Raw genomic sequence first — 122760 nt, forward strand, 5'->3', positions numbered from 1 at the left:
ATTATTATGAAGTTACTGGCAAACCTGTTACAGCTGTACAGTTTATCATCTCACTTTCATTTTAAATTCAAGCTTTTTTTTTTTTAATATTTCTGCCATTAGTATATTTCAACTAGAATGAAACTCCAGCCTGTTACATCCACACCTGCATTTCTTGTTTGAGGTTTAACCCCACTCTAAGATGAGCAGACCCAGGGAAAGCGATGGAGCTCATCACTGCCAGTCTGCAGTGACAAGGCATCATACTCCTTCTTACTAATCACTTCATTAAGGCTGCCTAGATTTTACATAGACAGCTGAACTCACAGACGCTATTCTCAGTCATAGCTCCTTCTCTTTTTCTAAGTATCACAGCTCTTGGTATCTTCTCCTTCAGAGAACTCCCTGCAATAACAGGGAGAGCATAGTGGTCAAGTGCTTTGTTCTGCTTTGATCAGTGGCAGAAGTCATTTTTTCCATCAGTTAAAGCTTCCCTAAGCACATATCCTTGATTCTTGGAAGCCATCTCTTCAAGGGAAGAGGTATTATGCATCCTTAGGATGCTAACAATGTTGAAGGACTCATACATATTGAAGTTCAGAAGAGATTCCTTTATATGAGCACTGTAGCAGGTACTGTAAACCCACTAATTCACAGCAAAATCCCCACAGGAATAAGCTTTATCGCACACTTTAATAGGCCTTCAGCATTTCACCTATATGTGCTCCAGAAACAGGTTTAAACAGGTAGAAGTATTGCAGCCTGAAAAGGGAAACTTGGATTTAATAAGAAAGGGTCTTTAAATACTGCTAAAAACAGTTACTGTGGAAAAGAGGAAGATGTGAGAACACCACACCCCCCACATTTTTCCTCCGCTTTCACACAAAAACATGAGGAAAAAAGCAGAAAAGACAAGTGAAATTTTGCAGTGTATGTGCTACGTAGAGAAAATGAATTTCACTAATCAGCACTTGTGGTAGTCACCCTTTGCACTCAAAGGGAAGGCTATCCAATATGTCACTGCTAGATTTCTCCTGTGGACCCACTGACATCACCATTTTTCTGAATGACAGAGCCACCGCTGCAGAAACACAATTCCAGCACACTCAAACATTGTTATTTTGAACACTTAGTAAAAACAAACAAACAAAAAACAGCCTCCCCCTATTTCTCAGTCAAGAGCTCAAAGAAATATCAGAAAGGGCAGACCTGGGTAAATACTGAAAACCAAAAACCAGCACCTACTCACCAGTGAAGATCCATAACCCCATTCCCTCCTTCAGAACTGCCACCCCTTTTATTGGTTTTAATGTGAATGAACATTCCCACCTGTGTTAATCAGAACTAAAAGTACCTGTGCACGCTGTTAAAATAAGAACGACCAGGCTGAATGAGCAGTAACCCAGCTGTGTTTTCAGAGATGTATATCACCAAAAAATGATTGTGCAAGTGGCCTTAAAAAATCGTTGTCAGAGAAATGATCCCGTTGCAAAGCAGAGTAACGTTTTTAGGAATTCTTTTTGTTAGCATTTGGTGGCTCCAGTATCAGCATGTGGAATATGAGGTATATCGAGTAATGAACCTAATTCAGCTGGTAACACTCATTTGCTCATCAGCAGAAATAAATGACACCTTTTTTTCTTTTCCTTAAGAGAAGGGCAGAAGGCAGCCTTACCAAAGATGTCCCAGCAGCCTGAGAAGTTAAGCTGTTTACACCAAGGTAGACTGTATCCTACGCATTGTCAATTAACAAATGAAAAAATCTTTTTGGGGAAAGAGAAAAATCCAACAGTTTCATGTTACAGAAAATCACCTTCATCTTACAAAGGAAAATAACAGTAAGAAAAACTCCACAGCTCAAGAGATTTCTTGTTCTTGTTTTTTTTCCCCCTAGCTGTCCTCAACCTTCAGACTGTAAAGCTGGCAACATCTGAAGATGTTAAATGCTTCATCCCAGCACAGATTAGAGCTCAAGTATGGTCCTGTTTACAGAAAAAAAAAAAAGAAAAGGCAACTTTCAGGCAACACGGGCAGGTTTCACTTGTGCCAGCCTACTTTCAGCATGGCAGGACAGACAGCATGGGCCCCTTGGAGCATGGGAGGGAGCCATTTCATGCAAAGATGTTGCTGGGTGATGGCCCACTTCAAGGGGTTTGGCATTCAATGTGCACTGGTGCTCAGGCCAACTGAAGGAGGAAACCTCAGGCAGTGTCCCCATGTGGGGCTCAGTCCTCTCTCTGTGTTCAGCAAAGGTCGCACATAGTTGCTGGGGATCCCTTCCATGACATCATCCCCTAGGTACTGTGCTCCCCCACCACCCTGGGCACAAGGAAGTCCTAACTGGACCTGTGAAGGTCATTTTAAACCCGGGAGATGGGCTAAGCCAGTGTCTGCCCCTGTATAGTCCTCTGGGATTGGTGCACCATTGTTCTGCAGCCCGTCTGGTGTGATGCATGTTCCAGAGAACAGCGGTCTTCTGGCCTTCAAGAGTGGTTTGTATGCTGTGGCAGGCATTTCAGGGGGCTAACAGCTTTGCAATTAGGTAATACCCAAGCTAGCAGATTCACAGATTGGACAGAGTTGGAAGGGACCTCTAGAGATCATCTAGTCCAACTCCCCTGCTAAAGCAGGATTGCCCAGAGCACATTACTCAGGACTGGATCAAGGCGGGCCTTGAAAATCTCCAGAGAAGGGGACTCCATGACCTCCGTGGGCAGCCTGTTCCAGGGCTCTGACTCTGTTTCCCATTATCACTCAGCTAGTCAAAACCACAGATTCCCTACCTCAGCAGGGGCAAACTGAAGGGCCAAACTCTGCCCTCGTAAGACCAAGGCAGAGAGTCACTGCTATCAAAGTGTGCTGGGGATGGGACAAGTATCACAAGCACAGCTCCTGGCTGGGACCAGGGTCTAGCAACGCCCAGGGCAGGCAGCACTGCTGGGCGCCGGCTTGGTCGGGCACAGACAAATAATGTGCTTTGGTGACATGGTGCATTAGAAAGCACAGGTAGTATGTCTGCTGTGCCATGGTAAATCAGGAGTGACGAATAAAGTTAAAAAAATCTTCTGAATGCAGAAGTGGGGAGTGTGACGAATTAATTCAAGTAAAGTAAATGAAAAATGCACTTACATTGTTTGGGAAGTGTAACATTGTCTCGATTACTGCGTGGATATTTGATTTTTACTGCTCAAAGCACCAAGGCTTGTCAAAAACAAAGTTGCTTTAACAATCTGGGATTAACCCTCTTCATTTATGCTCACAACACACTGCTGTGTGGGTCTCACTCAATCACTGTACTTCGCTGTTGCGAGGCATCACTGTTTGTGTAACCACCATGCAGAATAGCCCAGCGTGCTCAGGTGGTCTACGCAGGAAAGAGTTAGTGGATCTTTTCTCCACAGGTTGCAAGATGGCATTCACAGTTGCCCTCATCCACCTTCTCCCAGGCTAGTTCCTGCAAGTTCTTCCCCTGCAGCAGAGGTGGTTCATCTGCTCGTAAAGGAGAACCCAAGGATCAACCACGGTTTCCATCTCAGTGTGTGAAGACAGAGCAGTAGACACACCGGTTCTCCTCAGCAAAGCCGGCTCTGTTGCCTGCAATGGCTGTGCCAGCCCTCCTGGCCAGGGAGTCACAGCCCTCAGCAGTAGCAGGCTGTGAAGAAGACATGAGCTGATTATGGGGTTTTTTAACATTCGCACCAGCTATTTCAGCACACTGGTGGCTCAAACTCTCTTGCCAGCTGTAAGTTACTAGTTGTGCTGGTTGCTTTGTTGACTTCTGCTGGCTCATAAAGCGCTGAGACCCTTGGTCCTGTTTTCACAGGCAGTTTAGGTTGCCAGGGCTTGGCAGCTCTGCAGGAGCATGGCTGTGGCTGAGGTGGCCTCATCCTGACTACCCTCACTGTGGCCCCAGGACAGAGAGCAGGGACAACACGGCGCCACATGCAGCAGCAGCACTGGCTGCTGCCACACCAGGCAAGTGATCAGGTAGACACCACTGAAACACAGCCCCTGGTGGAACATGCTGGGCTGTATTTTCCATTTTTTGGGTGGGTTTTTTTTTGATGCTATTACACAGAAGAGATTTAAATGCAGCAATGAGTAAGCATTGAAAAGGAACCTGCTTGACCTCAGAGGGCTATTGCTGCACCATATGCATGTTCATAGCATGCTCCCTGCCCTGTTCTCCTGCCTCAGAGGGCTGCTGGAGCCCTGCCTCCCCTGGCAGGCAGGGCACCTGTGCTCCCTGCTCCGGGTGTTAGCGGTGCCGGAGTGCAGCTAAGGACAGCCGAGTCCCTGGAAAGCCTGCCTAATCAGGCATTTTGCTAGTTGGCACAAGAGGCTGCATCATGGGGAAGTTGATTTTCAGTCTGGTTTGTATCCAGATAGGACAGTTGTGTTCTGTGTTACCTGGGGAACAGAGCTTGCTCTTGCATTCGCTGGGGAAAAAAAATGTGTAAGGCTCTGAGTTGGCTTCAGAGGGGACCGTGTGGAGGCAAGGTCTGAGGACTTTGGTCCTAGAGGTTATGCAGAGGTTCGCAGAAACTCAAGCTATCTTAATCATAAAACCACAGTGACAACAAGAAACTGGCATAGTGCAAACGTAAGCAAGAATACATTTAAGCATGTGTGCCAACATGACACGCAGATATGAAAATGCCCATGTAAAATGAATGAATCAAGGTGTAAAGTAGCATGTTTGAAAAGTCGCTCTTTAGATATGCCTTCTACACGTGATCTGTTGGGCATTTGTCCTGCCAACTTCAGGAATTTGTCAATATGACTAAGGGCTGACAACCTGTAAGTGGGATTTGCTTGTCAAAATGTTGTTTTGATTTTAGCAATTGACAGCTGATTCACATGGTGCTTGGTTTCTAGATGCAGGCTTACAAAAACCCCAAGAATTACTTCCATACTGGCAACCAGAGAGAGGGACAAATCTCACCCTGGAACATTTAACCCTCAGAGCCCGCTTAGAATCTGGTTCAAAATGCTAACCCAACAGAGAAAATAAATAAAATCAACCTTCTTTTCTTGGCCATCTTTGTGAGTTGCATCAATTTACTGGAATATCAGACGAGCGCAAGAACCAGCGTCAGCAGCAGAATCTGGTGGGCTGAGGGCAGAGAGAAGGGCAAAAGCCAGGCAGTAAATCAGCTCTGACTGTTGTATGTGATTTCACCCAAAGCATTTGTTCAGACCTCTCCTGTCTTTGTGAGTGGAGTAAGGCAAATCACACCTTGTGCCCACTAGGAGCATGTAAATGAGGAGATAATGAGAATCAATGATCATGCTGCTACCTTGCAGCCTACCTTCCTACCTGCAATCTCCCCATATGGACAAGCACAGTGTTTGCAAGTGTGAATACCATTCTGACACAGATTTGTATATATAATGCAACACTGATTTCAAGAGGAGTCACGCCTGAAGAGCAGAATAACACCCTCTGCTAAAAGCAGAGCTGAAAGCGCTACCTGTAATCAGCGCTGCCAGGCAATGTTATCCTCTGCTTTGATTGTGGTTAGGCTTCATTTTAAAGGCATTAGCTCTGCTGGGATGAGATTTTATATACCAGATATGGTTTAGACTGATCTATTTTTAAAAATCCACCAAAAAAAAAAAGAAAAGAAAAGAAACATGTATTTCTAAGACTAACAGTAAGAAAATAAGAAGCTTTCTTTCCTTGTGCTGAGATTATGCCTGTATATCCTTACTGGGCTTTGGCTTGTTTCTGTGTTGGAATAAGGAATTCACTAGTCAGAAAAGCATTGTCAGAAATGCTGTTTTTTTTGACCCTATGAAAAAATATGCCCATATCTGTGTTAAAAAGCATTAGCTGGTTTCAGTTTACATGGGCTCAGTAGAGGGATCGGTACAGAAAGCCTCCAAAACTTCCATCTGCAGTAAGATTGTCCTGGCAACCTGCGGACTGGCCTCTCCTCACGTCAGAGTAGTTTTCTTGCCAACCACAACATCTTTTGGCAGATTTGCTTATTTAGAGACAGCTATGTATCTGTCCTTGCTGAGGCATCTGCAGGCATACCTCACTCTAGTATAGACACAAATCAGACAGCAACATGGGAAGTGCAAATTCAGGGCTTTCAGGAAGCAAAGCTCAAAAGGACTCAATTCCAGAAACCTGCCAGGTTGACATTTGAAGGTGGGAGGGGGAGTTCAGGAGAAAACAAACAAAAGCAAAAGCCCCCAAAGCCTAAAACAAGAACGAAACCTGAAATCATTTGAACCTCAAACTTCAGTGTGGTGTCCAGCTCTGGTTTGTTTTTTTTCCCTTCGAATCTAAAAAAGAGTAATTTTCTGTAAGTGCAAGGCATGGGACTTCCCGCTTTAAATGGGTATCACACGTTATTGGTGGAAAACCTTGGAGCTCTGGGGCATGAGCACGTTTTACTTGGTTGTGCCTTCCTTCAGAGGCACCATTCACTCGCTGTGAAGTTCAGGTGAGCCTGTCTGTTGAATTCAGTTCCCCCAACAATGTGTCTTGTCTTCCGCTTCAGCCACTGGAAGAAGGCAAAGACTGAGGGGAGGCCCGAGATCTAAATGTCCTCATGAAGAGCCTCAAGAAGAGAAAAAGCAACCCTACAGCACAGATGCCGTGTTTGGCCTGTTTGGCAAATATGTTCTCCATGCCCACATACACACAGGTTCCCCCTCTGGCATCTCACAGCTGAGTCCTGGTTTTTAGAAGTTTGCAACCTTCAGGAGAAGGCTGTACCATGGCGAGGGTCTTTAGAAGGTTGCAAACACCATCAACAACCCTAGGATCACCTTTGGAAATAAGACCAAAGGCTGCTTGGACATCCCAGCTCACATATCTCTCCAGCCTGGGCTTCTTAATGATAGCAATGACCTTTGCTATGCTTCTCTCCACTGGTAGAAATTCTTACCACTGGACCATGATGCCAGCTCCTGAACTTCGGGATTATGTTGCCCCTCATTTCTCCCTAGCACCACCCACACATACAACCACTCCCTGCTCAGTTCTTCTGGTTTGCTTCCTCCTGGCCATGGCACAAGGCACCTACAGGTTCCTCATCCAGCCTCGTTTATGGCTGGACACATTTGTGTCAGTCCAAGCGTGGTCTCACAGGTTTCACTATCACAGCCAAGACAACTTAAGCCACGCATGGCTAGGTTACATCAAAGCGGCTGGCATGTCAGGGATATTCAGTGGAAAAAATGAGAAGGCTCTGGAGACCGAGGATGGGATAAGCAACATTTCACTTCCCAAGCACTAGTCCCAGTGAAAGCAGATGACTGAACAGCATGCAAAAAGATCTCGCACTCCTCTGCCTCTTACAGCCCCCCAGCTACTCCAGCATGATGGCTTCTTTGACAGACCAGAGACCAACGCGTTTTCCACACTCAGCAAATGCCTGCTCTGACACAAAGCCCCACTCCTGAGCTCATGCTCTTGTCACATCCATGTCAAACAAGAAGCCGTCCTGCGCTCCCACTGCTGAGTGTTTGGGGTGGAACACAGCAAAGGGGTCTTTGATAGAGAATGAAAGTGCAAGTGTTATTTTCTCCTCTGCTTCAAGCAGAAGTCACTGCTTGGAGGTGGTACAGAGTCGCTGCCATTGGCTGGGTACAGACTGCAGCAACAGTAGACCTACAAGAGGCACAACATCCTTATTCCCACGCCTCCCTCTGTCTCCTGGAGTTGTGATTTTCTTAACTTGCAACTGACTTTTGACAGCACATGGTCTGACATATACCACAAATCAAATATGTTTGGGGTTTTTTTTTCCACAAACCAGATCCTCTAATACTGTCTTGCAGCTTTGTGCAGCCACAGACCTGGCGGATCAGTGACAGAATATTTCCTCCCAGATCTCAAATGCTATCTCAGTTTTAAGAGCAAGAAGTTTCACAGTTAGCAGCTTCCTTTGCCTAGTGATTGCTGTCAAGAGCTTGTCCCTCCTTTCTTCCAGACCAGGGCCACTGTGGGAACACACCAGAGGGCTAACCATAGCACATGGATGTCTTTGGTGGCCTCCTCCAAAGGCTTCATTCCCCTGCAAGTTTGGGTACATGCAAGGGGTAAGGGTGACACCAGAGGAGGGGAGGTGAGGAGTCAATGTCCTTGAAACACCTCTCTGCTCCTCCTTCTCCACGCATTAAGGCAGCATCACCACTGGATTGCATCACACAAAGTACGTAAGTACAGAAAGGAAGCAGGCAGATATTTTTAAGACTTCTTAGACCAATGGATAAAACAGAGCATTCAGTGGTGTTGTTCATACGTTCCTCTTCTGTCGTACACCAGTACTTCCCAATTCTCTGAAATCCAATTCATGAAGAATGAAATGCAGAAGTAACCTTTCAAAATGTCGTGTTTTGCTGCGCCTAAGCCCTTTCCCACCAATTCTCATGGCCCTTTGGTTACCTTGGTATATGGCCAAAAGTAGGAGAGATTCCCAGGAACAGCAGTGTTTTAGAGGGAGCTGGTAAAGAAACAGTCAGAAGAGAAATGCAGGAGAGAAGGCTCGGGTCACAACCCAGCATCAGAGAAATCCCTGTGGTAGAAAATAACCACTCAATCAAATAACTCAAAGCCACTACAGGGCTTTTCCTAACCTATCATACCTAGGTTTTTGCCTAGTCTCAGTTTAAGTCATTCAAGCCGAGGAAAGTCATCCTTCAGCCTGGCAGGTCTCGGTGCTGTAAGTGCTCCCTGATAAGCTAATGGGAGTTTCTGAGCACCATTCTCATCTGCCTGCTTCCCCAGACCTCAGCTAGTGCCTCCACCTCTTCCTTACTCAAGTTTAGCTCTCATGCCTGTACACAACCTGTGATTTCCTTACACGGCTTGAACACACTTGCAACTTGCTGGGAGAAGAAAGAGGACACCCTGCTTCCCAGCCTTGCTCCTTTCCAACCCTCTCTCTCACCTTCACCTAACTCTATTTTGGCAGGATGGAGGGCCACATGGGCTTTATGCTGGAGGTGGATGACCCTCATAGCAGGAGGTGGAGGCATGCAGCTGAGAGGTGGGAAAGCAGGAGGGAAAGAGGAGGAGCAGTAGTTTTTGGAGGGGCCCAGTAGTTTATTTGCCTCCACTGTAGTGGGGAAGCACACGTTGCCTGTGTGAACCACATGTGCTTGGCCACATCTGCTGCTGTTGCAACACCAGGAGCCTCAGCAGAGCTACCATCAGGACTGTGAGACACACTGTGCTCTCTCTCCCAGAAGGCTGAACTCCCTCTCCTGAGGCTTTTCTACATGTTCCTCGCACCTGACACACCTTTTCTACGGCACGGCCTGCAATTCTGTTCCCCAGATTGTGTCTTTTCGCACAGAAAGGAGAAAAGCTCCTTTGCTCTCAAAGCAGAAAGCACATTCAGCACTTTAAACATTGCTTCTGCAATGCAGGAAAAGCGTCACATTTCAAAACCTATAGCATGATGAAACCTCCTCCCCTCCCATCGCCAAGTGGCTGGCCACATTTAACACACCACATCCTGCTAGGGCTTATCTTCATTGGCAAGTGCCAAAACCCTCAACATTTACCCTGCCAGTGACTGTAAGGTGAGTTGAGAGTGGCTGTAAGGCAGGCTTGATGGGCCCCTCTGCTCACAGGCACAACATCCCTCCGATGGGCTCCCCCGACCCCCAACAATAGACTCAGGAAGGACACGGACACAACTGCCAGCAGCTCACGGAAAAAAAGCAGCAGAAGGGACAGCAACGCAGACATCTTCACCCTGCAGGTGGGGAGCACAGTGCCAGCACTGGCACATAGTCGAAAATGAAAATGTCACTTGATTTACATCAAGGACCAACCGGCCTGCCAGCCCTGAAGCCTCAGATCCAATGCTTGAGCCAAACCCCAGGTCCACAGGAGCCAGCCAGGATTGCTTCACTGATGTCCCCAGGCTTAAAGCAGGACTTGCAGCCTGCTGGAGAGAACCCTATCCCTACACACTCCTGTTTACCAACAAGTCAACTATACACCTGATGGAGGGCCAGTTAAGACGAGTTCTGTTTCCCAGCTGTGGACACTGGAGAGGTGATCATAGCCCCCAGCTCACCCAGGAGATGTTCCCTGTGTCTGCTGGTTGCCCCAGATTGGCATTGCACTGTCTCTCTCTGTGGTAAAGCAATCTGCTTATCTTCTACCTGGCAGAATTACAGTTATCTGAAACAGACTTGATGGTTTGGTTTTCTTTAAATTTTTTTTTCTTTTTAAACCTGTGTTAAAGAGAGCTTTTGGAAGCATCCTTAGAAGAGTGGCAGGTGCCACAATGCATAGTTTGCACTAATTTTCCGCTGTCTCTCTTTTGCCCTGGGCAGCGAGCCAGACCCTCTCTTGTGGAAGAAGGCAAGACTGGTCAGAAAGAGGCAGGTATTTCTGCAGTGAAGTTTGGTTTCTTGATTAAGAGGCTGAAGTCCAGTATTCCCTGAAACCAAGTTAGTCACCTAGAGGCACCTCCTCGGCTGCCATCTCCAAAACTTGCTCCAGCCAAGCCCTTCAAAATGTCTCTCCTCATTCCCCAGATATGCCCATGCATGATCCCATGTCCAGGCAAAAGCACTTTTGCAACCGGCTTCCCCCCAGGCACAGGCTGCATTTGCAGCCAAGGCTCTTGCCATCTTTTTCAGTTCTGCTTCCTTGGAGAGGATGGAGGGGCACGAGAGCCCCCCACGACATCACCACGGGAAGTCAGGCAACGACCGATGGTCACCACCCCACCAGTGTTAGCTGGAGAAACCGAGGCAGAGGGTGCCCTGCCGTGTCTAAGACGAAGGAAGCACCAAGCCAGAAGCAACCGCTGTCGTTGGGTGCTCATCCCCTGCTGCAAACATCCAGCCAGGGCGAGTGCCGCAGCCTGCAGCATCCTGCAGCAGCGAGTGTTTCCCTCACACCTGCATTGAGGAGTCATGCACCGCTGCCTCACCAGCAATTGCTGCCTGGGCTCCCTGCAGCAAGCCGGCCAGGTCCCGAGCAGACCTCACGTGGCATTTGCTGCCCCTGTTTTGAATGCCCCTGTTAACAGCGGCTTATTTTTTACTGGCCAGTGACAAAGACAGACACGCACCTGGGGACTGAGAATTAGGGTAAGCCCAGAAGTATTCCCCACTCAAAAAAGCGCTGGGGCCATTACAGAGAAAAAAAGTGCTATTAAAAGAATGAGTGACTGTTAAGGGCTTGGCACTGGTCCAAAATGAACACCCAGAAGATCCCTTGGAAAGTCACCTTTGAACCTGGGGGTAAAGAGAAGATGTGAAAAATGAGGATTCCAGATGTTCCCTTGCAGTCCCGTTTCAGGGACAGCTGTAGGACCTAGAACAGGGGGTAATGCCACGTTTAAGAGGGCGCATCTTGCATTTTTAATGTTCATCTTCCTCCAGCTCTTGGCCTGAAGACCTCACGTAGTTCTAAGGAAATGTCCCACAGAGTCTAAACCAGTATGTGCCTTCAGGGCTGCAATGCTACCCTTCACAGCCCCTCCAAATAGGAGCCCTCAACCCTGGGCTCATCTAGAAAGGCACATTTTTTTTTTAGTCAGAAAGAATTACCCTTTTTTTCCAGATGAATGTGAAGGAAAATTCTGAGTCTAAGTGAGTGCTAACCACAGTGTCCAACACATGGCAGCGGCATGTCAGCAAGCTGCTCCAAGGTGGTACTTTCCAGAAGGCATATCCCGCCCATTGGTCCACTGCAGCCTAAATTTTCATTAAAAAAAAAGAATACAACGAAAAAAACCCAGAAAGGTGCAACATGGTGAGTCTTTAACTCTTTGCATGGTTCAGCACCAGAAGGCCATCCTTGCCAAGTGGGAGGGGTTGTGCCCACCTCTCTGTGCCATGGAGTGAGTCAGGGAAATGCTGCCCTGCACCATTTCGGAGCCGGAGGTGTTCCCTGATGAAGAGCACCCTTCTCGCTCACCTCATGGGCATCCCATGGGACTTGCATAAGGCGATCCCTTGGATCAATGCATGCAGTAGAGCCTGAAAACTGCCGCCCTCCCCACCCCGCATTTGCAGGCTCCTGCTGCTGGCTCATCGTCCGTCATCTGTCAGCAAGGAGCCCTCAAAGTTTTTCTGTGAGACACGTCAGATGTCGCTTAACTGCGTATCTTGGTTTCATTTTTTAGGATGCTGAAAGAGCTTGGGAACCAGGCAACAATGATGAGATCCAAAGATCGCAGTGCCACAGGCATTTTGTGCTGATGCGGAGGTGTTCTCCCGTTTTCCTGTCCCTTTTGGGCAACCCTGCAACTTTCCTGCAGCAGGAGCTCTTCCTCACAGATAGACAGCCAAAAGCAGGAGGGGTTTTCCCTCTCGCAGGCCTAAACCTTAGGAGAGAAAAACCCTGCTTCGCTTTTAAGCACTGAGCCAACCTGAGTAAATTCAGAGCTGTTCTATATAAAGCAGAGAAGCAGAAAAGGTCAGCAGGCACTGCTGGCGGTGCCGAGGCACCGGCAGCTTCTATTCCCACTTCCTTTTCTGTTACTATTTTCTCCAGCAGATGCTTCTCAAACTCCACGTTTGCAGCGGGCTGCAGGGGAGCAGCAGATGGCAGAACAGGCAGGGCATATCGAACCCTTGCAGCCGCCCGGGCGGACAGTCCGGCGCAGCCCCTGTGCTCTCCGCTACCTGAAATCCCCAGGGCCCTGTTCCAGCCCCCTCCTTTCCCTTGCCCCCAAATTCCCCAGGGACTCTGCTCTGACCCAGCACTACATTCGTGATTGCCCTGAAATCCCCCAGGGCTGCAGCTCAAAAACTACCACTGCTTTCTCTCACAGGCAAGGGGGGGGGAATTTTTTTCCCTTCATGTAAAGGGGCACCTGGTACCTCCTGGGGCGAACTGGGGCTGTGGAGAGCACGTCAAGTGACTGACAGTCGGCAAAATGGTTTGGCCTCCAGAAAACGCAGCCTGAGACACGCTCAGCCCTGTTCCTTGCTCCTGCTGCCGTGCCTTCCCTTTCCCGTTCACCGGACGCCCTCAGCCACCTAACCACCACCCCCCTTAAAATAAAGGGTAAAGCAAGGCAATGGCACCAGCAAGGGCCTGGAGATGTGGCACGAAGCAGGACCACTGGAGGCAGCAAGGACCAGACCTGGTTTGGAGGAGGCTGGGGTCACCCGGGGGGTGGTGGGAGAGCCCTGGGCCCAAACACCAGGGGATCGGGCAGGGGCTCCCGGTAACGGCTGGAGGCTCAGGCTGCAGTGAATGAAAGCTGAGAAAGGATAGGGAAAGAGAAACCGAGGCTGAAAAAGGACAGGGACACCCCCCAAGGTCTGATTTTATTTATTTATTTATGTAATATAAAATATTTCATTTCCCCGCCGTGACCTCACTCCCGTTTCCCGAGTTGCCGGTGGCGACTCCCGCCAGCCCCAAGCCAGAGGCGGCCCCGAAGACGAAAGCAGCCACCGCTGCTCTCCCGCCCAGGCCGCCACCGGAACGGCCCGCCTCCGCCGCCGGCGGGACCGCGTAAAGGGGCCGAGCCGAGCTGCCTGCCGGGAGCCGAGACCTCTGCGGATGTTCGCGGGCAAGCTCCTTCCTCTCCCCGGCCGGGCCGCGTCCTGGCCGGGCCTGCTGGCCGCGCTGGCCGCGTAAGTACCGGTCCGGCCCCGGCCTCCTCTCCTGCCTCTGCCCCCTTGCCGTGGGGCCTGAGGAGTGTGGTTTTGGGGGGCGGTGGGTGGGAAAGGCGGGGGGGACGTGACTCAGAGTTCCAGCTGGGATGAGGCGGTTCCGGCGGTGCCCGCTGTTGTGGCCGGCCCCTGGCGCAAGGCCGCCCAGAGCCCGCCCCTGCTGACGGCCTGCGCCAGGCCCTGCCCAGACGGGCCTTCCTGCTCTCCCCGGGCGGCCGGGAGCCTGAGCTGACCCTGCTGGCGGTGCGGGCTGCGCTTGGCAGAGGGGGTCAGCGTGTCACACACCCTGCCTGCACTCTGGTCTGCGGCCCGGCCACACACCCAGCATGGGCCTGAGCTGCTGCTGCGCTGGGAGGAGATGGCCAGCTGCCCCCGGCCCAGGGGGAAGGGTGTGCTTTGAGGGAGTATGTGCCCTGAGGGAGACAGGGGTGCTAGGCGGGCTGTCCGGCCTGCTGGAGCTCAGCAGTCAAGGCTGGAACTGCGAGAGATTTCAACCTCCCTCTCTGTTGGAACTGGTTCAGAGGAGGGCCACAGCAACGACCAGAGAGGTGGAGCACAGCTCCTATGAGGACAGGCTAAGAGAGTTGGGGTTGTTCAACCTGGAGAAGAGAAGGCTCCGTGGAGACCCTATAGCAGCCTACCAATATCTGAAGGGAGCCTACAAGAGGTATGGGGAGGAAACGTAGTGATAGGATATGGAGTAATGGTTTCAAACTGAAAGAGGGGAGATTTAGATTAGATATGAGAAAGAAATTCTTCACTGTGAGGGTGGTGAGACACTGGAACAGGTTGCTTAGGGAGTTTGTGGATGTCTCATCCCTGGCAGTGTACAGTGCCGGGCTGGATGGGGCTTTGAGCAACCTGGTGTAGTGGGAGGTGTCCCTGCTCATGGCTGGTGGGTTGGAACTAGATGATCTTTAAGGTCCCTTCCAACCCAAACCATTCTATGATTCTTTTTTATTTTTCATAGTGTCTTCTGCACTGAAGCAGGCCGGGGGGAAAAATTATGTCCTAAGTCAATGGAAAACTATGTGGCGTCAATGGTGCTGAGCGCAGTTGGTGATACGCTGGGCTATTACAATGGGAAATGGGAGTTCGAGCAGAGCGGCCCGGCCATCCACAAGGAGCTGGCGGAGATGGGGGGACTTGGCAACCTCAGCATCCAAGGTTGGAGAGTCAGCGATGATACCGTGATGCACTTGGCCACAGCTGAAGCCCTGGTAGCTGCTGGGAAGAACCCAAGTTTAGAGCATCTCTATTCCCTGATTGCAAAGAACTACAAGGAGTGCATGAAAGACATGGAAGGCAGAGCTCCAGGTAATCCCTCCATAATGTTGTCTGAACAGAGCTGTCGTCTCGCTAACGTTTCTCTCTTTCACAGAATCACCTAGGTTGCAAGGGACCTTTAAGATCCAGTCCAACCATAAAAAAAACCAAAACCAACAAAAAACCACCCTCCAAACAAAACACACACACCAACACTAAAGCATATTCCTGAGCACCATGTCAATTCATCTTTTGAGTATCTTGAGGGATGGTATCTCAACCACTTCCCTGGGCAGCCCATTCCAATTCCTGATAACCCTTTCAGTGTAAAGATTTTTCCTAATATCCAACCTGAACCTCCCCTGGTGCAACTTGAGGCCATTTCCTCTTGTCCTATTGCCTGTGACTTGGGAGAAGAGACAGACCCCTGCCTCTCTACAGCCTCTTTTCAGGTAGTTGGCCTTGTTGAAACTCATCCCATTGGTCTCAGCCCATCGATCCAGCCTGTCCAGATCCCTCTGCAAAGCCTCTCTACCCTCCAGCAGGTCGACACTGCCACCCAGCTTGGTGTCATCTGTGAACTTACTGAGAGTGTGCTTGATCCCCTTGTCCAGATCATTGATAAGAATGTTAAAGAGAATGGTAAACAACATCCACAGCCTTTCCTTCATAGTGTGCTTGATCCCCTTGTCCAGATCATTGATAAGAATGTTAAAGAGAATGGTAAACAACATCCACAGCCTTTCCTTCATCCGCCAAGTGGGTCACTTTGTCATAGAAGGAGATCAGGTTTGTCAAGCAGGACCTGCCCTTCATGAACCCGTGCTGGCTGGACCTGATCACCTGAGCATCCTTCATGCCCTGCATAATGGCACTCAGGATGATCTGTTCCAAGACCTTCCCAGACACCGAGGTCAGACTGACAGGCCTGTAGTTCCCCAGATCATCCTTCCGACCTTTCTTGTGGATGGGCATCACATTTCCTAGACCCCAGTCTAGCAGCTTGGAGCTGCTTGGAGCACCTCCAGGTCTTCCCGCAGCTTAGAACTGAGGCTGGCCCTGGCTCTGCTTTCAGCTGCTTGTAGCATTGACTGTATTTTGTTTAAAAGGCAAAAGTTTCCCACATTGAGTACCAGTTTCAGGATGAGCTAAAGAGAATAGAGTAAGGCAAGCTGAAGTGGTGTGGGCTTCTCTGAACTACATGAAAAAGATACTGTTTTGCCCACGTTTACAAAACATTCTTACAGGCATCTTTGAGTCCTGGACTTGAACTCAGGGGAAGGATGCTGGCTTTTGTGTTGGGGATGTGTCTTTTCCAGAGACTCAATGGATGAAAACCATGAATTCAGCCGTGTATAATGTGCACCCTGAGACGCTGTCCTAACCAACACATTTAAACAGAGAATTAATACAGAACTTCTTGTAATAAATGCAATAAATTACACATAAAATATATTTAAAGGCACAAAGAGCCTTGCTTGGAGTAATTTAGTTCAGTAAACCCAGAGTGTCCTTATGGCTAGCTCTGCACATTTACTTTCTGTGCCAGGACAATCAGGCCACAGTCATCTTTTCTGAAGCCCGTACTTCATCATCTGTCTTTTCTCTGCATAGACACAGTGGTACCGAGGTAGGGGCACAGGCAGTGGGGACTGGCAGTGTGTGGCAGTACTGAGAAAGGGTGCCTTGACAGGCTGCACTAGCCAAACTGTATGCAACATATTCCTGTAGTTAGTTCCTAGTTCACCCAGGCCTGCTGACCCAACTCTTCCCTGACGACCCTGTCTCTCTCTGGGCTCGTGGCCCAGCCACTTCTGGATGCTTGAATTAAACTTAAATCAGAGCTGCTGAAGCTGGGCCTCTAATTTTGTTAGTGCAGGCATCGTGCAGTGTCCAGGAAACACTCAAATTCAGCAATGCTATGCAAAGTTTATACATCGAAAAGAAATTGCCCAGACATGCCTATTTGGAGTGGCCAGCATATATCAAGACTGTTATGGCTTGACGTTAAACATGGGAAAGGCTAAATCCTGCATGGCTGGCTTAAGGTCACTGCACGTAGTGTGACAGAGCTCTGCATTTCCAAGGTAAACCAGGTTGGAAACTTGAGCGGGAGTTTATTCCGCTTACCTTTCCAGAGTGGCCTTCTGCCCTCATGTAAAGAACTAAACTATCAGTATTCTTTAACACAGATGGTCTCAGTTGTTGGAGTAGCCTCATTAATAAAATATTTAGAAGGGGTAATGATGCTTGCCAGGATAGCAGGAGTCAGCAGGTTAAAATTCTGAGAGACTTGCTGCTGTTTTGGTGAAGGAGCATCTTGTAGTTCCCCCCACTGATGGGGTCTGCCAAGGTGGACTAACCACAGCTGGCAGTGAGATAACACCTGGAAGCTATTACTGCCTCCCATATTTAAGGTTGGTGACTAAAACCTGAGACGAGAAGAACCTAAAATTTAAATGTTAGTAATTAACAGTTAAGGATAATAGCACACCTGCTGCAGTCCTGTAAGTAATAGGGCTGCAATATGCTCAAAAGCAGTTCCTATTTGGATGTGAAAGATTTAAAAGTAAATTTGCAATGGTCACTAATCAAAATGACAAAGAGAGGTCAGGTTATCTAGCTGAACAAAGGAATGCAACTCCTTTAGTGGGTCCATGGACACTTAACCTTGTAAAATTTGAGAGGAAGTGGGGAAAGCAATGTGGAAAAAAAATGGAAGTCTGTTGGGAATGTTCTTGTAACAGCATTCTGGAGTGCTCCTGCTGCAGGGACACGAAAGGTGCTTGGCTCTGAAAGCTTAAATCCTGGTACTTAACAGCTTAATGCCCACTGATATACTACCAAAGGGAATACCTAATCTATATCCTGAAAAGCTGTCTGCAGTCTGCAGTCTCCATGCCATATTGATAAATCCTAGTGGTAGAAGTTGCATGTCAATAACTTCTTTTGGCAGTTCAGAGTAAATGAATTTTAACTGAGAACATAACCCAAGGTGATTCTGTTCTGGCCAAAGGAGGTGCTCACCAGGGAATTGCAGCCCTTAAGGCTGAGAATGGGAAGTTGCTGCTGTAACTTTCACCTAACAGAGAAGAGATTCCCCCAGAAGCATGGGGGAAAGTCACACTGCTCGCCCACACAAGGGAGTCCAGACCTGAAAACCAAAAACTGCAGTAACAAAGGGATTCCCACAATGTTATGAGTCACCAGGTGGTTACGGCAGGGTCCCTTGAGTATGCAGCCCCACGAGAAAGCTCACTCTCTTAATTCAATGGCAAGTTAATCCCTGTATCCACTATTATTCTTTGTGATGTGACACAGCCCCAAATTCATTGTTCTTCACAGGTAATGAAGCCAATGAATTAAGTGACAGAAACACGGCCGTATTTCTTTTCTCACGGTACAACTCTATCTGCCTCAACAGCTCTCCAGGAAACCTTCTGCTTCAAAACTTTGTCTTTTTTTCCAAGTCCTCTCCCTCTGGAATTATTTATCACTATGTGGTGGTTTTAACTCACCTTTTTTTAATGTGTATTGATAGATCCCAAACAACTGTAACTGTCTGTGCTCATGAAGAGTCTCAGTAAGTGCAATAGAAGCCTATTCCAGAAATAACATCCAGTTGTACTTGAAACTTTTCCAAGTTGTCTTTCTTCACACGCTGCTCTTTGCTCATATTTCTTATTTCCTTAGACCAGTAACATCCTCAGGTTACTTTTAGTTTCTTATTGTTAGTTCAAAAGATTCCTAACCAGATTTGGTGGATTTCCAAAATGGAATTTCCTGTTTCAAAAGCTCCTACAGCAGTTTTTTTTTTAAAAACCTGTTGTTTAAAAAAGACCTGACAATGTGACTTGAGTTTAGTCTTCCTGAATTGGCGTTCAAATGTTTTAACTGTTTAAAAGCATGAGGATAATACTTGTAATACTTGATACACCACAAGAGTCTTAGCTGTTGTACACTGGTTTGTTTTATACTTTTTTTTTTTTTCATTTGCAGGTTATCAGCAGTCATCTCCTTAAGTAATATGCACAGGTGTAAAGCTGGAAGTTGTTACTGCAAAATAACCACTCTTTCCTTACAGTTTAAGTCCTGTCATCTTCCTCATTTTCTTTTGGCTACTGTTAGTGCAAGAACAATCTCATTTTTTATCAAGGACTGAGTTGCCTGCTCTCAACCCACACAAACATGTCCTGACAAAATTTCTTTCTTAAGAATTCCAGCAAGATTACAGAGTTTGTTTTGCTTTTGTTACGCAGATTTTGATTTTAATCTACCCTAGTCCCTTTTCTCTCCCCCCTTCTCCTTGTCTTCCTGGCAGAAAGTCTGTTTTACCAGGAACATATGAGTAAGGTAGTTGTCACAGCTTTTTTAAAATGTGGCTTTGTTTGACGGGTTCTTTTTAATGTCCTATTATAGGTCATAAGTGCAATGCTTAGTATAGTTTGATTTTTGAAGAATTGCCTCAGTCTTCTGTTAATCATCATAAAGTTGGAAATTATACTGACAATTTTGATACATAGCAGCCAGCACTGAATTAATAAACTGCATGAAAAGCAGATTTGGAGGCCTGAACACGTTCCCACTTTGAGACATCACAAAAACAAACTCCCAGGCAGCTCAGTTAGAGGTTGGTGGCGGTCAGTCCTGGCAGAGCCTGGTGCTACCCACACCAGATGCCTTCTTCCAGCACGGCCCCACAATTTTCCCTCTGTGAATCACCGAGAAGAAGGATGTGTCAGGAATACCTGGACTGATCCAGGGGCTGGCTGGCTGTGTGGCACTGCAAAACCAGCAGTCCTCGTCTATCGGGGAGGGTGGTGCCATGGGAGAAGCTCATGTGCTGGCACAGCAGGCATGGATGAGGCTGGTGAAATAGCAGGTCTGGGTGGTGCCTGGGTCACTCGGGGTGGGGTAGGGGGAGAGCTGAAGTGGTCTGATGTTGTGGGATGTGCTGATCAGCAACCCTTTTTTTTTCTGTAGGGGAGACTTGCATAGACCATTTCCATTCTCAGAATTGATTTCAGTTGACAGGCTTGCGGGGCAAATAGCCCGACAGCCTTAAGGACCGAGCTGCTTTTTCAGTTTGAGACAACATTTCACGGGGAGCTCATCCATCCATTCACACCGTGCAGAGGGGTGTATCCTGAGCTGATCTAATAAGCCTATAATGGAACAACGCTGTTGGAAACAAAATACGCTCAAGACACTTAGGCCAGAAGTATATCAAAGGATCCACATGACCTTATTCCTGAAAGCAGCCAGCTGTTAGTTATTTGTAGCGTATGTCCAGAAGCCAATCTTAAAGCTGGCTGGATGTGGAGGTATTTTGGTTACAAGGGTGCTGTAAATGCCGTGTGCAGGTAAAACAGGCTGCCTTATACCACATCCTACTGGCAAGTGTATACACTTCCAAGCACAGAAGTGAACAGTTCTGCAGAGTACTCAGCGCGGTACCTAGCTGTGATTAGCAAGCTCCTAGATCATGGTGATTGAATTGCACCAAGGGTCAGCTGAATTATTGAGTTACGTGAAGTTTCTGGATGAGGCTTCTTCCTTGCTACTCTGTTGTACGTAGTTTGACTTTCAAAGTAACAGAGCACCTGCAAGTTTATCAGCTACCTGTCCTGGTAAGGCAGCCAAGTATAGGAGCAACAGTCTAATTTTGGGGGTGTGGGCATGTCAACTGCTGCTGTTGCCCTGTGTGTCTGAGAGAGGACTAGGCATGCTGTGGATAGGAGAAGACTGGTCTTTTGAGTCCACTTTTGCTGTTATCCAACACAAAAATTTAAATGAAGCTACTTGAAACCTTCTCTTGGTTTTCCTTTCTGCTGGAAAAAAAAAGAAGTATTTAAGATTTGACCAGAAGAGAAGACTAAGAGAAAAAGGCAAGGCAGAAGACAATCAAAGATAATGTTTCAAACCTGTTTCCTCTTCCTTGCACAAAAGCATTTGGGCTTAGCTCTCACAACTTGTTTCATGGTCCTGGCTGAGGAAGCTGGCTGGGCTCTGAAAATTGGATGTGTTTGTGCGGATGGATTTATCCTATGGACTAATAAGTCCAAGTGCTGGACTAACAAGTGAGTTTCTTTAAAAAGCAGTACTGGAAGAAGCAGAGTCTTTTCGTTAAAAAGTAAATAGCAGAACTATGAAAGAGATGGAAGTGAGCAAGGAGGAGTTATGGTGTGGCTTCCCACCAGAAGAGAGGAAAATTTGAATGAGGGTATCAGCTTGAAGCAGGAGAAAACTGACAAAGTATATAGTCTTGAATAGCGTGGAGAATGAAAAGTTGTTATGTCTTGTAACGTAAGAATTAGAGGGGAATTTAAGGAAATTGTCAAATGGTGGTTTAAAACAAAAGGAAATGTTTTGCATAACAAAGTCGTGGCTCTGGTTATTGTGGGATGTTAGAGGAGTCTGAAGGCACGCATGGGTTCAAGCTAGGAGACCAGTTCATGGTGGCTAGGTCTACTGGGGGTTACTGGACTCAGCATTTTGCATCCATCTTCTGACCCAAGCAGATTATGCTACCCTGCCTGCTGCAAGGCAGGTGGGTCTTCTTGGGGAAACATTGTACTTGCCTCATTTTTTATAATCTTTCTGTAGTTATCTCTTAGTGGCTGTGTATGGAGACAACCTAGTGGGCTGGACAAACCTTTGGTCTGACCTAGTGCAGTTGTTTTTCAGCTTATTGAAGGGGAGTACAGTAAAGCCAGCTGTGCAGACCATGTTGTGGTGAGGGAGATAACCACACTCCCTGCCTTCTGACAAACTTAAATTGCAGCAAGGGAAATCTGGAAAATATTTTGTTATCAGCGAGGCAACTGGAAAGATTCCTGGGGAGCATGTGGGGTCACTGTCTTTAAAGGGTCCTCTAAAGAAGCTAAACAACTGTCAGGAAAAAATCACAGAGGTACTTACGCATGCCTTGGATTGGGGATTGATGGGATCTGATGGCCCTCCAAACCTCCTTTATATTTACGTATGTCTATCTAGGCATCTAGATATATGTGTACATAATATACCTAATCTATATAGCAGATATGTTTTCTAGATCAATTATTAAATAAATAACATGAAACGTAAATATAAACAATGTAAATGACATAAATCAGCAGTGGAATGTTTTTTACTCCCCCAGACTTTTAAATTATTTTCACAAACAGAAGTCATCAGGTCTGCTTGGGAATATGCAGGGTGCACCGGGGATTTAAGGCAAGAGATGTATGTGAACAGACAACCGGAGTTTTTACAGGGAAGCCCCAAACCCCCTGGAAACAGTTACGCCTCCTTCCCTGCTACCCTGCCTCTCTTTCCTCAGTTCCCAAGCTCTGTGACCCTGTCACCTACTGATGTGTGCTTCTGTTTCTTCCCTTCCTTTCTCTCTCGGGCTCTGCCGCTCCTGTCCAGGTGAATCGTGTGTGCGGAACGCGCTGAAGCTGGATCCGGAGCAGCCCAACGGCTGGAGGATCCCATTCAGCCCCAGGGGGGGAGGCTGCGGGGCCGCCATGCGCTCCATGTGCATCGGGCTGCGCTTCCACCGCCCTGACCAGCTGGACACCCTGGTGCAAGTCAGCATCGAGAGCGGCCGGATGACCCACCACCATCCCACCGGCTACCTGGGGTCCCTGGCTTCGGCCCTCTTCACGGCTCTCGCAGTGAACGGCGTTCCCCCCCGGGCCTGGGGGAAGAGGCTGCTGGAGGTGCTGCCGCAGGCGAAAGCTTACGTGCGGGACACCGGCTTCTTCGTGGAGCAGAACATGGAGCAATGGTGAGTTGCGCTCCCAGCACCGGGTTTTGTGAAAATTAAAATGAACCTCACGTACGAGAGGGTGAGCCCTGTTTATACTTAAGCTTCAGTAATCACATTATGGTGAACTCCTAGAGCAGCACATGCCTGCCACAGGATCAAATCGATTCCGAAAGTCTCTGAAGTCCCCCCAGGGGGAAAATACCTCTAACTTATTTAAAAAAAAAAAAAGAAAAAGTAGTCACATTGTGTTTGGGTCATGTCGTGACACTTTTTGGATCCAGTATGAGGTAGCTAGACTCGTCATCTCAGGCAGCGGTGACCTGATGAAGGATGGGAAGCAAGGCTGGGGAACAGCACCAGGCGTCGGGGCTGAGCTCAGCTTGAAAGTTCTAACCAAATGTGTCTGTCTGCGCAGCGCGGCTCTGCGCGCAGGGCACAGGGTGGGGGTGCTCCGGCTCTGGGGGGATGACTCAGTTCTCGCTCTGCGCCCTTTGAATCCTGTGCGGCGCCACGGCAGCAGGTGCTGGGCTGCCTCCTCCCCTGTGGCCGGAGGCAGGGGAAATCTTAACTCACTGACACACGTCCTTGTGCCTCTTACTGTAAATCATGTCCCTACTTTGACAAACCCGGGGAGGGGGGGGGATGCCTACTGTTTTGCCCAGCCATGGCTCCGGGCTCTCGACGTGGCCGTAGGGGCCTGCGGGGAGCTCAGGTGTGTGCTGCTGCCGCGGGACGTCTCTCACGGCCCCTCCATTTTGTCTCCCCGCTCGCAGGCATTACTTTGAAGGGCAATGGGAGAAATACCTGGCAGAGAGAGGCATATCGGACGGGGTCTCGCCGCCCACCTTCCCCGCCCAGTACGGCGTGGAAGAGAGAGACGCCTTCTACACCTCCCTCAGCTACGACGGCTGGGCGGGCAGCAGCGGGCACGACGCCCCCATGATCGCCTACGACGCGCTGCTGGGGGCGGGGGACTCCTGGGCAGAGCTGGCTCACCGGGCCTTCTTCCACGGCGGCGACAGTGACTCCACCGCCGCCATCGCGGCCTGCTGGTGGGGGGTCATGTACGGCTTCCAAGGGGTCAACACCTCCCTCTACACCCACCTGGAGTACCGGGACCGCCTGGAGAAGGTGGCCAGGGATTTGTACCACCTTGCCTAGGGTGGGGGCAGCAGGACCATCCCCCCCCGCCACTGCTGCCTCTCACTCTGTCAGGCTTTTGCAAACTTTATTTGGCTTCAAGCACAAGCCAGAGTGAGGCCTGCTTTTTCTGCTTGCCTGTGGTGGCTTCAGCGGAGAGGTTCTTTTGGAGCTAGCAGCTTGGGGCTTGTGGGTGGTGGAGAAAGCAGTTACAAGAGGGGTTGGTGGGAACACGCAACGGTGCTGCTGTCCCTCGAGCAGCTCAGCTCTGCGATGTCCCTTCCCCTCAGCGTGGCGGCTGCACGTCCTCTGGTCCTTGGGAGCAGAGCACCCACTGCAGCTTTGCTCGCCACGCTCCAGCAGCAGGAGACAGGCAGCTAAAACCACACAAGCTGCCCCAAAGCAGTGTCCTGCCCATACGAGCGTGCCAGAGGGGGACAGGGACACATATCTGGCCACAGGCAGCGTACAGGGGCTGGCAGAGATGCCTCGTCAAACCCATTGTGGCTAGCACCAGCTTGCCACGTGTGGGGGACAGTACTTGCCACTTTACTGAGCACATGTAAAGCTAAAACCTCTGCTCCTCAGAGATGACAGCCAGTACAGCCCAAGAGAACCGGCTGGGGCAAACAGCCACTTGTGTGTGGGGACAACAGAGTTTTCTCGTACAATTATTTTTGCAGGCAGTATTTTTTTTGTTTTAAATGAACGTGGGGGGAAAAAACCCAAACCCAAGCTGCGTTGGCGGTGCATTTTGAACAATTTCACAGCGCTTTTGCTATACAGGTAAGAATGTATGATGCTACTTCCCTTATTCTGCTAATGGGAGAGGTTGAGACTACTGGCCAAACTATTATTCAAAGTAAAAGTGGATAATGAGAGTTAAAAGGTTGCATTTTACATCAACTTAAGCCACTTTTGTAGTGAACGCTACTTACACCAAGGTGCCTTAAGATTATTTGCTTAACATTTGCTATGGATAGTTTTATAAAAAAAATACTTTTTTTTTTCTTCAAATCCAGATTGTGACATAGCACAGTACTATTGTCAGAGCAATTTCAAACCGGTGTAGCCCATTCAATAAATAGACCTGCCGTGTCTCTGTTAAACGTTATATTCTACTATGGGATGAATTAAGGGATGGGAGGGAGAAGTATGAAGAGCCAGAGAGTGGCAAGGTGTCTGCAAGCTCCTCTCTCCTGCTTGAGAGAGGCGCTGCTCTACGGGGGCAGGAGGAGAGATGATGCATCATCGGGGGGCTAGGGGTGGTGGGAGGGGGCAAGGCTGCCTGGAAGGGGGAGTTCAGCATACCTTTATGCAGGGAGCGCGCATAAAGGCATAATGAAAGCCCAAATCTGACAAAAACCAGCAGCAATAGGAACCACAACTTCAACACAGTTTACTACAGCTCTCAGGTGTGTTGTATAAAACATGTTTTAGTGCAACATAGTACAAAGTTTTTGTTGTTTTTTTTAAAAAAAAAAAAAAATCCCAAACATTTTTTCCACATCATGCATGGATAGGGTGTCTCTCTTTCTTCTCGGGTCATTACAGACAGTTACAGCAGAGAGAGTGGTTTGAAAAGCTTTGTGTTAAAACTCGTTACAGGAAGAGTCTGCCTTATAAAAACAGAAGTTTGAGACTGGGCAACACACTGCCAGGGCAACGGAGAAATGGCACTGGCAAAGTACATTCAGGGATCACCACGGGAGCCGCTTCCCGGGAAAGCCTGGGCTCGCTGCAGGAACCACCGGGCTGCGAGGGGGCCCGTTTTGGCCAGGGGGAGAGGGCCACGGGACAGCCCTCCGGGAGACCCCTGCTCCGGGACAGACAGGCTGACGAGGAGGAGTGTGGCTCGGGTGCAGCACGGTGCTCTCCCAGGAAACAACAGCTCCCGCTGACTTCATTTTCTCTTTCTTTTTTTCTTTCTTTAAAGCTGAAATGAGTTGCAGTTCCTGCCCGGGAGCAGTATGTACAGGAGAAACTACACTTACAAAACAGTACCCGCTGGCTGCAGCTGCTGCTGTTTGCTCCTCGGTTCTTCGTTTCCATTAACTTCTCATCCCACTCCTCTTTGCAGACGCCTTATCCAGTAAAGGGAAGACAAGTGTGTGGGTGTGTGATACATACATACATATATATATATATATATATATATAGGAGTGTGATGTTACGCATATGCTGGGGCCAGTAAGCAGTTGTCTTGAGGAGGCAGACTTCACAGAAGGATGAGTGAAATTTGGCCTTCCCAGCGGAAGAAGAAACCAATGCCGTTCTGGTGGAGGAGCCGAGGTGGCTGACTTGGCATGGCCCTGGCAGGGGACGGTCCGCAGCCACGGGGACCCCCTCTCAGCTGGGAGAGAGGATATGGGGTGCAGCCCTCCCACCCGAGGCTTCCCCACCTCTGAAACGCCAAGGCAACGGGGGTCTAACCGAGTAGTGCTACAGAGCATCTGCTGAGGTCCCCTTCTCTTCACGAAGAGCAGTCCGACCCTCCGGCAGAGGACAGCGGCTGTGGGTACGGCACCTCTCTCGCACGAGGCTGGGGGGCTGCGCCCGTCCGCCCCGCTTGGCTTCAGCCATGCTGCAAAAAATAAATGGCCGGATTTGCCAGGAAGACATCAAGGAAGACAACAAAAGGCCATTTTTGGCAAACATTTTCTTCCGCCAGACGTGACCGCTTCGGGCGCCATGGGGGAGGAGGCGGTTTCCTCCACAGGGCAGGGCAGGGGTACTTGGCGTGACGGGGTGCGGGAGCTCCCGTGCCCCGAGTGGTGAGAGCCCTGGTTTGGTTCGCGAGAGCCATATCTTTCACAGAAAGAACAGCATTTCCTGCCACAGCGACTGCCTACGACAAGAGCAGGGGACTTTGCCAGGAGGGGGAGCTTATGGAGAAATGGTTTCTCCTCCTAAAGCCCCAGGAACGAAAAATGGCAGACGCACACACGCAAACAGGGGAGGATTTCTTGTGGCACAAGGGGACAGGGAAGCCCCCAGGGCGCCGATGCGCTGCAGGCTCCTTGCCTCGGCCAAGCTCGCACCGGCAAGTAGTGCAAGTCACAAGGAAACTCGTGACACTCGGTGGTTAATTGCACGTCCCTGCTGCGTGGCGTGGCTGCAACTGGGCTCCTTGGCTGAACCATTCAGAGGCTGTGAACCCAACCGTGGAGTTTCCTTCCCCTTTCCCCCTTTCTAGAGTCATTACTTTGGTCATGTTGAAGCCCTCAGGGACTGGATCCAGCCACCTTCCCCCTGGTGACTGGGGCACAGAGGGGACCTGCCTTGTCAGGAGTGGCAGTATGGACACCAGGGAGGACACAACTCTGGTAAGTTGGACTGTGCAAAGACCCTCTTTGCTAGAAACAAAGTTAGGGCTTTCAAGTGTCCTCCTTCCATCTCCCTCTTCAGTTCCTAGAGACAAACTAAATTGCTTTCGTTCTGATCGCAAGCACGCTGGATATTCAGTCTCTCCGAGACCAGGGAATGCTCCCAAAAGTTGAATTGCCCCTCCTGAGAGAACAGTAAGATGGAGGAAAGAACATACTGAGGCTACAGCCAACCTTTGAGATGGACCTCCTGACAGCCCAGCTAACCCCTCAGAGGTGGACCTGGCTTCATCTGTTTTGGAAGAGGGAGGAGCTAGCTCAGCGCACCTAGGGAAAAGATGTTCTTCGCTGTGGCACCGAGCCTGAGGAGGAAAACCACAGTCTATTTTGGAAAACACACACATTTACTTCCAAAGAGGTTGTCCCAGGACCAAAAGGCCCCTGGGATCCCCTCACTGTCTGGAGGGCAGGAGAAGTCTAACAGTTCCTGGAGTGACCAAGAAAGAAACGACAACAAAAAAGTAACGGCCCAAAGGACAGCAACTGATGGGAGCAAAATGAATCAGAGAGGAACATCTGCTATGTACAGCCAGCACAGGGACCCTCCATCTGTTGGGGTGAGGTGGTGCCTTCCCACAGGCGCTGGGGGAAGCCTCAGACCTTCCTGTCCCTGCAAGCTGGGCACTCCACAGAGCTCAGCCGCTGCGCTGGGGCACAGACAGTGAAACAAATGAAACAAGAACAACAAAATCCACTTTGTTCCTTAGGGATCCCGGTGTGTCTCTGCTTCTCTCTCTCTCTGCACATCCCCCTGGGCGCCTCTGCCTCTTTAGTCTATGGTTCCCGGGTGGATGCTGAGGACCGGTGGCTCTAGGCAAGTGGGAGAGTAGTTGAGGTGAGGCTCTTTGATCCACAGCAAGGGGACCCCGTTCTTGCCCTCCGAGTTCTTGCTGGAGTTTCGGCTCTTGAATCGCACCAGGAGGATGGTGATGATCAAGATACCAAAGATGGGGAAGGGGTAGAAGAACACGAAGTAGAAGAGGGCGTCGTTGGAGCAGATGACAGACTGCAGGGTGGAGCCTGGAAAGAGACACAGGATGGTCACATTTCACAGCTTATCTGCAATGTATGGCCTATAAACGTCTTCAGAAATATCAAAAACAGATGCTCATTAATTTGTGTCAATGCAGGAAGTGAGTCTGAGAAAAATACCAATATTGGTAAACAGAGCAGTGGAAAAAAAGCTATTGCAAGGCATGTTTTGGCTTTATTTCCCCCAAGAGAGAGTCACCCCTGGACTTTCTGTGGATTTTCTGATGTCTTATAAAGCTGGGAGCCTTGCAAAGCATAATTTCTGTCTGTGATGGTACACAGAGGCAGCAACCCAGGGTACCTCCCTTATGGGCCCACAAAACTCTCATGACCTCTATGGGGCCTCTAAACCATCGGATGGCTTCAAGAGTTGCTAGAAGGAGACTCTTGTGCCACAGATTGTGCCATTGTGCAGAACTAAGTCAAATTCCACGTCTGTTTCCCAAAGGGAAAGGCTAAACCCCAGTGGAGGGCAATGTCTGCCTCCCCTGCCCCAGACACACCAGGCAGCAAGTGCTGCGGGATGGGCGGCCCTAGCACAGGGCTAAGGGCAGCACAGACGTGCGAGCCTGGCCAAGAGCTGGGCTACAAGCCACTGAGCTGGCTGGCAAAGCCCTGGCTTCACAGACTTGCCCCGGTGCGGGCAAGACCCCGTCCCACTCACTCCTTGGCCCTTTTATCTTGGTTGACCCAAAGACGCAGGGGATGCCAGGGCCATGCCCTCCAGAGGGTTGTTGCCTCTTCTCACCTGCATCCTGCACGTGAACGGCAACCGTCCCCGACTCCTCCTCTGCCAGCCGGTACCACACGCCGTTGGGGTCTGCCAGCCATTCCTCCACACGGCACGAATAATTGCCGGTGTCGGCACCGCCGGCTTGCAGCACCGTCAGCCGGAAAAGCACCGCCGAGAGCCTCTGGAAGCGCAGGCGGCCCTCCCAGCGACCGGCCTCGGGGCTGAAGACGGCGTCAGGCCCCACGCTCAGCACCGCCTCCCTCTCCTCCTCCTCTTCCTCGTCCTCCTCCGCGCGGCCACCCGCCTCTTTGGCCCGCAGGTTGTACCACGTCACCGCAAAGTGGGACTCTGGGCTGGAGCGGGACAGGATGCTGCAGTCCAGCGGGAAGGACTCCTTCTCCTGCACTGTGAGGTTGGCGGTGGCCGTGTCCACTTGCAAGGTGGGATCTAAGATGACAAAAGGGGAGAGGTGAACGTTGAGCAAAATGCTACCATCAAGGCCACTGTGCCCCAGCGTAAACTGACTGTCGTGGCTCCAGCGCTGGGCACAACCCAAGAAAAACCCAAAGGCTTGATGCAATCTGCCAAGTCCCACGGGTACCTCTGTGGTCAACGCTGGAGGCTCCCCATCCTCTCCTCACCACACACCACCTTGGCACAGGGTCAAACAGGAGCTGGCTGCCAGCGCTGTGCTACCACCCTGCCCATGCAGACCCTCGCACCAACTAACGGGCATGAGTATGTGCAAGAGGAGAAAGCTGCTGCAGCTCACCCAGATGCGCTACAAGAACATGTGAGGAACCACCGAGGTTTGCTCCGTGCACTGAGGAGCGATGAACTACTGCTCCCCAGCCACTGGTGCAAAGAGCACCACACTCCACGCTTATTTTCTATTTCTTTGAGAGCGCTCAAAGGACTTGACAATCAGTACGACAGAAGAGGAGAAGATTTTTCCCAGCAATTTGGGAAGTTATTTTAGGTAAGAGGTTCTTCCATGGAGATGTCCTCAGCACAGACACAGCAAGGATGCTTCAAAAAATCTGCCTCATTTTTTAACTCTAGTGCTTGCTGCAAGGCTAGAGATGTTTCTAACTAGCTGAGATACAGTGGCCAGAATCTAAGATGAGTTGATTAAAGGCTGACTTCAAGAGCAATTAACATGTGGTTTAGTCATCTTGCCAGGGAACACATACTCCAGGGATCGCAATCGGTCCGGATCTAAGCTTTCATTTAAAGATTAAAAAGCCCTTTCCGACACGGGAGCTGAGCAGGAAGGGCAAACCGACAGCTCGCTGGGGAGAGAGGTGCTTTCTCCTCCACTGAAGATAGCTGGGCAAACCCTCCCTCGTGCAGACCCCGGGTGTCCCTACAGGAGGGGGCTGCTGTCCCCCAGCTCTCATCAGCTGCGGGGCTGCTCTGCCCAGCGGGGCTTCTCATTACAGCACCTGCCCTACAATTTTTAAGTGGTCCCATAGGGAAAAATCTTCATTAAGGCCAGAGCTCTTCAGGCCATAGGCAACACGAGTGTTTTCAGTTCACATCTTCCCCGGTAAGACCCCTAAGCAGAAACACGAATGAGGTAAGTCCTGAGAGTTTGGAGACTGCTGAGGTAAAAAGGAGGAAGGGAAGGAAATGGCTTGTCAAAACCGACACAAAGCCTCCCCCACCTCAGCATGCTAAGCAGAAAGAGAACTGCTTTCTGAAGGTGCAGAGAGGGTTTTCTTTCCCTCCTTGCTCATGATTACAGTCCTGAAAGATAAGCATGGTGAACCTAACTAATGAGACATGAGTCACAAGCGATGCTATTTTTAAGGTTAGTCATTTTGTTAGCTACTGGCTGCTATGAAAGAAAAACAAACAACAACAAAGCGCTTTTAGTAAAAAATTATCTTGAATTAGTGCACCTCAACTCCTTCTCTTCTTCCCACTCCACATCCTTCCACAATTCAAAATGAGCCTCAAGGATTTCCCCTGCTGTTCATTCCCCCCTCCATCAGGGCTGGCGATTCTCAGCCTGAATGAAGAGCTGCACGTACAACAACATAGAGGCATTCAGCGTACAGGGACTGACTGGGGGGGAGGCTCTGCTCGAGCCCTCTTGGCCAGCAAAGTTTCCCAAGCAAGGACCTTTCCCAAGCAAGCTCCTCCTTTGCAGTACAAATCTTCTCTGCCAGGAAAAGATAATAAAATCTTTCCAGAATCTTACCCTTTTGCCAGCTCTACTGCAGAGTGACGAGGCCAACACTTCGCTGGCATGGGCAGGCATGAAGCACCACAGCAGTGTTTGCAGAGTGGTTGCTTTACATGCTGGAAAGTACCCAGCAAATGAGGCCCATTACTGTTATTTGCCTCTTGAGTCGTTTGCCTCAAAAACTAGGGAGCCTGTATCTTCCAAGGTGTCCTTGCAGCTTATCTGTTGTTAAAACAGACGAAACTTAGCAGAATACCCTGGGAACTTGTTTGGAGGGCTCAGGAGTCCCCTAGTGCTGGTCAGTCTTTAAGAACCACCTCTTAGAAGCACAGGAGCAGGCAGTTCCACTGTGTCGTAAGTCAAGCAAGTGGGGCAGAAGACCAGCTTGGCCAAATGGAGAACTCCTTCTGGAGCTCAAGAGGAAAAAGAAATTGTATGATCTCTGGAAGCGAAGTCAGGCTCCGCAGGAGGATTACAAAGCTCTGGTTTGTATACACAGGGAGAAGACATCAAAGGCTCAATTAGAGTTGAAACTGGCCAGTGTTTTGTCAGATAACAAGGGCTTTTTAAAGTAAGTTAATAGCAAGAGGAGACTTAAAGGAAACACTGGACCAATACCTGTAGAAGATGGACATCTAATTAATACAGATGAAGAAAAAGCAGAGGCATTCAATGCTCTTTTTTTTGCCTCAGTCTTTAATAATACTGATTAATATGATAACATTGCTTTAATAATACTGGTTGTTAGTATAATACAAGTCAGTATAATACACAGTGCGCTGTGTGAAGAACTGGCTGAAGGCCAGAGCTCAAAGGGTTGTAGCAAATGGAGCTACATCTGGCTGGTGACCAGTAACCAGTAGTGTTCCTTAGGGCTCAATTCCAGGGCCAGTTCTGTTCAATATATTTATCAACAATCTGGATGCAGAAGTTGAAGGCATCATTAGCAAGTTTGCTGATGATATTAAACTGGGAGGTGCTGCTGATTCTCCTGAGGGACAAGATGCCTTGCAGAGGCAATGGACCATGATTAGTGGGATGAAATTTAACAAGTCTAAATGCCAGATTCTGCACCTAGGACAGAGTAACACTGGACACAAGTATAAATTGGGAGAGAAGTGGTTGCAGAGCAGCCCTGCAGAAAGGGGTCTAGGGGTGCTGGTCGACAGCAGGCTCAATAGCAGTGTACCCCACCAGCCAAGAGGGCAAACCACATCCTGGGGTGCATCAAATGCAGCACAACCAGCCAGTCAAAAAAGGTGATTATCCCACTGCATTCAGCGTTGGTGCAGCCTCACCTTGAGTACTGTGGGCAGCTTTGGGCTCTACAATTTAAGGTCCTTGAATGAGTCCAGCAGAAGGCAACAAAGCTCGTGAAAGGGCTGGAAGTAATGTCCTATGAGGATCAGCTAAGAACTTTGGGTTTGTCTAACTTGAAGAAAAGGAGGCTGAGGGGTGACCTCATTGCTCTCTACAGTTTCCTAAGGAGGGGACATGGAGAAGGAGGTGCTGATCTCTTCTCTCTGGTATCCAGTGATAGGACATGTGGGAATGGTTCAAAGCTGTGCCAGGGGAAGTTCAGACTGGACATTAGGAAGTATTTCCTTACTGAGAGGGTGGTCTAACTCTGGAACAGGCCAAGAGGTAACAGGCACATACTCGAACATAGAAAGTTCCATCTGAACATCAGGAGGAACCTTCTGAGGGTGGCAGAGCACTGGAACAGGCTGCCCAGGGGGGTGGTGGAGTCTCCCCCTCTAGAGACTTTCAAAACCCACCTGGACACATTCCTGTGCAACCTGCTCTAGGTGGACCTACTTTGGCAGGGGGTTGGACTAGATGATCTCCAGAGGTCCCTTCCAACCCCTATCATTCTGTGATTCTGTGATTCCTAGAGAGGTGGTTGATGACCCATCCCTGTCAGTGTTTAAGAGGCATTTGGACAATGCCCTTAATAACATGCTTTAGCTTTTTGTCAGCCCTGAAGTGGTCAGGCAGTTGGACTAGATGATCATTGCAGGTCCCTTTCAACTGAAATTATTCTATTTCTATTTCTATTCTCAACCCTTTGAAACTGAAGTTTCCTCCTTGGTTTGAAGTTCTGTAACACGTTTTACCCCATTACATCACGGGAAAAACAAGAAGGACCTGAGCCAATCCCTGATGCCTGCCTCCCTGTGTCTGGGCGCCATGCCATGGTGGTGTTAGGCAGCAGGATCTGCCTGAAATGCTATCACTGGCTCTTCATAGCTTACTCCTGCCCCATCAAGAAGCCCTAGCCCTTGTCCCAACTGACAGACGAACCCTTGGAGCTGCACACCCCACATCTGCTTCTTCACCTGCAGAATGGGGAGTACTGCTGTGAGAAACTGCCTGGACATGAGCCAGGGTCTCGACCTCCTCTGCTGTCCCCTTTTTATGCTAGGATCCTGCCCTTGGGGCACACGCCTGGCAAGCACAAATAGCTTCTCCCATCTCATTCTCAATCAAAATGGGAATAAAATCAGAAGCCCATTCTATCGAATCGGCCAAAAGTGCTGTACAAAAACTAAATGTGCAGGTGCAGTGGTGACAAAATCCCAAGCCCATCTAGCTGTGTTTGCAGGGCTTGCTCCACGCTCCTTCCAGAAAAGCAAGGGTGCACCCAAGAAGACATGCAAGAAAACATCACGGTCTGTAGCAGAGCGGCCCTGCCCTCTGCCCACCTTCGCTGTCAATTACAGCAGATGGCGACTCATGCATTCAGTCCAAGAGGGCAAGCTGCTGCTCAAAGCTGTTGGCAAGAGATCCTCCTCACCTGGCTGCTTGACTGTGAGGGTGATGAGTCCAGAGAGGTCCTCTGCCCGCTTGTACCAGCGGTCACTGGGATCAAGGAGCCACTCTTCTACACGGCAGTCGTAAGCCCCACTGTCCCGCACGGTGGCATTTTGGATGGAGAGGATGTAGAGACCTGGGGACGGGCTCTCCAGGTGCAGCCGGCTCCGCAGGTCGCCCAGTGCCACCAGGTCCCCATAACGCAGGGTGCTCTGCCGGCTCAACCAGGCCACCGCCTCCTTCTCTGGGTGGCCTGGCCGCCAGACATACCACTCCACCGACAGCTGGGACGAAGGGCTGGTCCGACTGATGACCTGGCACTCCAGGGTCACCCACTGGTTCTCCAGCACCGTGATGTTCTTGTGGGTCTGGTTCACCTTCAGGCGGTTATCTATGGGAAAAGGCCATTAGAAATACAAGGTGACCAAGGGCTGCAAGGGTCCTTTGTCTCCCCACAAGCTCTTCCCGCATGGCTACAATCCTGGGGGGTGATGAAAGAAATGAGCAAGGGGAGGAAAAGAAAGATTTGGGGTGGGGGAAGAAGGGGAAAAGCAAATAAGACTTGTGGGATTTAGGGTCATTTGAAAATCTCAGGCTAGCCACCAGCAATGCCCCATTCAGCACAGGGAACTGGAAAACCACAATCTCCCAGTAGGACCTGGGGAGTCCTAAGTGCACAGGTACCTTACGAAGGGAAGTCACACCTCAATCTTTTCTCATTCTCTTCCTGGGACAGGGCAGTAGCCCGGTCACACCCAGATCAGTAAGCCCTCTTGCAGTGGGAAAAGGGAAAAAATCAAGGCAGAGAACGGAGAGCTGATTATAGGGAACCACCACTGCAAAAAGAGAAGTGGCACAAGGGCAAAGTCACACATGGTGTTTTGCGGCCTTGGGAACGTCCCCGGTTTTTGCTCCACAATTTCACTGATACACAGGGGCATGACTGCAACCAGCTTTTATGTGAAATGACGTGATGTACACTCCTAACTCCTTCATGACTTCTTTCCAGGGGCACAGTCTGGACTTCCCTGGTATGGCCGCTGCAGCAAGTGACAGGCGCTGTACTTCCCAGAGAGAGGTGGGCAATACAAAGGAGGGGCCAGATCACAAGTCCCCCATCCCTGACTGCCCCATAGCCCTCTCAGGGCTTTGCAGACAGAAACGAGGAGCTGGGACCAGCAGCAAACAGCATGCTGCGGCCTGCTGTCCTCCCTGTGCCACCAGGCAAAGCTGTGCTGGGGACACCATCTGGGGACCATACTCAGTGTCCCTCCCGCATCCCCGTCCACACAGCCTGCGTCTAGCCAGCTGAATTCGGACAGAGAAAATGCATTAAGCATCCTAGACCAGCCCTGTTATCCAAGTGCATCCCTCCTGCCTGAGGGATTTTATTCTCCAGAAACAGGCACCCGGAGCAAGCGGGGACATCCTCGTGAAGCACTGGTGCTCTGCTTCAGCAGCACACACGGCATCCAGGCTGCTCTCAAAGACGGTCCTTGCCCACCTGCCTCCCCTCTTTGCATGAAATGAGGGGTCTGTCCCCAGATCATGAGGGCCATCTTTACCTCCTCCATCAGCCCATCTTTACCAGTGATCTCTGCTGCCACGGAAACCACCAGCAGAGCAGATTTCTCCTCTCCTGGCAGCCAGCTCCCCACCTCATTAAACTCGCTACTTGCATCTCGTGTGCACAGCGCAGAGGGAACAGAGACAAGGCTCCCCGCGCCTGCCAGGAGACAGGCACAGAGCAAAATTAAACTGTGTGCAAGACATGAAAATGCTTTCCCAGGCAGGCACACACCAGTTCTCTCTCGGCAGATCGCAGATTGCTACGTGATGCTCTTGAGGATAAAGAAACCTGGCCCTCTAGATTGTGGGGGACAGAAGACTTTCATGTGGGGACACTGAAATGCACACCAATCAAGCCTAAATGGAGGAGGGTCACATCAAAGTGGGGAAATGTCCTTCTTTGTCCAGGGATGTGCAGGCATGTGGATGCAAGGAGGGGGTGACAAGGCTGTAGCAGACAGAAGAGCAGAGGATCCCGGTTGCCCTAGAAAAGCTCGATGAGCTGACAAGACCCAACACCAAAGAGGACCCCACCGGCGCAGCACGTGGTGGTACCTGGCTGCTTGACGGTGACCTCCGTCCGCCCTGACACCTCCTCTGCCAGCTTGTACCAGGCGTGGTTGGGGCTGAGCAGCCACTCCTCCACGTGGCAGTAGTAGCTGCCGCTGTCCCGGACCTCTGCCCGCTGCACCGTCAGGCTGAAGAGACCCCCCGACGCCGAGCGCTCAAACTGCAGCCGGCCCCGCAGCCCTTCCTCCTCCGCGTAGGTGCCGTACTCGAAGGCTGAGCTGTGGGTGGTCTTCAGGATGAGCTTGCCGTCGGCGTCGGAGGGCTTGTGGACGTACCACAGCACGGCGAAGTGCGAGTCGGGGCTGGTCTGGGATTTCACGGAGCAGTTGAGGGGGATGGGTCGGTTCTCCACCAGAGTGATGCTCCGCTTTGACTTGCTCACCTGCAGCTTGGTCACTGCAAGGGAGGAATGGAGAAGAAGGAGGAGAGGTGAGTCATTAACACAGAAAAGAAACTCACCTGGTTTGGGGAGGGCCAGAGAGTCCGCCCCCAACTGCAGGCATGACTGCTCTTGCCTGGGTCCCACTTACACTGGACTTTAAGACAAAGGCATTTAGGTGTTCTCCTACCAAATCTTCTTTCCTCTTTCACCCCCCACTCTACTCCTGGATCCTCCCACTATGTCCCTCATCAAAAGGCTGCTTTTTCACAGCTTATCCTTTGAAAGATTCCTTTTCTTATTTCACCATGGTCTGAGGCACCAAGCCTAGGATGAAGGCTACACCCAAACTCAGTGGGTTTTTTCACAGTGAAATCATACCACTTGTACCTCAGGGCAGTGAGCTGTTGACCACATCCAGAGAAAACCATTTCCAAGGAAGGGTGAATTAAACAAGACTCTTACCGCTGTCACATGCCAGCTGTCTCACTGACACATAACCCACAGACATGTAATAGCTAGGGGAGCAAACAGGGGCACAACTAGAAAAGAAAAAGAGCACCAGACTGGAAAGGATCGGCAGGAGCAAGCTCTGCTCCAGCAGCCAGGAGCTCTGGCTCCAAGGTCCATCACGACCACGCAGCCTGGACAAGCCACGGGGATGTCACCTCCCTCGGCTTCCCAAGTGTGACCGCAGCTCCCACGCGGGGAGCGAAGTGGTCACACAGCATCGAGGATGACACAGCAGTGTCATTAGCTCTTGTCCCTGACGGGAGAGAGACACACACCGGTCTCCGATACCTCCCTCCCTACAGGAGCAGGAGATAAAGCCTCCCCTGCGTGTGCTCAGGCTGTGCCTGCTGCCCAAGTCTTGACCCAGGGCATTCCCATCTCCAGGGAAGGACACCAAGCACCCTCCCGTGACACTGGTGCTCGGTGTGCCCTGCAGCCCTGCTGGCTCCAGACCTGAGGAGAGGAGCAGGTCCTGGCCAGACACACCACATCCTCCCCCCAGCAGCTCTGCCACCACCTCCCCTCTTTCGCCTCTCCTGGCATGGCAGCTCCCTTCTGAAAGCGGGCACGCTGTCTTGCTGCCAGGTGAAGGGGTTCTGCTGACAACTGGTAAATCTCTTCATGAAACCTAGCGAGCACCTTGGGCATGGGTGGCACAATGGAAGCGTGGCACCGAACAACTGAAGGCTGCTAGGAAAGCCCTCCCTCGAAACCTGTCCCACACATCCAATGTCTGCAGGAAAACAACGTTGTCTCCTCTCTCCCACGGAGACACGGGCTCCTCGCTTTCCATCACACTTTGCTTCCAGCTTCCCTTGGGCCCCAGGGTCTCGGATGCCTGTCAGCACAGGCAATGAGCAATGGCACCCAGGGAAAGGACGGGCACAGGCAAACAACATCAAATGGGAGGGAGGAACTCCCACCGCAGCAATGCTTTCTGCTCTAACACAGCATCTGAGATAGGCATCCTGGTAACGCATTAGACGTTCCCCTGGAGCCTGGATTGCCCATGGCTTTAATCAGTATGCTAATAAAGACTCGATGGCTGTGTTAAGAGTATGGCACTCAGACAGTGGAGGGAAGGAAGGAGGGAAACAGTCCCTTGTTTTCCCTCCCTGAAGAATTCAACCTAATGAAGAGATTAAGCCTCCCCCTGTTGTATTTCTGCTGTACCACAGACACACTCCTTCCCCTTTGTTTCACTTCAGGACAGCAGCCTTAGCCACCGCACCCACACTCATCCCACCTTCTTGGCTCACTGTTGGTTAAGAAAGGTTATTTCAAGCATTAATCAATCTTTCGAGTCCCTGAGAGATGAACCAATAAAGAGGAAGGTGATTCTCAGCAGTTTCCTTTCTCCCCCAGCCCCCTTTCCAAACAGTTTATTTTTAATTGGTACTGGATTATTTTCTGCAACCGTTACTAAGGAAACCTCTGTTACTATAGCAACCGTGTATGTTAAGTCAGTAGCCCTATATCTATTAAAATGCAGTATATACACATGCTGCGTGTGGTGGGGTTGCTCAATATCAACACACACACGCACACAAAGCCAGGGTATGCACAAACCAGAGCTGCCGAGGTGCAAGCGTTCCTCCCAGTTCTCTTCCCACATCACGGCACCTCCAGGAGACCAAAATGAGGAGGATGGGCACCGAGTAATTTTAAGCCTGCTCTTTGAAGCAACAGACCTGCACCTCATATGTGACAGAACTATTTTTCTGAAACAGTGAGGGCTGGTTCCCAGGCCATAATCACGCCAATTCTCACTTTGTACAGACAGCACGGACACCTGAGGTCATCCAAGGGCTGTTGGATGGCTTCTGTGGAGCTCTCCCTGCTTCCTTTCGACACTTGAGAAGGCACCCTCTTTTGTAGGGATGAGGGGGATGGGGAAGAAGTCTTATTAATTCTGGCAAAAATGAGATCTTAAATTACACACACGCTCCCCAGCCCTCCAAGCCCTCCTTGGCAGCTGTTTCAGCCAACATTCAGGAATACACCAACTCATGCACAGAGAGCTCCCAAATCTTGATGAGATGATCGCCCTGGCAGGGAATTACAGGTCTTCCCTTTGTGAGACTGTGTGTGCTCGCACAGGTCGTAACACAGTGCACAAAGTTTTGCCCAGATTAGAGGTATTGGTGATATGTAATGACACCCTGCCAATGCATTTCTCATCTAACACGACTTATTTTCCTAACAGAGACACACCATGGAAGATGCAAGTGCAGGTTTTGTTTCCCTCCCACAGAATTGGAGAGGACATTCTCAGCCTTTTCCAATCTGTGAACACCAAATGCTTCCTGGTCCAGGCACAGGCTCCTGCACAGTAAATGCGCACCTACCTCTTCTTCATTACGTTTTGCAGATCCCAGAGAAATAATTCACGCCTTTTACAGACCACAGGCTGAACACTGCTGAGATGGAAACACGGTGGTGCACAGGTTACCTTGGGGCAGCTTCACCTTTGGGCTGCAGGCTGGTTCTCTTGCTCACGCAGGGCAGAGATCCTCTGCCCACACTCTGGGTAGGACACAGGAAGCTTTGTGGGGCAACTCCCACTTCTGCTCCCCCGCAGGGATGACCATCAGCCACCATTCACAGACGTGCCAACTAATCCAAAAGGCTCGTTTTGCATTTGGGAAAATCGATTTAAAAGGAGGGGGGAAATAAATCCTGAAGTTAGTGGGGCAGGGTGATGGTGATGGTAATGACAGAATACACCACCAGGGAGTCCATCTCTTTCCATCCTGGTGGTGAGTCTACTCCAGCACAAAGCAGCTCGCTCTCTGCCCCATGCAGCCTGCCAGGTCATGTTTAAAGATGCCTGCCATGACATGGAAATGCTCGTAGCTGCTGGTGCATGAGTGAGATTGCAAGAAGACTGACACCCCAGGCACTGAGCCAGCCAAACCTCACCTTCCTGACACAGGGGAAACTCCCTTCCCTGGCTTGGGGATTTGCCTGGGAAGAGAGCCAGGAAATCATGATTCTGTGATTCTATGAAAGGGCTTGGCCTTCAAATGCTGAGTTGATCCCATGTGCCCCAGGAGCCGGGGTTTCGGTGTGCCAGGGCAGGGCTGCTCCAGCACTCCCTCCAGCAGCGGAGGCAGTGGGCACAGCGACGTGAACAGGCAAGATTACATGGCATTTTCTGCTGCGCTGTCGAGGGGCTGATGTCCTCTTAACAGCCTCCCGAACATCTGCTTAGTGAGGGAAACAGGTGCATGTGTCTAGGTGAAGTTATCGTGCATATCATCTGCAAACCATAAGCCTGTTGCCACAGTGTCTCCTGGCTCCCTGGAGGGTGCCAGTAAAGAGGATATGATACCTTGATGTACTCTAATTGGCCCTACATACACTATTAAGGCTTTCAATTTACACTGGCAACAAGTCACGGTTACAACTCCCATATTTTTTTTAAGCCAGCCTGGTCTCCCAGCCCCTGTGAAGCCATACAACCCGTGTGAAGAAGGTGTGGAGGCGCTGGAACTCTGCAGTGATGCTCCGGCAGGAGGCCTGAAGGCAGCGCTGGGACAGAAGACATCAGCTCTCTGATGGCACAGAGAGATGCTCTCCCACACTGCTGAGGGCATCCTCCTGCATTTACTGGAAGAGCTCCGGGAGGTTCAATGGGTGATGACTCGTGCTGGAGCCTGGCCAGGACATGGGGGATGTTATAGGTCTCTTAGGATGCAGAGGTTGGCAAAGATGCCAGATGTCCACAGCAAGACCATACACTACTAGACATCTCACCTTACAGCATCAGAATTCTTTTGCACTAATTCCCAGGCTGAGGAAAATGTCCCCTCTCATTTGCAGGGACATGCCTTGTCTCAGGATACTTGTGGCACCCTCTGGTCCTCAAAGCTTGCACCTCTGGGCTGGGAGGCCAGCTCAGACATACCTTACAACCACAGCTGGCTATGACATGGCTAGGTGCTCTGCAAGCTGATATATATGGTAGGGGTTTTCTACACACCATCAAGCAGGCAGTCAGCCTCCTCAAGCTGGGCATGTGGTAAGCACAGTTATACAAATATTTGGGGGCAGGGAAAGCACTCATCAGAGGAGGAGGACAGAGGCAGTGACGTGATTCACAGCTTTTCTGCTGACTCGCTGCTATGTTGAAGCCTCTTGGCTCCCTCCCCTCTGTTTCCTAATCATCAAGCAGGGGTTACAACACTTACCTTTAACCAAAGCACTTGGCAATCTGTACCTAAAAATGCTGTGATCAAAAGATGCTCTGTCTCAGACTCCTTTCCTCATCCTCCCTTGTAGGCAGCAAGAAAACACAACAGCAGGACTTTACTTCCCACCTGGGAAGAACTATTACCTACTGCTGGGAATGGCGATGTTTAACTGCAGCTGAAGATATGCTCCCCCCAGAAAAGCCCTGTATGAAACCCCAGCGTGCTGCCCTTCAGTGAAGGAGGAGGGGGCCGCCGGCCGGGGAAGGAGCCAGCCCCACACGACTCAGTGGCCGTGGAGCAGAAGGGCACAGGAGGATGGCCACCATGAGCCCATGGAGTCCTCAGGGAGCCCTGTCGCCGTAGCGGGGAGGCGGTGTCCCACTTTGGAGGCTGATGCCCTCTGGGGAGAGCTCCTCCAGAACATGCTCTCGCCTGGAGAGAACTGACGAAGTGTTGCAAAAAGTTTTCCTGGGGAATGTCCTACTTTTAAAAACATCCATCGGGATTTCCCTGTGCTGAGGTGGGGGCGGGCGGGGAGCAGAAACGAGGCCAACCCGACCCGAAACCAGCCCCAGTTTAACACCAGACATGGGGTTTATCAGGCCGATCAGGACAGACCTTTTTCCAGGAGCACGGCCCCAGGGCGACTCTTCCTGGAAGAAACCCATCTCTCCCCAGCACCCTCAGGGTGCAACCCCGAAGGGCACCAGCATAAACTCAGCCCCCCCTCAGCCTGTGGTCACTACCCAGAGGTGACCCATCATTCCCCTCGCTACAGCCTGAAAACCACTTGGTGCCCAAACTCCTGTCTGGGGATGTTTGCCTTGGATTCAAGGGACCCGTGTGCAGGTCACTGCCCTGCCACTGGCTTAGACACGCACTAATGCTCAGCCCTCTGCCAGCCCTTCTCCCTTCCACAGGCAGGGCTCAAGAGCCTCCTCCACCTCCACACACGCTGCAAGGACACCCATGTTAATGCCCGTGGGGATCTGGGGCAACAGGAATCAAGCAAGTACATGTCAACCTTCTGACTCAGCATGGCGAGGGGTGGGTGACACATCTACTAGGTTAGCTGAAAGCAAACCGATGTTCAAAAGGGAAAGACGTGTGAGCCCTTTCAGAGAAGGGGCATCAGAATAAAGGCATTTGCAGAAGGGAAGATGAGACACTCCTAGGAGGACCTTGCTCATTAGGCTTAACCGTGGCATAGAAATCACAGTGAAGTAGAGACAAAGGCTTCCAGCGCCGGGGGAACCTCCCCAGAGAAGGCAGGAACATGGCAGCACAGCTCCTGGCTCCTGTTATTCTCTTTTAACAGAACACAATTCCTCCTGAAACTGGATTAGTGAGGTTGCAAATTGCATTAGCCAACATGGGAGGCTGCTGGTGCAACAGGAGCAGGAGAAAGGGAAATAGCATTAGACTTTGCCTGCCATTATTACTGCCATTATTAACTTGTCACTTTACTGTAGTGTTCCTATAACAATGAATTATTGCCTGCAAACAGGCTGACATGATTGAATTACTGGGAGAGCAGCTCCATGGGAAGGAGAGACAACTTTAACCCTTTCCTGAGAAAGGCTCAGCTACTGCCCCCTTCCACTTGGGCAGACAAAAGAGCTCAGGCTTCGACTGTGAACACCATCTTGACCTTCAGCAGTGCTGGTTTCAGAGCAATGCCAAGAGTTTCTATGATCCCCAAACCGCTCAAGTCCTGGTTGCAGATGGGCTGTTCTGGGTTGGACATACAAAGAAAGCAGAATATATGCCTGTCTGCAGCAGCAAAAAAAGAGCCACAGCTGGTGCTCCCCTATCTTTGCAAATCCTCCTGCAGCCTCCCTAGTCTACTAACTAACATGCCTTTGCACCCTGCTTCTTTCTCATATAGAGAAGATTGGTCACTGGACAAGCCACCAAACCGACGTGACTGCTCCTCTAGATGGATGTGGGTCACCTTTTCCCCCCCGTCACAGGGTCAGTGCTGTCTGCTCGCAGTCAGACAGGCTCTTAATCCCTGTCTGCTCTTCCCTGCCCGACTGCCCTGGAGAGACGGTGGGATGGCCCTTCTGCAGAGGGCTGTGCCAGAGCAAAGCCCCCGCACGGAGTGGGGAGCAGCAGGCACGCCTTCGCCCACCCCGGCATCACCTTGAGTGCCACCTAAATGCTACCCCAGCTCCCCTGGAGTCTGAGAGGCACAAGCCTCTCTGCCTTTGGACTCCTCCTCCCTACACGTACTGCTCACATTTTGCTCAAAATCAGCTACGTGACACCTCTCTCCCAAGTTTATAGCTCCTTACATGAATGCCGCAAATAACGCTTCCTGCAGCATGGACTGGTGGGTACTCCCAGACCTCGGAGCAACCCTAGGAGCTGGCTGTGACCCACCTTCCCTCCGGGACAGAGAGAGGCTGGGAATAAACCACCAAGTGATCCACATTTCAATATATTCAGCAAGTTGCTGCAAAGTCCACAGCCCAGCAAGCGCAGACGTTCCCCCACCTCACAGCCGGCTGCTGCAGCACGATGAGCCTTAAGGGTACTTCAGTAGTGTGTACATTCACGCTGACCATCACCCTTTCCAAAAGCCCCAGCCCAAAACTGAGCCCCAAGCACAGGCACGTGCCCCGAGGCACTCTGTACTGCTGTAACTTGGGAAAGCCGAGCTTGATGCACTCAAAATGCTGCCGCTGGGTGCTGTGGCAATGCAGAATGGGCATCACCCCTCATGCCCCACGGTGGACCTGCTTGCATCAGATGCTCTGCTGTACCCACACCAGCTTCAGCCCCACAGATGGTGAGCACTACATCAGCCAAACCTACCGACAAGCGGCCCGATGTCCCTCTTCTCTTCAAAAGCAGCACAGTCAGATTGCTGACCTACCGAACACATAGGCTGTGGGTCAAGTCCCTCACCGCACACCACATGCTGTGGTGCAAAGACTGCAGGCAGTGACAAGGGCATCTGCTCAGCCTGGGATTACCAGCCGTGTCACACTAGAGCCGGTGGAGCAGCTAACGAACTAGCAGGTAACCAAGCGGGGCCTCAGGGAAGCATACATATGTGACCCACAAAGTCTCTTTAAGCCCCAGAAGCCATACATCTGCGAGCACACAAAGGGAAGGCTGTGTGCATAGCTGCAGGGATGGAGAAAACTGGGAAGCCCCCAGGTGTGGCCATGGCTAACCCAGAGACCACCAGCTGGGACATGCCGCTGGCCTGGGAAAAACAGGACCTTCCCCGAGAAGCAGAAGCTAAGTCTCTCTGAAACACAACAAAGACTCAAGGTCAATTTAAGAAATAAACAAATATACCCCAAAGCAAAACGCTCCCCAAACTTAAACCCAGAAATCTTCCTGCCAAACCCTGAAATGAATGTGGAAGTTCTGCAGGAGAGAGAGGAGGGGAGGAAGGAATAAAAGATTCCCAGCATGAGTTGTGCCTGCTGTCAGAAAACAATACACGGCTCACTGATCACTTGTAAATTAAAATATGGAGATAGGATCACTGGAACATAAATTCAGTACCAAGCTACAGCCACGGAGGATAAAGAAAGAAAAAAAAAATAACATACTGAGATACTTAATCAACCCCTCATCAGAAAGATTTCAAACAAAGGAGCGCTCTGTCAATTAGGAAAAAAAGTAATTAAACACACCCAAAGAGCAAGTTGTAACACACACAGCAGTACTGCACACAAACTCCCATGCCATTCTGGAGGCTGCCCATTAACGGCTGAATTTCCTACCAGGGTGTCAGAAAAATACTGGACAAGTTTGTGTAGATGCACGCCAGGCGTACAACTGCACCCTGTAACACACGGCTGGATTTAACTTGAGCATTTTCAGTGGCTACTGCTGAAAAGCTGGCTGCTGCACAGAGAGAGCTGAGCTGCTGAGGGTGGTACGAAATGCCATCTTCTCGCCATCCAGAGAGCCAGCTCACCAGACGGACCTCAGGCAGGGTCACCAGATCTTTTGGATGCTGCCCACACCAGCCCTGCCAGCACCAGGTTGTCAGTGCTGCCCACCATGTGAAGATAACACCCCCGGAGAAGGACCCAACTGCATCTATCCAAGAACTTGCTCCCTCCGCTCATTTTTAACCACTCCTTTCCGCCAGGTTAATTTTCCGCAGATTTAGTAAACTGAGCTGGCACACAGCGGGACTGATGCTGGCACAAGGAATGGGACAGGACCATGCAGCCAGCAGCATGCATCAACAATGAGGATCATCTCCCGCTGCTCAACCAAGCGCTAGATCAGCTCCACCTGCACCCTAAATGCTCACGCTGCTGTCTCCTCCATAAATTAACTGGTGAACCCTTCTACTGCATGGAAGAACAAACAAGGAAACGGAGCCATCTGTCATTTCTCAAGAAGTTGTATTTTTGGACTTCTTAAGGATAGAAGAAGTATTACAGCAGGATGGGCTACAGATCCACCATTACCTGGACTCCCTGCTTCTCTGTAGGGAAAACTGTAGGAATTTTCTTTGATACCATCCCAAATTCCTATTTAAGCAAGTAAGATGGCTCTGGGAGTCAACTTTTCTGTATGTTAAGATAAAAGATCCTGAGCCATAGGCTCAGCATGTACAGAGCCTGCCGTATCACAGTAAGGAAGCAGATCGCAGGTTCAGGAAACCCAGAAATTTAGTCTTTGACTAATGTCAAAGCAGGTAGAAACCCCAAAATAATCAGCCCCTTATGAATTAAAGTTCTGGAAAAGCATTCAGATAAAAATTGCCCTTGTTTATTCTGCTGACACAGAGGTACTGATTTCAAAAGGTAAAATTGCCATGGGAAGAAACGGCTGACTTTATTTTACTGAAATTACTTCCTTTACATGGGCATTGCTGCACCACCTGGCTGTGCAGGTCGCTGTCACATTGAAGAGCAAAGCCACTGTTTCTGGCCAGCTGTGTCCCACCAGCAGAAGACACCCCCAGACCATCAGTTGAACCAACACTCATGAAGGCCAGAGGCAGGGTATTTAGAGTACTTGGGGCTGGGCCACCTCTCTCCCTGGCTGTTCAGCACTGTTCTTCTCAAAACAGGACACAACCTGCTTGTGCAAAGGACTGACGGAGAATATGTAGTTTCTCATCTGCCGAGAAGCATCCCACGTGATAAAGAAGCTAGAAAAATGGTAGAGGTCCCATGCCCAAGGATGGGCAGCTAAAGCTGCTGCTGGGAAGGATGCCTGAGCTGAGTACCACGCTGACTGGAGGGCTGAGAATGCAGCAAGAGAAAAATCAGGCTGCTGCAGCCCTGAGCCTGCTTGCCCCAAGGCCACTCACCTTGTGGAGACCAGTGGGGCAGCTGAGGGGCTGGGGCTGCATGCACAGACCATCAAAGGAGAATGGTGCTCAACACCTGGCTGGAAACCTGTTCATCACCAGTGCTCCCTCTCCCCCAAGGGCTGCCCCCACTGACTCTGCTTTTGAAGCCTTCAAGGACATGAGGGATGCACAAAGCTTTAGAGAGCTGGATAACATCTAAGTACTGTTCACTGCAGAGTATTTTAGTCCAAGGAGAGCTAACAGAGAATCGATGAGAAGTTAAAGTGTGTGGAGAGAAGACGTTCCAGACAACATCAAAGAAGTTGCACGTGCACAGACTGCGAAGAGGCTGAGACCATGGTTCTGTCTATGCATGCTGCAAACAGGAGTGGAAAACCGCTCAGGAGATATCAAAGAGAGAAGCAGAGAGTGCTTTGAAATTGAAGTGAAAAAATTGCTCCTAAAAAAGTAACCATGAAGAGAGTTAATTTAAACAGAGCAGCATATTCTGAATACAGCCCAGGTCTCCTGGCTTTGTTAGTCTTGTTAGGGGGCTGAAAAGCAAGACTGCCCGCAGTAGATCAATGGGCACACACAGAGCAGGTTGAGCTGGGTTAGGGTCCCACTAGGTGCAAGAATGCAGTCCTGCTCCCTTCACCCTCATGAAATGCATCTGAGATGCTTCACACATTTAAAATCCAGCTTCTCAGGTTATGCCCTTGGGTGCATTTTCCAGGCTAAAGCCCCAGGGGAGGCCCTGAACATAACTGACTGCAATCAGCTCAGCACGCTTGGCTCTGACAGAAACATTTCACGGGCAAACCTGCAGAGGAGCCAAGTATCACTGCTCCCAGATGGGAAACCAAAGGCAGGAGGAGGTGAAACACAGCTCTGACCCCGCAAAGCCAGTGCCAGCATGCCCAGCACAGGGTAGGGAATGCTGCTGTGCATCCAGCACGAGCTCCCTCCCCTGCTGCTCACTCTGACTTGGGGGATCTTTTGTGGGATCAAGATGGCATTTGCTCTGGATGCTTTGGTTGTGCCGACATCAATGTAACCTCATGCCAACGAGTCACCTGCGGTGGGACAGACTGGCCAGGCTGAGTGATGTGGTGGAGCACGTCTCTGATACCCCTAAGTGCAAAATGACAGCTGGTTTGATAAGGCCAGCCAGAAAGCACCCTGCTTGAAGAGGGGCAGGGAGAGCATCCTCCTGTGGATGCGTGCCCACAGACAAAACCCCACCTCAAATCTGTAATTACAAACTAGTGCCTCAACACTAGAGGGTATATTATAAACCAGAGCAGCAGCAAGAAGAGGAGGCTCTCAGGTACGTGTGACAGTAATGGTACATGGAGAAGACAGGGGACAGGAATGTCAAGAGCAAGGTGTGATGGCTAAGTGTGGAGAAAAAGCATCCCAAGGTACCAGCCTGGGATAAATAACTGTGCCAAGGAGGTGGCAGCAAGTCTAAGTATGGAAGCTGTCTCAGAGGACCTGGTAAGTGTGGGGACAGAGCTCCCCAGGGCAAATGTGCAGGGGTGGGGGACTACTGGGGTACAAGGTGGAAGAATCAAACCCATCTCTGCTACCTGGAAAAAAAAAAAGGGCTCCAGCTGGGTTGCTAATGCAGATCTATGCCCGTGGACAGCCCCGGGTCACACAACACTGAACCCCTTAATTTTGTCTGTTCAGTGTGCTGGAAGCTGATAGGAAAGAGCAGCAGCTCTGAGGGAGAACAGCAGGTCTTACCTCACTGGTGGTGAAAGGAAAGGAGCAAGTCCCTGAGCACCCAGGGGAGAGGAGAACACTCTGTGCTGCAGTCACAACTGCTGATGAACAGTCTCCTGTCTCTCCTGAGCACTTCTTGAACTCCTTCATCACTGAAGCAAGAGTACAACCATTTGCCAGATGGAGCAGGTGGCTGTAAAGCAGGGAAGCGGCGCTATTCTACAGAGCAAACCCACTCTGCGATCAAGCAAGCAGCAAACTTAAATTTCCAGACTTCACTTCTGTAAGGAAGTTTCCAGCTCATTAGCTTTCCTTGTTTAACTTTATTGCTGGATGCTGCCAGCAGCAAAGAGTGTCAGGTTTTTAAGTAGGCACTTTGTGGCCCTTGAAAACACTTGTTTGAGCCTCCATTCAGGAGTCTGGTCACCCTTCGTAGAAAAGACATCTTTCATATCTATCTATGAGAGTATTCCTCCCACGTAGACTTTACGTAGAAATGAGATGGAAGAAAGGCATTAACACTAATATCTGATTTTCATTTGTTAGGGAAAGCCTTTTCTTATACTCCACAAGTGTCTTGGCAATTGTTTGAAAATCAGTCCTCCTCTCCCAGCACTAAGAGTGCCATAAAGAAACCTGTTCTACTTCTCCTCTGCCTCATCCCCTCCTCATCCTCCCACCACCCCCAGCCTTTGTGGTCACAACCATCCTCTGCTTGGCCACTCACAGAGTCTTCAGAGGGAAGGACAAGCGGGATGCTGAGCAGTTTCTCTGCGGCTGTCAGAGATGGGCTTGGACAGAGAGGTAAAGGTCCTCTGCTCTCTGCTCCTTCGGTTTCCCTGGCCACCGCTAGCCCAATGCAGCCAGGCTGCTGTCAGTGGTGTTTCCTCATGGATAGCAGGAGAGCAGCAGAACGCTCTGCACCCACCTGGGGCACAGGTTTTCCAAGGAAGCACAGCTCTGGTTCACCCTGCTCTCAAAGTAAGGTTCAGGTACAAGCCCCCCCCAGCTTCTCCAAGGCCAGCCTGAGAAGCCTCACCCTCCCCTTCCACAACGGTTTCAATTTGACAGCTCCTAATAAACCAAACTTTACGAAGCAGCCCCTGGAGAGCTCCTGGTAGCTAATTATTGCTCTAATGAAGAGCTTGACTGCCTTGTTTGCTCGACGGCTCCCAGGTCAATCAATCTGCCGTAGCCCAGCTTGCAAAAAAGCAGCGAGGAGCCCAGCACCCCTGGCGTCTGCTTGGTTATCATCCCCCGCCACCCCTCCTCATCCCTCCTCCCACGTTCATTACTGTCAAAAACCGGGCAGCAAGAAGGCAGATTTATAGAGGCGATTGCAGCTTCTCCCCACGCGCCTGCTCCAGGATTAGTCACGAAGGAACTGGTCGAGGGACGACACAAGGACAGAGGGATGGGAAGAACGCTGAGGCGAGGGGAGGTGAGTGCCCGACAGGTTGGTACAGGAAGGTCTGTGCCTGAGTACGAAAGGAGTGCTCAAGGGGAAATGGCCTGCTTGCATGAAAGCCCTGCTTTTTTATCCTGCTTTTGCCAGAGAGACTCCCCAGCGCCCAGACCCCAGGTCCTCTCAAATCTCTGCCGAATCACCCCCTTGCTTGTGCTGCAGGGGAAAGACAAGTGTGGTAATGCACACGAGGACAATGGCAATCTAATACAACAGCACAAATCTGATCAACCCTCCTCGCCAAAAGAGATGTCCTAGCCTGCCCAAATTGCAACACAGTCCCCATCACACACTGTGCCACCAGAGACTGTCTGCTGCCCTTGTCTGAGTCCCACAGACTGCACAGACGCACGCCGGTCCCAGACAGCACCTCCCATCTCAGCCACTTCATCCCTGGAAACCTAGCAGGGAGAAGCAAGATCCAAGCTGGAGCCAGGAACAGAGCCCGCCTGACAGCCCTGGGGTCTCCCCTTTATCCACACACATCTATCTACCATCTTCCTCCCTTGGGTAGGACCTTGAGCCCGGGCACCGTTCCCCCTCCATGCTCCGTAGGGAAGGGGGCAGAGAGAAGTGAGAGGGTAGTGCTCAGCTGGCATCCTCACACCGACAGCTCAGCCCGTGCCCAACACTTCCAGGGTCACTTGGATTCAAAAGGAACCACCTGCACCTCTGCCTCCCCTAAAACCTGAGCAATCAGCAAGTGCCGGGGAGCCACCACAGCTGCCACCTCCAAGGACAGGACACATCTGTCCTCGCTGATAAAGCTTGCATGGAGGATGCTCTTTCCAACTGGAAAGGGGAAAGTGCGCAAAGGGCAAGGCAATGTCTCTAGAAGGGAAAGGGGTGGTGAGCCCTTGGGTCAAGCCTCAGCTTTCAGGGATGAAAGAACCAGGGTTTCAGAGGGAGGCCAGATTTTTGCAGTGGAAGGGGAGCCCCAAACGCAAGGATGTGGGTGGGAAGAAAGCTCCACCCCTGCATTTGGGGCTGGCTCCAAGCTCAGCCCTCACTCCTGTGCGTGGTGTCCTGCCAGCTTTGGCTCTGTGGAAGCAGCTGGTGTGAACAGAGTCGTACTTTTATTGTTCCTCCTCCTCTGCTGCAACTTGAGCTCACCAAGAAAGAAACAACAGGCAGGCTCATGAGATGGAAGTAAGAAGGCGAGCACTGTGTTGTAAGGACATGAAACAGCCACAGGCGACCTAGCCAGTCTGGTTGACAGTTCTGCCTGACAGATCCCCTCACCAGCCTAGATTTCTGCCCCAGCCTACAGAAGTGACAAAACAGCACTCACCTCTGGTCTCTCTCCCGGCAAAGCACACATGAGCTTCCTGGAGCTGTGTGCTCCTACCTGTGCACAACCTTCCCTCTCTTCTGCAACCCAAGGTGTCCTGGCTTGCATGACACTGAGGAACAGGCCATGAAAGGGAGCTTCAGACCCTATTGCTGGTGGTGGTGAGTTTTCACACACCAGCAAGTCATGAACACCACACCCTCGTGATACTTAAATTCTTAGAAGCTCTCACACATACAGCCAGAACCCTTTATATGGCTTTTCCTCATGCTGCCAGTCATTATAACAGCTTCATGCCCAAGGGGCCAAGAACGTCACACTCCAAGACCAAATCTGGCTCCAGATGCCATGCAGGACTCCTGTGCCATCCTGCCTACAGACTTTGTATTCAGAACACTCCCTCTTTCAGGAGCTGTGCTGCGTTTTTTCAAATACTGCTTGTTTCTTCTCAGGAGTAGAAAGGGAATGGAGTGTTTCAAGCTGCTGTTTTTTCCTCAACATCCCCTCTTGGCCACAAGACAGAAGCAGGAGAAATCACCTTGCAGTCACATTAATACATGCTATTTAAAACCAGTGTTGCCACCTCTGCAGTCACCATCACAAGAATGCCAAGGAGAGAAAGCCTGAGCACTGAAACAGCAAACCAACACACCAGGAGAAGTTCCAGCACCCTCTCCCTTGAGGACATAGGATTTTACAGAACAAAGAGATGAATGAAGCAATCAGGCAGCCACTATTTTACTTTTCTCACCTGAATACACTTTAAAGGCTGACATGCATCGATTGCACATCTGCACCTGGAACCTGTCAAATAGAAAGGTCACTCTGACAAACAGGGAGCAGGGGTTTAAGAGGAAACTAGAATCCCAGCATTAACGTCCAATCTGGAAACACGCATTGGCTCAGTTTGCCAAAAGACCTTCTTTACGGTGTCTCTCAGTGGATCAGTGAGGCAGACAGTCTACCCCAAATGCACTGGCATATGGGTCAAGGCAGGAGCTAGTGGCAAAGGAAAGAAGGAAGGCATCCAATAGCAGCCAGAAATTATGCCAGATTAAGGTGACTACTAGACTGACAGTGCTCTCAGGTGCTCAGTCTTTCAGAGGTCCTGAACAACACCTTTTGAAGAAGCCTTAGATATTAATCTGAAAATGAGCCCCTGCTTCATCAGCACAGGTCTGACTATGGGGCCACTAGAACATTCATTCAGAGGTAACTGAGGAAGGCACCTCCCACATTGTCCTGGATCCTCTCTGGAGATTATCCAGCCAAAGACCCAGCAACAACATGACATGACCCTCTGCAGATTGCAAAACCAGAGGGAACCACAGCAGTCACTAGTATGACAGCCAGCATTGCACTCAGCCAGCATTGCACTCATGGAGAACATCAACCACCCGCTCTCAAAGGCTGGCTGGGAACAAAACACAAAGAGAGAGCCAGCATGGAGCTGGGGATACTCTGAGGAGCCTCCCTCTTCTCCTCCATCCTCTTGCGGGCCGTAAAACCACAGACATTATGCAAGGCTCATTGGACTGACAGCTATGATTTGTGTAGCAGTAGTTTGTTGAGCAGCAGGAAGATTAGCGAGAGATAAAAAACACGGAGACCTAGATGACTTGTTCTGTTAAGACACCACTTGATGGTTACTGCTCCAGTAAAGAAGAACCAGCTGCCAGAGCACAGTTTAAATGTCCTATAAATGTCTTTCTGGCCACTCTGAGCTGTGATACAGAAGCTGTTTTCTGGAAGCTGTTATCAAGGATTTCTCTTTCTCTCTCTGTCTCACACACATATGCATGCATAGAGATGTGCCACGAAGAAGCATATTACTCCAGGGACCATATTCAGTCAACGCTCTTTCCTAGGGAAATAAGCTAAAATGATGAACATCACCAACCTGACCTTGCAAGCAGTAAAACATGTACTACAAGGCAGGATAATCAAGATAAATGGAGAAGATTAACCTGGAGATGAGGGCAATGAAGGAGGGAGGGAATAAAGAGGATGGAAAGCTCATGAGGTGCCTGGAGCTTGCAGCATCCTCTGACTCCAAAGTCGAACTAAGGGCTGGGGAAGGTGGAGGAGAATATGGGAAGGGCCACTGAGGGGAAAAACTCAAACCCAGAAGTCAGACCTTAGGAAGGAGTCCATCTGCACAGGAGCATGAAGGGAGGACTGACCATGCTGCAAGGACCCAAGCCAAGAGTCATGAAGGTGCTAAAAGCCTCACTCCACATATCAACTCCAGCCCTAAGGCCAAGACAGCAATAAACCGTTCAGCTCAGCAGTGAGCTGAGAACCTGCCGAGAGCTGCCCTGACCACGCAACTTTGCACCCTTCATGAAGAAGGCATCACCAAAATATCAGTGATAAGGCATACAGAAGGCACCTAACTCTCTCCACCGGCTGTACGTGGAGCATAAGCACCTTGTGGGTTTTCTGACTCTCCCTGCCAAGTCAGGTGACTGCTGCCTAGCTGTTGCACGCTCTGCATGGGCACTCATGGCCTTGGTGACTTCCAGCTGGAAAGGGCTCAATTTCTACCGGGGATGAAAGTCAGGCTCTTTGATCACTAGCTGCTTTTGAAGATGCCTCCAGCAGAGTGAGAGATGCAGCCAGTTACTAGACAAGAGCTCATCTATGGCATGTATGCACATGCAGGCTTTGGTGGGAGCATCACTCTCTTCTTTGATCCTGTTTGCCCTGTCCCTCTCTTTTTCCCAGGTTAGTCTGCTCTGATGTATGGAAGTGGCAACCTGAAAGCCATCTCTGTCTCACAAGAACAGCCCAGAGACTGGACTGCAATCACCTCACCTCCCAGAAGTTAAACTCATCAACAACACACAAGGAACAAATAGAGGACCCAGTTCCCCAGAGGTGGATAAAGGGGCTCCAACACATCCATGGCTGAAGAGCCAAGCAGTCCCACCTCAGCCACCCACAAGCATGAGACGTCAGTTGTAGCCTCAACAGCGGTCCTTGCTCTGGAGAAACCACTGCAGCGCTGGCACATACCCCATCCCCATGGTGCCCACCCCAGCCCCTCTCACACGCTCTTGGCACTCACCCGGCCGCAGGACCCTGATCTCTAGCAGGTTGGAGGTCCTGTCCGCCAGCCGTGTCCAGCTGCTGTTGTAGTTCTTCCTCCAAAGCTCGGCCACGCACTGGTACTTGCCGGCCTCTGTGTCGCTCGCCCTGCTGATGCTCAGGCGCACATTGTTGCTGGACTCGGCCTTCTCAATGGCCGTGCGGGTCCGGAAACCCGTGTACCTGTCACCCCACTGGACCCCACCATCACGTGTGAAGGTGACCAGGTCATGAAACTCGGTGCTGCCCGCCGGCTGGAAACGCCATGTCACCGACACTGGTACCCATGATGGGTAGTGGGGCTTGATGATGCACTGGAGGTCGAAGGACTCATTGTAGGTCACTCCAGGGGTGCGGGAGATAGCTGTGACAGCAAAGCCGGCCTCTGCGGAAAGAGAAAAAAAGGGTGTTGAGAGACACCTGCCTAACGAGGCCCTGGGGTTAGCATGCAAAAGCTAGAGCGTGGTCATCCAGTTGTGGGCCTGCAATAACCAGCCACTCGCACTGTGTGGGCTCCCGGCTTGCAATTGCAAAGTGGCAGGAACAGCAGTGGCAAAAAGACACTTCAGTGCCTGCGTAGCGGTGACTGGCAGCAGGACTGCACTCCACTTCTGCCCAGAGGAACGAGCTCCCCTGAGACCCAGGGGACAAGCAGCCAGCCTCTGCACGCTGCCAAAGCTCCGTACAGGAATGCAGCAGCCATGTGGCAAGGGAGCGGTGATGGGCAGAGCAGCTGCCCCGAGCCAGCCTGACCGCTCGCAGACCCCACGAGCCACATCCCTCCACCCCTCGGGCAGGAGATCCCCACCATGACCCCAGGTCTCTGGCTGGATGCTGCAGGTGAAAGAAAGATGAGGAAAGCGAGAAGTAGCAGCCTTTGTTCATGCATCGGAGAGGTGGCAGTAGTTACGAAACCCCAGGATGGAGGCAACTGAAAGAGAGAGAAGCTGGTTGCTCCTGTTCTTCACACAGCGCGGCTTATGTTCTCTTCCAGATCACAGCCCCAGGACGGCTTTATGCAGTTATCCTCACACGTCCACCACTCTGCAAGCCAGTCAATACATTTTGACTTGTCTACTCCCACCACTTTGTTTATTTAGGGGAATTTCCAGCAGTCTGTTAGTAATCTGAAGATAACATATTCTCAGTTGACTGGCTTACATTTTGGGTCAGAGTATTTCCATTGCCTATCTTCTGCGGAGAGAAGTATTTTCTTCTCTTCCAACCAGTTCAGCGCGGCCAGCAGATTTAGCAGGGACCTTGTTTTCCACTGGCAACATCCCCAAGAGGCTCTGCAGAGTGTCCCAGGCCAGCTCTCCTGCCTCCCCCTGCAGTGCCAGCCATCATGGCACCCGGCACAGCCACCACTGCAGGGGAGAGCCCTGCTCAGGAGAAACAGGAACATCTTCTGGATCAGTGCAGAGCTTCAGCCCGCCACTGGCTTGAAGTTACAGTTTGAGAGGTGAGCCAGGAGCTCACCTCAACCCACAGAGCTGCTGCCATGGGCCAGACCGGCCTCAGCACGGACACCACTGTACCTGCGTGCTCCCAGCAAGTGCCTCCACAGCCCCACGGCATCACCATGTAGAGCTGCGGGACACGTAATTACTGAGAAAATAGGTCAATCTTTGGGATTAAAGCCTCTTGCAACATCTTCAGTGATTACCCAGGAAAGGAGAGTGAGACCCGGGCTGTCTCCCCTGCCGGACTGCAGCATCTCATCCCCATGTAACCCCTTACCTTCAGGCCCTGCAACAGCCCTTCTGCCCCAGCAAGTGTGTTACCGGGCCCAGCTCAGAGCACCGATGAGCTAGCAACGGCCCTTGAAAGTCAACCTAATTTCATCAAGATCAGCTGACTTCATAAAGTTTAATCTCCAGTCAGGATATGGGCAAGGAAGCTTTGTGAAGGGACTTCTTTTGACTGCTGTGCGAAAGACAGGTGTGTTTCCCAGGTCCTCAACTCAACCAACACCCTCGTGGCACTTAGGTTAATACACAAAGGCCCTTCTTCCTTTGGGACTTAATATGAAAGGAGAGAAGACACACACAAAAGCAGGCAGATTTTCTGCAAGACCTCCCTACAAGAATACAGCAGCTCCCCCTCACCCTGCCTGCCCCTCCTTCCCCAGCCAGCCAGGGACTGAAGTCCCTGCCAGGCACTTGAGATCCTCAGAAGTTCAGGGACATCTGGTCTCATCTGACAGCACATCTCTCTTCTGGCTATTGCTGCTGAACCACCCTGTAGATAGATTTATGTGTTTGAACATCATCTGTGCTCTTTAGCTGGTTCAGCTAAAGAGTTTCTTACCCTGGCAGGCTGGCAAACGATTAGACCTCAACTTGAAATGTGAGTGTCACTAAATTTACTGCATTTTTTTTTTACTAGCAATTTCTGCAGCCATAAACCTCTCTTGCTCTTTCATAGCACCTTCCATTTGAGTTTCTCAGGACGCTTCAAAAACATGACACTGAACAAAAAATATCAGATTCAGCAGCAACAAAACAATACTCAATATTTTCTCCACTAAATTTTCATGAGCTACTTATGCTTTGCTAGTTATAGGAAGAGAACATAGGAACTTCTTAGGACTTGACAGAACGTGCTCAATAGCCAGCAGTATCTCTGCGACAAGGAGCAGAAAAGGGACAATACCTTTCCATCACATCTTCTGGAACTGCTAGGCAATTCCAAGCATCTTAAATTTTGACAAAAGTAAAAGTGATACATTTTAAAATCTCAGCACTTAATCTCAACACTTCTACAAGTGGCAGAGTAAAGAGAAGAGCTGCTACATGGATTTACAGCTGCTGACCTGATGAGGAAGACGCTGTTGAAACAAGGTAAGAATCTGCCTTTAGTTCTTTACAAACTAACGTTCCTAACTGTTTTTGGAAGCTGCATAGCAAAGACTTCCAGTGTCAGGCAGAACAGCCTCTGAAAGAAGGTCAAAAGTGAAGAGGAGTAAAGGAGGAAAGAAGCAAGATTTTAATCAGAACATGGTCTCTCACACATCTTGCCAAAGCTTAAGATTAATGCTGCAGAGAACCAAAAAAAAACCAACACCCCCCACCCCCCAAATTCCTATCTCAACCTTTCACTAGAGTTCTGCAATTGTTTATAGCCCTGGCATTCTGCAAATCAGTGGCCTCATAGGAGCAGTCATCCCTTCTTCAGTCACCTGCAGAGCACTTGGGAAACTAGTCCAGGACTTAGAATAGCACGGCCTGAGCGGGACCGAAGTAATTCACAATCCACGCAAAATCCCTAATGCCCTCTCCTAAACTGATGGTGTTTCACTGTGCTTGAAATGGAGGAGCTCTTTGGCAGAGCAGAGAACCAGCTGCAAATGATCCTATATTCTAGTTCGGCTCCATCATGGACATTGTGGTTCTAGGCCAGCACCTCAGTGCCTCCTTGCAGAGCCAGTGAGGACCACTCCTGACCCATGTCTTCTGCAGGCTTCTGACACTCTCAGGGATGCTTGCTGTTTCTGGTGGAGGGGCCAACAGACGCCCAGCATTCTGCTCTCCTCGTCTGGCGAGCCGAGGTAAGGTTCACCCATGGCAGGCAAGGAGGCTTCGATGTCCACGGGCTGATGATGGAGCACCACCACTGCAGTGCCCATAGCCTGGCTCCAGTGCTGGGGGGAGGCATCACAAGACTGGCAGCCTCTCTTCTTGGAAGGATGCTGGAAGCACTGCCCCTCTCCTTAGCCACCTCCTGCTTTGCTCCTGCCACAGCCACCCCTCAGACATCGCCCCCACGTGCAACAGGGCATGCAGGCAATTCTGCACCGACCTCCCAGCAGCCGCGGTGGGCTGCCGGGTACCTCCATCTTGCTGGCAAGCGAGGGCAGGAGTGCTGCCAGCAGCCCCGGTTATTTGCAGGTGACCTCCTGGGGGGAGCCGGGCAGGCGGGGAGTTCGGTCCCCGCGGCCCCCCACCCCTCGAGTACTCACCCAGAGCAGTGATGGACACCGGGGTGCCCGCGTGGCGCTCCCCAACAATCTGCCACTCCCCATCCTGCGTCCGCGTCCACTCGGCCACCCGGCACTCGTAGTGGCCCTCGTCCGCCTTGATGCTGTTGAAGATCTCCAGGGTGAAGGAGCCGGGCCGCACCTGCTCCACCTGGATGCCGCCGTAGCTGCTGCGCTCGGCGTAGGAGGGCCCCGGCTGCAGGGTGCCCTCCCGGTCCAGACGCACGATTTCGCTGCGCCGGTTCAGCCTGTCCACCAGCTGCCAGGCGACGGAGAGGCGGCTTTGGGGCCCCAGGCCCGAGCGCACGTTGCAGCCAAAGCGCAGGCTCTCCCCCTCCAAGACATTGCTGGCGTTGTTGATAATCTCCAAGGAGATGCTGGTCTCTAAGGAGAGAAACGCAGACACACAGGGGAGATGATATACACCCACCGCTTCTCGGTCTGCAAAAAGGACGCTGCTGGCCAGAGAGGCTTTCTACCAGGTGCAGGAAACTGCCCACACATTCGGGTCCAGGCACATCTTAACCTCATGCACGACCACATCCAAAACCAGCCTGTGGGCAGCGAGCTGCTCCTGGTGACTTGCACACTCAAAGCATGTGTAGGCCAAAGCTGGGAGAAATCTCTCTGCCTATGGCTCACAAGACATTGCTGCATCTTCTGGTCGCAGGTCCAGGATGGAATCTCAGCAAAACTTGAGGGAATTTGTGTTGCTACAACATGCACCGCATGCAATCGGCTCTGCCAAAAAAAAAGCTTCCAGCTCCCTGGGCATTTCAATTCATGTCATCCTGATCACCATCTTGCCACATCCATTCCTACAACACCTTTTGGGAGAACCTCTCCCAAACCCCCATTACACTGACACTACAGGTATCTATCAATCTTTGGCAACATCAAAAAATACTGGTATCCTGAGCTTCCCAGAGATGTGAGGCTTTACGGCTGTTTTTTCAGAGATACTGAGTGCTGGTTACTCCTGCTGTCTTCTGTTGGAGTTATGGACACTTAGCACCCTTGAAAAATCCTCACATTTCTTCCTAGAGTTGGTGATCTATCAAATGGCAAGCATGAAATCTGTCTGAAAGGTGGCTGTGCCTAGGAGTACTACATTTTAGACATTTGTCCAGTGCAACATTTCTAGCTAGAGTAATTTTCAAAGCCAAACAAATGAGACCAAATATTGGTAGGAGAGAAAAGAAACAGAATTTCTTTGGGAGAAATGAGAAGGGGAAAAAAAGCTAGAGGAAAGAGCTGCATTTCCCTAAAACCTAAGAGACAGGAGGCAAGCATTAAGCAAAATTCTCTTGCAGCTACCCTCTGCTTGGTCAAAGCCCACCGCCCAGGGTAGCCTGGGCAACACGTGCATGGTCCATCATGGCACAGCTACCTGAGTTTCAGAGAGCAAAACAAGGAATGAGTCAGTGGACCCTCTCCTCTCAACCTGTTATTTCTGTATTTGTCACGTTTGTCTGACAAACATAAAAGGCATTCAGGCAAGCCTCCAGCAGGGTTGTTTTCACCAGGGTTGGCAGATGCACAGTGAACACAACAGAGCTCCATGTTGAAGAGCAAACTGGGGCTCAAGGAGCACGTGAACTCTGGTTTCTCCCAGTAGAGCTGTCTTCCAAGACAGTTGAGTGACAGCTGCTGAACGGCCTGCAGGAACATAGCAGCTTTTATGATAAACCAGGGTCTCCCCGTTAAGCCTAATGAGTACTTTAGAGTACCCAGCTCCCAGCAGAGCAATGCCAGGAGAGAGGTGCGAGGAGCAAGTCAAAGGCTGTCACATGCACCTTCAGCTCAAGGCCAAAACTGCCAGCTTGGGGCCATTACCAAGGTGGGGGCGTGTTTCCCCACCTATGAACCTGATATACCCCTCCTTCTGTATCATGCCCTTCCCATCAAAAAAAGTAATCTTTTCAGTTGGGATTTCAAGTCTCCATCCACACCATGCAAACTCTTCTCCTCCCTCCTTCCCACAGCTGAAGTCTGGCCAAATCATGACCTCACCAGTAAGCTGCCCAGTAGAGCAATGGCCCCAGGAGGGGATGGGCCAGTCTGTACTTACTGAGTGGCAGGACTGTGATGGGGATGTTCTTCGGCCGCTTGCTCTCCTTGTCGATGAAGTCCCCCGTCACGGTCTTCTCCCGCTCAGTCACCCGGCAGTTGTACTTGCCACTGTCCTCGAGGCGGAGGCGGTAGATCTTCAGCACAAAAACGTTGTCGCTTTCTTTGGCTACCTTGAGCTGGCCCAGGGCCTCGCGCTGGGCAAACTCATTGTTGAGCACCGGCACAGCGTTGGGCCCCAGGCTGGCAATGAGGGAGCTGTTGAAGGCCCAGGAGATGGAGAAGTAGCGGTCAGGGACGTTCTGTGCCTCCAGGATGCAGCGAAACTCCACCGGCTCACCCACGATGTACGTCCGCTTCTCTGTCTCCAGCCGGACACTGAACTCCTTATCTGGGGAGAGACAGACCAATTCACATCAGCATGGTGAAGCACTCCGGGAGAGCCAGCACACCTTGTGTGAGGTGTTTATGACTTGCCACTCTCTGCATAGTCAACATCTCTCAGACACATGCACCCGCAAGCGGAGGGGCTTGGGGCTTGCTTTTTCTATGAGAGCCCAGATCACCCATGGTGCAGGAGAGGCAGCTTGCTGCCCAGCATGCAAGAGCTGCAAGGTATCCCCAGTCATAACCCTTTCCTCCAGCCTTGACTCTTGGGTGCAGCTCCGCTGCGACACCAGCACCCCGTGGCACTGCAGGGTGCAAGATGGAGCCTAATCCTACCCACACCCTACTCAGCTGGGGCCAAGAGGGCCCAAAGGGCCTTTGGGTTTATCAGAGAGGAAAAAAGAGCTCAACTGGGTCTTTAGATCCTTAGCAGGTACTTGTGCTGCAGGCTGGAAGAAGGATTTTGACTTGCAAATGGACCCCGTGCACTACAGAAGTGCTTGCTGGAAGTTTTAGTTTTGATTTCTGCTGTGTCACTCTTATCTCCTCACTTACCAAAATTCTCATTGCCTGCCCTGGCACCAAGTGCTTAAATTGTATGTTTTAGTTCCTGACCACGTCAGGAGACAGTCTGCCACCCAAGCCCCCTTGCTGCCCCAGTGTCCCCTGGCTGCTATTTGCTGCCATCTGCCCTTCTTTGCCCTGCTTCCCTCTGCCAGCAGCCTCCTGAGTGGGGCACATGGCAAAGGAGGGAGCCCCAGTGACCTAACACCCATGCTTCACCTCTTCCCACCACCCAGCCAAGCAAGAAACGGAGGAGACACTGACCGGTGGCTTGCACGTTGACGATGGCGCCCTGGGAACGCTTGCGGGTCATGGCATACCAAGACTTGTCGGGGTCCTGGATCCACTCGGCCGCCTCACAGTAAAACTCGCCCTGGTCCGACGGGTGGAGGTTGTAGATGGTGAGCTTCGAGGTGGTCTCCCCAACTTTGTCCAGGCGCACGTCCCCCGTGGCCTGCCGCTGGGCATAGGCGCTGCCGGCCCGCAGGACAAAGTCCCGGCTGAGGGAGATGACCTCCACGGGCGCCTCGCTACCTCGCTGCCGGTACCAGGCGATGGAGACATGGCTGTGCTGGGCCGTGCTCTTGGACACCTCACACTTCAGCTCCAGGGAGTCACGCTCCACTTTGTTCAGCGTCTGCGGGACGGCTGTCACCCGCAGCGAGTCCGGGATCACTGCGGCAGCAAAGGGGGAGACGGGGGAAACACAGCCCAGAGTTAGCAACACCGAAACGCTGCGTCTAAAGCACAGGGGCGTTCGGGGAAGAGGTGGGGAAGAGGTTTCCTTTTACAGTTGTAATTAATCACTAAGTATTAGCAAAGCCCTGTTGCCTCACATCTACACCCCCACAAAAAAAGAGGAGAACTGTCCCCAGAGCCCTTGGGGTGGGAAAGACTGTGACCTGCAGCCCACACACCAGCACCGTGATTAAATTCCTGCCCAATGGCCCCAGTGACCGCACAGGGTTTTCCATCACGCTGCAGAGCGGCACAGCTTAATATATCCACATCCACACTGAGGCATTTTGTCACGAGTGGCCTCCCCTTCAGTGTGTGCCCCCACAGCACGCTTCGTGACCCCCCTCCTGCCTACATACTTCAGCCACTCCTTAGCCCCAGCACGGTCTTCGCCCCTCGGTGACTGGTGGGGCCAACCTAAACTTATTTAGTTCCTTTAATCTTCCCTCATAAAAAAGTCGGGAGATATAATTCTCCTCTCCTTTGCTTATATCGTTTCATGTTTTAATGACGCCCTCGGGTCAAACGAAGGGGGTTCTGAATTCGGAGGGAAGCGGCTCCTCTGAGGGCAGCAATGCAATTGCAGCCCACCCAACGCCCGCTCCCAGGACACGGCCATCTCAAGGCACTTGGTAATAAAAAACTGCTGGCCACTTTTCCGGTTGATTACCCGGAGGAAAGGAAGTACAGCCGTTAAAATCAGGATGAAAAAGAAATTGCAGCCCCCTAGCCTTGCTTACTTTCAGCAAGCATCTTAATTTTAGCAAGAGGTTCTACCACCAGAAGTCTTTCCTAAGCCTTTCAAGGCTTCGTTGTCTCAAGAAACATCACGCGGAAGGAGGGATGTTAGCTTTCTCCCCAGCTCTGCAGACAAGGCAGCGTTAGCAAGCCTGTTAATGCCCACAGTTTCACCGTGTACTGGTGGAATATAATTAACATATCTCAGTTCAGTTTCATTGACAGCACTGGAAGGTTTGATGAAATTAGCTGAGCTGCCGAAAACTGCATCTGTTTCATTCAGGCACGGCTACAGAAAGCAACAAGCTGCAGTGCAGACAACCGCTGGGATTATTTATGGCAGAAAAGTCAAAAGCAGAAGAGGGGAAAGAAAAAAGCCATGAGATGGAGTAATCAAGAGGGAAATCTTCCCATTTTCCAGCCCGGACAGGAGCATTCACTGTTACCACACATTCACTACCCGGGGAACTTATCGGCCCTGAACATGGGAAGTACCTGGTAAGGCCATTTATACAGCAGGCCATTGCCCCTGTCCCTGCGTGTTCTCCTCCCTCCCTTCCCCCCATCTTTCTTGCTGGGGACCTGAAGCATGTCTCCTGCCCAAGGCCAGAGCCTCCAGCAGACTGCAGCCAGGAGCCCACCTCGCTTTGCTTCCAACTCCCAGCAGAGCGGCAGTGACAGCAGCAACTAACCCCCCAGTTCATGCCGCCTGCACGGTAAGATTTAAATTTCTCATTTCAAACCTTTCTGAATAATTTCCGGAGCCGTGCAGCTCCTTTCTCTTTGCCCTCCAGCCACGGGCTCTTACAACTTTTCTTACATCATTTCAATAAATTAAAGCTGATCACCATCTCTTGCTGGAGTTAACTTTCCCGCTGAGCTGCTTTGAACCCCTGCTTACCCCAGCCTCCGCACAGCCGCTTAGGGGGTGAGAGCGGGTACCTGTGAAGAACGTGTGCCCATCCTCCTCCCCCCAGTTTGAGAGCCCTGTGCACCCCATCTGTGTTACCTCCCCTTCCATCCCCACCCAAGCCCTGGGACTCGAGTAGGGGGCAGGCACTTGGTTTGCCAGACATGGAGCTGCCCACTCCACGGAAGTGATGCTGGGAAGCCTGTCTGAAGGCTGGGCTGACTTTCCCTGAGCAGGTTAGAGGCTGGCACAGGCATCTTTTTTGCCAGCTGGAATCGTGGCTTCGTGTTTCCAGGTCATAACCTGGCTGGAGGATTAGCATCTTTTACACCACATGGGCGGGCTATTGCAAAATGCCTTCCTGCAGAAGACTCAGGAGTAATTTAACTGTGGTTACACCTGACACGCTGTGTTGCGTTCCTCCTGCTCTTTTGGTTAAAACAGCCAACCAAGATCTTCCCAGTTAGAGGAACTGGTAAGACCTTTTGGGTTGCAAGCAACCTTGAGGCTGTTCTATTAAACCAGCCTGGTATGGACATACATTCGGTCAGTGTCACCTTCCTAACCAGGAGGACTGGAGACCTGCTCGCTAAAGCCCAGCTTCTGAAGGATCAGATGTTAGGAGGGACACACAAGAACCCCGAGCTGGCTGGGCCAGTGGGAAGGCTCTGAGCTTCACACCACCGCTCTCGCGCTTGGCCAGTGATGCACAGAAGGCTGTTTCAGTTACACGGCAAGAGGCGCCTCAGGTACCAGGTTTGGGGAGGAGGGAAGCGGGCAGGAGAAAGGGGAAAACACCGTTCTCAGGAGGCAGTCAAACGTGGCAGCGGGTCACAGCTCATTTCAGAAGCCCGAAAGAGCATTTCGTTCTGAGTGCTGCAGAGCACTGGGGACTCCCGCAGAGGGGCGGCAGGGCTGCAGGGGTTCAACCACCACCCGGAGGCACAGATCCTGCTGACCTGCACCAACAAGAGGGCTACAGGCACAGTTGCCCCATCATGCTGGAGCAGATCAGCCCTGGAAGTTACGGAGAGAAGAGCAAGCAGGGAACACCGCAAAGGTGCTCGTCAGAGCACAACACTGTACATGGGGAAGCGTGTTATCAGAAAATAAGTTCCTCCCAGGCCAGTCGCCCTACTCAGGCTTCAAGGACATCAGTCTGCATATCAGGAGATGAGTAACTCTTTGCAAGGTGTTCACCCAGGAGCCCTGGCTCTGCTGCCAGCATTACACTGACAAGCTGCCCACACTCATCCCGCAGCTGCCCACCACGGGAAGCCCCAGGGTTTCTGGGGGCACTCTGCAAGCTGAGCTCCACTTGAAAGCAAGGGTAAGCTTAGATGAGAGTCATCATTGTGTGAAGGGGAGTGGGGCCACACCTGAATCAGAGCTGAGACGGACGCTGCAGGACACGTCCTCTTGCCTGCTCTTTCTCACCCAGCTCCTGCCTGTTTCTCCTCTCATCAATGGGCCTCGCACTTCCCCCAGCATCCAGTCTTGCCTCCTCCTTGTCTCCCAACACAAGTGAACCCCTGCAACTGTTCTGACCCCCGGAGGTGTCAGCAGAGCTCTCCTATCTTCAGCATCAAGGTTACATTTGGCAGTGAGCACCTGGACAGGGAGACAAGCAGCTGAAGAACAATTGGTGGGAGCAAACCTGTTGCACTACAGCCATCCCCAAGCCAGCCTGCCCTGGCCACAGCTGACAGCACTGAGCTTGTAAAAAAAGAGCAAGAAATACAGCATTTCCTATTAGTCCCCATGCTGCAGGTTACTGACAGGGCACTGGAACAGGTACTCAGCAGTGGGTGGGCTGCTAAGCAGAGGGTGCTCAAAAGCATGCCCAAGTTTTGGGAGCTCCTGAAATAGTAAACGTAAATATTGCCACTAGAGGGTGTTAGGGACACAGCCAGGGAAAGTCCCGGGGCCCTGCGGCCAGGGTAAGGAGGAGGAGGAGGGTGGGAGCCTGGAGATACTCCCCTCTCCCCCGGGGGGATACCCATGGGCATCCCTCCTCAGAAAGCCTGCACACACAGCTCCAGTCAAGCCCACTTCAAATGCACACAGCTCAAGCAATGAGCACTCGCTGAGCTACATAAAGCGTTTACAGATCGGGAATTAAGGCCGTTTACTTTAGGATAAGGAACTGGCTTACAGTCTCCCAGAAAACAAGCAGGGAGCAGAGACCGGAGTTCCCAGTCTGGCCTCAGCACACATCTCAAATTCTCCAACGGGCTCTCCTCTGAGCCCCAGAACCAGCTCCATTTCCAGCAGCTCCTGGTGCTGTGCTGAACTCTGCCTCAGCCAGACAAAGACAACACAGGCATCTCTCTTTTCCCCAGGCTGGCTCTGGTTTGTCCTTGGGTGTTCAAAACCCCAACCACCTCAAGGGGTAGCTATCAAAGCTTTTATGTGCCAGACACAAACCAGAGAGCTACCAAGGTTTCATCTACTCCTAGGCAAGGCAGCAAAACTGCCTGCGATGCCACTTCCTTGCTGAGCGATGCAGGAGGAGAGTTGGGCTGGGAGCCAGAGGCTGTGAAAATCACTTAGCACCATGGTAGCCTTACACTGTAGGCTCTTTGGGACTAAAACAACTTACACAGGCTACCCAGCACAGCGGGACCATCTCAGGGCTACTGTAGGACAAGCAAAACACACCAGCCTTTTCTTCCTTTGGAATTCATTATAGCTTTTTCCCACCGATACACTTTAGAGGCACCCTATGTCCCCAACTACCCACTTCATACTACCTGGACAGAGCTAACCTTGCCAAGTGTCAATTGCAAACTATTTAGGAAGAACAAATACATGTACTCCCTACTCCTAGGGAGCTGCTTCTGGCTGAAAAATATCACTCTGGATTTTGCAGGGAATTAGAGAAAGAGTTATGTTCCCATCTGCCCCACAACATCTTGTTGCCCTGCAGGGATCCCAGCTCAGCGCCACGAACCTCCTTCCCCAGCCCCTCTGGTTGTGCGTGCAAGGCAGAAACAAGCTGCTCAAGAGGAACAGCAACGCCAGTGTCACCAGCCCAGAGGTGGGCACTGGCAGGCACCAAATGGCACAGCACTGCCGCAGCAACGTTATTACCCTCTGCAATCTGCTAACCCTCTGGTGGCTACCCGTGCTATCCCAGGGAAGGAAGGTGTGCCACCAGAGCCACCCCAATGCCCCAGAAACAGCTGGAAGGGACCTCTCCTCTCCCAACCACTGCAAGTCCTCAGGGAGCCAGGCTCCTTAAATCCCTCCTCCACACCACTATTGATCTCCCTTCCTTACAGCATCCAAGTACGTGTCCATGCGTGTGGCAGGAGGAAGGGGGTGGTGATAAGGTAGGAAAGATATCTAGATTAGCGATGTAATCCTCTCAAACCCTCATGCCTGGCAATTAGCTATACATGCCGATCCATACCTGCTGCAGCACACCAGACACCACTCTTCCTCGCCAATCGAAAGCTCATCTAAGGTCTTTGGCATGGAGGAAAACACATGCTGTGTTACACTGCAGAACTGATGAGGACCCTCAGATGTCACCTTTACAAGTGGACAAAACTGAGCAAATCAGTCGTGTCCTTTGCTTGCCTTATTTTTAAGTCTTAACTAAAAACTCACAGGCGGCCTGGAGCAGGCAGAACTGTGTTCCTGTTGTTGCTGCTAAGTATTCCCCAATGTCCAAGGTCCTACCTGGGACCCAAATTTCAGGAGGCAAACCGACCACCCTAAGATGTACTTTCGCTGTGACTGAGCATGTAGGGTCTCCATGAAAAACGTCCCCTCTTTTCTTCCTCACCCACCAAGAGGTAGCAACAGGCTCCTGGTACCATGGAGAAAGCGTAAAGCAAGTGTTAATAACCTGGCTGCTTTGGGGATTGCTTTGCTTCAGTAAAGCCCCACCTGCACTAAGACATAAGGATGGTTTGAGACAAGTTTGAGTGAAAGGCAGCTACTAATGGTTTAACTAAATTGAGAAAGAATTTTCTGAATTAGGGAATTCACTTCAAGCTCCCGAAGGGGTGAGCAGAACTTGCGCCGTGGGCTAAAAAGAGTCAGAATACACTTTCGATCCTCGTGCAAATATCTAAGCCTTGTTTTAAATAACAAGTTTAACCATGAAGTCACTTTCAGTGCTGCCCTTTCAGTGCTGCACAATCATAGGGTGAAGCACTGCAGTCACCTCCAATTGTATCACCACAACATTCTGCGGTAAGAGCAGGAAAATAAACCAAAATAACATAACATAATGCATCACCAGTTTGCACATTTGCAGTTTTTTTAAAAGGGCAGTCTGTAACTGATTCAGCTGCTGGCAGAAGGCAAGAGGGGAGCCAAAGAGTTAAGTAAGATGGCATGGCAGTTGTTTCACAGCAGCAGTAATAAATCCTCCGATTACAATAGTATCCTTGTTTGTACATTAATGACTAGCTGGAACGATTATGCCAATAGAAACGCATCTCCCAAAGAAACTGGGTGAGTTCAAGCAGTCAGTGGGAAAGGGTGCCGGAAAAAAAAATGTAAATAACGTGGAAGAAATGGGAAAAGTGAATCAGAGAGAAGATGTGAGGACTGGAAATTAGGTCATCTTTCCGACTCAGGGCCTGAACTTCTTGCTTGCTTGCTTGCTGCGGGCTCCCTTCATGGCACACCCAGCCTGCCCCACGTGCCAGGCTGTCACTATGCTCCTTCCCAGGCAGCGGCAGAGGACTCTGATGCATGACCTGCTCCTGCTCCACAACATGCCTTGCTAGAGGAGCTTCCTGGCCACAGCCCCACACCCGAGCTGCATGGGACCCCCAGGCAGGATGGTGCGGTCACAGTCCAGTGAGCCCACCCCAGGCACCTGGGGCAGTGATGCTCTCCCACAGCTTCCCAAGCCCCACATGAACCCCAACAGGGGTTGGCAGTGGGGTGTCCCATGGCCCCACCAGCAACCACTTCCCCGTGCGCCCAGGGAGGGCGTGTGAGGGGAACCAATGTGCCCAGCCCCAGCTTCGGCTTGTCCTTGATGGACCCAGGGCAGCTACAGCTTTCCCAGTTGCTTGCAGACTCCCAAGTGCTCCATCTCCAGGAGAAAGGACACCCGCCCTCCCCTTTCCATCCCGGGCTTTACTCCTGGGCTCCAGCCCCACCAGCACAGGGCTGTTTAGGGCAGTTCTTAGAGCCTCCTCCCATTGGGGAGTGGTGGATGTGCCTCCAGAACTGCTGGTCCCCTTCTCTCAGCTGCTTCTAATGTGGTGTGTCAGACGCCAGGAGCACATTCACACCTGCTGCCTGTTCTGCTGTCCCACATCACCACCCTGCCCTCAGCTGAGGCAGCTTTGGGGAGCAGGGGAAGGCAGGCTCCCTCTAACAAGCTCCTTTCTTCTCTCTCCACCCACTTCGTCCAAACCCCCCCCCCAAGGAGCATCTGGTTATTAGGACATCTAATTTAGGTGGAGAAGTTCAAGTGACCTCATTAAAAGAAAGAAAAGGAAAAAAAAAAAAAGAGAGAGAAACGAGAAAGGGTGGGGGTGTGAAAGGGCAAGGCAGCACCCAGCAGGGAGAGTCATCATTTGTTCATTAAGCAAAAATTAGCTGGAGCATTGGTGGAGTGAACCCTGACACAACAGGCGGCCGGAGGGGAAGAGAGGCTGGGGACACAGAGGTGCCCCAAGAGCACGGCGAGCCGAGAGCGTGGCAGGGAGCGCAGGGCTCACGTCTGCCTTCATCTCCCAGTCAGGGCAGGGAGGAAAACCTTTACTCCCTCTCCCACGCATGCCTTTTTTGCAATCCTGCTCTGTGAAGCAGCTGCTCTCGGTAAGGAGAGGGGCACACACCAGTCTGCAAGCAAAAAAAATCAGGCGCGAGGTGGTGAGATGAGAACCCAAAGGACAGGGGGGTTCCTTTCCCTGCAATGGAGAAACTCGTGCTTCCTGGCTGTCTTGGATGTTCCTGCTCTTGTACCCAACACCTGCCATGACACTGCTGCTAGGCGGGCTCTGTATTTGGGGTCCGTGGTGGCAGTGCACCCCAGGCAGACCCAGAGGAGATTCAGACACGTGTGGCACTGCCCTGCTCCAGCAGCTCTGCCAGGGGTGATGCTCGCACACTGTCCTCTGCCTGGTGTGTGTGTCCCTGGCCAGGGGATCTCCCCCTGCCCCAGCCACGGCGCCTGGTGACATCCAGCCAGGCAGCACAGCATCACCAAGCACCCTCAGGGACTCCCTCCAAAACACAGCCTTGGGGGGGGAGACACCCGGGGAGGGCAGCAGCGGGGCTGCAGACCACTCCAACCGCTCACCCGCAGCAGGATAACCTCCGGCAGCGAGGCACAGTGAGCCAGCTCACAAATCTCTCCTTCTCCGTCCCCCTCCCTCTTCTACAATCTCACCTTTGGGAGGGTTTAGCTCCCCGGCTGATCCCCAGTGCCGCCAGCGAGCTGAAGGCAAGGCTAAGCCACCGCAAACAAGGAGGGCAGAGCACATCAAGCACGCACCTCTTCCACCCGGGGTTAAGCTGATGCGTTTTACTTAACAGCACTTGTGAGCTAAGAGCAGGGACGTGGGAATTTGCTGTGGCTTAAGCCGGCACAGGGCAACCTGCTAAGCCGCAGGAGAGCCAGGGAAAGGGAAAAAAACATAAAACCACCCAGCAAACATGGAGCCGAGGCAGCCTGGGCTCCTCTGAAGCCGTGCGTGCAATGCTGTCTTGATGTTTTACACCTCTGAAGCTGAAGTTAAGGAATTATGGAAAAGGGACGTTTACAAAATCCTCTTTTCTGCAATTTTTTAAAAGCTTTCTTTCATTCAACCTAGCACACTCAGGCGGGCAGGCAGTACAAACAGCTGAACAGGGAGAGAGGAGAGGAGTATCGTTTCAAAACAATCAAAACACATCTCAGGCCATATTCCCCCTGGACTATCATAATGTTTGTGGTGCTTTATAGTCAGGTGAGTCGCCCTTCTCAAAAATCGATTTTCAAGGAGGATTCTCCTCTACTTCAACTATACATGGAAGAGCAGGAGCAACACCAGAGATAAGAGTGCAGAGCTGCTTTCAGAGATTAGTGCCCCTGCTTCAAGAGCTCGGCAGAGATGACACAGGAGGTCAAGGCATGCGCATTGAGAGGTGCTCTTCCTTCATTTATGCAATAATGAAGGTTTTGAGACCTTGCAAGCGCCTTTCTCCAATCTGCCTCCTGGGACCTGACCTGTCCCGAGAGCTGCAAAGCTCCTTCTGGGCAGTCACTCCTTAAGCTCAGCAACAGGGAGATTTGCTTTTGCATCCGGGGCAAAATGGCACAGACTAAGACACGCTTGGGAGACAGCTTTTGTGAGTGGCATCTTTTAAACTAAAAACTCCATCCCCATCTGGGTCCATCCCCATCTGGGTCCATCCCCTCCAAAACGCACCTTCCTGCTGAACACCCAAGAACGGAGCACTTCAGCCCTCCCAAGCAAAGCACCAAAGGAAACACAGAATTAGCACAGAATTAATTCTCTATTACAGCCCAAATTTCTGTTCAGCCCAGTTCTGGGTCTAAAGTTCCCATGGGAAGACAAAGTGAAAATGCTGGCGTCCTGACACACAGACCGGGAAGGAGAGACCAGAATTGCATCTTCTTCATATGCAGATTACTGGGAGACACAGGGTGGTTAATAAGTAGATGAGAAAAAGTTTTGAAATCTAAGAACAAAAAAATCCCCCATACGAACTAAGACAGTAGAAATCTTTTCTTTCTCTAACAGTCCTGTTTAAAGCATGGAAATTGTTCATAACATATTACACAAACATACTCCTTCACCAGACAACAACTGTCTACTGAGCCACAAAGTCAGTGTGAGCCTCCCTTTCTCCAGACTGAACAACCCCAGTTCCCTCAGCCATTCCCCATAAGACTTGTTCTCTAGACCTCTCACCAGCTTTGTCGCCCTTCTCTGGACTCACTCCAGCACCTCAATGTCTGTCTTGTAATGAAGGGCCCAAAACTGAACACAATATTCAAGGTGCAGCCTCACCAGTGCCGAGTAGAGGGGGACAATCACTTCCCTAGTCCTGCTACCCACCACGCTATTCCTGATACAGGTCAGGATGCCATTGGCCTTCTTGGCCACCTGGTTCTTTTGGGTATTTCCAAGCTACTTTCCTCCAACAAGGTTTTGGCAGCTCAGAACCGCTACTCCAAAGCTGGCACTCCCATGATGAATGAAAAGCATAGTCTAGCTCTTACAGGATGGAGTCCAAGTTCCCCAACCACGAGGGCCACCTGCTCTCCTCCTGCACTAAAGACTGTGGAAAGCAGAACTAAGACAAGTAATATAAATTCAGCCAAACGGTTGACAGACTTACACCATCTGATCAAGGTATCATAGATAAAACCATGTAACATCCAATTCTGCGGATCTGTTTTCCTGATGAGTTTTTTTTTCTACTGCACTTATGTAGTTTTGCCTCTCATGCATGTGGCTGTGGTCCTCTCTCTTTAAGCTCTTCATGTTTCAAGCTTCTTCTAGCTCAGGTGGCAGTGACAGAGGATAAGAAGAGGGGAGGGGAAATCTGGTGGTTGGAAAGGCTTTTGAGACTGTGAAAAAAGGTATTCTCTTGCTCCATTGTAGCAACCAGCTAGTCCGGAAAATCTAGTCCAGCACACACAACCAGTTGACTTTCTGCATGGGAGTGCTTGGCATTTTTATACTGAAATCTTTTAATAAATGTATTTCTTTTTATATTGATCGATCTGGCCATTTCAAAGCACACAATGCCCTTCCTTTCTCCCCCTTCTCCCACTCCACTTTCTCTCAGATTTCTGTGAACCTGTCTGGTTATCACCCCAATGACAGAACATCACCATCAAGTCGGTCTCCCTGCAAAAGGTCATTGTCTGCAAATCTTGAGCAGCATCCCCACACACAGCTACAGAAGGGGACATCACTTTTCCTTACAAACTGTGCCATATTTGAAGGACATGAGGAAGATGACAGAGCTTCTTGAAGCAGTGGAAAGAGCAAGGATCAGTTGATGGAAATAATGACAGCTCTCCATCATGAAGTTCTGCACTGCCTCAGCAAGGTGCATGAAGAAACCCTTGTGTTCACCACCTCTAAGGCAGCAGCTCCTAAACCAGACAGACAGGCAGAAAGGATTCACTCAATAGTTATTTCCTGCTACACAAATTGTATTCCAAATGTTTGTACAATGGCCCTCAGACTCTTCTTATGTGAAGAGGGTGCAATGACTATCCAGGGGAAGCTTTGCTCCGACTCAGCAGTGAGTGCTCCACACAACCTCAATGAACTGACAGCAGTTAGACACAGAGAAACCACCAGGTGGTCTTCCACAACACATGCTAAATGGCAGTATAATTTCAGAAAGAGATGGACGCTTTCTCCAGCTTTACAGCCACTGCTTGCTCGTCCTGCTCACCGAGTGATGCCCACAGGGCGAGCAGCCCCATCGGAAGATGTCTCACTGAGAGACGGCAGTACAGACACTCACCACTGACAGTTACAGTCAAGAAGGAAAAGGTCTGAGTCTCCCATAATACAGGTAGGTCTTTGTATTGACTTTGTGTGGCAAGGTTTTGGTACCAGGACTCTACAGGGGTGGCTTCTGTGAGAAGCTGACCGAAGCTTCTCCCATGTCCAATACAGCCAATGCCAGCCGGCTCCAAGAAGGACCTGTCACTGGCCAAGACCAGGCCCATCTGCCACAGTGGTAGCACCTCTGTGACAACATGTTTAAGAAGGGGAAAAAAACCTGCACGACAGCAACCAGGAGAGAGGAATGAGAGAAACAGCTATGCAGAAACCAAGGTCAGTGAAAGAGGCGGGGGTAGGTGCTCTACACACAAGAGCAGAGATTCTCCTGCAGCCCATGGTGAAGACCGTGGTGAGGCAGGCTGTCCCCCTGCAGTACATTAATGGTGGAGCAGATACCCACCTGCAGCCCATGGAGGACACCATGCCAGAGCAGGTGAATGCCCGAAGGAGGCTGTGACCCTGTGGGAAGCCCATGCTGGAGCAGGCTCCTTGCAGGACCTGTGGACTGAGGAGCTCACACTGGAGCAGGTTTGCTGGCAGAACTTGTGACCCTATGGGTGACCCATGCTGGAGCAGTCTGTTCCTGAAGGACTGCATCCCCTGGAAGGAACACACCCTGGAGCAGTTTGTGAAGAGCTGCAGCCTGTGTGAAGGACCCAAGTTGGAGAAGTTCATGGAGGACTGTCTCTCCTGGGAGGAACCCAACACTGGAGCAAGGGAAGAGTGTGAGGTGTCCTCCCCCTGCGGAGGAAGGAGCAGCAGAGACAACGTGCGATGAATGGACCACAACGCCCATTCCCTGTCCCCCGGTGCCACTTGGGGGGAGAAGGTAGAGAAATCAGCAGTAAAGTTAAGCCCAGCAAGAAGGGAGAGGTGGAGGGAAGGTGATTTAAGATTTAGGTTTTGTTTCTCAGTACTCTAGTCTGACTTCCAATTGGCAATAAATTAAATTAATTTCCTTGAGTCGATTCTGTTTTGCCTGTGACGGTAACTGGTGAGTGATCTCCCTGTCTTTATCATAAAGACCCACAACCCTTTCATTCTATTTTCTCTCTCCTGTCAAGCTGAGGAGGAGAGTGACAGGAGCTGCTTTGGTGGGGAGCTGGCATCCAGTCAAGGTCAACCCACCAAAGTCTTCTAGGGCACAATGCTCCAAGATTTCCAAGATACCCCAAATCCTTTGCAGGAGCCAGTGGGCATTTTAAAATAAGCATTCAGGAAATCACTCTCGCATTAAAAGAAGCAGAAGATGCTTTTGGTGCACCTATCATTAACCCAAAGGCACACACTGTATCAAAGTAGTGCATTAAAAAAGAAGCATCAAAACAGTAAAGAAATAAACAGTCACGAAATAAACTAGCAAATAGGAAGTTTCCACGATGTCTCCAGTGCAGGATCAATATCACCGACTCCAGCAGAATCCAGGATTTTATTAATAGCACTTCCAGCCTTCTACTGGTGGAGCCTCTGAGCGAGAGCCAAGCACAGCTGACACGCTGCTGTCCCCTGGTCTCCAGAGAGCTCCAGGTTTCCCAGCGGGTGCTCGTTTCACCATCGCATCCGAGAGCACCGGGCTCCGCGAGCTGCCGGCTCCCCAGCTGCCGCTTGCTACCCTGTGGGTAAATGGCAAAACGGCCAGCGTGAAGCATTTCGCTTGCGCTGCTGCTTTTGGGGAATGCCCTCGGCGGAGGTAGGCTCTGGAGCTTAACTGGCTGAGACACCAAGAGAGGCATGCCCCGGGAGCAGCAGCAGATCCTCTGCTGGTTGCTGTCTGCTCAGCAGATTGAGGAAAGCACAGCGTAATGGAAACATCACCAGCTCACGTCAGCCTGAAGAGGCTCTTGAGCAGGAGGAGGGAGAGGGAAGCTCTCCACAGCAGTTAACAAGAACAGGGTATCTCTGTATGTCCTGGACTCCTAAGAAAGAAAAATAAGGGAGCAAGACCCAAAGGTAACGCTTTTAGACTGCTGGAAGAGAGGAGACTGCAGGATGGGGTTCCTATCACTGCAGTATTTTTGGACAGTATCTTACTGCATCTCCAGCCTTTGTATCAGCCTCATGTTCACCTCTTCCCATAGACACACAGGCTTCAAGAGGAGACAAAAAAGAGAAAGATATTTCTGTAAAGCTTCAGCCACCTATGTTTCACATCCAGAAGTGCCACCAGCTCTGCCTGATCTGCACCTCAGGCTGAATCTGCTCAGGGCCTGTTGCACTTTCTCCTGCACAAAGCTAATGGCTTGTCTCACAAGCATCTCTAAAGTCTGAAAGCCCAAGATACCTCATGCAGATGAACTATGGTATGCAAATGAAGAACACATTGGGATCCTGATAAGATACTTATTCTTGTATCACCCTCGCTCTTCACCATCCGTGAGGGGAATAAACTTCTCACAGCTATCTGGTCCAAGTGGCTTTTTTGCAAGCATGTAGAACTGGAAATCAAGATGGATCGATCTGCAGACTTATAACCAATTAGTCAACACGAGTGACCATCACATTACTAAAAGCAGAGCACACCAACGGCAAATGGTCAGAGCAGATTAATTATTTAACTCACGGCAGGTGCACGGACCCCCAACCCATTTAATGGTTTTTCTCCTTCTACAGGGAAGGAGCCTCTGTGGGAGCCCAGCTGATCCCCTCTCGGCACCCCCATGGGGACAGGGAGTCTGCTGTAACACAGTCCCTGTGCACAGCTTAGTCCCCAGGCACTTGCTGCTCATGCTCAGGCTCTGCAGAAGCACCATCCCTCTGCCTGAGCTGTAAAAAGAGCAGGATACGGTGTCTGTCCCCACTGATGAAATGAGACCACAATTACAGTGCAAGTACGCGTGCCCACCTCCCACCCAACTTCAGCAAGTGGCTACTGCTTCGAGAGTGGCCAGTGCTCTCAAACAAATACTGAGAGATGGATAGCAGTCTCAGAGTAAGTTTCACAGGTTTCACAACATAGCTGGAGAAGCAGAAGAGATACCCACCACATATTAATATTTCTCTGTGGGGATCAATGCAATGTTTGGTCAGCCCTTAGACACCAAAGAAGGCAGCGGGAAGACAACTATGGTGATACCCCAATCAAGGAAAAGCAATGATTGCCTCTTATTAGACACCTAGGAATTCAACCATGAAGCAAAACCCACAGGAAACCAAGCTTCACTAGTTCCTCTGCTCACATTTATTCTTCTTCCTTTATAAAAGAAAAACTTCTCCAAGCTCAGCACTGATATCAGCACGCTGTCCTGTCGAAAGCAGGGCACCCACTCATCCACTCAAACAAAAAAACCCACCGAGGGTAGACTCGGGAGCCTTGTTTTGTGGCTCGTCCTCCCTCCTTGCCTATCAGTGTTTCGATCCCTGTAACCTAGACATACAAAGCAGGACAGTTTTAAAGGCTATCGTATTTCAGATCACAGCTAAATTCCTGTAAACACGACCTTCAAAAAGGAAAAAGGACAGAGCTTTAACCTGTTTGGTTTTTTTCTGTTACATTAAAATGGCAAGAAAGATTTTTTCCCCCCTTAATTATTGTGGGTTTTTTTTTTTTTTAAACCCCTGCTTGAGCACATCAAGTATTCAAGGTCTCTTGTGCCCTGGCAGACTCAAGGGTGACTGAAGAACTAGTGGAGTCACGACAGCACAGAGGGGAGAGTGGGGAAATCGATAAGGGAAGGGAGCTTCAGTCTGGCTCTTACAGCTCCCAAATCCCCGCTTGTGTGTAGTAACAGGCACACCTGGGAGAAAATTTCCTTGGAAAAGACTTGCTACCTGCAGCCCATTGGCAGAGATGGGAGAAGATGCCAGCACACATTTGAGGCTCCAATCAGCCCTTCCAGGGTTCCGTTGTTCCAAATGTAACCACTCTATAGCAACATGAATTATACAGCAACACTGCACACTACTCCCCCAAAATAAACAAGCAGGGAAGTGTTTTTAAAAAAAGAAAAAAAACCCGAAACAACCTTGTTCAAGAAAAATGTTCATTCGTCTACCCATCACTGAAAAAAAAAACAACATAAAAGAGACAGAATGCTATTTCCCCTTAAAATTCATTGCAAGTTTATTTGAGTACTCGATCATCCTCAGACATTCCGGATCTATTAAGGACTGGTTTATGCCAGAAAAATCCATGCAAAGTGATTTCAGTTAAACTAATGCAGCCTCTTATACTTGTCTGTTAAAATAGTTTTTCAGCAGACTTTAATCCATGTAGTTTACTTTCATAATTTAAGGAATTTAAGGGTGTCCACATACTGTGGGTTAATAAGATTGTGGAAAAGACACATAGACCAAAGGCAAAACTCATATGTTGCCAGTGAAAAGCCAATTCCTTTCATGCCACCAATGCAAATTCATCCCCCAAGAGCACCTAAAACCAATATGAGAAAAATGTGAAGATTAAATTCCTAGGAGGCTGACAAACGTTCCTCCTTTACCCATAAAGCCTCTGAGGTGCACACACTGGCTTCAGTTCAGTCTGACGCAGGAACCCCTTTCCCACAGCCCACGAGACGTTTGCACCCTGGAAACACTGACGGTTTCAGCTGGGACAGAGTTAATTTTCTTTCCCGTGGTTCAGATTTGGTATGAAAGGAATGTCAATAACACATACTGGTTTAGTTGTTGCCAGGTGATGTTCATATTTTTTTCAAGGACTTTTTTCAGCTTCCCAGAGAAGCTGAGAGCAAGCATAGACAGAACAATGGACTGGCCAGTGGAATATTCTGTGCCATAGACATCATGCTCAGTATATGGATGGAGTTAGCCAGGGGGCAGGTACTCGCAACTGCTGCTCAGGAAGGTACCAATTCACCCAGTGGTGAGAGTGACTTGTGTCATTGTTATTATTATTGTTATTCTTTTCCTTTCCTGTTATTGTTCTCTTAAACTGTCTTTATCTCAACCCATGAGTTTCTTCCGTTTCCCCTCCTCTTCTCCCTGCCCTTCTGGGGGAAGAGGGCGAACCGCGTGAGCAGCTGCGTGGTCCTAGCTGCTGGCTGGGGTTTAACCACGATAGAAACACAGGCTGAGAGTGAGGAAGAGGCAGCCACGTCCCCTACCAACACACCACATCCACCCCGAGCGCAGCAGCGGGGCTGGGGGCAATGGATGTGCAGCCTAACAGAGGCTGACAGCGATGACTGGCCTGCTAAATTCCACCTCCACCAGTCTCCTACTTCCTTTTTTTTATTTTAAGCTATGGTCAGTTAGGTCGCTGTGACTCAACATTTTTCCTTCAAGGAAAAGAGTCGTGCATCTGCTTCCCACCTCTAGAATTCATCGCTGCTGTGGTCTTACCCTGGGCGTTGACTAATACACTGTTCATATCACTTGTGAAACAGGCCTCTCCAGTAAACCATGCAGCACTGGCTTCCCCCTGAAAATGTTCTCTCTGGGGTGGGACAGACACATGCAGCCCCATCCACGCATGCACAGCCAGGATGGCAGCAGGACTGTCCCTGGTGGGAAGTCAGGCACACCATAAAGGATCTCCTCCACCATGAGAAGAGGAAAGCCAAGGTCTTTCCCCATGTTGCTGTGCACAGTGACTCATGGAGTCGGTCAGCACTTAAGATGCCAGGCAGGCTTGGAGCATTTCTACCACACTCTTCTACCTGCCTGCCCTGGCCACCCATAAGTGCAAGCAGTATCACACCTCCCAGAGCAGTTTGACTTCATCTATCAGAGCTGCATCCCACCAAGCCAAGAAACTCCTCCGAGCATCAAGGACCTAACAAGGGACAAAAGAGGTGACCATCCTGCAAATTCTCCCAATAGGCCAACGGGAGGTTGGCTCCTCCTTAGCAAGCAGGGTGCCATGTGCCCTCTTTCCCAAACCCTCCAACCACCTCCATTGGGACACAGCAAAACAGAGCAAAACGTGACAAAGAGCCCCCCACAGCCCAACATTTCTGAATGGAAAAATACTGGCATTTTCCCAATATAAGATCAAAGTCCTTTTCTTCCACTGGCTGGCAGGGAGCGCCTTGCTGGCTGTGCAACCCCAAGCAAGCTCTGAACCACCACCTCTCCAGCCTCCCAACATCTGGAGGGAAAGCCAGCAGTGCCCCAGGAGAGGCTGTGCTTATTATGGGCAGCAGCAGCTCCTGGAATATAGTCCCCTGGGAAAGAAAGGCTGGATTGTAACCCACAGCCTGGGAGACCCACAAAAAGAAGACACCGCCAGCTTTACACGCTCAAGGAAACCTCACCTCACTGAAAAAATAATTGCAAGGTGTGGGTTTTGTTTGTTTTTACAAAGCTCCCAGTAATCGTCATATTATTAGAGGAGATTATGGAGCACCTCTGCTGACATGCTCAACAGCACACACCTGCAAAAAAATGTTCTTTTTCCTTTTAATTATTTCCCTCCTTCCACTTTTGCTTTTTTTTATTTATTTATTATTATTTTCATTGTTTCTTTACAGGTTTCTCATTTATCTTCAGACTTGGCCATTTAAATTTTAATAAGAGGTTTCACTGTCTATCTCCTTTTTCTTCAAAAGCCCTGCTTTATTTTCTGCCTCTTCTCGGTCCCCCCAGCCTAATTGTTGTTATTATTTTTAACCTTCAGTAGTTTCCTTTGCTTTCTTCTCCGTTCTAATCTCTCTCTGCTCCCATTTTCCCCCTCTATACTAAGTCCCTTTCATCCCTCACCTCCCTCTCGCCCCCAGCCAAGCATCCAAATACATGCGGAGCAAGCGTAACCAAGCATAAATATGAAAGGGATCATCCAATTTCAGCAAAACGCTTGCCCCTACCTATTCAAATATTGACTTGTAATGATTAAGTCCAAGAAGATCATAAAATTTTTTCATTTTTTTTTTTAAGAGCTCTGCAGATCTTTAATAAACCTCAGCCTCCGCCTCGATGGCAGCCAGGACTGCAGTTGCTGAGCTGTTTCCTATGCATTACAGCAGATTTGCTCCAAGGTAAGCGAGAGGGATGCCTGAGCCGGGAGCTTGAATTATAAGCGAGGAGATTTCATTCCCCAGTTGCTGGTTTATTGAAATTCAATGCCTGCCTCTCACCTGCCGCTTTGTTATGCTAACCTCTTCTGGCTGGCCTAAAATTTCCAGTCCACGGCGCAGGCAAGCAGCCGCACTCCCATCAAACCCGGGGAATTGTGCCTTCCAGCAAGAGCTGCCAGAGGAGTCTCCAGCACAGCCTCTCATGGGGCACGTCTCTGTCCCATCGCTGAGCGAGAGGACATCCTCTTAAAGGGAAGTAGATAACGGGGTGTCATTAAAGGCCAGCCTCAGTGTTGGGGGACACCAGACGATGGTCACACTGGGCACCAGCTGATGAGAAGGGTCACGGTGGACTCCTCTTGCCTTAGGAAAGGACTCACCAGGGTTTTGAATTCATTGCACAGAGCACTCCCCAGGGTCTCATGAGCCTCACCTGACAGCCCTAAGAGCAGCTGAGCTGGAGGAGCTCAGGGCAGAACAGCCAGCTGGCTCCTGGGATGCCAGTTTCCCCTGGCCCAACGCTCCAGAGCCCCATCTCGCCAGCTGACATCTGAGAAGCATCTAACAATAATTTGGATATTGGGAAAAATTTCTTCACTAAAAGGGTTATCAAGCATTGGAACAGGCTGCCCAGGGAAGCGGTTGAGTCACCATCCCTGGAGGTGTTCAAAAGAAGTGCCCATGTGGCGCTGAGGGACATGGTTGAGTGGTGGACTTGGCAGTGCTAGGTTAATGGTTGGACTTGATGATCTTAAAGCTCTCTTCTAACCAAAACAATTCTATTACTCTAAGAGAAATTAAACACACATACAGCTCGCTGTGCCCTGAGATAAGCATGTGCAGGAGCCTTCAGCCCCTTTCACTGCTCCTCCTGGACAGAAATTGCAGAGGCACAAGAAGAACAAAGCATGGCCCATGCCAGCCTGGCACACAGCGAGGATGCAGACAAGGAAACCACACTCGGCATGTAACAGAGCCCTTGCTGGAGACTCATACTGCACTTTGCAAATGTTTCATTAAAGGTAAGCCTTCCTGAAGGGAAGAAAATAGCACCCTCCTTTCCCAAAACAGGGGGAAACGTGCAAAAGCTGACCTGTATGTGCCCTCTGGGTAAGGCAGCAAGACAGAGCACATCCTATAGCCTATTGTTGGACTTGATGATCTGAAAGGTCCCTTCCAGCCTAGATGATTCTATGATTCCATAAAAGCCTACCGAGGAGTGTGATGGTCTTGACACAGCACTGCCACAGCACTGGCAAAAATACCGTACTTTGCAAAGAGCGGGATGGGACTAGAGGACTAAGTCAACTCCTTACTCTCTGCGCTGTCTCCCCCATTTCTAGAGGAGACAAAAAGGCTGCTGCAAACAGTAGTGAAGACCTCACTTCTTGCCAACCTGGGAGCACAAACCTGGCTGAAAAAGAAAACAGACTATACCTATTTTTGTTTTATCGGTATCTTGATTTAATTCCCATTCACCTAGGTTTAAACTGCCTGTTTATGCCTGCTCCCAGCCATGGAGATGCCCCCAGTAACCCAGAAAGCCCAGATTTGCTAGAGTGAGCCTACCACACCCCTCCAGATGCTTCTGCCCCGGTGCTGGAAGAGGGCCCTGCCTGCCCAGAGCACATCCATGCACGAAGGTGCTCACGTTTAGTGTCCTGCAAGAAAAGCAGGTCTCTCCAGTACAACCAGCCCCGCAGCAGTGACCGCAAGCTCAGCAGAGGGAAAGTTTTTTTGAAAACACCCCAAATTCCCCAACATCTCCCTGGGCTGCTTTCCCACAGGGGCAGACCTCAAACCGGTCCCTCGCCCGGAGGAAATAAATAAATAAAACAAAATAAAATACACCCGTGTGTGGGCTCATGCAATTTTAATCAAACTAATGTCTGCAAAAAAGGGGGGCGGGGGGGTGGGGGCGGGGAGGGATTACGGTGCCACTTGTTCAAAGCGCTCCCGTTTATTCCACATCTGCGATCCCCTTGGAGCTCCCAGGAGCAGCCAGGCAGGAGTGCGGGCGGCACAAAGCAAGCGTGCGGCGTGCGCCGAGCTGTCTCTTTGTTTTAGTCACCGTCTGCTGCTAATGTCAGCCAGAGAGCACCCCGGGGATCGACGCCTCAGTGCCGCGCCAGCTAATTACACACCGACAAAAGCACCCGCAGGGGAGGAAAATAAAAAAGAGAGGAAACCGAGCATCCTAAAAAAAAAATATAACAACATGGATAACTTACCAGGAGGGCCAAGAGTTAGGGAGACCTGACCTGCTTCCCACGGGGCTGGGGGAGAAGGGATGACGCGTGGTGGAGGAGAGAGCACCTGAGCCCCACCGGGAATGGTCTTGCCCTGCAGCGGTGCCAGGGCACTGGAAGAGGGGAATGGGACAGCGTGACAGCCCTGCCCAGGCAGCAATGCAATGAGGGGGGCAGAGGAACGCTGAAAAGGCAATTGAGGGCATCTCCAGGGGTCCTGGCAGAAGGGGATGGCAGCAACACGGAGAACTGGCCCAAAAAAGTTTTGGGGACTGTTTCCTGCAGAAGCACTGTGCAAAGAGCCGGAGCTGCAGGAGAGGGAGAGGAGCTGGTGGCTCGTGGGGGTATAGTGATGTTTGTGCCAGCCAGGTCAACACCTGGCATGCTTCAGAAGTGGAGGAGAGGAGCTCATGGCAGGATCAGGAGAAGGGGACCTCTGTCCCTGGCCAGATTGCACAGCCCTGAGAGCCCCCATCCCTGTCTCTCAGCCGCCCCGCTGCTAAACCCGCAATGCCGATGCCCACGGGCCCTGCAGAGAACACAAAATACCTCATAACTGTGTAGGGGAAATGGTCCGTTCACTGCGATACCTCCCTCGGAGACACCTGAGAGCCACCCGCCGCGGGGAGAGGCCACAGGGCTGCTCCAGAGCCGGTTCCCGGGAGGGCTCAGGTATTCACTAACCCGCCCCCGGGACCCGGCCACAGCTCCCAGGCGGGGATTAAAGCCAGCAAAAGGAGAATTTCAAACATGCATCCGGCAAACCCCTGTGCATTCCCCGCAGCGGCAAATAACCAGGTGCCAAGAAGGAGATTAACCCTGCGGGACCGGAGGAAACAAAGGCGAAAGAGCTGCTCTGTTTAAGAAGCGGCTGCTGCTTCTCCCAGACGAACACAAATCTGACCAGCAGGAACGAGGGCAGCGTCTGTGTGAGAAATACTAATTGCTAGGAAATATAAGCCTCTGATTTTATGCGGATCCACAACAAGCAGCATGAAGATCCCTGCAGTAGCTATTGCAGCAGAGGTGGTGAGCCCAGTAGGCTCCTACCCAGGTTGTACCACGGGATGCATGGCTTTAGAGTTTATTTTAGCGGACGGTGAGCAAGACACAGGTCCCCAGCCCCTGCCCTGCTGACTGCCAGACCCACAGCACATAGCAGTTTTGGGAACCCGCTGCTGTGCCCTCACAAAAGGGCAACAGCTCCTCGCTGGGGGTCAAAGTGATGCAGGCTACTGACTGAGCAGCAGGGCTATGGGGATGTCCTTGGCAAGCTGCACAGCCTGACGGTTTTGGGGAGAGGGGGGACACACATCGGCCAAACTGTACCTGCAGAGGTGGAGGAGCTGTGTCCTGGCAGCGTTTGCTTGTTGAGGGGCCCACCCGTTCAAAGCTGGTATGGGGCATCACCTGGTGAGCTGCTCCTCACTTGCAGGCAGAGGCAGCCCATGCCTTTTTTGGGAGGAGGCTCTCCCTGCACGCTGCTGGCAGGCTAACAACTGCGAGAGACTTTCACGTGCTCCCTACTCAAGGGCTAGGACGTGTGTCATAACAGGCTTCAAGTGACACATCCCTGACGCCCGTGCTGCTGCAACGGCAACACGGTTCCCGGCCGAGCAGCCTCCAGCAATACCACCTTGGGCTGTGATCTTGTCAGGTTTCATAAGCTTAATCAGGCTCTGCTCTGGCTGGCGCACAGGGGTTTCACTGTCAGGCTGGCTGTCCTGCTGCTCCAGACAGCGGCCCTGAACGCTCAACAGCAGCGCTGCGTCCTGGCACTCAACAGGAGGATCTGCATTTCGGTCTTGACAACTTCAACCACTAGATAATATGGGACAGGACGGGTGGCCCTTCGGGCATCAGCTCGGTGGACCAGTAATAGGCCAGGGACTGTGGTGGCTGGCTTAAACCCATTATACTTTAGCAGCAATGGAAAGCACCTTCTAGCTTTTCGGGGACGGGTCCAAGGAATGGAGGGTTCTTGAGGTGGCTCCTGGGGCACACACGTCATCTAGATCATCTTATTAGCACAAACTGTCCACAGTAATCCAGCTGGACTTGGCCCTATCAGAGCAGGTTGTGACCTGACCGCACCACAGGAGATGACAAGTCCATCTTTCTGTACCGATGGTCTGCGACAGGGCTGTCTGCAGAAACTCATCCCATTGCTGCCATGGGGCATTGCAGCACCCTGAGCGGGCACTGAGCTTATCTACAGCAATGGGCTCTGCCTCAGCCCGACCCACAGACGGCACCCAAAGCCACCACACTGCCTCCCAGCCCAGCATGCTTCTGGTGTCCCTGTTCCTCCTCTCCCTCTCCCTCCATTGACATCAGACCCTCAGCAGGAGCCTCTCGAAGCAGATGGGATTCGACGTGCCCGGTGTCTCCGAGGATGGGCACGCAGCAGGCACCGCTCTGGCCACAGACACAACGGAGCAGAAATGATCTGAGAGTGTCGGGTGCCTGCATCTCATTCCCCACTACTCACCAGCCCCCGTGACTCACAAAGTCACTTCAAAAGGAGCTCCTCAAAGCCTGTCGTCACTGCCTCCGACTTCCCAGTTGCAAGGGGAGAGGAAGAAAGAGAAGGAGGCAGCAGCACAAACCTAATTACTGCATCCCAACGGCCCTGATGGAAGAGAGCACTGAAACGCCCATAGCCCGCTCTGGGGTCAAGAGCCCAAAACAGCATCTGGGGCACTCAAAGTACACGTGGAAAGGGTAGGGGAAGAGCCCCCACGAGGCACCCACAGAAGGAGGCCAGGGCACATATCTCTAGCATCTTGGGGGCCTCCTCCCATTGGAGGAGGGAGCAAGACGACTCCTTCCACCCCAGCAACAGTCCCTCACTGGACATCCCCACGTGCAACCCTCCTTGCTGCAGCATCTCCAGGATGCCACCCTCCTACATGCCCCGCTGCTTGTCACGACACTAAACCTCCTGTCCAAGGTCTTCCCACCTGCCACTTCCACACTCCCTCCCCCTCTTGCCTTCCCAGTGCTGCTCCCCTTGCCTTCCTGCCTGCTCCCTTTTCAGCTCAATTTCTTCCCCCCCCACCCCCAACCCCGGCTTCTTTTTCTTGTTTTTAGCTCCTTCACCTCCAGTCTACCTCAGCCTGCTCACTCACTGCCTTGCACACCTCCATCTGCTCCCCTTCACTTTGCCCAGTCCAGCACTGGGACAACCATAACCTTCCCATTCCCCAGCAAGGGCATGAGCCCCTCAATTCTCAACACTGCAGCCAAAGGGCTCCATCTTTGGCTCAGCTTACCCAGGACCCCAGGACCCAGCTTGGAGGCAGAAGCCCCTCATACAAAGGGACACTTATTCCCCCAGGGCCACCTGCGCCAGTCACTGTGTCCTCCAGATGGACTCATACACTCACGTGGCTTCGGCTGTGGCACAGCCTGAGTAGGCCTTTTTGGATGATGGGTAGCCCTCCTAACTGTACTTGTTAGATAAGCTCTGCAGTGCCACCGCACAGGTGTGGCCTGAGCAGCATTCCCCGCTGGTGACACGTTGGCCCAGGATATCGCTGCAGAAGGGAAGAGGCTGGAAGCATCCCTGCGGCCATAGCGCGTCTCTGTGCTGTCCCAGAGTGGCTGCCCCTCTCACAGCGGCCTTTCTGGCCAGCAATCACAGCCAGGGAGCTCCCTTGAAGCACAGTCTCCCAAAATTAACAGCTCATGCCTCTGGCAGCCCCACGTCTCCACCAGCATCCCCTTCCCCGTAGGCTAGCATTGCTGGGCCAGCGCTCCCACCGTCTAGCTGCAGTGCCAGGTGGGACCTCCATCCTGCAGGACCATAGCCTGCAGCTTTGCAAGGTTTCCTATCTGCGGACAGTTGGCATCACTACACCTGAAAGAGCTCAAAAGGTGACAACAGACTGCCATAGCGCCTGCGGTCATCTGTGGCATGCTGATGCAATTCTTCAGCAGACAAGGCTCAAGAACCTCACATTAACCCTCTGATAAGTAACCTGCTGCTCCGGGATCTTATCTTCCTTTCCACGTAGCAGCACAATGCCATAAAAAAACCTGTTCTCTTTAAATCTTCTCACCCTCAGTATGTTTAGCATTACAAGTCACAGTCATGAAATGCATTTGGTAAGGAATGGCTTTATAAAAATCTCGCTCTCTTGAATAGGCAGCTAAAAATGAAGAAGGACAGGGTCTGAGAAAGTTAAGGGCTGGGAGCACACCATGCCTAGGTCCAGAAAACCCTGCTCGCCATGACATACTTCCCCAAGGCAGGCATCCCTAGCTACATTTCTTTGCAGAGCCCTAAGTTATCATTTTAACTAGTACACAGTAAGTAATAAAGCCCTAAGTTATCATTTTAACTAGTATGCAGTAAGTAATAAAGCCCTAAAGCATGCAATATGTTCAAACACAGTGTCAGGGAACCGGAGCAGGACAAAGCAGAGACACTGAAGAGCATCCAGCCCATTAGTACCAACACAGCAAACAACGGATCCCTTAAGGCAGCAGCTCATTCAGATTTTAAGTGGGGGAGCAGAGCAGCCCCACCTCTTGCCTCAGTAGGGCCAGAGGGTAAAATCACGCTTCTCTCTGCATTCAAATGTGCCTTTGTTCAGGTTCACCCTGTTAGCTCTAGCTTTGCTCTTCTTAGTAGGCTGTCTAGAAACGTCTCTTGTTGATGGCAAGGGCAAGTGGGGCGGCTAATCCCATCCCATTAGCATCCTCTGAAATTCTCCAAGGACTGCGGACGCTGTCCGAGACGGAGAGAAGGCGGCCAGAAGGCGGCTCTCGCTAAGCCAGTAGGACTTCTGGATGTGTGCACACACATCCAGCCCCGGAGCCATCCACTGCCAATAAAGCCTGTTGGAGGGAGGGAGAGGATGAGGGAACAGCCCACACATGGCTCAAAAGGAGACTTTTCTCCTACAGGCACAGCTTTCCCAATGCCAAGGGTCCCCACTGCTCTTCTTTTCTGAAGGTGGTGCGAAAACCTTAAGTTGGGGGAAACCCGTTAGTGTAAACCTGACTGAGTGCCATCCCACAAGGGCTGGAGAGGGGACATGTGGCACCATGCAAGCAGCACCAGAGCCGCCGGGTACCCCCTCGGGGTTGATAGAAACCACTCTCCCCCTCAGATGAGGAGCCAGCACTGCCTGCAGTACTCTCACGTTCCTTGCAGCTCTCCTTTCCATTACCTCTCCTATTTATAAACAGCTGTTTGGCAGTATTACTAATCAGTGCCGTGTGGAATAATGTTACATTTCCCTCAACATTACTATTTTATCTTCTTTCCTCCCTCCCCACCTCCAGCTGCTGCTTTCCTTCCACCACCCCCAGCCTGGAAAGCAATATTACATTCTTTCATTTTATCCAGGCTCTACTTCTCTGATAATGTAAACAATTTACTTATAACCCATGCAAAAAAAAAAAAATTAAATACTGTTAAACCCACTTAAAATAAATACTTGCCGAAGGAATATCAGCTGGAGACTGCTCTCTGACTTATAATAATCCCACTGTGCCCGGGGAAATCCTCTTAAACCTATATCAGATAAAGATTGTAAAACTGTTATAGGGCTAAACTGCCAGGGCAGCCAGAGAATCAAGATGGAAAATTTCTCCTCCCAGCTTTTCCCTACCAAGGGGCAGCTCCATTCCAGTGCAGGTCAGGCTTCCATCTCAGCACATGAAATTAAATACTTGTGCTGCAGAGCTCAGCGGCGTGGGACCCTGCACCACCAGGGAGGAGCCAGCGGCAGGGGGAAAGGCCAGTCCTGCTGGGGCTTCAGCCTAGAGGATGAGGCAGGAGGTTGGCAGCCTTGGGATCCCAAGGCTCCCCCCTGGAGCACCCAAAGCATTGTCCTCCCCTTGCTGCCCCCTCAGCAAGCAGCCGAAGCAGGGCAGAGACCCTCTGATGCTTTAAACCAGAAGAAATCTCCCACCCAGGATGCTGAATAGCAACATTTCTAAATGAGCAGATAAGGAGCCCAAACCAGAGGGACCACACTTACATTTCTGAGCCCTCCTGGGGGGCAGGATGGAAGCAGGAGGCTTTCAGCTTTGTGCTATCCTATCTGATAGGACAGAAAGGATCTGATGCACGATCGGTAATGCTGCTAGGGGCTTGTGGGTTTGTGCTGCTCTGCCTGAGCACCGGTCCCCAGTTTGGCTTTATTTTGCTTGTCTTGTAATTCTTCAACAAAAAGATGTGCATCCACACCACAGTGAGGATGCAGCTTTGTGGCACAGAAGCAGGTGGGCTCAGCGACGGGCACTGTGCTTCCCCTCTGCTACACGGGGACACCATCATTTGCCACCAAGACCTGCTTGTTCTTCAAGATGACCTGAGAAAAGCATTGGTGTCGATGGCAGGAACAGCTGCCCCTGCCTCTCAGGGCAGCATACCGACAGAAATGCAGAGCAACACAGTCTGAGGGGCTGGAACGAGAGAACAAATAAAGCAATCCTCCAGGGGAAACAAATTAAAACACAAAAAATCCCCTGAATACAACCCAAAAAAAAAAAAAAAAAAAAAAAAGGAGTGGGAGGAAGGAGTAAGCATAGCAAAAACCTCCCCAGGGAGGCAGCATGAAAAATAGGCAACGTGGAATGTGAAATTTTCCCTGGTAATCGAATAAGGGGCTGCTCCATCACAGGATTTCTCAGCGCTGCAGCTGGCTGGAGCCACGGGGACCGTATTCCACTTTCAGAGTTCACTGAGCAATTGCTAAGGCAGGGGACGGGTGCCATATGCTACCAGCTGCGCTCACAGTTATCGCTTTCCCCATTTAACGCTGAGAGAGACTCTTTGGAGGCGCAGAAGCAGAGAAACCTGCCCACTTGGTGCCTCTCCCCCACCACCCGGTGTTCTGGCAAAGCTGCCAGAAATGCCGACGGGTCTGGGAGCAGGTCCCCGTGCCAGGGAGTCACCAGGCTGCGCTGGCTGCTCAGCCCCACCGGGACCCATCACAAGCGGGGAGGCACAGAGATGGGTGTCCCTCAGCCACCCTCCATCGAGGTGGTCGGTACGGCCGGAGGCAGCACCTGGAAGGCGGCCGAGCACGCAGAAGGTAGGAGGCAGGTACCAGGCTCTGCCCATCCCACATTACAGCCCGCCGGCTCCACCACCTGCTCACCTCAGCCAGCCCAGCTCCTTCTGGCTCTCCTTTTGTGTTCCTAATTTTTTTTTCATCCTCCGGAGCTTCTCTCGGTTGTGCACGCAGTGAAAAAGTAATCGTTTGGGTGGAAAAAAAACCCCATAAAACAGGTTGGGGGCTGCCCAGAGCACACTGGGAGGAAATATTAAATTCAGGGTGGGAGGTGGCACCAGATCTAACACCAGATGACCTTTTGCTTCCCATCATTAGCAAGAAGAGCCTCACCTGAAAGAGCTCCCTTGCATGCCAAGTTCACTTTCTTGGAAAGGATGGAGAGCCCAAGGTCCCGAGTAATCCACCTGTGGTAGAACTGGCCTTCAAATGCATTGGGATCTCTGTCCAAGATTCTTCTATACTAGTTAAAAACCTTTACCTCCTATCAGCACTTAACACCCCAACGTTACGGCAATCTACACAAACAGCCTATACCACCCACCACCCTTCTCAGAGGGACAGACTGAGAGGCATCCTATAAATGAGTTAAGACATTTAGGATTACCAAAGACCTCATTTTACCAGGAGCTGGCAGAGCATATGGGAAGAGTGAGCAGGACAAGCGAAAAGGGCATGTGGGCTGAGCAGTGTAGCTTTTGCAGCAAGTCCTTTCAGGGTGGCAGCAAACCCTAAGCCTCACAGCCTCCCTGACACCAACGAGGCACAGGGCTCAGGGGATGAGCGAGTGTCGTGGTCCCACCAACCTGAGAGACGCCCCAGCGGAGCCGAGCACAGCTGGAGCCAGTGAGAGAGCAGACCAGAGGGCAAGACTCCGAGCCTTCAGAAAGGAGGCTTTTGCAGGGAAAAACTGCTTTAGTTTTCAAAGATCGTTTTAACTGACTGGTCTGATTTTACCATTCTGGCTCAGCGCTGCACAGAAACCCACCCAAGCAAAACACTACGGCTCTTTACAGTCTGAAGGCAAGTCAGCATTTGGGTTTCTGCATCTCCCTTCCTGACAAGCAAGAGACAAGAGAAAGCCTGGAAGCGAGAGGGCTCATTTTAAAGACCAGCCGAGATTTGCGAGCAGAGGGCTGCGCAATTGCCTGAGGCTGTATTCATTTACATTTTTAGAAATGCATTTTAGAACACTTTTTTTTTTTTTTTTTTTTTTTTTTTTTTTTTTTTTTACAATGCATAGGTACAAGCATACAGACAAGCATAAAAAAGGACACACATTCTTATTGTGAATCTTCTTCACGCGCTAGCTAAATTTAAAGAAGTACCTCTACCTCAAAAGGGACAATGTGGGAAAAACATATGGAATACAGTGATGTGCCCCAAATGTGTCTAATGCCAGGTTTTTTTGAGAAATAGGTAGGTGGACAGGGGAAAGAAAGAATGAATTAGTTCCACAACTGAGAGCCCCTTCTGCAAAGCACGTCACGCCACCAAGGTGCCTGCAGTGTTGAGGGACGGGGCAGGAAGGCGAGGGAGGAAAACCACCAACAGCTAAGAAGGGAGACAAAGTGGATACAATGAGTTATCCATTTTTTTCAGGTTATGCTGTGCCAACAATTGGTTCCATTTCTCCTGTGCAGATAGAGGTAGAGAAGGCATGTCACACAATAAGACAATGAGAAAGTAAAAATAAGGTAAGCAATTCCAGCAGGAAAGAAGAGGAGACAGTTTACTGCAACAAAACAGGAGTAATTGGAAGTGTTTAGCAGGAAAACATAACAAAAGGGGATGAGATAAAGATACACAAAATAATGAGCGAACCTGGTCTAGCAATATAAGGACACATACAGAGATTTCTGCTATGAGCTTTCAGTTATAACCTGAATGGTATCTACAAAAAAAAGTGTTTTAAAAAAGCACAAGGAAGAGCTAGCCCATGCAATTCATTGCCAGACTGTAGATGACTAAAGCCAAGATTAAAACCAAAAAAAAGAGAGACCAAAAAAAGTGACTGGAAATTTAAACAGGTCTTAGTGCCTTCCTCCTGCCAGCGGGAGTGTTAGATCTGGAAGGGCCATGGAGCCTCCTGGACTGGCTCCACGCACTCCCATCCCACAGGGGGCTGCAGGGAAGCATCCCATCCTGCCGGGTCCAGAGCCGTGGGGTTGCCTGCTCTGGGTTCCCTGGCACCATGGACCACAGCCTCCCCACCTCTATTCACCTCACAGCTTCTGCAGGGGCAAAATCGGGTAAGCTTAAGCAGCGATAATCTCAAGACACCAGAAATGACTAAGCAGGGCTGGAGATGAATCCTATTCAGCATCATTACCAGGCAAAGCTGAAATATAAGCCTTTGTTTCTAACTCCCGCTATCCGAGGAGCTCAAAGCACTTCACAATTATTTAGCTTAGACTTTGTGAAAGGCTTGTATGCTATTATCCCTAATTCTACCAGCTGGAAAATGGTGAGGGAGACAGGCAGTGCCGTACCCAGGGACGCACAGCGGGCTGGCAGCACGATGTAGGATGGGACCTGATGCCTGCAGCCCCCCACTGCTCCTCACCATCAGAAACCAGGTACTCTGGTTTGTTGGTGCAAGTCCCAGAGAACTACCAGAGGTAAAGATATTTACCCCTCATCATCCCTCCCAGGTTAACAGACAAACACTCCTTTTCCATCCATAGCAGGAACAGAAAGAAAAAGCAGAGCAGCATAGCTCAAACTTTTTTTTTTCAATGCTACTACAGAGAGATTTAGGCATGTAAAGGAGGACAGTGAGAACAAAATACCCTGTGTCTAGCTGCAAAGGACCACCTAGGAGAAGGTATTTGATATTTTCTTTTTTTTTTAATGTCAGCTAAAGGGGAATTTGAAAGTGAAGGACATTTTACTCCTCTGGGGAGCTAATTACTGCAACAAGCACAGCCCAAACAGGCGAAGATGAATGTAACTCACAAAGCAGGAATTTCAACACCACCAATCCTGGAACTCAGTTCGGTTAAGTGACAGCTTGGCCAAATAAAACATACACATGCTCCACAGAGGTAGCAAAGCCATCAAGACGACCTCAGAGAGATTAGGACATCTGAGCTTAGGGTCTCGAAATTCTACCTTCATACACCAGAGCACAGCAATAGCGACAAACTCCTGCAGCCTCTCTAAAGAAATAAGAAACATACGAAATATAAAAAATATGACAGAAAAAAGAATTTGGGGATGTACAATAGGTCCTTGCTGTTCTCACCTGATTGAGAGCACTGATGTCATACCCTTATCTAGCACTAACATCATTATATACCATTCCACACCTTTCCTTAAACACCCTCTCCCTTCAAACTGCTCCTAACAGTGGTTTCTTTTGCACAGCAGCCAAGTGGTTCATCGTGGGATCACAGGACACTTCAGGGTGGAAGGGACCTCAGGGAGTCTGTAACGCAACTACAGGGTCAAGCAGGGTCAGCTCTAAGGTCAGAGCAGGCTGCTCAGGGCTTGATCCTGTCGGGTCTTGAAACCCTCCAGAGACGGACCCGCGCAACCTCTCGTGGCAGTCGGAACTGCTTGTGTTTCGATTTCTGCCTGTTGTTGCTCATCTGCAAAAAGCCCGGTGTCCCTGGGACATGTACAGTGACAAACGCTTTCCCCTTCTCCCCCGAGGAGAAAAAGAAAAAGGCAGCATAGAAAGGAGAGCCCTAAAGACTTCTTTCAAAACCAGTAGATCCTTGTCTGCAAGAATGCCATCTCTTTCTTCGACACCCCACCTCAAGCAAAGCCACCTTCAGCCCAGTTGATGGCTGGAATAAACTAGCAGCCACCAAGGTCCACGTGCCCCACGTCAGCAGAAGTGACTGCTCTCACCTTGAGTCCCCCCAGGTTCCCAGAAGCTGACAGTGCTCCTCCAAACACAGCAAACCTGCAACATGACTTTCTGCCTCTGCTCTGCAGGCAGGCAGGTCACGTATGGCAGCACTTGATGAAGAAGAGGGGAAGCTGCTGGCAACAAGCAGCAGCAGCTGGTACGGACTAATAAAAGTTCATTTTTTTTTTCTTTTTTTGCCTGCTGTATGCCCTTTAGCTCTCCACAGAGAAACTCTGGAGTGTTTTGATTGTAAGTTCAGCAAAAGAGACCTGCTCTCTTCTCTTGAACGCTTCTCTGAGACAACATCCAGCTCCTTCCCTTCCAGTGTCTGGCCTGCATAAATATTTCTTCCACTTCTCATGACACCAAAGCCTCTCAGATATACCCTACAGCTACCACCCTACAGCTACCCTTCCCATCCCAGCCATGGGCTTGCAGCTGGCCACACAGCCACATGCTACAGTTCAAGGGCACAGAGGACTCCTACAGGGCACACTCCTACAGGCACAGTCAAACTATCTGTGGACTGAGTTCTGGTCTGCAGAGAGTTGCAAGTGAGTCAGGCAGCTCAGCATTCGGAGATGAGATCCCACCAAGCACAGCCACAGCCAGCACTGACCTCAGGCAGAGGGGCAGCTGGCTCTTCATCCCACCAGTGCCCTTGCCCACCACAACTCCTGAGCCTGGCACGATGCTGAAACTTCACCACAATGGGGGTCCCAGCCAAAAAACTCTCATCCAGCCCCTGGGAGCTGCCACAGCCAGGTAAGACCCAGGGGAACAGGTCAGAGACCATGGCACCAACCTACCCGGGCAGGGTGAGACCAGTGAGAAACAGCAGAAAGCAGAAGCATGGATGGGCTGAGGGTGGGCAGGGGAGCCACCGAATAGCACCAAAGGAGTGTGAATCCTCTCTGTCCCCCTTCCACCTACACCTGGCAGGAAGGAGACACCGGTGACCATCCCTGCAGGCACTACCAGCTCCACAGCAGCTCATGCCCGCTGCTGAGACAGCCGTGTCCGAGTACTGCTTGTTTCTCAAGTCTGCACTGGAATTGCTCCTTCCCACTCTGCGGTACCGTGGAGGTTGTGGTCTCTCCCCCCATCCAACCCCCTTTCATTTCTTTGCTTTAAGGCATTTTAGGACTGATGCAGTACAGCTGCCTCCCCCAAAATCTAGAGAACAAGAGCTGCGACCTCCTCAAGTGCTTTGAAACCCTTTCTCCTGCTCTCTCACTACCTGTTTAAGAAAAACCTCAAAGCCTGATTCTTACCTCAAATCAGTAACTCTGAAAAAGAGCTCAACGTTTTTGGGAGCACAGATAAAATAAAAAAAAAAAAACCTGAGATAAAAGTCTGAAGCTTCTGAAGAGGTTAGACCTGGGCCTCTTGGCTGTTATCTAAGTAAGGGTAGAGGCACACAAACAACTCGTTGCAGCGATACAGCAGAGTACAATTTTGCAGTGACTCACGCACTCTGAAGTAACTGCCATGTGCTCACTTCTGCCCCACAGCAAAACGCAAGTTTATTTACCCATCAACACGAGATGAGAAGCACAAACCAGCATCTCAGATTGCACAGCATCCCTGGAGCTTCACCACCCAAATTACTGCACAGAAACCTCATCTTCTGCCCATATTTTAGGAGTTATTAAGACAAGGGATAATTCCAATGACAATTTGGAACATACTGCTGTCCTGCCAGTGGTTACTGGAATGCTGTTTTTCTTCACCTGCAAATTCTTTGCTGTCCTTAACTTCTCCAAAAAGCAAAGGAGCAGCCCAGGTACTTCTCACAGCCAGCAACAAGCAGGCCAGGACCTCGATACAATTGCCTATCAGGTGTGCATGGTCCCCAAATCCTCAATTTAATCAATCCAGTTTTTAACTCCCCTCTTTAGCATGCCCAAGTGTTTTCCCAACTCAACCACAAAGCCAAAATTTACATCAGTTGCTTAGGAACCCCGTCAGGGAAGTTTCCAAAAGCAGCCAAGTCTTCAGCCGCTATTGGATGAATTAACTTCACGTCTAACATCTAGGCTCTCTCTTCAGTCAACTTAGAGAAGGCTGCATTTAATTTCAACAAAGATGGGTTGCCTTCTAGGTTTGTCCCTCTCTGTCCTCTGACTGCAGATATTGCCTCAACATCTATCTTAGGCAACATGCCTGGAGTTAGACGAATGGGAGGACACTCATGTGATCTTCTAAAAGTCTTCCCCCCCCCACCCTAAGTAAAAGACCATGAACTAGCCTCAGCAAATTCACATCAGCCTTGCAGAACTGAACTCTGAAGGCAAACAATGGAGCTGCAGACTTTGTACATGGGTTAGTCCTTTCTCATAAATCAATCACAAGGCCACAGTTCCACAACATCCCAAAGAGCTGCACCTTTTTCTTTTTGTTTTTTTTTGCCACCTCCTTCAGCCCTGCAACTCAGTCTGAGATGTCCTAAATTCTTCCTCCGAACACATCTCACAGCCCAGGTATAACTCCTTCTTCGAAATGATGTAGCTCAGGAGGGGATGAGAAGAGGGGTAGCAAGATATGAAAGATTTATTTTCGAAGCAACTGAAATAAACTGAAGACTGGTGAAAAAGGTTAAGCCTTGATGCACATTTCCCCATGGTAGAAAGCCCTTGAACCACATTACTGGCCTCATTCCTAGCATCAGTGAGATTAGGACTGGCGCTGCATGCCTAAATTCAGATAAGAGTCCCACAAAGTGCCTGAGGAGCACTTTTTATGCCAGGCCATCGGAGATTTCAGGTCCTCAAGAGTGGTACTAGATCCTGGCCAAGATCTCAATGAACAAAAAGGAACATCTAGTGGAGACACCAAAAATGGCAGAGGGACAACCAACAATGCTTGTTGCTAGTCAGGTGGACACAAGTGTACTTTCAAGCCTCACTGGTGCACATCTCTGAAGCTGACAAGGCTATTTTTTAGCAGCCACAGAGACCTGGATACATAGCCCTCAATGCTGCTCAGATGGCGGGAGCAAAGACACATCCCAGCTCCTCTGCTGCAAGCTGAGATGTCCCGGTGTAGCCCCCAGCCCCATGCACTGCTGCACCAGTGTCCCATCCAGCTCCCTCAAAACTCCCAGCTCCCTCATTACACGGCTGCATCACTCAGGTGAAATGGGAAGAAACTCTTCCTTCAGCTCTTCCCTCAAACCACAGGACACAACAACTCAAAGCTCCCAGAGCAGCAAGTCTAAAACCAACACTGCTTCAAACCCATCCATTTCACACATAAACAGAGAGAATAGAGATGCTAACAAACCTGTCTCCCTCCAGGCTTTGCTGCTGCCAAAAAAGAGCCATTCAATCTAATGAGTCAATTAAAAATTCATAAATGGATGAAAGAAAAAAAAAAAAGTTCAGTTCTGTTTCTGAGAAAATGAGAACAATAACTCTCATTTAGCTCTCATGTACCTCTTCTTGCATACTGTCTGCAGCAACAACGCCGGCCTGAAAACCCATGACCTGTAGCTGAGAGCTAAAATGCCAGAAAAAGAGAAGAGGGTGTGTGCTCTGCCCAGCCCTGCGGAGAGGAGCCCGTTGCCCCAGCGGGGCTTCAATGGGGATGAAGTCAGCCTTGGTTCACGTGAATGGGAGCCAGAGAGAAGGCCCTCCACAAGGGCTTGCTGTCTACAGGTCATCACAGGGGGTACGCTGGAAAATTCAGTTTCTGTCAGAGTTAGGTTAAACCACAGAAAACACCTATGCAGATACACACATTCAAAATGCGAGTGGCCTTAAGTCACTTCCGAAAGGAATTTTCAGAAATTAATTAAACTAAACCAAATCAGGGCCTCAAATTCTGAGCACAACATCCATGAAGTGGCACAAAGTGATTTAATTAACCCACTAAAAGTTACTTCAGATGAATTTTCTTGAGCATGCCAGATATACGTAAGCCCCAAAGCCAACGTCCTCAAAGCACTATTCATGGGTGTCTATGGAGTCTCAAATCTTACATGCCTTGTACCAGTGGCACGGGTAGGACAGAGCAAAAGCATCTCACCCAGCAAGCACCATGCCAGCTGCAGAAGATGCTGAGCTGCAGTTAAAACCTGGACGGCACTGGCTCCCCAGCCCCTGGGGCGAAGAGTAGAGGAGCTCCCACCATGGACATGCCAGCTACGTTCGCCCACATCCCCATCCCACACTATGTCTCACACCAGCAGCTAAGGCAGGTACTCTTGCTTGCTTTAACAGCTCTCCTACAAGGACCCCAGGTTTCCACTGGGAGCAGCTCCCTGGCAGAGGAACCAACTAGGATCAAATTAGATAGGACGAGGGGTAATGGTTTTAAACTGAAAGAGGGGAGATTTAGATTAGATACTAGAAAGAAATTCTTTCCTGTGAGGGTGGTGAGACACTGGAACAGTTGCCCAGAGAAGCTGTGGATGCCACAATCCCTGGAGGTGTTCGAGACCAGGCTGGATGGGGCTTTGAGCAACCTGGTCTGGTGGGAGGTGTCCCTGCCCATGGCAGGGGGGTTGGAACTGGATGGCCTTTAAGGTCCCTTCCAACTCTGTCCATTCTATGATTCTATAACCCCACCCTGCCCCCAGGCACTTTTTTTTCCACCAGGTGTTGGTCACCCTGAGGTGACTTTACAGTGGCAGCGCTGACTCAGACTTGTTTAAACTAAAGGGGGAACCGCAAGCCTGGACACCTGAAGCAAATCACGGAACTACAAAAAAGTATGTATTTAAAAAAACAGAAAAGAGTATTCAAACATCTACCTTCTGACTTCTCATGGAAATAAGATGGGAATGCCAGCACCTAAATAAAAACCTGTACTGAGACCATGGGGCTTCACCTGGGAGAGTGGCTGGGCTGGCACCTTGGAAAGGAAGGAGCCAAGGCACACACAAGTGGGAGGCAAGGAGCACAGCCCAAAGGAGGGCTATTGTGATCAAAACTCACACCTCAGCTCCTTTCACAATGGGTTTCCTGTGTCAACATGGCTTGAACGGGCAACACCCTGACTGGCTAGCATGTCTGGATAAAGCCAAAGTGGTTTCCAAACTGGAGACCTGCAGGCTCACGGACGCCTCCTGAGGGTAGCAAGCCTGCTGTCCGTGGGCTTCAATTTGCTTGAGGGGTGTCTGCTGTAGAGGAGCTCTTTTAGGAGTCCTTCAGCCGAAGAGTTTGATGGAAGCTATTTGAACCGCTGTTAGCAGTGAGAGACTTCAAACCCAACCCCCATTTTGAGACACAGAAAGCAAGCTGAAGCTTGAAAAGGTCAAAGATGTGCTGTGGAAATACTCCCGATTTTAAAGAAACTGTTTCCAATTTTTCTAACACAGACAAAAAAACCCACCCCAAACCAACTCCCCCACATTCATCTAGAGACAGCTCAATCCGATCAGTGTGCTGGTTTCAGGACACGCTCAGCGCTGCCCTCTGCAAAGAGCTTGAAGACAGCTGTCTCTCCCGTTCCCTTTACGTGCCGCTCGTTATCGCTCCTCTCTTCCCCGTTCCGCTGTTTCCCCACCTTTGGCACGCAGCTCTCTCCTCTGCAGCTCCTGCCATCTGGAGCAGCCTCCCCTACCCCACTCCCTCGCTGCGTAAATCAGTTCTACGTCCCTCTTGCTTTCACAGCCACGGCTTCACACGTTCCTCTCTCCGGCTATGCTGCCTGGCTTCTCTTCTTTGTAAGGGTCTTATTACTAAGGAATCACGGATTTGTTGGAGTTGGAAGGGACTGTCTAGAGATCATCTAGTCCCACTCCCCTGCCAAAGCAGGATTGCCTAGAGCACATTACTCAGGACTGCATCCAGGCGGGTCTTGAAGATCTCCAGAGAAGGGGACTCCACGACCTCCCTGGGCAGCCTGTTCCAGGGCTCCGTCACCCTCACCAGAAAGAAGTTCTTCCTCATATTTGAGTGGAACTTCCTATGTTCCTGCTTGTGCCTGTTGCCCCTTGTCCTGTCACTGGGAACCACTGCAAAGAGTCCAGCTCCATCCTCCCTCAAACCCCCCTTTAGATACTTACAACCATTAACAAGGTCTCCCCTCAGCCTTCTCTTCTCCAGTCTAAAGAGCCCCCGCTCTCTCAGCGTTTCCACGTAAGGGAGGTGCTCCAATCCCTTAATCATCTTTGTAGCCCTACGCTGGACTCTCTCCAGTAGTTCCCTGTCTCTCTTGAACTGGGGAGCCCAGAACTGGATGAAGTATTCTAGTTGTGGCCTCACCAGTGCAGACTAGAAGGGGAGAATGACCTCCCTCAACCTGCTGGCCACACTCTTCCCCATGCAGCCCAGGAAAGCTTGGTTTCTCTTACATCTCTAGACCATCATTTCCTACGATTCACACCACTAGGCTGTCTGCTCCTGTTCTCCTCACTGGTATTTTATTGTGATGGCTTATGTGGACTACATTGCACACAGGGGTGGGGGGTTGATGGGTTTCCGCTGCATGCCAGCTGGGAGATGCCCCGTTGCCCCCAGCCACCCCATTAGCAGGAGGACAGCTTACCCACGAGGTTCATCTTGGCGCTGTAACTCCCGAAGTACCTCTCGTCGGTGTTGGGCGTGTGGCACTCGTACTCCCCAGCGTCCCGGTCCTGCAGGTCGGTGATGTGCAGCAGGACGGCGTCCCCCTGCACCCGCTCCACGTAGATGCCCCGGCTGTGCACACGCTGGGTGTAGATGGCGTAGGGGAAGGAGGGGTCGACGGTGCTGACGATCTGCACCTCCCGCTCGGGGGCCGAGGGCACATAGATGGACCACTGGAAGTTCTGCTCTGATGGGCCCTGGTAGCCGCTCACCTTGCACCACAGCGTGACGTGGGACCCCTCCGTGCGGTAGAGGGGCCCTTCCTGCACTGTCACTTGCCGCTGGGCCAAGGCCATGCCTGTAGGAGGAGAAGAGCCCAGCGTTACTTCTGGAAGGCAGCTCCCATGCCTCCCCCAAGACGTACCAGTCCTGCCCTTCCCATGGCCACGTTGGGCAAGGCAAGCCCTCGCACCCCACCGTACAATTGGCACCCCACCACCTGCAGCTTTCTTGCTGACCCAAGTGAAGTTTTTTTAAAACGCCTCATTAAAAGAAGTGGTGTTGAGATAACACAAAACCTTTCTTTGGCAGCAGTAAGAATCCAGGCACAAAAAGGTACTGCGCCGCACGGCAACAAACCAGAAACTCAGGCCAACAGGGCTTTGTTTTCAGTACTGCTCTCATCTTCCAACCCCACCACCCTGAGATCCCAGCCACGGGTTGCTGCCGGAGGGCACTAGGAGGTGGCACGCAGCCGCTCTGCACCACCCTGGTGCCACTGGTGGGGCTCTCCGGTTCAGCAGTGACTCCCTCTTCTCCTGGCACAGCCCAACCAGGACCATCTTCCACCAGGAGAGGGGCCCCCATGCAAGCCAGGAGGCTACGCTCCCTTCTCCTTGGGTTCCTGGGCCACCCAAAAGCACAGCACAAGCACTCATCCTCTACCAGCAAACCCACCAGAGGCTCCAGCTTGGTATACCCTCAGCAAGTTTGCCAATGACACCAAGCTCAGTGGCATGGTCAACATGCTGGAGGGAAGGCATGCTATCCAGAGGGACCTGGACAGGCTTGAGAGGTGGGCTTGTGCATGAAGTTCAACCAGGGCCAAGTGCAGGGTCCTGCACCTGGGATGTGGCAATCCCAGGTACAAGTATAGGTTGGGCGGATAATGGCTGGAGAGCAGCCCTGAGGAGAAGGACTTGGGGGTGTTGGTGGATGAGAAGCTTAACATGAGCTGGCAATGTGCACTAGCAGCCCAGAGAGCCAACCGTATCCTGGGCTGCATCAAGAGAAGCGTGGCCAGCAGGTCACGGGAGGTGATTCTACCCCTCTACTCTGCACTGGTGAGACCCCACCTGGAGTCCAGCTTTGGAGTCCTCAACACAGGAAGGACATGGACCTGTTGGAACGGGTCCAGCAGAGGGCCACGAAGATGATCAGAGGGATGGAGCACCTACCCTATGAGGACAGGCCGAGAGAGCTGGGGTTGTTCAGCCTGGAGAAGAGAAGGCTCCGGGGAGACCTTATAGCAGCCTAACAATATCTGAAGGGAGCCTACAGGAGAGATGGGGAGGGACTCTTTGTCAGGGAGTGTAGTGACAGGACAAGGGGTAACGGTTTTAAATGGGAAGAGGGGGGATTTAGATTAGATATTAGGAAGAAATTCTTTACAGTGAGGGTGGTGAGGCACTGGAACAGGTTGCCCAGGGAAGCTGTGGATGCCCCATCCCTGGAGGTGTTCAAGGCCAGGCTGGATGGGGCTTTGAGCAACCTGGTGTAATGGGAGGTGTCCTTGCCCATGGCAGGGGGGTTGGAACTCAATGATCTTTAAAGATCCCTTCCAACCCAAAGCATTCTATGATTCTATGATAAATCCCATTCTTTCCCCCCGCTCAAACCCAGCACGCCTTCTCCAGCCTCTCAGTTATGCCTGTAAAGCCATCCAGGGAAAATACCATGTTTCCGGCGCCGTCTTCCCAAGTCTATTTGAAAGGAGTATATTTAGTACATAACAAAAACAATTAAGGTTAATGGAGGGAGTGGGCACACTACACTAAGACTTTCTGCCTCTGGCTGCGGGGAACTGGAAGCCAGCACCACACATTGTACAGCAAACTCTTGCGGCACGGAACAAAGACGGGCCCGCAGCACGGCCACTGCCATCCACTGTATTTTTACACAGATTATGGATGGCTGGCCCTTGGGCTCATGGCACATTACCAGCACAGCCCTCCAGGGGCCAGATAAATTACAGCAATCTATCTTGTTTGTTGCTACATCAAAGGCTGGAGGTCTGGAGACCACGGTGGGTGTTCGTGGGTTATTGAGTTACCAGCAGCCTGCGCACATGGCGAGGCCAATCACCCCGGCTTCTGCGACTGCTTGCTTGCCATCATAAAACAGCAATAAGCCGATTTAAAGCGAGTCCCGCATAATCACGTTTGCAAATTTCATCCTCTGTGTGCGTATACGCGTTGGGGTTTGTTTGGTTTTTTGTTTGTTGTTTTTTTTCTTTTTTCCCACCCCCTCTCTAATTTTTGACAACAACGCTCAAGTCCAGAGAAGAATTTAACCTTGCAAAACTAGCAACTCACAGGTGGAAGAGGTAGCCCGGCATCTGGGGATTACTGCCTCAATCCCACCCTCCGGACACGGATGTCCAGAGACGAAGTTTTTCTCCACAGTCAGCCTGGCCTGGTGCCAGGGGAGATGGTTCTTACCAGCTTAAAACAAATTGTGAAAAATGGGTTCAGCACATCCATCAGGCCGTGCAGCTGAACAGATGGAGTGCAATTCAAACTATTAACTTGGGCTCAGCTCCGCTGCTGCTCCAAATTACGTTTCTTTTTACTCTTTATGAAATAATGTGATTTAAGGGGAGCACGGGGAAAAGCTAGCACGTTTGAAACAAACGGGAAGAGGAACAACGGAGGCAAACACTCCCCCACTGTTTGCTGTAACAATCTCTTCATCCCAGGGGAAGATACCGCTAGAGACAACCAACACATCTAAGGTGCAGACAGACTCTTTGGCCCGTAAAGGCCAAAGGCCAAAGCAAATACTACAGCCTTTGAAGTGAACTGTTTTTAAAGCAGCAGGAAGAGCAAGATCTTTATTGCACACCTAAAGACAGCTCGTAATACAATTTTTATACGTATATGTGGCCTTGCTATGGCACACAGATACCCCGCACGCAATGACACAATTAAAATTGCAGCCCAAGGCACACATGCAGCGGTAGGAATTAGAAGTTGCATACACAATGCTCATTCAGGTGTTTCTCAGCTGAGTGTACCACCTTTGATGCAGCACTGCGCGCTTGGTTTTTTTTTTTACATAGCAGCTCTTTGAGAAGTTTTCCCAACTGTCCAGTTGAAAAACATCATTTTATCAGGGACAAGCGTCAGCCCTTCCAAAGTTCACTGGCAAAATCACAACCTTGAGGACCCACAGCTCAGACCTCTGCACCCCGATGCACACAGTCTTTCGGTAGATGTCAAATCCCACCACCCCCATGACCAGCACTAATGTGGGCTTCCTTCTTCCCTTGCCAGTGCTTTTTGGGACCTTGCCTGTAACCTCACAACCTGGAGTTCTGCTCCAGGTTTGGAAAAGACCCTCTTTATTCCTCCTCTCCTATTCCCTCTCGCACTGGATTGCTGCACCTTCATGATCCAGCCAAAAGTGAGACAGGGAAGAGCTGAAGAGCTCTTTGCTTCCCAGTTCTGGCTCCAGGAGCCCAAGCAGCTGAAGGGACAGAAGAAGTCAGTGCAGAAAAAGCCCTGCCCAGCTCCAGCGTGGAAAGAAGACAAAAGAGCCAGGGTTTTGCCACCACCTGCAGAAAGCTGCCGTTCAGCCTGAGAGAGACGAGACACAAAGGCTCAGCAGTGGGTTGAACAGAGTGGATCTCCAGAGGGGTAGGGAGCGGCACATCTGCCATCGTCCCCCTGCCTGGCCACAAACTCCTGCTCCAACACAGATGGGCACAAATGCTTTCAACACTTAAAAAACACAAACCCCCACACGGCACAAGCAGAGACACTTCTCCAATAAATCATTCTAACTGAGAAAGGGAAGGAAAAAACCAGCCAGCCTGAGACAGCCATCCACCACTACAAGTTTTCTCCTCAAACAGTTAACTTTTTACACAGTAAAGGGTGTTTGGCAGTTTTCAAGCTCTGGGAATTGCTACATCCACAAACACGCAGTATCAAGAAAATAACTGCACTTCTTAGCGAGCAAGTGTTCTGATTAACAAAAATAATGTGCCCGAGATCCCATTTTAAACTCTTATCCTTCCCTCTCCAAGTGAGAGAAGAGCTCACTGGAAGAGGAGCTGCGTGCTCCACACCTCCCCTAGGACGCCCAGGAGACAGTTATGGTGGCATTTGGCTGGTACTTCACTGGCACAGCTGGCTTTTAATTGCAAATCCAATATAATTTACTGACAATGCAAGGGCTGATATGGAGGAGGGAGCGAGCCAAGAGCTACTTTAAAATTAATAAGAAATGATAGGTTCGTGCATCTGCTTTTTTCCAAAAGGCAGCAAATCCCTCGCGATAAGGAGGAAGCTGTTGCCTGATCCTTATCCCCTACAGATGAGGGCTATTGTCGCCAGCCTTTTGAGCTAGGAGCAAGCCAAACAGCAGCCAGGCAGCTCTCAACACCTCCACTGGCTTCCCCATCTCCCAGACCCCGTTTGGGAGACAGGAGGTGTGGGGGGGAAAGAGGCGGCAGCGGCAAGAGGGGATGGTGCAGCCGGGCGATGAGACTCAAGGTCATGCAGCAAGGGGACCACATGGGACCCAGGCACCAGCAGATGCCCAGTCCCTGCACCACCCCTATGCCAGCCTGCCTAGAAGGCTCTGGGGCCACAGCCAATGTCACATGAAGGAGCTCTGAAAGGCAAGGGAGAAACGCAACAACAGAGTCCCGTGGCCATTGGTGTGTCCCTTGTCGTATGGCCGCCAGGACTCCAATGCCTCTCCATCCAATCTACGGGCGAGGAAGGAACGTCGAGCATCCCTGCCAGCCAGGCATCTCACCCAGAAGCGCTGTAGCTCAGCTTCTGAGTACACTTTGTCTTTGGGAAATCTGCACCCTCCCGGCAACGCCAGCTGACAACGGCAAGATCTGACCTTTTCATGGGAAGACACGCAGTGCTCAGGTTTTCCAGACAAAGACAGTCATTTCAGGTTCCCAATTTGAAATACTCTGAAGGTGGCCCCATTTCAGGAAGCGCCCAACACTCACTCTTTGGGAAGGAGGTGGCCCTTCGGGTCCCTTTCATAAGAACAGGCATGCAAAACTGCATCTGAGAACATTGATTCAAGGCTTATCGCAAGGGATAGGTGAGCGTAATGAAACAAAGGATGGCTGTGCACACAGAAACTCTGCCACAGCATTGACACACCAGAAGAATAAATAAAAATCAGGGACAAAATGACAAGGAATCTCTGAGAGCATGGGTTATGCCTGCATCACACCCAAAAGCACCACTGCAAGTTGCATGGAGATGTCTTAGATATCAATAATCACTGCTAGTAGACCTTTAATCTAAATGAGAAACTTGAGCTCTTAGAAGCAGTATTATCCTGGGTCTCTAATCACTAGAGAGCAATTTAAAAAAGTCTTTATATTTTTCTGTATCTTCCAAAAGCATAGGGCTGACAGTGATGAACATCAAATGGATTACGTAGCTTAAGGGGATGTTTCTACCCCTGCAGCTGTACAGCAGTCTTCCTTCACTTAGAAGCTCTAAAGCAGTACTTGTCAATAACTGATAATACTAACCCTAAATTTCCTCTTAAAATTACTTTGTGCCTCTGACTACACTTATTAGACAGAAAACATTTCCAAAAAGAGATCCGTCTCCCCCCTCTCCCCGTTCCTTGTGCAAATACACAGCGTACACTTGGGGTTTATTGTTATGGCTATTGTTTGTTGAATTCATAGGTGTTCCTAAGGAAGTGTTAGAGAAGCACAACAATGATGACAAACACTAGGGAATGGCTTTTACTCAAAAAATAATGGAGTGGGCGAGGACTCTGGCCCGGAAAAAAACATGACTTGTCTTGGAACTGGTAAAGGTCTATACAGATGTGCATGCCATGGAGAGGATGGTCAAGAACTGACCACTTACTGTCTCTTCTCGTTTAAAAAACAAGGGCCATCAACTACAGCTGGTCAGATCCAGTTTTATAACAAGTGAATCCTTTCTTGCACCTGCACATGGCAGACCTGGGGATGTCCTTGCTGAGGGATGCTGTGGATATGGAAAGTTTACGTTGGTCGAAATGTGGGTGGGACAAGTACTTGAAAGGGGACTAGTAAATAGGTAGATCACATCAGGCTCAGGAGGCTCCCCAAACAAGCTACAATTGCACAGCTGTCTGCCTACAGCTTTTTGAGACCTGACACTGAGCTAGGTGGAGGATCCTTAGTCTCAGCTGGTACAGCTGTCCTCATGTTCCTTCACCGTGTCACTGCCGGCTATACTCTTCAGCCATACGAGCCACATCTCCTCTGCAGGATATGCATTGGCTATAGTACAACAGAAGCTAAAAAAGGGACCATTTTAGCATTTTCTCTAGAAGTGTGGCTACCTCTGCTCTGAACATGGCCAACTGAACTGGTGGGAAGGGAAGGGAAGGGAAGGGAAGGGAAGGGAAGGGAAGGGAAGGGAAGGGAAAGGAAAATGGGAAAGGGGAAAAAGGAAAAAGGAAAAAGGAAAAAGGAAAAAGGAAAAGGGAAAAGAAAGGTAAAAATCTGGAGAAACAAAAAATTTTGTTCCTCTGTTAGGTCCCTGTTACAGAAGGGAATTCATCACAAGGAAATGCTCTGGCTGGGAAAAAAAAAAAATAAAATTGTTGGTTTTGTGGAATGAGATAGAGAAATGATAGCCACACTATCACTTCCCCATCAACTCAGTATATAGTCCCAGTGGTGAGCTCTGTTACACATAGACTTAGGTTTCTGCTGGGATAAAGGCTGTCTTGGATGTCCAGAGAGATTCAGAAGCCCAACAGCAATGTGTGTAAGTTAAATAATCCTCACATCAGAAAGTGTTATTTGGGAAAGGGAAGGGAAGGGAAGGGAAGGGAAGGGAAGGGAAGGGAAGGGAAGGGTGCACAAATCCTATTTGGCTGCGACAAATTAGCATCTGCAGCAGACCGCAGGACCTGGCAGAAAGTCTGCCGTAATGAAGACAATTCAGGCACAAGTGCTAAAGAGCAGTTACGCTCAAGTGCCTGCTTCCGAGCTCGAGAGATGCTCTGGGCACGCACAACCCCAAGGGCAGGTGCCAGCACCAAGGGCATCGTGGGCTGTGGCAACTGCTGCCCTCCCGCAGCTCTGGGGCTGGCTCAGGCCAGAGCGGCACGGGAGCCCAGGCTGGCCACTGGGCTGGACCTTGCTCTTCAAGCGGCATGGCGAAGTTTGAGGCAAGGTGAGTGCCAGCAGACTCTTCCTCTGGCGCCTTCATCCTTGGCCCAACGCCACAGGAGGCAGCAGGCATACCTGCACCCCGCTCCGACCCCGGGGTGAGAAAAGGATGCTGTGCCCACAACAAGGAAACAGTGCTTTCATCCAGTCCAAGGGCACTGTTGCTTTATTAGCCAGCGTTGTTACTTTGCTTGCTTGCCCCCTGCCTTCCGTAGGCTGGCAGCCCACCCCAAACAAGGATGGCAATGCCACAGCCTGCAGCTCACGGGCAGGAGGCCATGCGGAACAGCGGGGCCAGCAGAAGCAGCCTCCAAGCTGCAGGAGTCTGTGCACAGGTCGTTTTCACAAATCAACAGGGCGCATGTGGTGCATTGTAGCCCAGCAAGCAGGGCTCCCCTGCACCTCACTCCTCCTCAGGGCTTCCATTCCTCCATCCCAACACAGCAGCATCGCACCCTCCATAGGCCTTTCCTTCCAGCGAGGTGCTCACGGACAGTTAACATCCTCCAAGCTCATGTTCCGTCTTAATTCAGATTAATTTTTCAGTCTCCTTTAGGCATGATGCTTCCCAGGGGATGGCCCTCCCTCCCTCCCTCCCTCCCTTCTGTCCCCTGGGGAGGACAGAGACAGCTCTTGCCAAGACCAGCCTCTTGCTTAGTCCTGGCCGTGGAGTCCAGACAAGAAGCAGGGACTGATATCCACAAAACAGTGTTTCGTCTCAGGAAGGCTCTTCCAAAGGCACCATTGTCAAGCCACCAAGAACACTTCCCCAAGCGGCTGCCTTATTTTAAACCAGCTAAAGACTAATGTAATCTCTACGGCAGACTCTACCCCAACAGGCAACACCAAACCAGAGACAATCTTCTAGCAACACACACACCTGCTATTCTGTGAAGTCTCCTGTTAACACACACACACAAAAATTAGGTTCGAGCTTAATTTTTGCATAAATGAGTCACAGCGGGGACAATCTCTGCACACTGCAACCTGCTGCCAGACGGAAAAAACCACAATGCTATCAGAAGAAAACATGTGGTAACCCCCTCCCTTATTACTGTAAAGCCTCATTCTGGGAAAATACAGTATTTTGCTTGATGTATTTTTTGTCATGCCAAGAGAGTTCACTGTGATGAAAGGCTGGCTGGAGCCACCTGCAGAACAACTCTGTCCCTCTCCTCCACCCTTTTGCTTTGATGTTTAAATCTTACTACCAAGGGTGCCTGATCCCTTATCCTCCTCCTCCACTCCTGCCACCCATCCCACCACTCCCAGCACATGGACCATCCTTCCCGAACTGACTCAAAAAGCTATTCATACCTCATTCAAATTCCTCCCACTGCTGAGCCAACTAAGGATGGCTAAGTGGGGAGGTCAGCCAGGAACAATTTATACAATAATTGGTATGGAAATATCACAATCAGTGGGGAAATATCAAAGCACGGGCAAACGAGACAGGAGCCGCCAATGAAGCTCTTTGTTCTTCCAACACAACTGCCTTCACTCATCCCTGCTAGCTGCTCCGTCTCACAGCCGCTCACTTCCACGGCAGATGTTTACTGTCTTTTAAGAAAAAATGTTTTCAATAAATATGAAAGAGGTGACATTTCTTTTAATCACCACAGATTGTTCTGGCCTGTGACTAGCTTCCCAAGTTCTGACTGCAAAAGGGGTCTCGTACCTCTGCTATAATTATGCATCCAGTCAGACATCCAACCCCCTCACCAAGATCAGAGCCATTTTTCATCCTTTGGTTCTTCTCAGATCTGGTCCTTATATTGACAGACAACTTCCTTACTTTCCCCAGTACAGCATTGGTATTCTACAGCTGCACAGAGTTAAATGTGATCTGCCCTTCTGATTCTTTTTTTCTTTTTTTAAGCAAACCTCATACTATATGGATGTCACATTCCTCTAACTGCTCCTCCTCTGCATCTACAATTAGGCAAGGTAAAATACGCTAGTTTTAACACCACCGCAGAACAGCATATTCTTGAGCCACTGATCACCTGTATTACTACAACCTTTAAACTTCTAAAAATGCAGGAAGGAGGAAAGAATAACTCATTATCTATGCTGGACACTGAGAAGACAAGAAACAATAGACTCAAACAGCAGAGATCCAGGCTGGATGTGGGGCTAGGTATATTTTTAACTTCCCAGCAGCAAGGAAAGTGAGGCACCAGAGAGACTGCTTTGTGAGACTGAAGTCTCTTACGCTCCAGCTCCCTCTGACAGACATTTACCTTCTTCAGGAATATCACAGGTGGAGATGAACCAGCCCCATGGGACGCACAGCACGATTCCTGCTCTTGCAGTTCTACCATTCTCGATCACCCCATCGGAACACAGCTTTAAAGTTACTTGGCTGCACTGAAGTCTGAAACCACTCTTTAATCTAGTCGAGCTTTGAAAAGTCACAGAGCCAAGTGTCCAGAAGCCAGGCAGCCACACCTGTGGTCAGAGAAAAGAGCGATACCCCATACTAACAAAAGGAAGGAGGATGGAGGGCAGCCTTTCCACACACAATCCCCTGAGCTCAGCAGCTTGGGGCGCTCAGCCTCCTTACTTCACACAGCCTTTGAAGAAGCTGGTGGATCAAGGTGTACCTGATGTAGACGATGAATAACACTACGTGCTGATGTATGAAGCTCAGACTGAGCTGGCTGTCCTGCTGCTTCAGATTCATAATGGTAAACAACTGTTGGGGGCTCAAATATCCTTGTGCAACCCACCTACTGCTTATTCTAGTTTGACTATTTGCCTTCAAAGATGCAGAGAAAAAGAATCCCTTATAATCTGCAATCCTTGTATTCTCCTTGTAGTCAAAGGAGACACCAGTTTTGACTATCCCCACAGAACAGCAGAGAGCTCCTGAAGCATTATAGCCTCTCTTCTGTACCTAAGGTAGAGCCTGTTCCGTGAATCTGTTTAATCAAGTATTTCCCTTCCTCCAAGGTCAGGACAGAACCTTCCCAGCCCTTTTCCAACTCTCAGATCAGCATGTTCTCCATATACCATACCATCATTACCCTTATCATTACGGGAAAAATACGCAAGCAGAAGCTCCCTGGCAGATGATACTTATATTGGGAATGTGCAGGCAGGAAGCGTTGGTTTGCCCACGCACTACTTCTAACTCGCACTGCTCCTTGTGTCTTATCCTCAGGAGTTTCTTCTTTCCTACAGCCCACTGAATACACGTCCTAGTGACTTATATCACTACCGCTGGTTCCAAGTCTGGTTAAACACCACGATACACAGCAGCATTTAGAGTGGCCTGCTGGAATGCCCAAGGCAATGCCTACTTTTATATTTTCCAATGAAACACAGTGATGGCTTCATTACCGCTTTCCCAGCCTGAGCTTTGAAGCTGTAACCACAGGTACTCCACTGTCAGATTTAGTGTAGACCTGCACAAAAAGTGAAGTCTCCCAAGATTCCTATGTGTGTTTTTTCTTCTATTCTTTTAGTTTTTAAAATACATGTAAGGACACACCATTTACTCCGGTGTCTCTCATACTGCTCCCAGACCTCTAAAAGATTCAGCACTGTCGTGCTAGTACCAAAGCTATGAAGCGTCAACAGACATTTCAGATTGCTGAACTCTTAGCTGGTACGTGTTTCCAACCTATCAAGAGGAGGGAGGCGGGGGGAGAAATGGAATTGTTCGAGCGACAAAGCCAGGCAGGAAATTTCTGACATAGTTCATTATGCCCTGCAGCCTCTGTATTTCTTTTTATTATCGTTCTTTAGTCTTCAGGTCCTACATGTTCAACAGCCAGGGTCACTATTAGAATTGTCAAACGTTATTCCCTGCGCAATCACTCACTCTCAGACAGTAAGAAACTTCATTTTGTTTCACAGTCAATAATGTTTTAATGTCACTTCTTTTTTCATTTTCCTGCATGTTCTGCAATCCCTCCCAATATTGAACAACTGAATGCCCCTATTATTGCTTTAATTCACCTCATAACATCTCAGATACTTAAAATACTCTCCCAGGAGAGAAGAGTGTGGAGTCCCAAATCTCACCTTCCCATTATCCTTGCCAAAAGGAAACAGCATTTACTACCTGGTCTTTCATTAAAGAAAATCCCTCTTTCAGGAAGAGGTCTCTCAAAATACTTATTCATGGAGAGCTTGGCTCTCTTTACCTTCCTTCAAATTTTCTTTTCCTGAAGAAAAGCAAAGCTTTTGAAAGCAAATGGAGGGAGAGAGCGTGCACAGGTAAAGGTGCCTCCCTTTACCTCTGAAGAGAAACTCCAGTGTTTTGGCCCATCTTTCCATACTCTTGGAAGTTGCTTATGTGGCTTCTTTCCCCTTCCCTTGCCCTGAGTGACTCTAGGTTTTCCCTTACTTTGGTAAGGATGACATTTAGGAGCTCAGCACCCTGACTTTCTGTAGGACCTTCACTTGTTTGTTCTTCTAGGCTACGGCCAGAGCATCTCCTTTCCAAACTCCAAATTGGCTCCCTCAATTAGCCATTTATGAATTGCTCAGCCCCACATCATTTGCTTTTTAAGAGAGACTTTAGGTATGGACAGGTCTGAAGAACTGATGACAAACTGCACTGCTGCACACCCTTCCCTCCCTCCCTCCCAAAGCACCCTGCTCCTCCAGCACACCAGCTGTATCCTCAGGCACAGGCTCTGCATCTGCTCCCCACCTCCTTTTGAGTGCACAGTTCTGCAGAACTGCAAAAAAGTCATGAAGTGTAATATCTAGAAATGAATGCAGCCACGAGCAATCTCTCCCATTCCCTTGCGGCGCGCTAGAGAAACGTTTGCGCCCCTCAGCCATGGCCACCAGCACGTGAGAACATCCAGTGTGCAAGGCAAAGCTGCCATCTTACACATCTTATTCAGCAGAGAGAGCTTTCAGGCAAATAGCAAATTAAGTTGTCCCCAAAGTCAAGTGTATTGACTAAAAGCACGCATTTTTCCAAAACAATTTTCCCACCCCACCACGAAGGATCACAAGAATACAGAGCGTGGCTGTATGACAGCAGAGAGTTTCCATTTCCCCTCCTCTCCTCCCAGTTCTTCTGGTTTCTTCTCTGTTCACTAAGCACCAGCGAGATGCTGCCTCTCAAAACCTCTGTGATTCAGTTAGACACCATCCCTGAAAAAGAGACATAGATCCGGGGAGATTCTTCAGCTACCTGCTGCCTCTTATTGCTAATTAAAATGTCAGAACTCTTCGTCTCCTCACACTGTAATTTATTAGTTTGACATGCTACAGAGACTACCAGCAGTTGTCACCAATTTACTGAGGCTCCCATTTCAAATGGGAGGACAGGTGCTTTCTCCTATTTGGAAAGGGAAAAAAAAAAAAAAAAAAAAAAAGGGATGCAAAAGCATTTACTTCTTCTAGCAGTTACTATTGCTTTCAGTCTGGGAGGGAGAAAGGCACAATCATTCCCTCTATGCACATTCATAACACAATACTATTACCACTGAGTAAAAAGGACAACCAGATGCAATTCTCTCTGAGGAGGAACAACCCCACACAGCAGGGGGGACTGACCAGTGGGAAGGCAAAAGAAACCCTTTTTTTAAAAGCAAACAAACAAACAAAACCCAAACAAACAAAACCCAAACAAACAAAACCCAAACAAACAAAACCCAAACAAACAAAACCCAAACAAACAAAACCCAAACAAACAGCAACTGTGAGGAGTAACTGTGCGATGGCACAGGTTGCCCAAAGAGGTTGTGGAGCCCCCATCACTCGAGATATTCAAAAGCCATCTGGACTTGATCCTGAGCAACCTGCTCTAGGTGGCCCTGCTTGACCAGATTACCTCCAGAGGTCCCATCCAACCTCAACCATTCTGTGAAGGACACTCCGACAGGATATCACCTCTGCTGCAGGCTGTTATTTACCGCAGCTGAGCACCAAGCACCTACTCAGAGCATCCTCACCGTGCCAGCTCCCCTACAGCAGCAGAAACACCCTCATCCCAGGAAAATCAGGTTAGAAATCATAGAATCATATGGGGTTGGAAAGGGACCTCTGGAGATCATCTAGTCCAACCCCCTCACCCAAGCAGGTCCACCTAGAGCAGGTTGCACAGAAATGTGTCCAGGCAGGTTTTGAGTGTCTCCAGAGAAGGGAGGAGACTCCACCACCTCTCTGGGCAGCCTGTTCCAGTGCTCTACCACTCTCACGGTAAAGAAGTTCCTCCTCAGGTTTAGGTGGAACTTCTCATGTTCAAGTTTGTGCCCATTTCCTCTTGTCCTGTCACTGGGCACCACTGAAAAAAAGACCAGCCCCATCCTCTTGACACCCTCCCTTTAAGTAATTCTATGCATTGATTAGATTCCCCCTAAGTCTTCTCTTCTCAAGACTAAAATGACCCAAGTCCCTCAGCCTCTCCTCATAAGGGAGAGGGTCCAGGCCCTTAATCATCTTTGTGACCCTTTGCTGTACCCTCTCCAGCAGTTCCTTGTCCTTCTTGAACTGGGGAGCCCAGAACTGGACACAGTACTCCAGAGGGGGTCTCACCAGGGCAGAGCAGAGGGGCAGGACCACCTCCCTCAACCTGCTGGCCACACTCTTCTTGTGGTTTCACAGTGTAGTTTAAGCTGATCTAGGGACCAGCTGCCGTGGGAAAAACAAAACAAAACAAAAAAACTCCAACAAAACAGCCTTCCTTTCTCACTCGCTTTATTCTGAGCAACATACACACTCTCCCTGTGCATGACCCCCATGGCGAGCTGAAAGAAGAATGGTCCAAGGAAAGAGTTATTTGTTTTCACTAAGACAGCAAGAGCACTTTTTCCTTTGGTGGCAGAGAACCCTTTCCATTAGCCGCTGGGATATTCCACCAGCTGGGCCATGCTGTGAAATGGCACCTTCAGACACATGGGTCAGGAGAGGCCGGGAGCAGGAGAGCACGAGGCAGCATGTGAGGGAGCATTGTGGTCTCTGGGAGACCCCCATGGCTGGTCTCCAACAAGCCTGGAGGCAGGGCACCAGGTGAAGCAGTGTTGCAGGTGCCTGCTGTAGGTTACTCCTAATCACACAGAAGAAAATAAAAGTGCTCCAAGCCACCATTTTTAGCACACGAGCTCCCAAGCGCAGGAGACTTAATGAAGCCTGGCTTCCTATGCCTTCAGCTGGGAGGCTGTCTCTGAGACTAATGATCTGACTGCAAGCTTCAGCTGGAGCTTCTCCTACAGCTGGCACAGTCATTTGGAGGCACTGCTAGAGCCCTGAAAAGAAAACTGTCTCCTTCAGTCCCCTGCCACCCCCCCCGGACTCAGCTGACTACTCTTCACAAGACTTGCAGGAACTCGTTTATCTCCAAAGCTCTCTACTCCCCTCAAATTTGCGTGAAATTGGCCAAAGGGCTGCCAGGTTATCCGGGAAGGGGCGGCAGAGGAGGCAGCAGGATCAGATAAGCCATCTTTCTCTGAGAACCCAGCCTGAGGAAACCCAACGAGAGGCAGAGGCTGGGAAACGAAAACCACACGGAGGGAAGCAGCGCTAGAAAAGACAGTGGAACACGGCAAGGAAGGGCTTTTAAAGGGAAGACAAGCATCTTGCATTTGGCAGGGCAGAGGAGGAGGAACTAATTTGAGAGTTCAGGGGAACGAGCAGACAAGGAAAAAAAAAAAAAAACCCAAACAAACAAAACCCAAACAAACAAAACCCAAACAAACAAAACCCAAACAAACAGCAACTGTGAGGAGTAACTGTGCGATGGCACAGGTTGCCCAAAGAGGTTGTGGAGCCCCCATCACTCGAGATATTCAAAAGCCATCTGGACTTGATCCTGAGCAACCTGCTCTAGGTGGCCCTGCTTGACCAGATTACCTCCAGAGGTCCCATCCAACCTCAACCATTCTGTGAAGGACACTCCGACAGGATATCACCTCTGCTGCAGGCTGTTATTTACCGCAGCTGAGCACCAAGCACCTACTCAGAGCATCCTCACCGTGCCAGCTCCCCTACAGCAGCAGAAACACCCTCATCCCAGGAAAATCAGGTTAGAAATCATAGAATCATATGGGGTTGGAAAGGGACCTCTGGAGATCATCTAGTCCAACCCCCTCACCCAAGCAGGTCCACCTAGAGCAGGTTGCACAGAAATGTGTCCAGGCAGGTTTTGAGTGTCTCCAGAGAAGGGAGGAGACTCCACCACCTCTCTGGGCAGCCTGTTCCAGTGCTCTACCACTCTCACGGTAAAGAAGTTCCTCCTCAGGTTTAGGTGGAACTTCTCATGTTCAAGTTTGTGCCCATTTCCTCTTGTCCTGTCACTGGGCACCACTGAAAAAAAGACCAGCCCCATCCTCTTGACACCCTCCCTTTAAGTAATTCTATGCATTGATTAGATTCCCCCTAAGTCTTCTCTTCTCAAGACTAAAATGACCCAAGTCCCTCAGCCTCTCCTCATAAGGGAGAGGGTCCAGGCCCTTAATCATCTTTGTGACCCTTTGCTGTACCCTCTCCAGCAGTTCCTTGTCCTTCTTGAACTGGGGAGCCCAGAACTGGACACAGTACTCCAGAGGGGGTCTCACCAGGGCAGAGCAGAGGGGCAGGACCACCTCCCTCAACCTGCTGGCCACACTCTTCTTGTGGTTTCACAGTGTAGTTTAAGCTGATCTAGGGACCAGCTGCCGTGGGAAAAACAAAACAAAACAAAAAAACTCCAACAAAACAGCCTTCCTTTCTCACTCGCTTTATTCTGAGCAACATACACACTCTCCCTGTGCATGACCCCCATGGCGAGCTGAAAGAAGAATGGTCCAAGGAAAGAGTTATTTGTTTTCACTAAGACAGCAAGAGCACTTTTTCCTTTGGTGGCAGAGAACCCTTTCCATTAGCCGCTGGGATATTCCACCAGCTGGGCCATGCTGTGAAATGGCACCTTCAGACACATGGGTCAGGAGAGGCCGGGAGCAGGAGAGCACGAGGCAGCATGTGAGGGAGCATTGTGGTCTCTGGGAGACCCCCATGGCTGGTCTCCAACAAGCCTGGAGGCAGGGCACCAGGTGAAGCAGTGTTGCAGGTGCCTGCTGTAGGTTACTCCTAATCACACAGAAGAAAATAAAAGTGCTCCAAGCCACCATTTTTAGCACACGAGCTCCCAAGCGCAGGAGACTTAATGAAGCCTGGCTTCCTATGCCTTCAGCTGGGAGGCTGTCTCTGAGACTAATGATCTGACTGCAAGCTTCAGCTGGAGCTTCTCCTACAGCTGGCACAGTCATTTGGAGGCACTGCTAGAGCCCTGAAAAGAAAACTGTCTCCTTCAGTCCCCTGCCACCTCCCCCGGACTCAGCTGACTACTCTTCACAAGACTTGCAGGAACTCGTTTATCTCCAAAGCTCTCTACTCCCCTCAAATTTGCGTGAAATTGGCCAAAGGGCTGCCAGGTTATCCGGGAAGGGGCGGCAGAGGAGGCAGCAGGATCAGATAAGCCATCTTTCTCTGAGAACCCAGCCTGAGGAAACCCAACGAGAGGCAGAGGCTGGGAAACGAAAACCACACGGAGGGAAGCAGCGCTAGAAAAGACAGTGGAACACGGCAAGGAAGGGCTTTTAAAGGGAAGACAAGCATCTTGCATTTGGCAGGGCAGAGGAGGAGGAACTAATTTGAGAGTTCAGGGGAACGAGCAGACAAGGAAAAAAAAAAAAAAACCTGAACAAATTTCAGCGGCAGAGATGGATGGGAAGCGCTGCAGCTTATGCTTCTTGAACAGCAAGGCTCAGGTGCCTGCCCACGCATACGTGTAAGCACCAGAGACAGAGGTCAAGATTTTAATTTCAACAGAAATATGAACTTGTAACATCGGCAGAGAGAGGCCAGTCCAATTTTTATTAGTGGATGAAACTACCGAGAGGCAGGGACTGTAGGAAGAGGAGGAAACTGACACAGAATAGGCCCCTCATAACCACAAAAGAACGAGACACTGAAGCTAAGCAGGGTAGGCTCACAAGGACATCAGAAAATCTCTGTCAGAGAGGCAGGAGAAGGCAAGTACAACAGGACACGGAGGAAACTGTTCCAGGAAGGGCCCAAAACCCGTCAGCACCAAGGGCAATTGCTAAGTCAAGAAAGGTAACACCGGACCACAGCTGAGATGTAGAGCAGCGGGGGCTATTAAGAAAACCCTTGCAAAGTAAATCACAGAGACAGACTAAACCAGCAGAGAGCTGGGAGGCGAGAGCTCCAGACAGAGCATCCCATGGGGCTTGCGGGGGACAGAGCAGCTGCTGGAGGAGGAGGAGGAGGGGATAAAGCAGCTTTGCACTGATGGAGAGAGGCTATGAGTAGCAAAGCAAACGGCAGAGACAAGGGAAAATGAGCTGGGACCCTTAAGGGGTGCAAAAGGGCTAGAAAAATCTACCTTTGTGAAAAGCATGGAGGAGGAGAGGAGCGCAGGGCAAACCCCCAGGTAAAGGCCAGCCCTCTGTGTAAAGTCACTAAGGTTTGAGGAGCAAACCTAAAGGTGAAGAAGGGCTATCCAGGCTGGGGGGGAAGTTTCATTAGCAGCATTCAGCAAAGCAGGAGAAGCTAAAGCATTTATGAGGAACAAGGCAGAGGGAAGGAGCCGAGTGGTGAGACGGGGAGGTCGTCGCGGTCAGAGGACTCATGCCGGCGTCACGCTGCTGCGCGACAGCAGGAGCAGAGGCAGCAGATGGTGGGGCCGGGAGATGGGAGAGAGGGCGGAAAAAGTGTCCCGGGGGGTAGGGGCAGATGCCACTGCCTCGGTGGTGTAAGCAGCGACGGGACACAAATACTGACAAAAGACAAGAGGTGGGGGGAAATCCAGGGTGCGAGTAGAAAGGTGGCACCAGGGGAAGGGAAAACAGAAAGATGCAGGAAGGGGGAGAGTGGTGTTGGCTGAAAACTAGGACAAGCAAAAGCCTGGCTGGTAAGCCAGGTAACTCGTTACGGCATGGGTGATCTAGGCACGGGGAAAAAGGAGCCTGGACCAACCAAGGGTCCTGAACAAGAGGAGCCCCATCCTCCTGCAGCCCAACAAGAGCTACACACGAGCAACGCCAGCAGAGAAAGGGACGTGCCCTTCACGACCACAAGTCTCACTTGATGTATGGAGTCTGGGAAAAGCTGCAAGTTGGATTTTTTCGGGATTACAGCATCAGCTCAGCAACACCACACCTCAGGCAGCAGTCCAAAGGCCCTCCCGCCTCCCAGAGCAACGCGTCTCGGCACACACGTGACGAGACAGGGCAGCGCGGCCCCAGAGATGCTCCAAAGGCAATACACCCCGACTTCAGCAGGAGCGGACTTGCCCCTCCGTAGGGCTGCGGGTTTAGCTGAAGGTCTGGAAGAAAGCACAGACCCAGTTTCCAGACACAGAATACGCATCTGAGGTGACTAAACAAAGAAGTCTTTCCCCATCAAGTGAGAAAAGGGGGGTGTGGGAGAGGCAAACCCTTTCCTCTGCCCATACGCCACATCGAGTGTCCTCCTGCCTACGCTCCCCGATGAGCAGAAGGATGCAGAAGTTTTGATCTTCAGCTACTGACTTAGCAGAGCCTAGTCCCCTCTGATCGAGGAGTTAAGGAAGGGCTTACATAGCTACCAGGGAGGCAGGCTTTTTATTTATCTGATTTCAAACATGCCCAAGTTATCAGACTCTAGAGGAATTCAATTAATGAGAATAAAACTCTTGTTTGATGCAAGTCTGGAAGGGAGGGGGGATATTTCTTTTGCTGTACATAGCTGCACCCCAGAGATTTCACATTGATTACAAAGCCTTAACAGAGACTGACTGATACAATTTGAACAGATACTGCAACCGCATCCAAACACCACGCACACTCCAGACCTATCGGGGCCCGACAGGGCTGCAGGAGACCAGTGCAAAGATGCCAACGCTGCCCACGTCTAGGTGGGAAGTGGGCCACAGTCACGGCAGGGTGGACGTGCATGGACCCCATGCCAGCGACAGCCCCCTCCCTTGGACCCTGCCCTGTGGTGAGAGCTGCCCTCCCCCAATGGATCTTAGCCCCGTGGGGGTGATTTACAGCAGCACTGGAAGAAGTTTTGCAGCCATGAGGGCATGATGAAGTCAGACTTCTGCTGTGCCCAGGCTAAAAGGGTGATCTGGGCCCCCCAATGTATGGGGCACGACAGCCTGGCATGGCCATGGGGAACGTGGGGGCCTAACATACCTGTTATGGTTTAAAGAACCCACAATAATTTGTCGTCATTTACACAATTGTTCTGTCACCCGATGACCCCTCCCCACCCAGGAAGGGGAACTGGGGAAAAAAACAAGGGTTTTCAAACCAGAGGGTTGAAATAGAAACAGTTTTAATAGGATAGGACTAAATAATTAATATTAATAATACTAAAGAACCAGTATTGATGCTGATATGAGTGTAAAATATACAAGGGTTATACTCAGTTTATTCTATCAGCAGGAAGCTGTGCACTCCCAGATGCGGACGGCACATGTCGGACACTGAGCTTCAGGAGGAAGGGAAGGGCTCAGGGGTCTGGCACAGGAGTAGGAAGTTCTTAGGATCACCACCATCAACAGAGAGAGAACTCCTCAGAAAATGCTCTAATTTATATTGAGTGCAACGTTCATGGTATGAAATAATCCTGTTGGCCAGCTTGGGTCAAGGGCCCAGGTCTCGCTCCTCCTCATCCCCATACCTGTGGCGAGGCTCAGAAATGCTGAGACCTTGAAACCCACACGCCATAGCTGCTCTAAAGTAAATATTTTCACAAATTCAGACACAAGAGTCTTCTAAAAATGCAGTTTCCCAAGCATTAGAAGAGACCTTACTGAAAAGTAAAATTACTGAAAGAGAAGTGAATCCCATGGTACTCACACCAGGACACACGTCACAGGGTGAGACAAAACAGAGCCCCAGAGACCCTTGCTGCTGCAGAGATGGGGGCTTGGGCAATGGCGCAGAGGAGTCCAGGCTGCTGGGCTGCAGAGGCTCCAACCTCGCTGAGATGCTGAAGGGCTATCAATCGGACACAAGCCTTCTCCAGAAGCGGGACTGAGGGGCTCCAGCGAGCCAGGGGGAAAACCCCCATCACGTTAGTACAGCAATGGGTCACGTCTGGGCCTGGTTTAACCACCAGCACCATGGACACAGGGGGGAAGAAGGAATTCAGGTGGCAATACAGGCTTTGGAGAATGTTGCTCTTGATAATCCTCTCTTAAGGTCGGCCAGCTGGCTTTAAAGGGAACATAAAGAGGAACATTGCAAATCACTGAACCGATGGGAACCAAACACAGGGTGCAAAACTCTTCTCACACAAACGTTGTTTTAAAGTCCTGCCATGAAGATAAGCACAGCTCCCAACAGGGGCTTCCAGGCAGTTCTCATTCTAGGAGATTTACCCAGTGTTTACTCAATGCACATTTCACTAAAACTTGCATCCTTGTATCCAGCCAGGGGACCAAACAAACATCCATAATTTCCTCTGACACCTCCTAGCTACACTGCTCTGACAAAAGCAACCAGAGGCATCCAGTACCATTACATGCCAGAGAGAAAAAACAACTCCGTCTCCCTCACTAAACCACTTCAACACAGCGAGCGAGCAGAATCAGCCAGAATTCATCAGCTGGTTAGGACAGCACCAAGAATCCCTCCTGGCTGTATACTTGGGAAAGACACGCAGGTATTTCTATATAGTCGACGCAGAAACCTCAGGAACTCTTCCTCCTCTTCCCTAGGGGAGATTCAAGACATTTGAGGTTTAACAGCTGCAACAAACAGTCTCGTCTTACAAGGGAAAATACTCAGGAACAAGATAACAAGAGACACAGTTACTGAAACAGGATGAAAACATGGAAAAAGCCTCTGGGGTGTAAGTAGTGCCCTAATGACTGCAGACTGCTACTCAGAAAATCTGAATTCGAGTATACAACTCTCATCACCACTTGCAGATCAAACAGGAATGGCAAGATGCAAATCTTGCTGCCTGCAAGAGAGGCACTCTAAGCTATCATTTGCGAGCAACCTGCTAGCAATGCCACAGTCCCTGCAAACGCACAGAAATAAAAATCTGCAAATGCCCTTGATCTTGCATTCATTTCCCAGTAGATTACTGTGCTTAACCCAAACATTACTACTTTTCTGTTTTGGGGAGCTGAGGGCATGGTCTTTATTACACTGAAAACGGCAAGAGAATATATTCTCTATTCAAATTTGATTGCAGACATGGGAAACGGGCTAAAAAAAAAAGAGGGGTTAGAAGGGAAATAATGCCAGCTATGTTCCTTTAAAACAGTTTTAAGTATTTTACTTATTTCACAGCCAAGAGGTATAGCAATTCTACAAAGCCAGCTCAAAATTAGCAAATACATTTTGCCTGTACACTAGAAAAGAATGCAGATGCTAAACCCATTATATAGACAGCAAAGTGTCATCAGAGCAAAGAAGGTAAAAATAGCGAAGTTATCTGTGAGATGACTAAGCAAATGGATTTTCAAAAATACGCTTTCAAATATGACACCCTTTTCTTAGAGCCGCATACATCCGTTTAGCTTTGTTAATTTCTCAATTCTTTCTTTTGATAATTTATTTTTGGCCTCCCGCTAGCATACTTCCCCAGAAGCCTTGCTTCACCCTACCCACACTCAACACTCGCATCCACGTACGGAGAACTATTTAGAAACTGGCGCTGATCACCCCAGTAACTACAAGAGAAGCTCTACCGCAGCACTTCTAGGATCACGTATTGGAAAACCAGGTTCCTGCTGCATCCCACCCTCATTTCTACCCCTTCCTCATCACCCCCACCCATCTCAGGAGTCTTCATGGCTCCACTGGCAGCTCCCAGGACTGGTGAACGCTCCCTTCTCACACAACTCTTGCTTCCAGCATTTTTACAGGCAAGAAATGACCCACCTCTTTTCCAGGCTACTGCCAGCGCCTGGAGGAGGCGGCCCCTGAGTTGCCACCTTGGGCACAGCAATGGTTAGATGAAGCAGGAGCAGCTCTCCTCCCACGTGAGTGGCCAGCAGCCAGGCTTAGAGGCAGCTGGCCTTGGCTACAGCCGTGCTGCTCCGCACATCTCCCTCTCTTCCACCAACACCCAGATGTCTCCATAAAGAAAATTACCCTTTCTTCAGATTAAATCTCTTTAGGGACTTAGTTGGCCTCCATACAGCTGCAATGGCTGGTAATCTACATTTCCGAGGCAACAGCGGTAGTTGGTGCTTGGCCAAGCTTCCCAAGTCATCCCTCTGCCACGCCAAAGCCCTGTGAATGGCACCCCCTTCTCACAGAGGGGTGGGTGCCTGCCGGGACCCCAAAAAGCCAGCTTGCCCCCACCCCTGCCAGGAGCCCAGCCCTCCTCCTCCTCCAGGAGAGCACAAAGTCCTGGGCTGCCCCTCCCAGCAAGCGGGCTTCCAAGGCTGAAATCCATTACGTTGTGATCATTAGGATGCTTTTAGTAACGTATCCCAGTGGATCTGCTAGAGCAGCTATTAGGTATTTGACACACAGTGAGTCTTCCCTCACGCTCACCACCCTCATCCCTACATCCTCCCCCAAAACAAGCCAGTCAAAAGACAGAGACAGACTGAACATCTTTGCAATCCAGATGAGAGCCAAGAGAAGCAGGGTGGAACCAGCAGGCCTCTGAGAAGAGGTGACAAATCTTTCCAAGGCATGGCTCCCTGACCCCTTGCCTGCCCTAAGCCACCGCACACAGCTCAGACCAGTCTCAGACGGCATGGCCACACAAGAACTCCCCACCCCAGGAGGAAACCAACTTCCTTCCTACCATGTGTTCACTGCCATCTTCTCCCCTGCAAGGGCTGGCTGGGG

At 50.5% G+C, this 122760-nt stretch overlaps 2 protein-coding genes across 3 annotated transcripts; one reads left to right on the forward strand and one right to left on the reverse strand.

The window, feature by feature from the left end:
- The first annotated feature begins 13383 nt into the window (after positions 1-13383).
- On the forward strand, positions 13384-24875 carry ADPRH (ADP-ribosylarginine hydrolase). Its single transcript, XM_014947261.1, has 4 exons — positions 13384-13563; positions 14573-14919; positions 22279-22639; positions 23395-24875. Exons 1-4 carry the CDS (start codon positions 13490-13492, stop codon positions 23780-23782), a joined length of 1170 nt encoding a protein of 389 aa, XP_014802747.1. The 5' UTR covers positions 13384-13489; the 3' UTR covers positions 23783-24875.
- Positions 24876-25134: 259 nt separating this feature from the next.
- Positions 25135-99901, reverse strand: IGSF3 (immunoglobulin superfamily member 3). Of its 2 annotated transcripts, XM_014947257.1 has the most exons (9): positions 99515-99901; positions 61267-61677; positions 60053-60442; positions 57964-58365; positions 53983-54387; positions 36042-36452; positions 33901-34308; positions 28928-29359; positions 25135-28167 (listed from the first exon to the last, which is right to left on the reverse strand). In XM_014947257.1, exons 1-9 carry the CDS (start codon positions 99888-99890, stop codon positions 27917-27919), a joined length of 3486 nt encoding a protein of 1161 aa, XP_014802743.1. In that variant the 5' UTR covers positions 99891-99901; the 3' UTR covers positions 25135-27916. The 2 variants fall into 2 exon arrangements, with proteins under 2 accessions (XP_014802743.1, XP_014802744.1); XM_014947258.1 differs by lacking the exon at positions 57964-58365.
- Between the last annotated feature and the right edge of the window lie 22859 nt (positions 99902-122760).

This window comes from Calidris pugnax, unplaced genomic scaffold, assembly GCF_001431845.1.
Source record: "Calidris pugnax isolate Ruff unplaced genomic scaffold, ASM143184v1 scaffold95, whole genome shotgun sequence".
Classification (NCBI taxonomy): Eukaryota; Metazoa; Chordata; class Aves; order Charadriiformes; family Scolopacidae; genus Calidris; species Calidris pugnax.

Bases quoted from the DNA above. Each gene is read 5' to 3' on its own strand.
- ADPRH (XM_014947261.1), top strand. From the start codon at position 13,490: ATGTTCGCGGGCAAGCTCCTTCCTCTCCCCGGCCGGGCCGCGTCCTGG. The intron at 13,564-14,572 runs GTAAGTACCGGT...TATTTTTCATAG, and splicing joins CTGCTGGCCGCGCTGGCCGC to TGTCTTCTGCACTGAAGCAG. The intron at 14,920-22,278 runs GTAATCCCTCCA...GCTCCTGTCCAG, and splicing joins CATGGAAGGCAGAGCTCCAG to GTGAATCGTGTGTGCGGAAC.
- IGSF3 (XM_014947257.1), bottom strand. From the start codon at position 99,890: ATGGCCTTGGCCCAGCGGCAAGTGACAGTGCAGGAAGGGCCCCTCTAC. The intron at 60,443-61,266 runs GTCAGTGTCTCC...GTCTCTCCCCAG, and splicing joins CGTCAACGTGCAAGCCACCG to ATAAGGAGTTCAGTGTCCGG. The intron at 34,309-36,041 runs GTACCACCACGT...CTTTTCCCATAG, and splicing joins GGTCACCGTCAAGCAGCCAG to ATAACCGCCTGAAGGTGAAC.